This window comes from Chenopodium album, chromosome 13, assembly GCF_948465745.1.
Source record: "Chenopodium album chromosome 13, dcCheAlbu1.1, whole genome shotgun sequence".
NCBI classification, from domain to species: Eukaryota; Viridiplantae; Streptophyta; class Magnoliopsida; order Caryophyllales; family Amaranthaceae; genus Chenopodium; species Chenopodium album.
In genome coordinates, this window is record NC_137846.1 from 17,302,771 (window position 1) to 17,446,949 (window position 144,179).

At 35.2% G+C, this 144,179-nt stretch overlaps 4 protein-coding genes and 1 pseudogene across 5 annotated transcripts; 2 read left to right on the forward strand and 3 right to left on the reverse strand.

Annotated features, from left to right (window-relative positions):
• Positions 1-2,166: 2,166 nt before the first annotated feature.
• On the reverse strand, positions 2,167-3,923 carry LOC145576436 (2-methylpropanoate--CoA ligase CCL4 pseudogene; annotated as a pseudogene).
• Positions 3,924-27,521: 23,598 nt separating this feature from the next.
• On the forward strand, positions 27,522-33,020 carry LOC145576437 (protein ROOT PRIMORDIUM DEFECTIVE 1-like). Of its 2 annotated transcripts, none has more exons than XR_014098386.1 (3): positions 27,522-27,569; positions 30,085-30,317; positions 32,610-33,019. XR_014098386.1 is itself a non-coding variant. In XM_081634201.1 (3 exons), the coding sequence occupies exon 1, from the start codon at positions 27,686-27,688 to the stop codon at positions 28,925-28,927; it is 1,242 nt and encodes a 413-aa protein (XP_081490327.1). In that variant the 5' UTR covers positions 27,588-27,685; the 3' UTR covers positions 28,928-28,943; positions 30,085-30,317; positions 32,610-33,020. The 2 variants fall into 2 exon arrangements, 1 of the variants encoding a protein (XP_081490327.1); XM_081634201.1 differs by lacking the exon at positions 27,522-27,569 and adding an exon at positions 27,588-28,943 and having other exon boundaries at positions 32,610-33,020.
• Positions 33,021-48,712: 15,692 nt separating this feature from the next.
• On the reverse strand, positions 48,713-49,693 carry LOC145576438 (small ribosomal subunit protein bS1m-like). The gene has a single exon (XM_081634202.1). The coding sequence runs from the start codon at positions 49,669-49,671 to the stop codon at positions 48,862-48,864; it is 810 nt and encodes a 269-aa protein (XP_081490328.1). The 5' UTR covers positions 49,672-49,693; the 3' UTR covers positions 48,713-48,861.
• A 12,274-nt stretch (positions 49,694-61,967) lies between these two features.
• On the forward strand, positions 61,968-81,287 carry LOC145576439 (putative metal-nicotianamine transporter YSL7). The gene is made up of 6 exons (XM_081634203.1): positions 61,968-62,514; positions 78,376-78,536; positions 79,162-79,259; positions 79,360-79,494; positions 79,744-79,930; positions 80,013-81,287. The coding sequence occupies exons 1-6, from the start codon at positions 62,094-62,096 to the stop codon at positions 81,090-81,092; spliced, it is 2,082 nt and encodes a 693-aa protein (XP_081490329.1). The 5' UTR covers positions 61,968-62,093; the 3' UTR covers positions 81,093-81,287.
• Positions 81,288-81,512: 225 nt separating this feature from the next.
• Positions 81,513-85,165, reverse strand: LOC145576440 (ATP-dependent zinc metalloprotease FTSH 6, chloroplastic-like). The gene is made up of 5 exons (XM_081634204.1): positions 84,372-85,165; positions 83,069-83,609; positions 82,628-82,941; positions 82,202-82,442; positions 81,513-82,085 (listed from the first exon to the last, which is right to left on the reverse strand). Exons 1-5 carry the CDS (start codon positions 85,019-85,021, stop codon positions 81,747-81,749), a joined length of 2,085 nt encoding a protein of 694 aa, XP_081490330.1. The 5' UTR covers positions 85,022-85,165; the 3' UTR covers positions 81,513-81,746.
• Between the last annotated feature and the right edge of the window lie 59,014 nt (positions 85,166-144,179).

The following is a 144,179-nucleotide window of genomic DNA, read 5'->3' on the forward strand; positions in this document are numbered from 1 at the left end:
ACAGTTGTGTAGAGTCCGAATGATCCATGACTTTGACTTAACTCTAACAAAATAACACAAGAAAATTACATGCATGAGATAGGCAGTCAATTATTCTTGTCAAAGCATGGGCTGAGACCTATATGATTAAGTGAAAACATGATATAATCCAACATTACAAATCACACGCTCAATTAAGATGATTTTTTTTCTTCTTTTTTGTATTACCTTTGTTACATATTAATTGCAATTTTGGAATTTTTTATCTCTCACAAATATTATCCAAAATTACAACTAATATGTAATGGAGATAGTACTTTAACATACAATTTCAATAGCACACATAGGTTACTTGTTTAGAAGTTCTAGTATACATTTAAATAAAGATCTAGGCCTTAGGTCAGGCTTAATAAGCCAAAGAAGCATGAACTCTTCAGCACGATACACATTCCGTCATAACCCAGCCACAATGGCCACAAATTAAACATTTTTTTTTTTACGTATGTAAAGAGTGTAAAATTCAATATATATTTCTCGTTCTATATTATGCTTGATTTGTATGTAAATTTTTCATGTTTTTTCTATCCTACTTATAAAGTCTTCACAATTTTTTACATTGTTTTTTTTTTCCCTTTTTTTTAATCACCCTACTTTCCATGTCATGGTTTTTTTTCCAATTCTTTTCGTGGAAAGAAATTTTGTCTATGTTATTATCCTTTACCCACCACATGATTTTCTTACAATACCAATATCTCTTAACAAACTAATTTCCTTTTCTTACCAAAAAAAAAAAAAAAAAAAAAAAAAAAAAAAAAAAAAAAATCAACATTTCACTAAATAAGCCATTTCCTTGGTTTATGATGTTACATTAGATAAGGGGAAAAAAAAAAAAAAGAACAAGGAATAACAAAATTAATTTGAACTCTTTTTCTTAAAAATTTTGAGTTTTACTGTCACCAAATTACTCTGTTTTGACATTTGCTACCTCCAAAAGTCACAAAATATAGATTTTACTACCACTTAACAAAATTCGTTAGGGTTCCGTTAAGCAGGGCTATTTTTATTATTAAATAATTATTTAATTTATTAAAAAAAAAACTTAAAATAAAATTAAAAAAAATCCCAGTCAGCTCACCCTTCCCCATCAGCCACCCCTCCCCCCTCCTTGTGCCGGTTGTCGGAGCCCAAACGAGCCCCAAACGACCCCATTAAAATGTTATCACCGGAGATCCAATCCCCCTTACAGTATCATCGTCCTTATCTTTCACCACCACCTTCCTTCCATTTCAATGGCGGAACAAACCTTAACCCTAACCCTAGATCATCATCATCATCCTCCGATTGATTAAAGAATTCTCGATACATTCCTTCCACCTTCACTACAATGCTCGGATCGCCATTGCACTTGTCCCTTGCACTGCTTTCCTCCTTAATCTTTTCTTCCAAAACCTTCTTCTTCCTCTTCCTCCGTCCGCTGGATCCTTGGGAGGATTCCAGCAAGGATTCTTGTTTGAGGCGGCGGATGTTGCTTGGCCGGCGGTGTTTGCTGCAATTGCAAGAGGAGTCCCGAGTCATAAACAGACTCAGAATGTGAGTCGGCCGAATCGAAATCAAAATTGTCGTGTTCACTTCTACAAGAGTGGGAAAGGGGGTAGGTGCGCAGCTTGGGTGGGGGAAAGGGAGGGGGATGGGGTTAAGCAAATAAGAGGACTGCTATGTGTTGAGTATTTATGCAAAAAATGAAGAGAATCAAAATTAACAGCTAGTTTCCTAAATTTCAAACTAGTTGTTATACATCAAAAAATATAGGGTATTTTGTGTAATTACTTAACAAATTTAGGGCATTTGGTGAATTAAATTTTATTGCTAACGGACCTTTAACGTCAGGGGCATTTTGAGATCACAGTGTGAATAATAACAAACGTCAGTAGTATCTGGTGAATTTTGAAAAACTTGAAGGTATTTGGTGAATTTTATAAAAGATCAAGGCCATTTGGTGAAAAAACCGTACATTAAAGTGTTTGCTTACAGAATGCATTAAAATACCATACGGAGTATTAAACAAACTTCACACAAACCAACCAAATTTAATTATAATAATAATAGTAATTGTCCATACATTGTTACATTCATTAAACATTACTAAACCATACAACCTTCTAAAATAGATATTAAACAAAACATATATAATTAAAGAAAAGGAAACTTCATCACACACTTTAATTACATCACTGCATTTGAGTAATCACATTATTAGTAGTAGCATTAGTAGTATAAGAAGCTACCTTAATTGGACCCATTGCTTTAGCCATTTCCCTTAATAGAAACTTCTGGACTTTTCCGGTGGATGTCTTAGGCAGCTCCTCCTCGAAAACCACCGTCTTCGGAACCATGTAGTGTGCCATCCTCTCCCTACAATACTCTATTATTTCCTTCTCAGTCACCTCATTTTCACCCTTCCTTTTTAAGCTAAGGAATGCACAAGGTGTTTCACCCCAAAATTCATCCGGTCGAGCGACCACGGCCGCCTCGTTCACGGCCGGGTGGGTGTACAACACCGACTCCACCTCGACACTACTTTTGTTTTCTCCCCCACTTATGATTATATCCTTTAGTCTATCTTTGATCTCTAGGTAACCATCATGGTGTATGACACCTACGTCCCCCGTTCGAAACCACCCGGTTCGGGTCATGGACTTGGACGTTCCTTCCGGATCCTTAAGGTACCCTAGCATGACACTTCCACCCTTTAATACAACTTCTCCTAGGGTGGATCCATCTTTTCTTACGGGTTGACCCGTTTTCGGGTCCAATATGTCAACCTCGGTCATCCCTAGGGATCCTACACCTTGTCTAGCCTTAAGCCTTGCTCGTTCTTTTGCAGGTAGGTGGTCCCACTTGGATTACCATGCGGAGTTAACCACCAAGCCACCCGTTTCGGTTAGTCCATACCCGTGACTAACCACAAACCCTAAGGACTCAGTCCGAAAGAGGATCGATGCTGGAGGTGGGGCTCCGGCTGTGAGGATATAGACGGGTTTTTTCAAGGGTTTGGCATTTGGTAAGTTGGCTAGCATGTTCAACACCACGGGTGCACCACACATGTGGGTCACCCGATGGTGTTGAATGGCCTCATAAACAGTGGGGGCATCAAATTTTCTTAGACATATATTCGTTGCCCCCACTGCGGCCATCCCCCATGTTAAGCTCCAGCCATTGGCATGGAACATGGGTAAGGTCCATAGATAGACCGGTTGCTTCGGTACCGACCATTCTAGCAATGTATCAACTGCTAGAATGTAGTACCCTCTATGACTAAGAACAGCCCCCTTGGGGTTGTTCGTAGTTCCTGAGGCGTAGTTAAGAGCGAGTGCATCCCACTCGCTCTTAGGTCGAATCCACTCAAAACCTGGATTACCACCATCCACCAATTGCTTATAGCTAGCAATTGAGTTGCTTCCATTAACATTCACTTTATCAGTATCCTTGATTACGACGATGATAGGATGAGGAGTACTAGGAGGAAAAAGAGAGAGTGCACGAACGAGAATAGGGTGAAGATGATCGTCAACAAACACAAGCTTAGACTCACTATGACGTAGGAGAACCGAAAGCGTACGTGGGTCGAGACGGGTGTTGATATTGTTCACCACAGCCCCCGCCATAGGAACCGAGAACTGAAGCTCGTACATGGCAGGGACATTAGGTGCAAGGACGGACACCACGTCGCCTTGCTTAATACCAAGGGACTTAATAGAAGACGCCGCTTGGACACATCGTTGATGCGTTTGGTCCCAAGTGTAGGTCGTTGCATTGTTATTGTTATCGTTATTGTTGTTGTAGACGAGGGCGGGGCAGTCGGAGTAGGCCGTGGCAGCTCGTTCTAAGAAGTTGATGGGTGTAAGAGGGACCGTATTTGGACGAAATGGCATGAGAAATTCCATGGGAATTATGTGATTTTTTTTCTTTTGGCCGGAAAAAGTAGAGAGGTTTTTTTTTTTTTTTTTTTTTTTTTTTTCCTTCCTTCCTTCTTCCTTCTTTTGAGATAGAAGAAAATTTAGAGGAGAAGTTCTAGTAATAGGAGTATGTAGTATTTTCTAAGAGCTTTTTGTATTGATTGTTTAATGAGAGGTCTACTCAGCTCTATTATCTTTTGTTGGCTTTGCCTATTTTTAATACATTAGGTTGGCGTAAGGGTTTTGTTATGGTATTAATGCATGTTTGGTTGGAAAATAAATAAATTTGAAGTGATATATTTTATATTTTATTTTCATGTTTGGTTGCAAAAAATTCAGAGAAAAAAGTACAAAGATCATATGATAGATAGGAAGCTAGCCTAGAATGAGAATATGAGAGGCTTCATATTTAGTTGATGATATATGTGACACTTTTTTTTTTTTTTTCTCTTTTTCTTTAAATCAATATCTAGTATATACAATGTGGATTGGATGCAGACTAATTTAATTTAATTATAATAGTTGCAATAAGAGTGATTATTGACAAGATCGAAGAGTGATTATATTTATGCATTGTTCTCTTTGCTTGAAATAAGAGCGATACCCAGTTAATTCCCCATTTATTTATTTAGGGGTATAATCGTCTTTTCAACTACTAGTGAAGGGGTATATGCTTCTTTTTACGTAGTAGTTGAGGGGTACATATGTAATTTCCTCACCAAACAGTAAATACAAGTTGCATGCATTAATTGAACATCTCACCAAAAGTACTGAATAAATGACCACGCTTTTTCAATATATTTACAAAAATGCCACCAGATTTACAAAAATTCGTTTATCTGACAGATAAACTTGTATTTGCTGTTGAAATAAGGATCGGAATTTTGGCCCTTTTTAAAGTCTAATCTAGTCGATCTGTTCTTTATTTTTTCTGATTTGATTATTTGGTTTGTCTATACTTTGACTATAAATGTACATTAATGTATAAGAAAAAACATTACGCAAAGTATTGGGTGCAGGCACCCGCACCCGAGTGTTTGTGCGTCTAGCCTATTTTTCTTCCCCTCTCTTTCTCTCTCCTCAGCTCCTCCTTTTTTTCAATTAAAATCAAAATCAAAATTGGGGGATTTACTTCTTGGTGGCAGTGGGTTGTGGTGCTGCTGTTGTTGGTTGCAGCAATTGATGTTGATTGTTTGTTGTTGGAGGGAGGTAGGTGTGCTGGGGCTAATTGTTGTGGTGGCTGGATTTGGAGGTGATTGGTGGTGGAGTTGCGGTGCATGTGAGGTGCGGCTGGTAGGATGTGGTTGGTGGGTGCGCTGGGTTTGGTGAACGGCGGTTTGTGGACGGTGGTTGGACGCTGCTGGTGGTGATTTGTGGACGGTGGTGCTGCAATTTTGGAGGTGGCGTGAGGATTTGTGGTGGTGGTTGCGTGCGGCAGGAAGAAGGAAGATTGTGGTGGTCAGTGGGGGCTGTGGCAGGAAGGAGAGAGAGTGGTTGTGTTGGTGGTGAGGGCTGCGGCAGGAAGGACGAAGGAGAGAGAGTTCGGTGGCGGTGAGTGGGGCTACGGCAGGAAGGAAAGATAGAGTGGTGGTGACGTGGTGGTTGTGTTGGTGGTGATAGGATTAGGACTTAGGAGAGAAAAAAATCTTGGGCTCTTTCTTGGATGATATGTTTTGTGAATCAAAGAAAGAGAGGAAAGAGGAGGGAGAATGAAATATTGTACTTATTGTAAATATTTTGTACATTACCTAATACAAGTAGTATATAAGTTAATTGATATTTCATATCAGTTAGTATTAAAGACATTAATAAAAACGTATTAGCTAAATAAAGGAAGTTATCGGCCAACAAAAATATATATATATATATATATATATATATATATATATATATATATATATATATATATATATATATATATATATATATATATATATATATATATATATATATATATATATATATATATATATATATATAAGCCAACAAGAAGAGTATATCAGCCAACAAAAGGCACTTATCAACCAACAGAAGGAACATATTAGCCAACAAAAAAATACATATAAGCCAACAAGAGGAGTATATCAGCCAACAAAAGATACATATAAGCCAACAAGAGAAGTATATCAACTAACAAAAAATACATATAAGCCAACAGAAGAAACATATCAGCCAACAAATGAAGCGTATCAGCCAACAAAAACAACAGGTAAGCCAACAAAATAAACATATCAGCCAACAAAATGAAACATATAAGCCAACAATTAAAATATATATATCAGTTAACAATATAAATATATCAGCCAACTAAGAAAACATATAAGCCAAATTATGTCTAATATTAGCCAACAAAAGGGGGAAAAAAATTAAAAAAATAAAAAATAAAAACATATCAGCCAACAAAAGGAATTAATTAGCCAACACAAAAAACCGTATCAGCCAACAAATAAAACATATCAACCAACAAATAAAACATATAAGCTAACGAGTAAAATATATCAGCCAACCCTCACGCACCAAATAGTTCGTGCGTCCGTACGCACGCAATACCTTCTCAAAACATTATCATGTGTGATATTGTTAGTTTGTCTCAACGTTTATAACTTTCAGATATACAATGTTCATACTTTGGACTCATGAGATCTGATCTTATTACATTTTAACAAGAATAAGTAATTTAATATATAAAGTGAAGAAGGATTTTGAATTACAAATTTCACTTTCCCAAATTACCTATTTTCAAATTTTATTTTTTCTTGAAATCAACCTACCATCCTTAAAAATAAAAAAATTAAAAAATTAAAAAAAAAAATCTATCATCTTAATTTAATAATAATAAAATATATATATATTTCAGGTTTCATCAATTTTTTTTTTTTTTTTTTTTTTGGTAATGTTATATGTAGCCCTTGGGGCTATAAATAAGTATTAAATATGTTTACTTATTTAGTATGAGTATTAATTTAAGAATGTATGACAAAATCACGCATAAATTAGTGTAATTAATGAAATATATTTCATTAATACGTTCCTCTTTTAGCTTATTATACATAGCCTTTATGGCTATATATATAGTATTTTTCTCTTTTTTATCATATTTTTACAAATAATACTAATTTTTTATCAACAATTTTAAATTAAAAGTTGAACCCACTATTTTTTTTTTTAATTTTTTTTAATCTAATTCAAAGTAAAGAGGGGTTTTGGGTGATAAAAGTTCACTTTTCCAAATTACCCCTTCTCTTAAATAATAATAATAATAATAATAATAATAATAATAATAATAATAATAATTAAAAAAAAAAACCTACCATCCTAATTTTTGTTTTAAAAAAACACCTACAATCTTATCCTAATAATTAATCAAAAATACTCCAGGTAGGACTTCATAAACCTTTTTTTTTTTTTGGATAATTTTTTTACTAATATTTATTTTACGATCAACGCTTGTAAAATTTGAACCCATTAATATCAGAATAAAGAGGAGAATAAAGCCTAAAAGGTTTCTTATATTTTACATACACATTAGGTGTGTTCCTGTACTCCCTCTTTTTTTTCTTTTTTTTTTTTTTAAGTGTCCCATTCTCATAGTGACAAAATACACATGGCGAGCAAAACTTTGAACAATAATGTTTAATTATCAATAACTATAAATTATAACAATTGATTATTAATAATCTACTCATTGATACTATTCTAAAAAGTCTATTTTTTTTTTCTTATGTATGATTCACAAACAATGGTCAAAATAGGTCTAATGATAAATAGTATCAAATTCTCCAATGAGGCACTAAAAAAAAATAAAAAAAAAAACTGAGGGAGTAATAATATAGATATGTATACTCCATATATTAATTTGTGATAGTAATATTTGAAACTTTATAGATTTCAAATTTTCAATATAAACAAAATCTAATACTTTCTTATAAATATAACTGATTCGCATTGAATACTTGGTATGATATGAATTTTTACACTATATTTGTTCATTCATCCTTTATAATCAATTCATATATATCTTATAATACATATATGTGAGATCTTGTTAGATTTATCTCGAAAATAAATAGGTAGTACTCCCGTTCTCATGCCGATTCGACAACTAAGCTAAGGATAGTTATTACTCCCTGGCCGCTAACCAGTTTTTTCTTCGGTCTTCACCAGCAACAACTGCAGCAGCAGCAACTACAACAATGATCCGTAACTCTTTCCACAAAATTAGCTATTATTTAACTTCTCTTGAATCTACTTATATTGCTCTTTATGGTAAGGGTTTTTTTTTTTTTTTTTTTAATTTTATTTCTTTCAATTGTTATTATTACTCATTCTAATTATTACTCATACTAGTATAGTGCAGTGCTTAGATAATAAATGCATACACATGAACACTTACATGCATGCCTTGAGAGGGGACCTTCCACCGGAGCCATTTGGGACCTGGCCCGGTAGATTAATTCGTTTATAAAGTTAAAGAACTAATTTCACTTTTAACATATTAGGACATGGTGATTAGTTTTAAGTTGGATGTAAAAGAGATTCAAATTCCGGCCCTCTAACATTTTTAGTCAAGATCCACCAATGCATGATATATATATATATTATATATATATGTATATATATATATATATATATATATATATATATGTATGTATATATATGTATGTATATATATATATATATATATATATATATATATATATATATATATATATATATATATATATATATATATATAATTTCATTTAAACAAAAAATACAATTTCATTTAAACAAAAATGAAATTCCTCTACTTTTAACATTTACAACAAATACAACTATTATATACAAATCCCATACTCTTAAAATACTCTATAATGTTAGTCAAGAGCAAGGCCTTCTAATGCTACAATTCTGCTACTTGTAAGTTGTAACATCAATCTCACGCCAACCAAACAATTTAACAAGCAAAGCCATTTATCGAAAAATCGCTAGTGGAAAGGAGTTGCAGCAGCTCAGAGTCTACACACAAGAGAGCTTGATTGTTCACGGGCTCAGCTGCCATTTATAAACAATTCAATAACAAAGTGGTTTTTAGCAAATACAGGAATAATCTTAAATTTAGCAAATCAATGAAAAATTGAGGAAAAAAAAAAAAACAAATTTAAATCTGTATGGAACAACGAAAAACAAAGCATTGAGAATTAACCCACTAATTGACATAGCTACCTAGTTATCTTACAATTAAGCATTAAAATACCACAACAAAACTCCTTTCTACATTTATAGTTGAGCATCAGACACCTAATTATCTAGCATTAGAGAAAAACTCAACTTACTAGAATTTGGCCATGATGTTCAAAATATTCTAATCTTAATCTATTGAATAAAACCCAACATACTAATAAGCCATTTTAATCCAATTATCAGAAAACAATTGAGATAAACCCATCATATATGTGATTAAATCGATAATTACAAGTAATTAAACAAAACTAACATATCAATAATGTTTTTTAATAACCAACTAATTCACTAATCTGACATAAGTAAAAGAATCAAAAGTTTAATATACCTTAACTGGGATGCTGCCTTCCGAGAATCACCAACGGCTAGGCTGCTACCGTCCGACGCCGTCAACAACTCAACAAGGATGGACGGGAAGTCGAGAACTCGACTTTTACCACCGACTAGACAAGAAGCCGAGAACACCATCGAGATTTACAAACTGACCTTGGAGCCGTTGAATGAGCTCGATTTAGAAGAGAAAGTAATTTGGGGCTTTGAGGTTAGGGTTGGCGATTTGAACGAGGAAAAGCATGACGGGGAAAGGGAACTGGGGATCTAGCTTACAAGATTAAATCAAAATTTGAGAAATGGTCTCTCCTTTTTTAAAATTGAACAAATAAACAAAGAGACCATTTGTTTAAGAGAAATGGTCTCTCTTTTTTAAAAAATTGAATAAATAAAAAAAAAAAACATTTATTTTAAAAAAGTGGTTCTCTCTATTATTTTTGTTTCCCTATGATTGCACCTAAGATACCATTTATTTAAAATATTGGGTCTCTTGAAACAAAAAGACCACATATTTAATTAAATGGTCTGTTATTTAAGGTCCCTTTGAGCATTTTTGTAGTAGTTAAATAAATAAATAAATGAAATTAGAAAAATAATATTATATTATTAATGACATTAAAAAATAATTCAAAAACAAAGGTTTCATGTAATATTCAAACCGATTGCTACGCACTACCTAAGACCACAATAAAATTATTCTATAAAATAGTCTAAATACCATACCCCAAAGATACGTTTCAAAACAATTTATTCCTTTGCCTTGTTCGCTGCTATTAATGAGTGTTGTTGTGCCTTCACTTCAAGTAACTTTGGATACTGTATTTGAAAACTAGTTGTTCATTTTTTGCTTTCCTTTGGTTACTAAATGTTAGAAGTTATGCTTTGTAAAAAATCGAGTTGTGAATAAAATTAGAAAAATAATAATACATTATCAATGACATTAAAAAATAATTCAAAAAGAAATGTTTCATGTAATATTCAAGCCAAACGCTACGCGCTACCTAATTTACTCTGTGGTAGTCATTTTAAAGATGACCACAATAAAATCTAATATATATCCATTAACTATTACTAAAACAGAGTATGCTGATATCACTACTGCCTACATGTCACTCTCTTAATAAAAAATTTCCCGTCTAAAAGCAAAGATGAGGTCAATTTATTTTATTATTTTATTTTTTAGGGAGCTATTATATTTAACATTTTTAAAATTTAAATATTGAAAGCTTCCACATTAAAACTAAAACCTATCAATTTATCTTAGGAAATTAAAATAATTTTAAATGGCATACTAATAAATGACCTCCTACATTGAAATATGTATTAGTTGACGTTAAATCGTAATATATCATAATTTTGATGAAAATCTAAAATTTTAAAATTACTTATTTTTTGTACAAGGTTATATATATATAGATAGATAGAATTGAGATCATGTGAGAACCAAGGTGAATAGTAAGAACTAGGAACTAATCTCAGCCATTGATCGCACTCCATCTAATGGTTCATATTGCACCCGCTCTCATTAATGGCATTCTCGTAATTTCGCTGTTTTCAAACTTTTTTCCAGTTTTTTTTAACTTTTAAGGTAATTTCATTTACTTTAACACTGATTTCATTTACTTTTACTAAATTTTCATTTACTTTTGAGAAATGAAACTGGAAACTACTTTATAAAGTTAAAATATTACAAAAATGTCATTAATAACACGGGAAGCATGTGAGCCGCCCGATTAACATGATCTAAGGGCCTAGATTAGTTCCTAGTTCTTATTTTAGCCTTGATTCTCATTATAATTAAAGGAGAGTTTTTTCCCAAGTTTTTAGAGAGCCACGTAGGATTTTTATTTTAAAAAAAGAAAATAGAACGCCACATAAGATTATGATTTTGCGCTACATAGGATTAAAACGCGCTATGTAGGATTGCGATTTAAAGTATGCCACATAGGATAATAATTATAAAAAAAATTATATAATAGTAAAATTTTGATTATGATTTATAAATTAAAGTACGCCACGTAAGATTATTTATATCAAATAAGAAAAAAAAAAAATACTAATTCTTTTCACCACCTTTAGTCCCTTCCAACCCTACCGATAAAAAAAATCTCATTAAGATATAATTGGAATTGTAAACTTGGTCAATGACTATTATACGATTTTATGCTTTAATAATTTTTTGTCATCTTAAGTTCATGTAAACTTGATTTTATTGTAATAGTAATTGTAGTTTTGAGATTTTATCATGTTTTAGGCTCCACAACCTAAGGTTTTAGCCTTTGATGATTGTTGATGATAACGCACGTTGTTGCATGGATAAACTTTTGGACTGTCGGGAATTTTTTAAAATTACAACTTAAAAAATGATAAAATTTAAGTTGGGAAAAAGATATAAATTATTTTAATTAGCTTATGATTTGTTATTATTATAAATAGCCATTAATTTGATTCACGCATCAGCAAATTAAAGAATCACACAATACTTCATCTAATTCCTTAAACTCAATTTTTTTTCAAATTGTAGTTATGTGTAGGATTATTATTAACTAAATTATTTTCATTGCATTGTTTTCTTAGAACTATTTCGTCGATTCGAGAAATAAATTCTTCCAAAAATGATTGAAAAATTAAAGTACTTGTATGAAGGCTTCTTGATGTTTTGAACTTTTGAAAACATAATAGTTTGATTAGTATGGACATGGTTTTAATTAACGACGAGGTATGCCTTAAATTTTATTTTATTTGATCATACTTATCGTTTTTAATTCATTGAATAATATAATATTTTTGTAAATTCATTGTGTAACTTAAAATATTATTTTAACTTACAATAAATTTTTCATGTGCAGGGTGATTATGTCCATGCTTCAATCAAAGGAAAATTTGTCCAACAATTTTGTTCAAAACTAATTGAAGGCAAATTTTACGCGATTCGATAGTTTTCCATTGTACCTAACAAGAATGAATATCGTGTTGTGAGCATAACAAGATAATGATACAATTTTTTCAAAATACAACTGTCAAGGGCGTTGCAGGTAATAATGAAATTTCATTGCATAGCTTTGAATTTGTTCAATTGCAACATTTAGATCAGTTCCATAGTAATGCAACACTCCCTGGTATATATTTTACATATTTTCTATTTTTATTATCTTAAAAATTTTATTGTGTTATCATTCGTTTTACTAATATTATTTTTTTTTGGTATATCACTTTGTCTTACAAGATGTGGTTGGTATGGTAGTAAACAAAGTTGGAGATTCAATTGAAATAGAAGACAAATAGTAATCATTATTTAATTTTAATATATTTGTATATATTATTACTAGATGAAGCCCGTGCGATGTACAAGTTGTTTCTATTTTTAAAATAAATATTTTTTTATATTTATATGATAAATTTTGTTATTTTATTCTTTGTATGTAGCATGTCATTTAATATTTATATTTTAAAATAAATTGTGACTCATTCATTATATATTTGGATAAAATTCCTAATCTCAAAAGATATTATTTTATATTAAAATAATTTAAATTTTAGAATCTCATTCGTCAATTTTGCTTACATGGCATTTGAATTATTTTATTATAAAAGAAATTACAAATCACTTATTTAATTTGCTAAAACTAAAATTTATAATCATACATGACATGTTTAGAAAATTTAATCCTACGTGGCTCTCTAAAACTCAGGAAAAAAACTCTCCTTTATATATATACTAGTTTTGTGCCCGGACAATGCCTGGATTGTCCTAAACTTTTAGCTTGAATGTTAAATACGGTTATATAACCCCTTTTGATAATCTAAAATATTTAGACATATGATATCATATCACTTATTTATATAATAGTGTACTTTTTGTAGTTTTATTTGTAAATAGATATCTATGTTAATATTAACTTGATATTTTTTTATTGCGCTTATATTATTTTTAATGAACTGAAAGTATTTTTACCAAACTAAAATTATTTTTATGATTAAAACTTATTTTTACCGATTTTCTATTTTTTTTTATTAAAGTATATTATAAATGGATCTCATTTTACATATTTTTTAAAACAAATTTTATGATGAAAATAGTATTGAGTAAGATATATAAGATATTTATTAAAAGTTATAATTAATTTTGTATATATGAAATATTAGAAGTATATCGATAATAAAACACTATACAACATTTTTAACTTAAAAAAAATATATCCAAAATTCCCTTAGTTAGTTTTCTATGTATCACAATAATACCTATTTATCAGTTACGTGGCTCGACACTTGGTGAAAAAACTAAAATGCCAAGTATCGATGTCTCGTGGCCTGACCGACTTTATATATTAGTGATATGATGTGATATGACATGATATTAGATTATCAATCACGATAAACTAAGATTTATTATTTAAAAATAATTTATATTTGATTAATTTTAGATTTATTAGTAAATTATTTATATTTATTTGGATATCATGGTAATTAGGGGACAATGAATCCAATAAAAAAAAAAGAACCTGACAAATTGTTTTTTTTTTATATCTTATTAATAAAAAAGAAATTTTTAATTAATTGCAATAGTTTATCAATGATAATTATACTTATAAATGTCTTTGTGTTTTATGACTTTATATATATTTTTATTGTTATAATTATATAATATAAGAGAAGGAAATAAATCTTAAATAATAATAAAAAAAAATAGTTACAAAAATAAAGTCGTGCACCGCACGAGCTTCACACCTAGTTATTCTATAAAATAGTCTAAATACCCCAAAGTTATGTTTCAAAACAATTTGAGGGTTGTGCCTTCACTTTAAGTAGCGGTTTTACAATAAACTCGAAAAAGAGAAAAAAAAAATGCTCACTAAGGGCGTGTTCGGCACTAGTATTTTGGTAGCTTTTAGCTTTTCGACTTGGTCAAAACGCTACTTAATAAAAATTAGGCATGCTCGGCAAGGTAGTGGTGAAAGTAGCTTTTAGTGTTTCAAGTAGCTTTTGCCAAAAGTTAAAAGTTTTAACGTTTGAATAGCTATGGGATTTTATTTTTTTTTTTGGTTTTTTTTGTTTTTCTAAATTAGGTGTAGAATTTTTATCCAAAATTTTAGGAAATAAAATCCAATTCTTTTTTTTTTATCCTTCAAATTTGAAATACTGTTTTAATACTTATCAAAATTTTAACGTTGAAATTTGTTTTGATAATTATCTTATGTCTAACCCTCAAATATTATCTTTTGTAATAAAACGATTTGCGTATTTTTTCATTAGAGTAACTTTTAGCTTATTAAGCAAATAAATATTCTTACTTAAAGGTTTGTATACACTCATTTATTTTTATTTATTATTTTGATAGATTGTACACTCTCCTTTAAAATGTATTTGATAATAATCAAGAAATTATGTACTTTATTTTATAAACCACACCTTAAATTTCGTTATAAAAATTTGACTAATAATATAATTATAATTTATGCAATAATAAAATAATAATTTTTTATTATTTAAAAATATTTAGAAACCCAACAGCTAGTTTACCGAACACTACTATTAAAAATTAAAACATTCACAGCTAACAGCTAGTTGACAGCTAATAGCTAGGTGTACAGCTGACAGCTATTACTACAACTGATTTGGGTAAAATACCCTAGGCCAGTTGGCCCAATCAGAGTCCGCCACGTGTCACTGGAAGGGGCGCCACCTTGGACCTCCTAGGAAACGACACGTCGCAGACAGATAAAAGGACCTGGGATTGGCGGCTTTCAGGCCCAAATCCCGAGGTCTGCAAAAGCTGCGTGAATAATCCCTAGGGCACGAAACCCTAGGGAGTGCACACTTTTCGAGGAGCCTATAAATAGGAGATGACCTCCTCATTTATGGCTACGCACATACGTACACTTTAACCTTTTACACGCCTTACGAGGAATATTCAGTGATTACTAATCATTGTCAGAACTGTCACTCTCAAGAGAACAGACACCCGAGCTCGGAATCCGAGCAGATAACCTTTTCATTCCGCACCTTATTCTTCGGACCTTTACTAACTTAGGCTTCGGAGGCGGACCACCGACCACTCGGTGCTCCGTTGTTTTGCAGGTACAGGCGTCCAAGTGAGCATCCAGTCTTAGTGTTGTAACTCTCCCAAGGGACTCAAAAAACCCCGAAACATTTGGCGCCGTCTGTGGGGAGAGTACCTCTAAGATGGCCTCTTTGGAAACTGTACCAATTCCTGAAACCAATCGGCCTCCGAAAACCAATCGGCCACCGGAGACCAGACAGCCACCAGAGACCAATCGGTCCCTGGAAGAAGTATTAGTCCGATCGGACCATGACTCAGGTGACGACGGTGACGTGGAAACCTATACTGCCAGAGATGGGTCTCTCATCTCCAGGCGCATCCGCAGCAAGGAAAAGCGGGAGCGCCCTCACTCTCAGAATGTTCCGAGCGAACCAACCGGACATCCAAAAAAGCCGGTTGATCCTACCCAGGCGGAAGGATCAGACCCAGTAACCAGAGACGAGCTCATGAAGCTTGTGAGCAGTCTCCGTGGTGAGATTAAACAACTCACCAACAAGAAGTCGGCTACTCCTACAAAGGAGCAGTCGGCCAAGAAGTCAGCCCAGGTAGGCAAGCACAAATCGGTCAGGGACCGCCAGCCGACTCCTCATCCTAAGGAGAAGACTCGGCCTCAGTTTGACCTCTCCAGACTCCGTTTCCCAGAAACGGTTACAAGAAAAGCCATTCGGCATGTTCAGCCGGATGGTAACAAGAAAACATTCTCTGACGCTCGACATTACATCGAGCAGAAGAGGAATGAGCTTTCAGAGTCGGCTTCAACGTCGACTTATCACGACAGCTTCCAGAATACCTCCTTGAGGTATTCACAATCTGTGCATGAGACTCCAGTAATCAGCCCTCGGGTTCAAGTTGGACCTCATGTAATTCAGCCGGCTCATTACATGGCTCAGCCATTGTACCAGACGCCTGCTCAACCTTACATCCAACCTGCCTTCTTCGGAGGATAGGCGGCATGCGGCTATCAGCCCATGGATTGGCAGCTTAGGCTGCAACACCTTGGAGATCAACCATCTGCTTTCTCTAAGGAAATAACCGCCGCCGAACAACCGGCGAAGGTTAAAAATGCGTTGGTTGGAACCTATGACGGGACCACCAACCCTGAAGACCACCTGCTAGCATACACCCACCTCATGTATTTACAAGGGTTGGATGATGCCGCATGGTGTCGCTGCTTTCCAGCCACCCTGAAGGGCATAGCCCAGCAGTGGTTCGGCAATCTGCCGGCTGGTTGTATCAATAGCTTCAAGACGCTTGCGTTCTTGTTTGCTTCCAACTTCTCTATGAACATCCCTGCCAAGAAGACAAGCCTTGATCTTGGCAATGTGCAGCAGAGAGATAGAGAAGGCTTGCGTTCCTACGTCAGGCGGTTCAATCTGGTGCGAATCCAGATCCATGGGCTGCCTGATGAGGTCGCCTTCACAGACTTCTTCAAGGGTCTGAAGGACGGTTCTACTTTCAAGTACGAACTCGTCCGTAAACAAATCTTTACCCTGCAGGGAGCGCTGCGAGAGGCGGAAGCCTATATACAGGCGACCGAGCTCTGCTCCACCAATCGGCAGTCGGACTCTAAGAGGTCCGACCGACAGAAGGAGAATCGGCCTGCTCAGCCGGCTCCTAAGCCAGAAGAGAGAAAAAAGAAAAAGCAAGTCTGGGCCGTTGATAACTCTGATCAGCCGGCCCAGAAAAAGAAGAAAGAGTGGAAACCGTACGTCCCAAGGTACGAGTTCCACAAAGACTGCTGCTCCATCTTGATGGAAATAAAGGATCGGCTGACTCTCGAGAAGCCGACTCCAATGAGAGGTTCCGTTGAAAATCGGAACAAAAATAAACACTGCCATTTCCATGAAGATATCGGCCATGACACCAACGACTGTTTCAGCCTCAAACGAGAGCTTGACCGTCTGGCCGACAAAGGACAGCTGAAGTCCTATGTGAAGTCCAAAGTGACTTCAAAGGCGAATCAGGGGCAGTCCAAAAAGAAGGCTCCCCAGCCAACTGTTAGTACCGACACCGATGAAGAGCCGGTATATACAATAGCAGGCGGATTCGCCGGGGGTGGCCCGACCATCCGGGGCACCAAGGATCATCTGAAAAAGATGATCCATTCTGTTGAAGAGGGAGAGGCGGAGAGGCGGCAGGCACATCCGCCTTCCCCGAGGTCATCATCACCGAAAAGGACAAAGGCAAAGTCCGTCGGCCGCATGATGACCCTGTGGTCATTGAATGCAAAGTGGCCAACCAACTGGTTGGTCGAATCTTGATCGACACATGCAGCTCCTCTGACCTCATCAGCCTCAAATGCTTGTCCAATCTCAAGTACAAGCCAGACAGCATGATGGAGGTCTCCCACACCATCCAGGGCAAACAAACAGTCGACCTTGATGATATCAGGGAAGACCAGGCGGCCCCACCAGCCGAGAAAAAGAGAAAAGTTGATCAACTGGTGGTGGTCAAAAAAGAGAAGCAATAGCAATCACTGACCGGGGAGCGGTCAGACGACCTCCGTCCCCAGCCGACTGGTGAACACATTGATATCCATGTGGACGACACTCGGCCAGAGCGGACTGTTAAGGTGGGGACGGTTGCATTTGCTAAGCTAGCTGACAGCCTGCACCAGCTTCTGAAAGAATTCAAAGACATCTTTGCCTTTGAAGTGGAAGAGATGCCTGGCATCAGCCCGGATCTCGCTGTCCACAAACTCGCTGTGGATCCCAAAAAGAAGCCCATTCGGCAAAAGAAGAGAAATCACGGCGAAGAAAGAAGTCAGGCGGCAGCAGCTGAAGCTAAAAAGCTGCTGGCCGCCAAGTTCATTCGGCCATGCAATTTCCCCAACTGGGTAGCTAACGTTGTGTTAGTAAAAAAGCCTAATGGAACTTGGCGAATGTGTGTTGACTACACCGACCTGAACAGAGCATGTCCAAAAGATAGTTATCCATTGCCAAAGATCGACAGTATGGTCGATTCAACAGCCGGACATGCCCTGATGAGTTTTATGGACGCCTACTCAGGCTTTCATCAGATCCCCCTATGGAAAAAAGATCAAGAAAAGACTGCATTCGTCACTGATCAGGGGTTGTTCTGTTATACTGTGATGCCGTTTGGTTTGAAGAATGCGCCTGCTACTTTCCAGCGAATGATTAATACGGTCTTCATTAATCAGATTGGGAGGAATGTAGAAGCATACATTGATGACATGATAGTCAAATCCAAACAACAAGCGGATCACCTTGCTTATCTCCGAGAAACATTCGCCACACTCAGACGGCACAAGGTCATGCTAAATCCAAAAAAGTGTGTTTTTGGTGTTGAGTCTGGGAAGTTTCTCGGATTCCTGATTGATCAAAGGGGGATAGAGGCCAACCCTGAGAAAATACAGGCGGTCATCGACATGCAGTCGCCCCGCACTGTGAAAGAGGTACAAAAGCTTATAGGTTGTTTGGCGGCCTTGGGGAGATTCCTCAGTCGGTCAGGCGATAAGTGTCTCTACTTCTTCCAGGCAATCAGGAAGAAGACTAATTTTGAATGGGGAGATGACGCAGAGGCGGCCTTTCAAAAGTTAAAGACTCATTTGCACTCTTTGCCGAGGCTTGTTAGCCCTTTGCCCAAAGAGACGCTCTTCATGTATTTGGCCGTCTCCGATCATGCCCTCAGCGCTGTTCTCTTAGCTGAAAGAGACGGCACTCAGCTCTCGGTCTATTTCATCAGCCATGTTCTCAGGAACGCTGAGCTTCGGTACCCCATGGTTGAAAAATTTGGTCTCGCTCTTTACATGGCCATCAAGAAATTGAAACCTTACTTCCTGGCACATGCGGTAGTGGTCTATACTGACCAGCCGATCAAGCGGCCACTAACAACCTTAGAGTCTTCTGGACGAATGCTCAAATGGGCGATTGAAATGCAAGGATTGGAAATCACTTACGAACCCAGGAAAGCAATAAAGGGGCAAGCATTCGCCGACTTTATTGTGGAAATGACAAGGCCGGTTGCTCCAGATGATACTAGTCAGGTTTGGAAAGTGTATGTGGACGGGAGCTCCACTGCGAACGGCTGTGGTGCAGGAATTATCTGTCAGTCTCCTGAAGGGGACAAATATGAATATGCACTACGGTTCAAGTTCCAGGTCTCTAATAATGAGGCCGAGTATGAAGCCTTGCTTGCTGGCATTCGGTACTGTAAGGCAGCAGGGGCAAAGAAAATTGACGCCTGCTCGGACTCACAACTGGTCGTACTCCAAGTCAATGGGACGTACGAGGCCACTCATCCGGCCATGATAAAATATTTGCAGGCGGTCAAAGCTGAAGTTGGGACACTTGAAGAATTCACTCTAAGTCAAGTGCCCAGGTCTTCAAACAATCAGGCGGATGCCTTGTCCAAGCTGGCATCATCCGCCTCCTGTGAAATGCCTCGGTCAGTCTTCTGGGAGGTCATGGAAAAAAGAAGTATATTTGAGGAAGACCCCATTGGAGTTCTTGACCGAAGCTCAACCTGGATGGACAGCATCCGGGCCTACCTTATAGACGGCACGCTCCCTGACTCACCACAGGAGGCGGCTGTTCTGAAAAAGCGAGCGGCTAACTTCGAGTTGCGACAAGGAGAACTCTTCAGGGCTGGTTTTCTGAAACCCCTGTTGAAGTGTGTTACCCCTGAGAAGGGTAAGGAAGTCCTCGAAGAGTTGCATTCGGGATTCTGCGCCTCCCATATAGGGGGCAGATCCCTCGCTGCCAAGGCCAGGCGGCTTTACTTCTGGCCAACTCTGGAGTCGGATGCAATGGAATTGGTGAAAAAATGTGACAAGTGTCAAAAATTTGGCAAACTCATCCATCGTCCGGCTACAGACCTGACGGCCATCCACAGCCCAATACCCTTTGCCAAATGGGGCATGGACATTCTAGGGCCATATACAGCTGCACCAGGCGGCAAACGCTACATATTGGTGGCTGTGGATTACTTTACCAAGTGGGTAGAGGCGGAGGCGGTCAAAAAAATTAAGACAAAAGATGTCATTTCCTTCATCTGGAGGAACATAATCACTCGTTTCGGGGTGCCCATGTCTATGGTTTTTGACAACGGTCCTCAATTTGAAACACCTCAACTCAAGACTTGGCTGGGAGACCAAGGGGTCTCTAGCTTTTTTGCATCAGTCGGCCGGCCTCAAGCAAACGGCCAGGTCGAAGCCTTCAACAAGTTAATCTCAGACGGGATTAAAAAGAAAATTGAACGGGCTGGTGGCCTTTGGGCGGATGAATTACCATACATCCTCTGGTCCATCAAGAACGACTGCTAAAGGGGCAACTGGAGAAACCCCATTCCTTATGGTGTATGGTGCAGAAGTTGTCCTGCCTATTGAACACTATGAGCCGACTCTTCGAATCATGTTGTATGATGAAGAGGTGAACTGGGAGGCCATGCGCCTAGCATTGGACTCACTACCAGAGCGCAGGGGCAATGCTGCCTTGCGTCATGAGATATACCGTCTGAGAATGACTCGGGCTTACAACAAAAGAGTACACAAGCGTCCTCTCAAAGTGGGGGACTTTGTGCTACGGAAAATGGAAGCAGTCGGTAGGGCGAATGAGCAGGGAAAGCTAACCCCAAATTGGGAAGGCCCCTACCGAATCTATGAGGAAGTAAGAGACGGCACCTACCGCCTGGAAGAACCAGACGGCAGGCAGCTGCCTAGAACTTGGAATGTAGACAACTTGAAAAAGTACTACTTCTAAGTACGAATGTAAATGCTTCAATTTTGTTATCTCAAGTTTTGTTAATGAGAATATGCCTTCATTTTCCAACTTGTCTTTTCATCTAAAGTTTTTAGCGTCGCCTGTACCAAATACAGACGGCCAATATATTTGGAAAGCGTCTGTCCGAACAGCAGACGCCCCAATCCCTTTGAAGGAGCCGATTGTTTTAGAACAGTCGTTCCTACGAAATTTCATTAAGTTTATACTAACATTTGACGAGTATTTACTTAATCATTTAAGAGGCCTAAGGCCAGATAAATACATAATGAGGCCTATGGCCGGATGTTAAAAAACAAAAAGAGACCGAATGGTCACAGTCAGCTCCAACATGAGTATGACCGTTTGCTCCAACATGAGTCAGATAACCAGCGACGTCCATTCGGGCGAATTCGTCGAGGAGAAGCATCTCCCATTTGGGTGGCACATTGCTCTACGAATATATCAAGCGGCCCTACCGAATGCTAAGGCAGCATCCGCAGTCGTTTGTTCTAATCGAAAGTGAAATCTAAAAGGCCAAAATTTTCTATCTGTTCTAGCACAGTTCAGAAATGGTCACTGTTTCACAAGTAGAGGCTAACCGAGGCATAAAGCCGGATGCGCCTATTTTAGCTCAGGGGCAAAACAGGCGGAATATTTTTTAAGTATACGAGTTAAGTTAACTACTTAGCACTTAATTGTGGCTATTGGCCAGATGACGCCTGATCCTTACCTATGGGGCAAGACAGGCGGACAATTAATTTAAAGAAAATTGGCTAAGTTACAAACTTAGCATTTTTATCTCAAAGAGGCCTATGGCCGGATGCGTCTGTTTTTGCTTATGGGGCAGAACAGGCGGGGATTTTTCCTTAGCATATCAGCTAATTTGGAAATTTGAGTTTAGTTCGAGCCAATGGCCGAATGAACACTTATATTTGCCAATTCTGGATGGACGTCTGCCGTGTGGTTTGGGGCAATCACCATAGTGATTGATTGACTTAGAAACCATGAATACCCTTCTAAGTATCAACAATTTCTAAGTCAATCAATCCAATAAACCGAAACCACTCGACATCCGTCCAGGGGCAAGAACATTCGCATGGTATACAGGTTATAATACTTAGCCAAAAACATGCAAAAATTTCAGAAAAATTCAAAGGACAGAATATGGATAACTTCAGCCAAATGGCCGAATGATTCAAATTAAAAAAAAGACCAATCGCCACCAGACGATTGGTTAAGATAGTTATCTGGCAAAGCCAGAGAGATTGTCAAATTACCCGACCCCTCGGCCGGTAAAAATACAAATACTCGGCACGCAGGCCGGAAAAACAAAGTACTTGGCCATTCGGCCGTAGAAACAGAAAATAAAAAGCTTAAGTGATCAGGGGGGAGTTTCTTCAGTGACAGCCGGCCTGTTGTCCTTCGGCTGCTCTTCATCATTTTTCTCTCGCTCCTCCGCCTGACCTTCCTCCTCATCAGAGGACGACTCCCCAGAAGAGTCGGACCCAGAGCCTTCCTCGGCCTCGGCATCAGCCTTAGTAGCTTCTTCCATCTCCTTGAGGAGGCGATCGTCGAATGCTTTGCTAATTTCATCAAACTTGGATTTCCAAATCTGATAGTCCGAGCCTGGCTGCACAGCCGCCCAAGTGTCCCGCATGATGGAGTCATAATCACTCACCATCTGCTTAACAAGATCAGCTCTCTCTTGCTCAGCAAGGGACTCATACTTGGTCTTCAGCTGGTGCTCCTGGTTTGTGAGGCGCTGCTCCAGGCGGCCCACCCTCTTCTTGGCTCTCTCGGCCTCTTCCTTGGCATCTTGAAGAGGCTCGAGCTCCGTCTTAAGAGATTTGATCTCTTTCTTAAGGTTGGAGATTTGTAGGCGGGCCGAGTCCAGGTCCTTCTTCACCTGCAGATTGGCTTCCGGCTGCGAATACATCATATCAAGCGTCGGAAATTCATTCTGAGCAATATCAAATTGAGCCCTATCCAAGGCGGACTCGGCTTGAGCTTTAGCGGCCTTTACCTCTTTGGACTTGTCCTTGAGGGGTTTCCCGAGCCCTTGGACGCGCAGCATGGCCTGCAAAAAGAAGCCGAATGGTTAAAACCAGGCGGATAAAGACTTGAACAAAAAAAAAAAAAAAAAAAAAGAGACGAATGAAAAATTGTTCAAGTTTAAACTTATACCTCGCAGAGGTTCCCTAGAATGCCATCTAAGTCTAGGGTGCCAACTCCTCTGACAGATGCTTTGTCATCAGCATCAATCGCCCTCAGCATGGACTTGGCCATTTGAACTACAGTCGGCCTCTGCACAGGAACTGAAAAGAGAAAAAAGTTAGAAAAATATTCAAGGTTGGCTAATTAGGAGATAAAGAAGGACGAATGGTCTTTACCGTCGTCCTCTTCTTCTTCCTCTTCTTCCCCCAGAACCCTCTTCTCACCGGCAGAAGAGGAGGGCTTTTCCCCCAAAAACCTCTCCTTACAGGAAGAAGAGGGAGGTTTCTCCCCCAGAAACCTCTTCTCACCTGCTGAGCCGCCAGCAGAAGAAGGTGGCTTGAAGCCACCCTTCGATGTCCTTTGGACATCCGGCCTGCTGATCTCCCTATCAGCTTCGTGAGCAGAGGCGTCTGGGCCTCTCTTGGGCTTATGAGCTATATGCTTCCGGCCGCCCTTGCCGGATGCGCTCACATCACCCGCCCTAGTCTTTTGGAGCTTAGGGTCGGATGGTTTTGATGGGGACTTGGTGGAGGTACCCTACATCAATGAAGACAAAAACAAGTCAGAAAACATTCGGACAAGTTCAGCATTAATCAGAAAAATGCTAAGTATAAATTCCTCACCCTTGGGGTACCGACTGATCGCTGCTCATCCACCTTAGTGCTGGTGGTGGCCTCCGCCCTGTTGAGGACGTTTGATCTGTATCTGGCAGCAGACACAGCCGACTTCCTGGAGGCCGAGAGTTTCTCCATTGCTTTGTCTGCAAAAAAGAACAAGAGTTAGAATCATCTGAACAAGTGAAGAAAAGCAAAATGAAATTGTATATTAAACAGACGGCCGACTACCTCTCGGCATCTCAGTATTTAGCCCACAAGCGGCCAAGAACGTCCCCTCCTCAAACCATTTGTACAAAGGGAGATAACATTGAGGGGTGACTTCCTTGTCCCCCTCAGCATTTGTCTTCACGGACACGGTGAACAAACCCGCGTCCATGATCTCCTCCTTTGCTCGTCTAGGAAGAGCTGGCAATGCACTCCTGCCTGCTAGGAGAGGTGGATCCTTGTTACACCTGTTAAACTTTTGGTTCAGGCGGCTGTCGGCGGTTTTGACTATGTAGAACTTAGTTCTCCAGTCTTTCCACTTGTTTTCTTTGCCAATAGCCATCATGTACCCCTTGCAAGTAGTCAAAGTGTACCAACCCTCACCACCCCTAGCAGGCGCCCTGCTAAGATAATGCATGTGGGCGAATGCTTCAAAACTCGCCTCCACCTGCAGCATCTCGCAGGCGGCAACGTACCCCAGAATGTTGATCTAGGAGTTGGGTACAAGTTGCCAGATACCAAGTTGGTATCCATCCAAGATCCTCTCCACGGCCGGATGGAGAGGGAAGCGCAAGCCAGCCTGGAAGGCCGCCTCATAGCAACCAAATGCTCGGTCTTCATAGCTGGCCATAGTCGGCCAAGTGATAGTGTCGTCCTTGTTAGGGACGCACAGAGTATAGCCATGGCCCAGGACAACCTTGCGCCTAAAACTTGCAAGGCCGTTTGCCATGGTGTTCAGCCTGCTTTGCGGAACATGATGATAGTAGGGGGCTTTCTCCAAGCGCCTGGAAGCACTCGGCTCGGCCCAGGACTCCCCCCTCTCAACTACCAAGGACTCCCTGGCAGTATCTATTCTGGCCCTTGCCTCCCCAGAAGAAATGGAGGCATTATCTGAAGAAGATGACGAGGCCGACTCGTCATCAGAGCTAGGGGACCGCCGACTGGTGCCAGCGGGGTCCTCCCCTAGACTCTCTTCCGGCACCTGTCCAGAAGGCCCGGGTGCATAAGTTTCATCCGCCTCCTCCAGTATTCTATCACTGGGAGTACCACTTGAAGTGGGCGAATGGTAGTAGGTGGGGGTAGGAGGAAGATAAGAAGGGCTATCAGGGTGTTCCGACACCTCACTTCGAGGCACCCTCATTGAGCCGTCTGAATAAAAGGTTGAACCATCCGAATGGTAGAAAGACCCATCGGAGTTAGATTTTCTTGCTGTTCTTTTTGTTCTGGCCATAGTGTCCTGCACAGACACGGAAACCGTCGGATTCGGAGAAGTTCGCAAAGCACAGTCGCTAGCCAAGCAGTCGGCACTGCAAGTTCTAGATTCAGTCGTCCCCGGTGACTGGCTGATCACTATCCTATGCTGTGCCGCATGCGATTGGGACACCATTTTTTCGAAAACAAAGAAAAAATGAGAAGTAAAAGAAGAAAACAGGCGTTACCTTTAGAAGAAGGGTGAGAGACGCTTGGTTGGCTGAAGAACAGTCGGACAGCTGGCCGAGTGTCGGATGCTTGAAAGATGAGAAACACTTAGGGAATTCTGAGATTCTTAAGGTCAAAAAGTCCAAGATTCTCCAAAGATTCGCAAAGGTGTAAAATCTCAGGGGGGTGAAAACTTTCTATTTATAGAAGGGTTAAAAACCCTAAATTTTCCCTCCACAGTAACTTTTTGAAATCCGACCAATCGGATGATGACACCTGTCACAGGCAACACGTGGCAAGCGCGTGTCACCTGTGAGGGGCAAATGATTTGGGTAAAATACCCTAGGCCAGTTGGCCCAATCAGAGTCCGCCACGTGTCACTGGAAGGGGCGCCACCTTGGACCTCCTAGGAAACGACACGTCGCAGACAGATAAAAGGACCTGGGATTGGCGGCTTTCAGGCCCAAATCCCGAGGTCTGCAAAAGCTGCGTGAATAATCCCTAGGGCACGAAACCCTAGGGAGTGCACACTTTTCGAGGAGCCTATAAATAGGAGATGACCTCCTCATTTATGGCTACGCACATACGTACACTTTAACCTTTTACACGCCTTACGAGGAATATTCAGTGATTACTAATCATTGTCAGAACTGTCACTCTCAAGAGAACAGACACCCGAGCTCGGAATCCGAGCAGATAACCTTTTCATTCCGCACCTTATTCTTCGGACCTTTACTAACTTAGGCTTCGGAGGCGGACCACCGACCACTCGGTGCTCCGTTGTTTTGCAGGTACAGGCGTCCAAGTGAGCATCCAGTCTTAGTGTTGTAACTCTCCCAAGGGACTCAAAAAACCCCGAAACAACAACTAACAGCTACCCACAAAGCTAATTTTACCGAACACGCCCTAAACTGGTGAGGCGGTGACGTGGGCAGTGTGTGGAGATTAATACTCCGTAAAAAGTAACCTTATCTAGCATCCACATTGGTGGAGTAGCTCATAATTTCTCTCTCTAATTTCAATTCTTCCACATCATATTCCACTAACTTGAGTCTCTATTAAGAGCCACTTATTTACTTTTTTCACAATGTTGAGTTAGCTCATATAATTTAAAAAAAATTAGTTTCTGTTAATTTTGGGCAAAAAAATTAAATGAAACTGCAAAAATTTGCCATTTGTCATCTTCTTGTTTGTCACTAGGCTCGTATGCCGAGGTTTTCAGTGACTTGGAAGTGAAGCCTCACCCCATGAATCACCTTTCACATTAGTAAAAATAGGAGAGAGAGTGTTCTGGAGAGGGTCTTGAGTCAACCGTTGTGGCCTTGTGGGTGCTCGAGAATTGGAGTTTCCAACAATATTTATGGAAAGGGCTCATGAATTAATTACAAGAAGCAATAAAATTAAAAAAAACCTTGCTGCCAATTCAGTTCAGCTCAGCTCCAATCAGTTCAGTTCAGCTCCTAATTTCCTTCTGTCATGAATTAAAAAATTACAAAATTAAAAAAATTAATTATAAGGAGGAGTAAAATTACAAAAATAAAAAATTTGCTGCAGCCAAGATTCGAACCTAGGTCTATTTGTCCATAAGATTTAGCCAATGTGCTACTGCAACTTTTTTGTTATTATCCTTCAAACAAAATAGTTTTATACTTATAATTATTGAACGATAACATACAAACATAAAAATTCTTTGCTGTAGCAAGGATTCGAACCTGGGTCTTCATAATAAGTTAACCGGTTAATGCTTACAATGAAAATATGAAATGCAGTAGAATTACGATTTCATATTTTTATGAGTATTCAAATATTTCCAGAAAAATTGAATTCAAGACTCTTTTGCTCTCAGGTAAATCAATGTGTATTTTAATTTCATTCAAATTCACATTATTTTTTTCACGTTTTACAAGTTTTTACACAGATTTTGGGGTTTAGTAGCCTTGAATTTAAACTAAACCTAATGTAATGGCAATACAATTAGTCAAATTCGTGTTAAAATTCTCAAATTCTGTTTCATTTAGTTCAAATTCAACATTAAGAACAATTTCATCAGTACAATATGTAGCATCTAGGGCAAGAGACCCAACATTTGAGAAGTATATGGATCATTACAAGAAGCTTGTTAAAGTAATTGCTATTCAAGACTTAATCTTGGCAAACCCTAACAAAAACCCACCTTCAGTTTCAGTTGATTTCTTGTCTAGGTTGTCTCAAAGACTTCACCTTAATCGGGGTGCACCGTCGTTTCTTCGTCGGTACCCTCATGTTTTTGAGATTTTCTATGATCATACTAAGTCTATGCCTTATTGTAAATTGACTGATAAAGTGGTTGAGATTTCTCGGTTGGAGGCGGGGGCGATTAATGAGTCTTTGCCGTTGGTTGTGGAACGATTGGTTCGAGTGTTGTTGATGTCGGTGTCTAGGACACTGCCGTTGAGGGCGGTTTTTAAAGTGTGGAGGGAGTTGGGTCTTCCTGATGATTTTGAGGAGTCTGTGATTGCAAGGAATCCTCAGTTGTTCTTGCTTTGTGATGGGAATGAGCCTAATACCCATGTTTTGAAGCTAGTTGGTAGTTACCCTAGTGATCATTTTACTGCTGCGGTGGAGGATTGGCGAGTTATGGAGTGTTGTAAGGAGGATTCGAAGGTTGATCGGACGGAGATGCGATATAGTTTTAAGCAAGGGTTTCCACCTGGAATGAAGTTGAAGAAGACTTTTAGGACAAAGGTTAGGGAATGGCAGAAGTTGCCTTATGTTGGGCCGTATGAGGTTGTAGGAGAGAAGAAGAGAGCAAAGATTGGTTTAAAGGGGTTGGAGAAACGAGCTGTTGCTATTGTTCATGAATTCATGAGTTTGACTGTTGAGAAGATGGTGGAGGTGGAGAAGATCAGTCACTTCAGGAAGTGGTTTGGGATTGATTTGAATATCAGGGATTTATTTTTGGATCACCCTGGAATATTTTATTTGTCTAACAAAGGGAAGATGCATACAGTTTTCTTGAGAGAAGCTTATGAAAGGGGACGATTGATCAACCCAAATCCTGTTTATGAGGCTAGGATGAAGCTTCTTTATCTGATTATGATGGAACGTCGTGGAATGTTAACTACGACTCAAAATTCTGTCAATGGGGAAGATGATGTGCAAAACAAAGATGATAAACTGATTTCTGCCTCTTCAGTTTCAGACAATACTGTCACAGATCAATAATGTCGGAGCTAAGATGGTGGGTACATGCTTATCTGTATCCATCTTTTTGATCATTCTAATCTAAACAACTATTGTTGATTACAATTTGAAAATAATCAGATAAGTTTATTACTGTCTCTTTAGGTTAAAATGCTTGACTGATATTGGTCTAGAGAGATCTCTTTTAGCTATAGTTGATTACATTCACATTGCAGCATCTCATCAAAAACCTTATTGTTATATTATACAATAGTGACTCTGTATATTCATGATTTCATGCTGAAATTGGTTATTTGTAACAATTTCAGCTTTCTATCTTCTGAGATTTAGTGCAATATAATATGTGACACATATTTTAACTTTGTGAGCTTTTGATTCGTTTATTACGGCATCACTTCACATCCTTATGAAATGTATATTAATTTTGAGGTATTAACGTATCATCATTTCAAATTGGTTACTTAAGTATTGTCTTAACAATTTCTTAGTATATTATGTAGAGAAAGGTATGATAGAATTTGGTAAAAACATAAAAAAATAATTAGAACTGGTTACTTAAAGAATTCCCTACATTTAAGATTGTTTTTTGTTATTTGATGTACTCTTACCACCTCTTTTTTGGTTGGGGGGGGGGGGGGGGGGGGGGAATATTTTACATTTGCTATATAAAAGAAAAAACCTGACATGTCTTCGTGAGAGATTAGAAAGACATAAGTGATCACAGGAAGCAAGCTAAGATTCCTAAGAGCCCTGACTCTTCCGTGACTGTAGAAGTCCTTGCTGTTTACCTCGATCGTGGCTTATACAGTAAGAAAGGCACTAAGACACTAATGCAATAAGACTAAGGCCAACAAGCGCGTCTATATATGTTCCAAATCATAGCTTGTATATCCTTTTTTTATAATGCTGCTTTTACAGTGGGATTTTAAGTTGATGAATTCTAGCGACCAAAATTTCGAGGGATATCATTTCCGCCCTTCAGCCCTTAAATTGGGGATGGGGGCAATTTTGAAGGGACTGCTAGATTGTACTTTCCCTCATAAAGGTGAAGGGAACTTGAACTGTATGGTTTTGTTCTGTGGTGGATGCTTTGTATGTTCAAGAAATACTTGAATTCAAGTACCATTTGTGTTGCTTTTATAATTGTTTTGTTTAATTGTTGATGTATGCTGCTGCAGATGAATATGGTGGATTACTGAAAACATAAGGTTGGCAATAGAGCCTATTCAATTTATTGCTACAGCTCCTAGTGAAAATTCCATTACTTTGGAGTTTCAGAGGGTGATTTGCAGTTGAGTAGAAGTCAATATTTGTGGCCCAGCAATCCAGAAGTATATCAAGACTTGCAGAAAGTGGATACTGAGATTACTGACCTATCACCTCTTGTGCTTATGCATGACAATCTTGATAGGTGAGCAGATGAAAGATCATGTTTGTGAATTTGTACCTGCAGATTGTTCCATTTTCTGGTTTTAATTGTCAGCTGTATTAAGATGCAATGTGATCCATTTTACTCTATGTAGATTTATTCTGTCTCGCTTTGTTCTTTCAGGAATGATCATGTCTTCTACATGTTTCATTTTGATCATTATTACCATGGATAGTTGATGAATTTCTCAGCGTTTGTCTGCATAATATCATTAGCTTATCTGCCTCACAAACTTCAGTTTGATAATGATCAATTTTCAGGAAAAGCAGTCAATAAAATACGATACTGTGTCATCCTTTTGTTAGCTATACTTATGGGAATGAATTTTTAGATATCTGAACATTTGGGATCTGAACTTTAAAATCTTGTCGTTTGAGACCTAAAGTTGGATGTATGCCTTTTAATTCTCTCTTCTTTTAATCTTTCCTTTTCCCAATGGTAAGATTTGATGGTGAGGAGGGAGATCATTGTAGGAGGAAAGAGTGGAGGAATGTTTAGCTGAGGGAATTCAGAGAAAAGGTTTTGATTGGTAAAATCCGGTCAGATTGCAAATAAAGTCACATTAATTATTTTCAGAATACTTCTTGCTGAATTATCTACTCTTTAGTCTCAGCTCTCAAATTACTTGCTCTGTAAGCAGTTGGCAGAGTTGGTACCAGGGGCGGATTTTGGGGGGGTTCAAGGGGGTTCATTGAACCCAAAGATTTTTTGAAAAAAATTTGTAAGTTAATTTTTTTTTAAAAAAAAAAAAAAAAAAAACAGGTTAAAACTAATTTATGTGAAGAAATTAACCAAATATGTAAGTCTGGTGCATTGGTAAGGGAGTGATTTATAGAGCAACGAGGCTCCTCTTTGATCCTGGATTCGAGACTAGCTGCCCTCATTTTTTGTTTTTTTTTTTCTTCCGATTTATTCCGTTGTTCTTCGTGAGTTTGTCCATAGTTGGGTCAGTAATTTTAGGAGTATTATGTTGGTCATTTTGTTAAGTTAGAGAGTCAAATGAATTTAGAAGTTAATGGGTTTGTTAGTGGGTTTAATTATGGCATTATGTCTCCACTTTTTTAGCTTATTATTTGTTGTTTGTTAGCCTATATATATGGCTCTTGTACTTGGTGAGTAAGCATGAAGAAATATTATTGAGTTCCTTATTTTACTTGCTTCATACTTATCTAATATTATTATTTTTATCGTTTAGTACGTATTAGTGTCAACAGTCCTCTTATTTCTCTACTCCTCTTAATTCTTAAATCTTTATTTGTTTGTAAATTAGTGATAATTAGATTAATTACTGATTTGTTTAATTAGTTTTGATATATTGTTGAATACTTGAATTGTTGACAAATTGAATTGTAGAAACTTAGAATTTAAAATTTTTACTTGGTCTATTAATTGATAATTAGAAGAAGTTTACATTGTCAAATTTGTGTTTATTGGGGACTTGGGATTTTTGTTTTATGTGTAATATTGATTTTTTGCAATAGAATTATAGATTTATCAGTTATAGAAGTAGTAATGTATTAGCACACTTTCAAAGTATGAAAACTCGAAGAATGCTTTTTTTTTTTTTTATGTATATTTTTTATAAATGTGTAATCCATCCCGTTGTAATAAAAAAATTTGAACTTATGTATTGAATATTTAATTAATATATGATCATTGTTTGTTTTTAAGATTCCGAACCCACAGTTCGGAATTCCTGGATACGCCACTAGTTGGTACATTATTCAATTAGAGTGAAAAAATAGAGAGAAAAAGGTAGAGAGGGTAGGACCTAACTTCAGTGACATTTTAGAGGAAAAGTTGACTATTAAAGGATGGGCAAGTTTTTGAGTTACCTAGAAAAGTAAAATGGGGCGAGTATATTGAGACAGTGAGGATTTTTTTGTAAAAAAGCTCTGAATACTATTTGTGTTTGCTGAAATTCGCTGCATGTATTGTGCCTTTATGTTTAAAACATATGATTTGGTTGTACTATGTTTTCTTATTGATGATGGTACAAATTTTATTGTTCAATCCCCAGTTTTAATAATTAGGGGATTGGTCGAGTATTTGGATATGACTAATAACTGAAATTTTATTAGATCTCGAAGAATCTAAAATTTTACCCAGTCCAGTATCTGGCGAAAATCATTCTTTCTTGGTATTTTGGTCTAAATAAAGCCCCAAACGATTGAGTTTTATTTTTTTACTTTGCACTGCATGTTTTTGTTGTTCAGTCTACATTCAGTATATATGATGAGTGTTGATCCAATTTCCCCTGTTCTTTAATTACAGGAGCCAACTTTGTCTGTTACTCCTGTGAAGTGGCTGATGTAGTTCATGGGAGCAAAGCCAATCATTTCTCTGCCCAGGAATTATTCCTGCTTCTGGTCAGTGGTTTTTTCGTAGATATTCCTGTCATTGCCCATGCATCAGTTCTTCCTCAATGCAGTCTACAGGACAAGGACATCAATGAATAAGTTTACCCTAAAGATCCCTATTGTGATCCAAAGGATGGTAGTGCTTTGATTCATAACTCGGTCCATGCGCCAAGGCTATCTAAATCACACATTGACTTGGTATGTGTTCTCCATTTGGACACTTTTTTATGCTTGCACTTGCAGCATTTTTATTGATGTTTGAATCTCCTAAAGTCCTCAAGGCTATATGCATTTTACTCTTTTTATCTACTTGAGTATACCTGTGTTAATGCACAAGGTGTATCAATCATATAGAAACTTATATTAGAAAAAAAAAAAAAATAAGATCAACATAAGTTACTGTTTGGAAGTTATCTTCAATTATAATTTTTTTTTTTTTTCCCTCTTGGGTAGTTATTTATTAAGTTATGAAAAGTTGTATATGAAGTTTATTGGAAGGATTGCACATAAATTCACCATTAAGATTTTTGGAGAGATTTGGTGATAGCATACTCTATTACTTAGTATTGTAAAAGAGTAGAATGCTTATTAACTTGAAAAGATAAACAATGTTGGAACTCTTGGAAGTTATGGAAATTGGAAATTATTGGCTTAAAATGCACATAAATTGAGGATTACAAGCTTAGAGAGTTGTGATTAAAATTTTGAACTTTTGACCCGCATATTAGGGCTTCAATGTTTTGCTCCTCGACCCTCTCAAGATCAATCTTCCTAGAGATTTGTCATCTCCTGAAAAACACTTTTAATTCCATGATCAACATTCTAAAACATCTTAATACTATAAACCTCAACCTTCAAATTTTTTTCTTGTGAGTTCAGTTCCTCAACCTAATTCAAATGTTACACCTTCATCAAGTTCCTTTAAAAAAAAGGAAAAATTAGAAATAATAATTCCAACTTTCATCAATTTTGGTAGAATAATCCCAACTTTAGATTATTCTTCTGGAATAATCTGAACTTTGGGGGTCTTCTTTTTCTTCAATCCCAAATACCGGTTACCGGTTGAACGGGTTAAATTTTTATTTTTTTTTTGTTACAGTGACACGTGTCGCAAATTAATTGGTTAAAAATATCTATTAAAAAAAAAACACGTGTCGCAATTAATTGGTTAAAAATGTAAAAAAAAATAACCCACCAGCCAAAGCCCCAACCACCTAGCCAATCTGGCAACCTGTCTAGTCCAACCACCTCCCTCGCCGGACTGTCGTCCCTCCCCCACCAGTAGAGTCGCCACTTCAGCGTTCCCTCTAAACCACCCTCCCCCTCCCCGAAACTCTTACGCAACCACCAATAAAACCCCGCCCCCATTTCAAAATCTTCCAACCACCACTTCGCTTACCCCGAAACCCTAGCGGCTAGGGCTTTCGACGGTGAGGAAGTGGCTGTAGGGGGTTTTTGGGTGAAGGGGAGGGGTTTCGATGGTGTTTCGAATGGTTAGAGAGGCTTAAAGGGAGTTTCGATTGTGGTTAGCGGAAAATTGAAGCGAAAAAGGAGGGGATTTGGAGTGGAAGTAGGTCGCAACACCGGCACAGGGGGTTTGGGGGGAAAGCGGTGCAGCATTGGGGCAGGGGAAAGGAGGGGTAGGCGTGGACAGATGGTGGTGGTGGTTACAGTTAGGGATGTTAGTGGGGCGGGTCAAGTAGGAGACCCGCCCCATCCCCGCCCCAGTGGGGCGGGGATGGGTCTCGGTTTGGCGGATGGTGGGGCGGGGATGGGGATAAAAACCATACCCACCATGGGTGATGGGGCGGGGGTGGATTTTAAGTTGTACCCGCCCCATCCCCGCCCCGCCCCACCCGCCCCACTTCATACCCACATCTATATATCTTTTAAAGTAAAATTACATACTTTTATACTATTTATAAAATAATTACGTGAAATACAATATTAATTATAATACTTTGTATGACACTTATATTATAACACAAAAATGTGTGTAGAATGTTTTATTTTATAATTCGTATTAATTATGTAAGATTGTTTATTTGAGATACAGAGATTAGGTGGATCTTGGATGGGGATTAGGCGGGTCTTTGGTGGGGATAAGGTGGGGATGGATATCCAAGTGGGGGGTGGGGCGGGGATGGTTTTGGAGTTGTACCCGGTGGGGCGGGGATGGGGATGAAAATTGGACCCGCCGCGGGGATGGGGATGGGGATGAAAATATTAGGTGGGGATGGGGATGGGAAGGCCAACATCCGCCCCGCCCCGCCCCATTGACATCCCTAGTTACAGTGGTCAGGTAGGGGTTACGGTTTATGGGTTTTTCTCTTTTTTTTTTTAATTTTTTGACCAATCAGGACTTGACATGTGTCAAGTGACCTAATATAATAAGTCATTGATTTTGGTAGACTGGTTTGGGATTGAAGAAAAAGAAGACCCCCAAAGTTCGGATTATTCTAGAATAATCCAAAGTTGGGATTATTATTTCTAATTTTTCCTAAAAAAAAATTAAAAAAATAAAATAAAATAAATGTATAACTTCTCAATTTATCATATTTACATCTTCTTATACAATTAACATTTCACATAGACATTCTATTGCCAATTGAGATCACAATTAAGCATTGAACCAAAGGAAGTCAGCCAGACTTCACAATCCACCGGCTTTATGGTTAGAAATAAGCAAGAAGACAATGGTTTGCCAATTTAATTTAAGCCTCAAAGATGCGAGACTACAATTTCTTACTTGAAAAGGGCATACCAGTACATCACCTTCGATGCAGTGTATGTAGTTCTAACAGGACTAATATAGCTGAAATTTAGGATCTCAAGGCTCATCTGCAAAATGCATTTAACATTGAAGCCTTGGGAAGTTAGGATACTTTTTTTTTTTTTTTTTTTTTTGAGGAAGGGGAGTTGGGATACTTAAACTATCTTCTTGGTGTCTAGTTTAATTATGTGGTATATAAAAATACACTTAGGGTAAATTTACTAAGAAAATTCTTTAAGATTGTGGGATCAATATTTTAATCCAATAGACCGTTACCTTAGAACAAGTTATATGCAAAATAAGGTGACTTGTTTCAAGATCTACCTCTGTATAGCATCCTAGTTTGGAAGTAGAATTTCCTCGTAAGTATTGGCCTATTCTTGCTTACAGACTATATACACCCCGATCCAGTATATGCATCAACCAAGGAAATCGCGTTATCACAATTTAGTGCATGCTCTCAATAATGTAGCATCAGCAGCATGAAAAGGCGTCAACTGATGGCAACTGATCAACTCAGATTATTAGCCTTCTCTAGTCCTGATAGAAATCACCTCCTAATTCCTCTTGGCTTGAATCAGCTGAAAATCAAAAAAGTAGAACACTATTTCCTTGGTTTTTTTAGAATTTGAGTATAGAGCAATGGCAATTGCAGCATATTTGAACTTACATAGGTGGTGCATTTACAAGAAGAGATAGGGCTCGCAAATCTCTATACAGCCATGATTCCTGTGTTCCATAGCATAAAAAATTATTTCATAGATATTGACTGTCATTTTACATGAGACGAGGTACTTGAAAGTCACTAGTCTCTTATTGGTTCTCACCCGGCTGATGTATAACAAAGGTACTTCCATGAGTTCCATCACCTCAGTTCAGTGTGCTAAAGTCCAAGGGAGGCAATTGACACAAGCCTTAGCTTTAAGGGTTTGTTGGACTATGCTATTAGCAAGTGGTCCAAATTGGCAAGTCCAACAAGATTGCAGGCTGATGATCTAGATGCAATGACAACACAGTTTGTTAAATGATTGTTTATGGCATTTAGTAATAAGGCTTAGATGGATTTATATACTCTGAGCTGCATCTCACTCAAGAATTCATGTAGCCTGTTTCATCTCATGGCATCAGAACTGTGATGTCTGAAATATTTCTCTTGGCTTACATTAATGGAGTTTTAGTTATAGAGTTCGAGTTGCAAGAAGATAGCAATGATATCTAGAATTTTTTGTCTGGTCTTTCTCATTACATAGTTGATTGGTAGAGACATGTACATAGTTGATTGGTAGAGACATGTAAATAGATGAAAAGATGATTTTTCCCATGGAATTAAATATACGTGCATTTGTTTGATTATCACTAACTCGTAAAGGTGGAGGAAGTCAATCACTTGCGTAGCCACCATAAGTAGAACTTCTTATGTTCAATCAAACAAATTTTGACATTTCCTATGATGTAAAATTTTCTCTTTCGAGGAAATTCTTTTCACCTCTAACCAAACGGGCACTTAAAACTATTTAATTGTACTTAAACATTATGGCCACATTTGGAATCCTTTCGTGAGGATTGTTTTCTAATGTTTCTTTTCCCAACCTTTTAAAAAATACTCTTTATGAATAAATAAAGCTTAATGAAAGGCAACAATTGATAAAGACTTGGCTGCCGTTGCTACAAAGATGGACGTGATCTTCACCACTCCAGTTCAAACCAACAATGTCTAATCTAAAATGTCCTCTAAAATATATTAACTAATAAAGCCATAATAGTAGTAATTAAAGAATCAAATTATGATAGGGTACATTAGTACGATATCATGTACTCAATCAACTTGTTATAATATTACAAAATATTAGTTGATGTCAAATTTATCCATTCTTTTCAGTTTAATTAGTTTGGTAGGTCTAAATTTGAAATGAAAAAAGCATGAAAGTGCCCGCTGAATTACACATCAATGACAACAACAATTAACAAACTAAGGGAATCTGTAAACCATGTCAAACTATTTGCCTTCTATTTTTGAGTATTTATATAAAGTCTGCTCATCATAACTTAATCATTCATTACTCTCTATTTTTCTCTCTCTTGTTGACAACGTTGCTGATCGTTATCATTTTTATCTTCAATTTCAAGAGCTTTATCAACAATAGGTATGGATTCTAATTTTCATTACGAGTACTTCCTTTGTTCATTATACGGAGTATATCACTACTTTTATTATTTTACGCTATTTACATACCATTTTTCATGATATTTTCACTAAGAAACATATAATTAGTCATTGTATAAACTTTTAAATTATCAAATCAAATTGTTACTTCGGTGTAACCTTCTTTTTTTTTTTTTTTTTTTTAATTTGACAGAACTTTAATTGTATGGCAATAGTTGGGCTTTTTGCAGAAAAAAATTAATCACTCACTCTCAATCCATTTGTCATAATGTCCTCTTGTAATGGTGAAGGATTTTTTTAGAAAAATAACTAAAATAAATGAAGTGCCATTGAAAATGTGCCATGGAGTACTTGAGTACTTTTAACCAGTTTAATACGAGTACTTCGTAGGTTATCTTTGATTGAAGACTTTTTTAAAAGACAAATTTTTAAGTTAGGACCATTCTGTATTATTTAAAAGTTAGACTATTTAAGATGTCATTGACGGTCTTGTTGGTATCAAATTTCTAAAATTCATCATTATGTTGAATTTAAACTCAAAATAAAACTTTTATGCGGAGTACAATATTGAATATTTTTTACATTTTAATAGCAAGATATAATTTCCAATACAAGCATATATCGATTAGGATTTTTTTTTTTTTTCTATATAATCCTTCCATAGATGTATAAGTATATTAAAAATACCCCTTCAATGTGTCGATAAGGTATACAAATTAAAAACACATAATCTCTTAGACATTCAAGCAAGACATGCAACAATGAAAAATTAATTAAGGTCAACATAACTAATATCCAAATTATGTCAAAAAAAAAAAAAAAAAAAAAAAAATTCTTTATAATCCTTCATATAATCATGTGCGCATTATTTTTTAAATATCTCATTTAATTTTTTTAGGTGAATTTTGATGGAAAGCAATAACCAATATTATGGAAATGGCAACAATACCAACAACAACAATAGTTGCAATAGCAACATGCCAACAATAGATGACACAAACCTTGATTTTTCAAACTTGGATATGTTTTCCGTTACAAACATGGGTGAACTTCCTCATAGTGCATCCATGGACAACATATTAGAGGAATTGCTGCAAGATACTCATGTTTGTGCCGATAACAATGCTTGTGACTTAAGTGAAGATCGCAACCTTACACATCATGATGACTTTCATTTGCAAACTATTGTGTTACATACGTCTTCTAATAATGAAGAGAAGAGTAGTAACAACGACGATTTTGTGCACATCAACGAACATAAAGGTAAAAAACGGAGAAGGAAAGATCAAGGATGTAATAATAGAGAAGCTGTACGTAAGTACCGTGAAAAGATAAAGGCACGAGAAGCCATCCTAGAGGAAGAGATTCAAAAATTAAAGGATTCAAATCAACAATTGTTAAGAGGCTAGAAGGTGAGCGCGCGTTGCATGCTGAGATTTCGGGGCTCAAGTGTTTGCTTGTTGATATACGAGGGAGAATCGAAGGGGAGATAAGCTCTTTTCGGTATCACAAACCATCTAATAATAGTCTTCATCGTGGTTATGATCATAGAATACTATGCAATGAACATTATGGAATTGGTGGAAAAAAGGTGCAATTAGATTCAGTGTTATATGATGGTGGTGAATCTATGAAGGTTAATTACATGAAGAGTAAGAGTCTTGGTACTAAACCGTCGAAAGACATTTTTATTTTTGGAAAAGAATTGGACAACCATTAGTTGTTCAATTGGCAAATTCAGCTATTCAAGCACATAAATATTTTGATTGATGTCGTGTTAGTTTTATCTTGATTTTCAAATTAGAAATCCCACGTGGATTATTAAAAATAAATAATACTCTCTCCATTCCTAAAAGAACGATCTTTTTGGCTAAATTTTAATCCCGAAATGTTCATCCCACTTACTTTAAAATATCCTCCAATTTACAATAATATTAATGCAAAATTAGCTTCTCCATATAAATTTTATCTCTCTACTTTTTTCCAAATCTCATGTAAATTTACCTTTTCAATGTATTTTTATTAGCTTTCTCATACACTTATATTTTAAGTTTCTTAATACCCGTAAAAACTCCCCAAAAGAGTCGTTCTTTTAGGGATGGAGGGAGTAATACACACTTGAACTTATTATTTACGGCTTTTTTCAACTTTTAGTGATTGCACGAGAAAGTATTGTGAAAGACTGGACTCACGCTGAGGCGAATATAAAATATCATTTTATAGCATCTCTATTTTTTCATATATTTGCAACATTTATCATAATTGATTGTTAGGTGCAAGTGTGAGAAATGTTTATCCCACGTTGAAAAAGAAAGTAAAGGGCTTTTAGTTTATAACCCAAGCGGGGTACTCATCTTATTACCAATTGGTTTAAGGATGGAACCTCGTTGTGGATTCTGAGTTTCTCTCCCTTGTGTTCCCTTGTGTTTGAATACTACAAAGTGTTTGCAACAAATGTTTTCTTTTCCTTTTTATTTGTCATTTCTTTCTATCTCTTCCATCATATGTTACTTTATTTTTCCCTCCCTATTTACCACTTACAAACAAATTTTACCAAAATGATAGTCAATGTTACATCGTTGCATAGAAATTGAAACGAAGGTAGTATACATTTTTGAACATCTTGATTTTTGAGATTTAGACATACTTCCTTTGTTTCATATTTGTCTCAATAATAGGCCTTACACAAAGTTTTTTTAAGGCGGATGAACTCAAGTACATCGTATATTTTTTAATTAATAATGACAAAATTTGATTAGGTTACGTCCATATATTCAAGATTCTTATATGTATTGAAGTAATTTAGACCATCTCTAATGGTGAGACATGAAAAAAGTAGAGAGAGAGTATATTTTTTTGCAAATGATACCAATAAGTTGGTATCTAAACTTAGAGTTTAGATACTCAACTTTGAGTTTCATTTGACAAAAAGTGTGGACTCTTTATCAATATTATAATATATTTTATAATTAATTTAGGTTTTTATTTATTTATTTTTTTTTTTTTTTGACAAACTTACAATATGGATTTGGTGGGGGCATAAAATGAAAGTAATATAGTATACTTTAGAGAGTCTCACTATTGGGAAATTAGACTTCACATGAGTTATTAAATTGAGAAGTGGATTAGGTATCACCATTAGAAGTTAAAAAAAATTAAAAAAAAAAAAAAAAAAAAAAAAAAAAATCATTTTGTATTTCAATACTCAAAGTTGAGTCTCACCAATGGAGATGGTCTTATAAAATTTTTTCATATTGTGAACAGAAGCAAAATTCAAGGTAAGATAATCAATACTCCATCCATTTCGTATTAATTACAACACTATAGTGTTCACAAAGTTTAAGAAAATTTATAGGGTGGAGCCCTAAAAGAGAATTTTTTACTCTGTATAATATATAATATTGTTAGTAGGAGAGAAAAATAATAAAAAGTACTTCCTCTGTTTTTTTTTTTTTTTTTTAATACATCACTTTAATTTTTAAACTATTCACATGCCATGGTTGATTTAATTTTTTCACCTTTATAGAATAAATAAATGTTATTATATAATACTTCCTCCGTTTTTTAATAGTTGCAACACACTATTTTTCACGATATTTAAAAAAGTAGGTCTCATGTGATTTAAAACAATTAAAATTGAGGAGAGAGATTGTTAAGAGTATAATTTAGTGAGTCATGAGATCATAATAAGAGTAATAGTACAACTTTTGACATAAAATACTTTCCAATTTTAGTGTGTTGCAACTATTGTGACATTTTCATTTTAGGAAAGTGTTGCAAGTATAAAGAAACGGAGGAAATATATCATTAGATTGGTCCTAATGTCTAGTTTTATAATATAATTTTATTATAATTTTTTACTAATGGACAATTAAAGATATTAATGGTCAAAATTGCATCTCAATAAATGTGCCGGTCAAACTGATGCAAATTTAAAAAACAGAGAGAGTAATGTAATTTGGGTTGGTAAGAAAGAGAATAATAAAATATTTGTGAAAGTAGAGTTAGTGGGAGAGAGAGTTTATAAAATAATGGTGGGTTATTTCCAAATACTACGTATACAGTATTGCAATTAACATGAAACGAATGAAAAAGAAAAATGTTGTGAATTAATATGAAACAGAGGGAATATAAAATAGAAATACAAAGATTTTTTAAATAAACTCGGGTGTATAGTACATTGAAAGGTAAATTTAATCGTTTTGATGACTAATCCCGAGTATTCCTAACTATCAAAAGGCAAAAACTAACGTTAAGTGCACCTTACACCCGAAATGTATCTACTTGTAAAAATTTTCAAACTTGGAAGGACTCACTTGTTCTTTGGTAGCCCACAACCACAAGTAACTCCTATACTGCTATACATCAATTAGCATATTACTCGGTCTTCTCATTAATTGGGCATTTTAGCATACAAATTCCAAAACGTTAAATTATTACTCCAATAGTTATAATATGCTCGGAATCTAGGAATGCTCCTACCATTTGTAAAATGTGTATCAATTTCTTTTCCTTATGGATTAATCAAAGGACCTAGTCAACCCAAGAACCCAAAAAGTTTTCGATGTGACCACTCAATGACCTCAACAAGGGCAAGAAGCCAAGAACACAATCTAGCAAAGTAGCACAAAGATTGAGCATAGAACCCCTATACAACTCGTTACAAAAAGTTGTTGCATTCAAAACAAAGATAATTCACTTTTTTTTTTTTTTTTTTTTTATCTTTTACTTTAAACAAGTATCCATAAATATAATTGTCGTATCGGACCGGAAACTCGAACAAACTTGATTATTGAAATTTTATTCAGCAAACACCATACTACATTTGTACTCTTGAATCTTCCACAAACAAGCTTGAGCCTTTTCAAGAACAACATCAACTCTATCTCTATGACTAGTTACCTTTATATTATTATATTCAATTTTACTATTATCATTTTCCCATCCTCCATTTTCCACCTTCCTCCTTTTCAAACTGACCCTTTTCCTCTTCATACTTGTTGATGCTGCAAAACCCACAAAATAAAATAAAGAATTAGAATTTATTGACATTCCATAAGTTAGAAAAAAATATATAAAAGTAATTTAGTTGTCTACAAATTCAAATTTCAATATGAATGTGACAATTAATTCCAAACAAAAGGAGTAATCGAGAACGAAACAAAAACCCGAAAAAAAAAAAGAACGAACCTTGAGTGGTGGCAGATGAAGTAGTAGGCAAAGGTTCAGGAAGAATTTGAGATTCTAGAAGAGTGATAAATGATTTAAGCTCGTTTTTAAGGTAATCAAAACGATTAGGATGATTAGTTTCAAGCATTTGTAATTCTTCCTTTGCTTTCTCAATCATTCTATTCATTTTCTCTTCTAATGTCGGCAGATTAATGCCCAAGAATATGCAATGAAAAGGGCAATTAATTTATGGAAAATCAGAAATGGTGTAGAATTCTTCCTTTGGTTTCTCAAAGTAATTTAAGGAAAGTTATTGGAAATAAAAAGTTGGAGGTTTTGGAAAGTGGAGAATTGAAAAGGCAAATGGCAAAAGGAGAGTAATAAAGTAGAGGGAACAGAAAGGTCAGGGGTTTGGGTCATTCTATGCTGTATTGGGCTTAGTGCTGGGACAGGATTCATAGATTACATATATTTATATCATCCCAAAATCCCTATAAATCTGAATTTTGCTTGCTAGAAGTAGGGCTGTCAAAATCTAACACGACACGATAATTCGACACGATATAAGCGGATTTGGGTTAAGAATTCTCAACCCGTTTAAGTAATTGGGTCGACACGAACCCGACACGAAATTAAACGGATTAGATCTAGGTTGAAATTTTCTACCCGAAATCGACACGCATAATTCGATTATAATAATAGATAGAACGTCAACCCGTTAACCTGAATTTGACAGGCTTGACTTGCCTATTAAATTAGTCAAGATAATTGAATTTTTTTAATGCCAATCTTACTAACCTTCCTAACTACATAATTTAGTAGTATACATATATTGGTACAAACTTTTAGCGGTGAAATTTTTTGATTTAGGGGGACAAATTTTACTATTGTTCCGCTTTAAAGTCTTCTATAAGTAATAGCATAAGTGGGTAAAAGGTTAAACGCATAACCCGTTTAATAAGCGGGTTAGGTTTGGGTTAAGGATTTTCAACCCGTTTAATAAACGGGTTAGGTTTGGGTTGAGGGTTTATCAACCCGTTTAATATTGACACGAACCCGACACGACACGACACGTCACGTTTGACAGCCCTAGCTAGGAGAAACAATTTACGGAGTATTGTGGAATGTCTAGTCCAACACCACTAAAAATCTAATTACTGTTGATTCGGGTTTACGGTTCGATTTTGGGAAATGATTTTGGCACACACACTTCTATGTGAGAGCACATTTTTCTATGCTCTTCTCACATAGGAGTGTGCCAAAATCAATAAAGGGTGTGTCAAAATCAATTTCCTTCGATTTTGGTTCGGGTTGATACAGGTTTATTTGGCTAGCGAGTAAGATTGAGTCAGTTTTGATAATCAGCGGTTCAGATCGGTTTTAGTTTATTATTGTAGGGTTTCAATTACGATCAGGTCATAATAGATTAGAGTTATGATTAGGTTAGTTTGATATGGGTTTGGTCAGGAGAGCGTTTGTAGCGGATGTGAGTTCAAATTCATATCGGATTGTATTTTAATCGAATTGGTTTTTAAATGAGACATATAAATCAAGTGTAGGCCAAAATTGGTCAAGATGAGTTGACATGGGCTCATTAGATTTGCGAGTCAACTTTGGTAAGGGAAAGGTATTAATCGAATTGTACGATTTGGTTAACTTTAGTTAGGTTGTAATCTTTTTAGTTTATCTCCAATAGTAAGCTACAATGTCTTATAATTTACTTTAACAAATCAAATTTGAGTTAAAACACTTTCGCTGCAAAGTGTTTCGATGGTGACATACAACATCTTGTACTTTGCAAAAAAAAAAAAAAAGTTAAACGATTATACACATGTCACAATATGAGTAAAGTTTAATTATCTATTTTCTATTTAAACATGTAGCTTGTTTGGGATACAATAACTTGTAAGTTGTTCATTTATTTGTCTTTTAGTGGCAAGCATGTAACTTAACATTTTATTTATATTGCAAACAGTGAAATAGGACCTTAACAAATAAATCATTGGCGGTTATAGCAACTTTCGTTTCAGATCAAGTAAGGGTTATAGCAACTTTCGTTTCAGATCAAGTAAGGGTTATAGCAACTTGGTTTAAGTAATTACTTAAACCAAGTCATTTTTCATGTATCATATTATATATGGATTTTATTGATTATGTATCAAATCATGCTCCGAGCTGGCGAGCTTTGTTATATTTATGGTTCATTATTGCTACATTATCTAGTTATCATCGGCTTTCTTGTTCACTTGTTTTAAAGATCGCGACATTGTTGAGTTAATTTTCAACACAATAATATTGATGGCTTTAACAGTCAACAACACTTAAATAAGGTACAAGTATTAAGAATATAAGATCGTATAATTGATAGGTTAGTAAGTACTATCTCCATTCTATTAAAATTACTAACTAAATTTTGAAGGTATTAAGAAATTTAAGATTGTATAATTGAGATAAGTTACGGAGTAGTAAGAACCACCTCCATTTCTATTTAAATAAATCATTTTAATTTTGCTTTTTCACGTTTATCAATGAAAAACTTCATTCATAAGAATCTTTATTTTTATTTTATTTATTTATTTATTTATTTATTTGAGGGAATAATCATCTTTAATTATCAACAAACTTGTAATGTCTTAAATTATAAAAAGTTGGGTATAAATGACTGTTTTTTTTTCCTCAAAAAAAAAATAAAAATAAAAATAAAAATCAACATACTTGTAATAAATTATAAAAATAAACAAATAAAAATCAACATTTAGATTCTAAACATTGCAATGTCTTAACTAGGTATACATGACTGTTTTTTTCATATGTATAAATCACTACCGTACACTTGCTAAAGTGATTTGTTAAAGTGAAGCATGTAAATTGTGCAAAAAGTTGGGTAACTACAAAATAAATGATAGTTGGTTAACTACAAATTATATAAAGGGAGTATTTATCTCAATATAGATAAAGGTTAACAAATAAGTACAAATGCAGAAGGGTGCTAACTTAAAGCCAAGCCTGAATAAGGATAGGCTCGGCGGGCTCAGCTAGAGTTCAATAAGAATAGGCTATACAACGAGCCTCAAATTTGATTTGGGCTCGAGCTAAGCCCATAAAAAAAATTAAATAAATAAAGTGAATCGCTAAACAATGCCCCATTTCTCCCACTAACACACGCATTTATAACATGGAAAGAGGAACCTACCCTCCTTATAAAACTACAAGATAAAATATAACAAATTATAGCCCATGTTCAATAGCATGTTTAATACGAGTATTTCCTCCGTTTTATATTAGGCTATTAGCTTAAACATTTTATCTAGACAAATGTTAAAAATTATAAAACTTTAATATTTGAAAAAACAGATGTTAGGACAAATCTAACAAGACCCTCGTATGACTGTTTTTTTTCTTACCACCGAAGGGAAAAAAAAAGTCTACATAATTTATGTAAATAGTGTCCAAAATCAAAAACATGTAAACTAAAACAAAGTAAAAAGTATAACTAAGGAAGTAAAATTACCAACCAACAAAAAAAAGGTCTACTAATTTACGTGAATAGTGTCCAGAGTCAAAAACATGGTGCTAAAAAAAGGAAGAACTAAGGAAGTACGGAGTATAATAAATAACTCGCTCAAGCCAAACAGGTTAATAAGACAAAAACTCATGAGTTAAATCAAGTTCTTGTGTCTGCTTTTATAACTTTCACCCCCCTGCCGGTGGGGAATTACTGTTCTCTTAGTCGTTTGACAAACCAGTAAACTTCTACCAAATAACACCAACCAAAAAATCAGGGACTCCATTGAGTAGTAAGCTTCAAGCCTTCGAATCCACCAGAGAATCCACCCTTGAGTATTGATAATTATCAACTAGATTACATATATTTATATCATGTACTGAAAGTTTAAACTGAATTATCATTTAGTTTGATCCCCAAGAACAACTAACAATGCATTAACCTTGATGCAAGTGTTATAAACTAGTTGAATTTTACTACTTATGAAACCACAAATGATTATACTACGTATAAATGTGTATAATGTCCTGCAGCCAGTAAGCATAACATCAAGGAATTGAAAGTGTCTTAATTAATTTATACAAGATTCGGAAATATTGCAAACCTCACCTTCCCCCCTCCCCTCCCTAATATCTCTATTTGTTTAATACCTCTCACTATCAAATCAAAGTCATGAGTAAGGCCACCGAGATATAGCACTACAAATTCCGTGAGCAGCACATTAACACAAGATTCGCACCCATATACTACACTTAGATTATTTTAGCTAGCTTGAACTCATGAGAGAGGGAGATTACAAAGATGGATTTTGAGTAGATTAAGAAAGCCTAGAAGTCTAGAACTTTCCAAGTATCAAGGAAAAACCAAACTCATCACATTAATACATTTTATACATTAATACTCAGTAGACTCCAAAAACAGTATGGGATAAACAAGCTAACCAGTCTACATTGCTGAATTTGCTTCTCTAATACACATGACGAATATCACGAACAATTATGCTGGATTAAGATGTCTTAATCTTCCAAAATTAGATAAATCTTGTAGGACACTAAACCAAATTCTTCGAGATTTAAACAATAAAATACCAGAACATATCATCGAGGCACAACACTTCCTACTTTAAGACTAGCTTAATAAAAGGTCCCAGGCTAGCATCACTTCAATGAAGATTCCCTGCCTAAAGCCATTCTTCCTAGATAGTTTAGTTAGCTCAAGGAAGAATTGCCCTTTCCCCAATGCCCCAATAGCAGGTAGGAAAAATATCACAACTATGATAACCAAAATTTGTCCTTCTACACAGATTTTCCCAACTCTGTTACCATACTTGTGTTGCCTCAATGAAGTGATTTTAAGTTCACTAACTGTTCAAAACTGGCATTTATATTCCATTTGAGCATTGTGGACATGGATAGATCCCAAAACCATATAACAAATCACTCCAAGTGAAATTAAAAAGTTTTGATCCATTTTGAGGCAAATGAAGGAAAAATAATGTGCTAGAGCCTATTGCCAAGCAACAGAGCTTAAAATCCCTTATACCCATTAGCTCTATTTCGTATGTTATTTGTTCCCTGATGTCCTAAACTCCCCAAAAAAATGAACTTATTCAGTTCAATAACTATATTAGGACGCAAAAGGCTAACTAGCATCTATAATTCTCACAAAATTGGAGAATTCTAATGTCCCACTAATACTTTCTATTATTAATTATAGATGAAGCAGCTTAAGCTACAACCCCTACAGCAGATCCCTGGCTATGCATTAGCTGGCAACCTAGCATTGCTGCAGACAAACTTCTCCCCATAATATAATATTACCTTCTCTGTTTATCAATGCCATTAACATTCCCATTCATTGAAAGATTATAGTGACAACTAAAACTAATAAATTAACAGGCTTTCGTAAGATCTAGCTCAATCTCAGAAGCCACAAATCAAGAGCAAGACATAGGTTAATGTATGTGTGTGTAATCTAGTTCAGCATTACAGCTAATTGCTACGAAGGAATTATTTTCAATTTGTGGTAGCGCAAACAAGTTATATACATGCTTAATGTCACCAATTAACGAAAACAATGGATGAAAAAGTATAGTCAATCTTCAGAATTTGTGAATAATGAGCATCTCCCTAAAACGCCTTTTTTTCTAACTTGTTCAATTAAGTCAAGTAAATTACACGAGGAGCTACCGAGATATGGCACTATCCATAATTCTAATTTTACCCTATCTACGCGAGATTATCAACACAAAATGCAACAATGCTATTCAAAAATCACGGAGAACAACTCATCACTTCTCCAATAAGGGATAGTCACAACTTTTGTAAGGGGCACTCAAAAACCCAATTTCATTAAATGTAGAGTAGCAGCAAAAATTGCTTCAGAATACAAAAAAAAGCCATTGAATTCCGAATCTATCATCAAATTATTCACCAAAACTATAAATTTTCAAAACACAATCTAACAAAATCAAAAGATTTTAGTAAGATGGAAATTTAAGCAAGACAAGAGGAAGAGAACAATACTCTTGATTGTTGTTCTTGTTGATGGAAGAATTACAAAACCACAATATTCCCGGATTTGAGATTAATACTCTCAATTGTAAAACGATCACTAGTTAACCTTCTCATATGATTCGGATGACGAAACGGAAGAAATGCAACAAACCCAGCAATAGCAACTGAATAACCTCCTCTCATTTTCCCAACAATAAACCCTTTCACCTGCGAATTCGACCGCCATTTCTTGCTTAATTCCATCCAAGCTCGCTTCTGCCGGTACCGCCTCGGCAGAACAAGCAATGGTTCGCCCGCAGCAACTGCATTCACATCCGCCGATCCACCAACTAAATCATTAAACCTCGCAGTAGCCCGCTCTTTTGCAATCGAATCACCAGCTACCAAATCAATGAAAAACCTCTCCAACATCTGCTTGTTAATCAGCGTTTCACTTGTAACCAAATCCAAAAATCCAACCCGATTTTCGAACCTGATTTTGTTCTTGTTCTTCACCCCAATTAACTCGTCTTGTAAACAAATTCTAGGGGTTCCAATTCCTGAATCAACCAAGAATACATCTTCGCTTAATCGAAGAACATCGGCTTGTAATGAATTTCCGCTGCTTAATTTGAAGCTTGAATTCGATTTGGGGAATAATTGATTCATGTAAATGCTGTGGTTTGAACCAGAGATTTGCGATGAGGAAGAAAATGGTTGAATTTGTTCGCCATTTCTAGGGTTTTGAGAGGGTTTTGAGTTGATTGAGTCGAGTGCGAAGCCATGGTTGGAGAGAAGATTGGAGCCCCGGTGGAGGAGCGCGGCGGTGTTGGGAAGAACCCTACGAGAAAGTTCCAGTAATTTGGTCATGTTTGGTTTTTTTTTTTTTTTTTTTTGGAACTGATTCGTTTTAGTGGGGAAATAATTGGGGCAATTCAAGGGGTAAATTCAAGCTTTTTTTTTTTTTTTTCTACTTTATAACGCTATAACTTTTCATTTTCTGCAATTTTTTTTTTTGGTTCATTTTTTCGTCAAATTTGAGCTCAATTTAGATCCTTTAACACCAAAATAGCCCCTAAAATCTTTAACAGGATAATTTTTAACACGCAAATCGATAAAAAAAATAATTATTAAGTAGAGAGTGGGTCCCACTAACGAAATTTGTTAACGATAGGATAACGGCAAGGTTACCGTATAGAAACTAAATGTATTTTGAGATTACAATGTGAATTTCTCAAAAAGGGGGCACATCGTAGAAAACGGAATGTTAGAGGGTTATAGTGTAGAAAAACCCTTTTTTCACAAAGGTAAAAACTATGAGAAGACATGAGCAAGTCACGCAAGCTATCCTACACCTTTTAAAGGTTTGTTCTATTCAGCTTAATTTCAATTCAATTTAGCTCTAATCAGTTCAATTCAGTTCAGGTGTCTAATTTCCTTCTCTCATAAACAATTTATTTCAGCTATATTCAATTCAGTTCAATTTAGTTATTTTCTGTAAATCGGAACAGGCCCTAAATCTTGTAATTTTTCTCTCTTTTTTGGATTATGTACTTTTAGTTTAGACGAAATTAGCTTCAATTGTTAACTTGCAGGAGTTATATTTAAAGGAATTTAATTTTGGAAAGAGGTTATGGTATGTAAATAAAAAAAAAACGTTTTAGTTACAAAAAATTCATTTTCAAAAGTATTTTTTTATCATTTTTTTTTTTGAAACAATTATTAATGTACATAATAGATTAATATTACGTATTGTTTAATGGTAATAATTTGTATTCATATCGTGATTGTCAAATGTTCGTATCGATTTGTGTTCAACACTTCAAATTTAAGGTTTGTTGTTTATTCTAAATAAATTTTAGGTTCGTTATCAATTTATTCTAAATAAATTTTAGGTTCAATTTCAAAAGTCCTTTACTCACATAATCGATTTATCACACTCTTACATAAATTATGTATGTTTTTTTAGAAGAGCATCATGCACATTATCATTTCTACATTTATTGATCTTGTCAGTGGTTTGATTTGATTTAATTTTAATTTATGTTCATAATAATACGAAGGTCAAATAATGTGTATTTTTAGCTTAGGTTCATAGCTTCGAAGTCATGATATTCATATTAGTTATGTACATGAATATGACAAAAATTATCAATATACTGCGATTCAATTACAATGTTACAAATACAATGCATGCCTAAAAGTCTGCAGTATTCAAATGTGAAAATATATGTCATTTGTTTTATCTTTGATAAAGTTTTAAACTGATGGTTGAGGGATCGAAGGTGGATGAGAATTGAACCTGTAACTTTTGTGTCATATTAACTCTTGATACCATATTAATGGATCAATTCAACTAAAAATTTAAGCTTATAGTTGAAGCTCAAGATCGACTTATACTCTATCAGATAAAAATCCATACCGTGTGAAAATTTTATTAGCTAAGCTAGTGCTTTAGAAATAAAACAATTGTCATAAACCCATAAGAAAATGTTTAAATTTAATTTGAAATAGAACATGTTATTGGTCATATATGTTTTGCATAAACAACATTTTAAAATCATATTTTGTAATATTTACTTCATTTCCAAATATGTAAATGATCATTTTCAAATTAGTTAATTAAGTTGTTGCTGAATGCTTGTCTTAAAATACGACAAAACAATGTCGTTTTATTGAGGGACCAACCAGCAGTGATGGTTAGACCTGTATCTAGGGTTGTTCATTGGTCCAAGACCGACTAGACCGGACCGGATCGAAGACCAAAAGTTGAATTTCAAGAATCAAAGACCGGACCGATTAAGCTAGGATCGAACCCGGACCGGACCGAAAAATTCGGTCGAAAATCCAGACCAGACCGGGTTGCACCAATTTTGGAATTTTTATACAAAAATTTCTAAATTTTAAACAATTTTTGGAAATTTCGGAAAAAAATAAAGAAAATAAAAACAATATTTTAACGTCTTTTTTTGTATTCTAGTACAAAAAATCTAATATGACCAATTTTTTCAAGTTTATTAAGGATAATCTTAATCATTATTAAAAGTTTTATATATAATTTTAAGCAAAAAAAACGGTACGGTCCAAGACCGGCTTTTATAGAGTTTGCACCACCGGACCGGCCCGAAAATATAAATTTCTCGACCCAAAGACCGGACCGATTAGTTTGGTCCAGTTCGGTCCATTTTTCCAATCCGGCCCAAATTTTGAACACCCCTACCTGTATCTAGCTAAAAATTGGCGAAGAACTAGGTTGCCAACAACCCATGGGCGTGGACACCTCCTTAGCTACTGCTAGACTTGTCAATTTTCGACCTGACTCGAACCTAACCTGTTTTTGTGGGTCGATCTTGAACCCAATTTTTTAACCCGTAATCCGATTTAATCCAAACCCGTTTAACCCGTAAATTTGTGGGTAAAACTCGACCTGAACCTGTCCAGTTAACCCGTTTTTATGGTTTTTTTTTGGAAAAACATTTATTTTAAAATTAATAGGGAAAATACACTTTAATAATCCCAACTTTTCCTGATTTACTTTAAATAATTCCAACTTTTGATTATTTTGTAGTTATCCCAACTTTCAACTCCGTTTTCCTCCAACAATCCTAAACCGGTCAACAAAAGTCAACAACCTATTATTGTAGGTTACTTGACACATGTCGATACGTGAGTGTTTAAAAACAAATAAATAAAAAAAATTAAAAAATAAAAAATAAAGAAAAAATAAATAAATGAAATGAAAAGAAAAATACTAAAAATAAAAATTCCAAACCACCGGCCACCAACGATGGCCTTCTCCCCAGCCTACCCCAAAACTAACCAACCACCAGCCACAAGCCACCGATTTTTGCCGCTGAGCCACCCTAAACATCGGTAATCGGCCCCCACCCTAACCCCACCTCGGAAACCATCATCACCATTCACAACGACGCTGCCATAGTACCAATTCCCTCCCCAACGCAACCACCTAAATGGACCTCCTCCCTTCCCACACCGCCGATATCGGCCCCCTCTCTTCCCACACCACTGAAGCCGGTCGTTCCTCCCTTCAACCCAGAAAACGACCTTTTCCCCTCCCTTAACCCAGAAACCGACCTTCTACCTTCCCCACCTTAGCTTTGAAATCTTTCCCAGTGTTGCCTATAGTTTTGGGGCAAATTAAAGTTAATCGGGGTGGAAGTGTTGGAAATTAGTGGTGGGTGCCGGAAAATAGAAATTTGGGTCAGAATTAGGGCTGGGTTGGGGAGGTTGTGGCCATCGGTGGTGGTCATGGCAGGCTTGGGGTTTGATTTTTTTTTTTTTTTTTTTTTTTTTACAAAAAACTTATTAATTTTTGTAACCCAATAAACAAGCAACACGTGACAATTAGATTTTTTTTAACAAAAAATTTAACTCTTTCTCTAGGTTACCGGTAATCGGGATTGAAGAAAGAAAACCCATGTGAAAGTTGGGATTATTGCAGAATAATCGAAGTAGGGATTATTTAGAGTAAATTGGGCAAAGTTGGGATTATTAAAGTGTATTTTCCAAATTAATATCTAGTTTATTGGTTGAGTTTGATTATTTATTTACCATCCGACATTCATTTCTCAATCTCATTTATCCATCTCAAATAAGTGTTGCTTAAATCCACACCAACAACCTCCTACATCAACGTTCGACCCACACCGGTGTGGTACCCCATTTTTGACTAATTAGAATCAGAAGTCAAAATCCCACGTAAGTCGATAATTTGACTAAAAAAAAAGAAATTAGAGTCGCCACTCTATTTTTGCCCGAATAGAGACGGTCTTTTTGTTTATGATCGTTTTCAAATAGAAAACGACATTGACTCCATTAGGTGAGGCACTATATAAGTATGGTCTTAGGAAAATTAGAGATCTAGGTACGGGGTATAAGTTAGGAAGATCGAACGTTTGGAACTCGTCTCTTCCTCTGTTCTAATGAACAGGCTCTTACTAGTACGTTGCTAATTGGTTATGGTTATTCACATACTTTTCCTTAAACTAATGCAATAAAACACGAAAATTTCCACATTGTCAATCACACTCAAAAATAAAAGTGAATTAAACCATACGATATATGGTGGGTTTGAGCATTAAAGTTTCCCTACGTACCGTTCATTGTGGGATTTGAATCCACTCCCGGATCAAAACCCTACGTAGTTCTTACGAACGTCCATTTGTACATGGTCAAAGATTCCATACGAGGTTTCAAGAAGGTTTATATTTTTTTTTGGGAAGGGTGGTCGATTCGTATGGGGTTATTTGAATGAGGCTGAGCAATCTTGCTTTCAAGATGGAGGTCAATTTATCAAGGTTGAGGAAGTCACTAGAATTAGCTACACCATAGGAGTTTCTTTGAGGAGAATGCTTTTTTATTTGGAAAATGCGTTTCAATCAACGGCTTTACTTAGGGTTGACCAACTTCTGAAAAGAGATTGTATGGGATTTATTGGAGTCTGATAAAAAGGGGTATTTTACTTGGTATGAATCGAGAAGAATACAAAGGAAATGTATTTGGATTGTAGGAAATTGACTTATGCAAAATGGACATTCCATATGGCTTAAATCTAAATGATAGGTAGTGAATTGAAAACCTTGATCATGTCAGATTACGTAAACGATCTATCAGAGATAATAAAACTTTAAAAGTATAGTTCTCTGTGGCAAAAGATCATCTCATAACCTATCATGATTGAATATTCAATTTTACCCTCTTATTTAAATATAAGCCATAAACCACAACTCGAAAGGTTTATTTTATTAATAAAATGATACAAGCATGCAAAGCCATATTTCACTTAATTAAAAACTAGTTGTCTCTTTATTAAGAAATGCATAAGGAAATTTTGCTCCTCCGAAAGGTGATGGAATTAAAACTTAAACAAGATTTATATATAAAAAAAGTAAGACATTCTATTCCGAAATAAATGAATTATTTATACCGCTCCTTTCATATAGCCATAGGAGGAAGAAGACTTTTTTTTTTTAAGAAAAAAGAGTGTTAGTCTTAAAGTGATACATATGTGTCTCTTTTTTGGATTAATATCAACTTGAGGCATGAGTAATTTATAGCTTCCTCAAATGACTTAAATTTAAATCTTTTAAAGAAAAAAAAAATACCAGAGGTGTATATATTATGATAGATCCCTGGAAAGGTCTATCAGTCTTCTATAACATATCAAAAATTGGGATTCATCCAACGGTTGAATTGAAAAATAATGAATTTTCTTTAAAAACACTCCAGTTTGAGACGTTCATGGGGAATTGGGTGATAATGGTCAAAGTACTTCGAAATTGGCATGATCCTTTTAATGGTATGTTAAGGAAAAGCATATAAATGCTCTGTAGAAAATTCTCCCTTTTTAGAAGTCATTTGATATGCCAAATAAAAAGAGTATGCTTGGTTGGGGAAGACAGTCCAAATCAGTTTATCATTTTGTTACCTTGTTTTGTAAAAATCATAAAAAATAGAGTATTTATCCTATGGGAACGTGTGACCCCAATTTACAAAGCTTAAGGAATCTTCTTTCTAGATAGTCAATTCAAATTTTATTATTAAAAATGATATTGGTCGAAAATTGGAAAATAGACAGACCTGTAGTAAAAAATTATGGTCTTACTATGTCTTCATGTCTGATTTTTTGTGGATTGGTTAAAATTTATTTTTATGAAATTCCAAGTCTCATACACTCCTAAATACATAAGCTTAATGTAAAAAATTTATTTCTTAATTTTATAATAAAAAACGATTTTTTACATAATAAAATAAAGTGGTCGACAATGCTATCTTGCTAGAATTCCATCATTCATGCTTTAGTGCTTCCTTATGCATTTTGTACAATTATCATTGCTTCCATTTCATATTCTACATAATGATGATACATACAAGAAAAGAAAAATCAAACAAACCATGTATACTCACTCTCAAACTCGCTCATGGTCGGTCAAATTCTACTTGGTTTCCAAATTAGGAAACCGGCACGTATAGTGCCCTAGGAGGTTATGGAACACACAAAAGTAGAAAAGTTAGTAAATGTATGTAAAAATAATATGAAATCACAAATAAAAAGAAAGAAAATATTACCTTTGACTTTGAGTAGCTATCTTGAGGAGTTAGTAAGAGTAGCGTGATAGTGTCAAAACGATCGACTTAAAATTAGGCCAAGTCTTTCTACAATATTTTTTTTATTATTTTTTTTTTACGGAAAATAAAAAAAAAATTTGATTGCTTTTTTTTTTTGTAAGTCTAATAATAATGCTGAAATAATTTATACTTCTTTTATGGTTTTTTTTTTTTTACTATTCTCTTTGATCTTTTTTTTTCTCCCCTTTTCGTGAAGAGTGGGGTGGTATATATATGGGAGCAAATGGGAGCTAAAATACAAAATACAAAGAATATACTGTTATATGAAATAAATACGTACGAATACAAGAGTTAGGTAGAAATTATAACCAAAAAACGTCTTAATGAGGTAGAGGACAAATAGAATAGCCTACTACTTTATGTAAAACTTAATTACTATTGACTGAACAAAAGACAATATTATTGATGACTAAAAATAATTAAAAGTACTAATATAATTTAAATACAATGGTTAATTAGTACTACTTTCTTTTGAAGAGTGTACTTACTCTTCGTATATTAAACTCACCATAGCAAAATACGACTATTACACCACCTACTTATCAGATAATAACAAGAAAAAAAAGTTGTTTGCCATTGATTGTGGATAGTCATATCACCTTACCGTTTGGGAAGAAACACAACCCAGTGATACAACGTATTGTCATATCACACCAATTTCTGATTCTCGTTGCTAAATTACAACTATGGCTTACCATTTTCTTTTTCTGTAGAGATTTGACATATCAAATGAGTGGTAATGGCAGAGGTATCTTTGCTTAGAGCCACTCTTTTACTGTCAAATATTGTCGTCATTGCAATAACTCGGAAGAGAAATAGCATGCATACTTACACTTGTTATTTCTGAGTGTGTGAAACGGAGAAAAGATGACTCATGAAGGTAAATGGTAATGGTGTCTTGGTGAAGAAGGAAGAAGATGAAAATTGGAATAGTAGTACGTTTTTGACAAAGCAAAATGGTAGAACTAAAACAAGTTATAATTAAGGAAGTTGAACAACAAAAAAAACAAAACAAAAAAAAAATAAATTAAAAAAAATATAAAATAAAAAAAACAATGGGAGCCGTGAGTTTTGGCATTTGCCACTTACATTACATGCACTTCATGCATGTTTTGTGTCTTATTATCATCTTATTATTGTATTAAACCATGACCTTGGGTATTGGTAATAGCTTAGTATGCATGCATGCTTTGCATTCTGTTACATAATCAAAATATGCTAATTTGTCCTTTATGATTTGTATTTTTCCTCTTTTTTTTTTTTTTTTTTAAAAAAAAAAATAAAAAAATAATAAAATTATAAAGGAACAAAAGCCATGAATATATTAATGGGTTAGGCATATCGTCAAACAAAATCCAACAACAATGTAACAATTATTTACATAACATATGATGAACCCACTTATAATATAAAAATAGTAGAATAATTATAATAACAATAGGATAAAAAAGAATCAGTAGTACTAAAAATTTATTTGGGGTTAGAAAGTGATACTTTAGAAATGGTCACGGTTTTAAAAATGTACAGATTAAAGGGTCAAAATTTGATACTATTGACCAGGATATGTCAAATGACATGATTATTACATAAGTCACTGGTAACAACATTGTTTTTATTTTATGTTATTTTAAAAGATACACTTACTACTATTATTAGACTAAACGATTATACAATTGGGATACGACAAAAATACGGATAAGATTTATCCCTTATAAAAGGGAGATTTCCCTTATCCGAAATCACCCTTTACTCAAAAAAACACACCCCTTGCCTTTTCCCCTTCGGTTTCCATGGCTCCCGGCAACCAAAATCGTCAAACTCCATCTCCGTTCGACGAGCATTTTCGAGTGCTAAATTTATATTTAGCTTTGATTATGGCGTTAGTGGTGCTACTAATGGCGTTAATGATTTTCATAATCATGAATAAATGACGACTTGAAGTTCCCGGTACGGAGTGTACAAGGTTCGAGTTATGCTTCGAATTAATCTCGTATTTTGTTCGTAAATTAGGAGTACAAATTGTAAGAGTTTTGTATACTCCAAAATTATAAATAAACACTACTTGAATTTGTCTCTTATGTCTAATTATTGCGGTTGTCGTTAGCAAAATCAGATCTTATTATTATAATTTATTAGTTAACTGAAAGTAATAAAAAGTATGGAAAATAGGGGATCAAAATTTGGTGTCTACAACCGGTTACATCCGCATAACTTACATCATGTCATGCCATGTTGGACAGACCTGACCTTTTTCTTTGATTTTGTAATGTTTAAAAGCTATTTATTTATTTATTTTTAAAAAATTATCATATTTTTTTATTAATTAGAAATTAGTGTGCTTTGGGACGATTTAAATTATGTAGTAGCATATAATAGTTAAAAATAATATTGATGAGAATTTTTGATAAAAAAAATTGGAAAAAAAAGGTAAGGTTACAAAATCATAAGTATTTAAAAATTAGCCAAAAATAAATCAAATAAAAAATTGTTCTAAACCCGTTGGATTGTTTCAAAAAAAAAAAAACAAAAACAAAAAACACTTAGGTTAGGGTTGAGCATTTGTCGATCCGTGCCCTGAAGAAACTCGACTTGAAATGACCCATGACCTGATCTGAACCCGACCCGATTGACAGGTCTAGCTACTACTCTAAAGTTCAAAAATCTATTCAACGCGAATCATGACAAATAACTTTACTTTATAAGTAGAGGTGTCAATAACGCATCTTACGACCCAATCTGAAACTGAAAATAAAATAAAATAAAAATTCAGATTTCAACTTTGTATGAACACGACAATTTAGCATGACTCAAATTTAATATAGATCCAAATCTACCTGATAAATCGAATCTGACCCAAACACCCAACTGACTCTTCATTATTTTTTTTTAAGAAACTGACACCTCTATTTATAAGGTATAAATAAAATTAAATTGGTCCTCGATGTAGCTTTTAGCCCCATCCATTATAATTGTCATACCGTACCAGTGGCATATCCAGAAATTTGGAACAATGGGTTCGAAAGTGTGTAAAAAAAATAACAAAATAAAAACAGATAACTCAATTTGGATCACAACAGGTATTTTGAATATTACTAATCAAATACATAAGTTCAAATTTGGATTACTAGTTTACAACAGACATTTAAAAAACTTAATCCAATAATATTCGAGTTCATTGTGTATATTAAAATAAATAAAACTCTAAAATAAATAAAACTTTTAATTGTAAAAACTCCACAATCTACCTCAAGTAGGGATGGCAATCTAGTCTGAATCCGACCCTAGTCCGATCCGATCCGAAGAAAAAATCCAAACCAAATCCGAGAAATAATTATCCGAAGCCGACTCCGAGTCAAAGGAGGGTCGGAGTTGGAGTCTTCTTAGAATCTGACTTATCATTCAATTTATGAATTTATTGGTCTTTAAAGTTGATTATATATTGGTTGCTATTGATAATTGGGTCAAAATTACTTTTAAAGTCGGAGTCGGATCGAGGCGGAGTCGGAGGATGGAAATTTAAGTCAGATCGGAGTCGGATTCTAGGAGTCGGAGGCGGAGGTAGATAAAAAATCCGACAGCTAGGATCGGAGTCGGATTTTGCATAATCCGATCCGAATCCGACCCATTGCCATCCCTAACCTCAAGCAAGAAACAATGCAAAATCCACGAGTCCAACACACCATAAAGGCACAAACTCACAAAAGGCACAAATATCTAAATAGTAATAAAATAAAAAACGCTGACAAATTTTAGGATATGTTAGTTATTCAAATAAATACTTTTATTTAAAATCAAATATATATGAATCAAGAAAAAAAAGTTCAACGGATCTTTATTATAAACAAGTCTTACAAATAAATTTACAAAAATCGTGGAGAACTAATCTAGTGCAAGTATACAAGATTACTTAGTTGTAAAAAAAAAAAAAAAGTATACAAGATTACAATTAACAAAAACACAACTATACAAGATTACAAGTCAATTACTCAACAATTCAACAAATCATGAATTCAAACATTCAATTATTTCAACAATTCAACAAATCATGAAATTCAAACATTCAAACATTCAAACATTCAATTACTTCAACCATTCAACAAATCATGAATTCAAACATTCAATTACTTCAACAATTCAACAAAACAACAAAGGAAAGAATAACCCCCCCCCCCCAAAAAAAAAAATAGAAAAAAGAGGATAGGGGGAGTCGAACTCCTGACCAGTCGAATAGAGTGAGGCGGGGACCGCATCTTGTGAAGCAATAAGGCTGACAATCACTGAGCTAGCTTGCATCATACGGAGTATTGTTTTCTCTTTTGCGCATTATTGTATTAACCGATTTAATTTTCATTTTTTTTTTGTAAAAAAAACCTTATCAATTTTTCACGAAAAATGGGTGGGTTCAAATGTTCATTCAATGAACCCCTTTGAACCCACCCTAGATTCGCCCCTGTATAGTACGTAATATTACACATTTTACATTTTTTACGAATAAAGTATAATGGAAGGACTTTACTTTTTGATTTTTTCACATTTAAGGACTTTCCACTTTTTTTTTTCACCTTTGAGGACCTAAGTTTTGATTTCCGGCCAAAATGGAGTTAAGTTAACTCAAGGTGAGTAAAGCATTAAGTCATGACATCACTAATAAGTAAGTAAATAAAACTCTAGGACCTACCATTTCATATTTTTCACTTTTAAGGACCTTTAACCTTTTTCATTCTTCAATTTAAGGACTTCAATTTAAAATTTAAATGTGAACAATTTCTCTTCCTCCATTACAACATTTTCTGTTGAAGACCAAAATCGAACACTAACTCGGATAATTATTGAAGCAAATGCCACAAATTACCAAACTTTCATCAAGTCTCTTTGTCCAAAAATAAAATAAAAAAATGAAAAAAAAAATACTACTTCGGTTCTTATTATTTATAACAAATGGATTTTTTTATATATATATTTCACAAATAATAACCCTTTTATTGCAAATAATAAGAAACAAAATTAGTAAATAAAACTTTCATTAAATCTAAAACCACATAGACCCCAAAACAATCAAATATCATCAACCTTATCAAATAATACACCATAAAAAACCGATCAACCAAACAATTGCAGCAGCTCGGCATTATAATCGAACACACAATAATTTTTTAAGTCCGTCAACACTCACAAGGATAGTGGTTGTTGTGGCTTTTCCGTCATACAAACAAGGGGAGAGCTAGAGAAAATTAGAGGAAATAAGTTGGGGTTTCTTTCATTCATACGCCAAACAAATTGAGGAAGGTGGGGGTTTCGTGATGATGATATATATATATATATATATATATATATATATATATATATATATATATATATATATATATATATATATATATATATATATATATATATATATATATATATATATATATATATATATATATATATATATATCACTCGGTGCGAACTGACTAGCTTAGAACGTCGGCCATCAAGTCCACCGACGTGGTTACGGTAGAACAACTGTCTAAGAATGAGAAAGAAATAATTCTGATTAAGGAACCATCATTTATGCATGATAATGATTTAATTATGATATGCACTTCGTAATGTATAAAGAATTGATAAAAAATTTGGTAAGGACCTAAGTTTTTTTATTATATATATATATATAATTAAAGAATTTAGTAAGGAGTTAAAGTTATTATTTTTTTTTTAATTTTTAATTTTTTCATAAAATAATTTGCTCCGATGAGTTAAGGTTCAGTTAAGTTACCGGAAAATTAACCATAAGTCTTCAAAGATGAAAAAAAATAGAAGGTCCTCAAAAGTGAAAAAACCAAAAAGTGAAGTCCTTATCTATCTTATACGGAGTACTTCACTCATTTTTCACCGACGTCCAAGTTCAAAAATTGCAAAAAATACCGCAAAAAATTACAGCTTCACCAATTCACACTTTCCGTTGACCAATTTTCTTCTTACCAAAACCCACATTTCAAAATTAGATATTATCACTAGTCATTACATCACTCAAAATGAACTTCCAATCCAAAAACAGCTCACTCACCTCATCACACCTCCATCTTCCTTTTTATCCCCCTTCCTCCCTTTAGATCCCGCATTTTCTCTCTCCTCCACAGCCACCTTCATCTACCACAACCATGGACGTCGAGAAAGCTGCGCCGGAAACCTCCCCTAACAACCTCCACCACCGCTACAACCACCGCGATTCTTATGCAGCCTCCGACGCCGGAGACGCCACCACCACCGACGCAACGCCGTCGGTGGAGAAGATGTTTGCCGGAAAAGTTGTACCGACATGGCGGAATCAGCTGACTCTTCGTGCTTTTGTTGTTAGCTTGATTCTCAGCGTTTTGTTTACCTTCATTGTTATGAAGCTTAATCTTACGACTGGTGTGATTCCGTCGCTAAATGTTTCGGCTGGATTGTTAGGGTTCTTCTTTGTTAAAACTTGGACGAAGTTTCTGGAGAAATTTGGGGTTCTTAAACAGCCGTTTACTCGTCAGGAGAATACTGTTATTCAGACTTGCGTTGTTGCTTCTTCTGGAATTGCGTTTTCCGGTTAGTTCATTTTCACTCTTTCGCTAATTATTTTTAGCTCGATTGAATTACTTTATTATTATTATTTTTTTTTTGAATAGGATTGAATTACTTTATTAACTTTTGCTTTGTATACATGATTTGTTTTTTAAGGTTGAGTACATCAGTATTCTTTATCTTATTATAGTAACTTTTTAGGATTAGATTAACAGATAGATACTCCATCCGTCCTCGATTAATAGTCACTTTTAAAGAAAAATCACGGAAATTAAGGAGAATAAAAGAAAGTATATTGAAAAAAAAAATTTACACTGGATATGCAAAAAAATAGAGAGAGAAAGTAATTAAAGTACATAGAAAAGTAAAATTTACATTGAAAAGTTAAATTTGTACAAATATATTTTGCAAATCTTAGAGAATTTTGGTAAAAAAATAATATTAATGGTACTTGAAAAAAGCAAATATGACTAACATTTTGGATGCCCAAAAATGGCATAAGTGACTATCAATCGGGGACGGAGGGAGTACAATAACGACCCAACTAGAATAAATTTTTTTATTCTTTGTATATACTACATGATTTTTTTACAGTAATGCCAACTTAAATTCAGGCATTTATACGCAGTAGTATTTTTAATAAAACTAGCTTAAATCCCGTGCATTGCACGGTTGTTAATTACTTTTAAAAATAATATTATAAAAATTATACAAATAGAATGACTCATGTTATATAATATATGTATTAGTGGATGCCCATTATATCCCTAGGATTATTCAGGAATATTCTAGATACTATTATTCCCCAAAACCCTAGTTGTATCTCATGTATAAATACATGTATAATTCCACATATTATTGAATAAGAATATCGATCTATTCTCTCTCCTACTTTCTTCTCATTCTCTTTAATTTTATAACACGTTATCAGCACCATCGCTAAGGAAAATCAATCATAATTGGTTGAGTAAAGGGAGATAGAAAACCAATACTATGCCGATTAACTCGACGAAAATATGAGGGAAATCAATCATCCAAAAATATGAGGGAAATCAATCATCATCGAGGTTAGTCTTTTGTATTTATTGGATTAATTAGTATGAAATTTATCATGAATTCATCACTATTTTTGTGTTACGATTGAATAATATTCCGATTTTATAAACATGTACGCTTTCAATTAATGCAAAGTATATACTACGTATATACATTTATATATTGGTATGCAACACTGATTATATTTGTTGTATGGAGTTTAATAGACGCTTCAATTTATTAAAATCAATTATTTATTTATTATTGTATAATCTCCTTATATGCTTGAGGAATGCAATTTGATAACACTGCATCGAAGGTGTTGCAAAATGCCAATTGCCCAATACTAAGAATTACGGAGTATTACTTTATTCTCTATGATTCCATGATTATTATGTTTGATTGTATGCTATTGATTAGGATTATCATTGCTACCTTATTATAATGAATTATGGCTTATTATATAAGCATTATTGGATGATGGTGGATTTATTGAATTGGTGGAAGTTTTTTTTTATGTCTCGTATTATTTATTTATTTATTTATTTATTTTCTCTGATAAACTTTGGTAAATAATAAATAAATTGTGTCATGATCATTGTCAATCCTTCGTACAACTACTACATACATACATAGCAAGCATCTCTGGTAAGCCTATTAGTAGATAGTTACATGAACTCATTTTGGAGGTTGCTTTGTTAAATTATGATAGGATGTTAAAGTTGTGCTTTTCTTCTACTCGTAGTAATGAGACACGACGCACTTGAAATATTCATATGATGATTGATATTATTATTTGTGTACTATAAGTTCAACTTGATGTTAGTGGTATCTGTTGCCTTTGAGATTAATGAAATGTTGAGTATATATGGACTATTGATGTAGAGTATCCATCATTATGCCCTTTAATAGATTCAATGATATTCTTACTAAGGAGCATTAGTTTTGAAGATTTAAAATAAGTACGTAGTATAATTTTTGGTTTTCAATCATAAATATAATTATATATTTTTTTTCGTTTCAATCTTACTAGTAATAAAGAGTTAAGTATTATACTAGTACAAACCAAGTTGTCTGATCTATATAATGAGAGGATTGCAAGTGAAACTTGTATTTCACTAGAAGCATGACTTTAGATTAGGACTAATTTATTTTGTTCAATTGTAAATATATGTTTAAAATCATATTATATGTGTTATTTTTGTTTGATCAATAATTACAAGTCAAAACTATATTTATTGAAGTAAAACAACGGTAAACTATTATCCTCATAATTATTTACATATGATAATTCTTGTACAATCAACTATAGTTAGCTTATCTCTTAGCATACTTATCACTTTAAGTTGTTATATTTGTAATTATCTTTAGCTTGGTTACGTTGTTCTCTCTGTAAAGTCTACTAAAGCATATATGCCAATCTTCTATTTCACTAGAACTAAACATTGAATTTATCCAAGAGTATGTATATATTATTTTTGTTACAGATTTTACTTTGGGTCTATCTTGATTGAATCAAGAGATTGTACCATGCTCATACAGTTCTTGGTTGAAGATTGTTTCATAGTGAAATAGTCAAGTTGTGTAATGAAGTATCAAATAGTACTATTATATAATAATATTGAAAAGAGTTATGATTAGAAATAATGAATTTTTCATTTATATGGATTTAAAATTCCCCAAACTTTATAAAGAAATATATATATATACTTGTATGTAGTCTGATCGTATTTTGAATTTAAATGTGTATATGAGGGTAATCTTTTATTTTATGTGAAAATAATTGATTTAAGGATTATGAGCAATAATGGTAATAATGACAATGTTTACTGATATCATATTCCTTAATAAATGTAGATGGATGATAGATAGATCTGTGATTTATTTCAATTGCATATGAAAAATAAGCGAATGTATTTTGAATGATTGATGTGTCATTTATATATTAAAAAATTGTACCATATGGACCTGAATTCCTTAAATATTTATGAAGGGTCAGAAAGCCCCATGAATTATATGAAGACTTATAAATGACCAAGAAATTTCTAATTTTTTCTAATGTATGTTGCTTGGATAATCCACTGTTTACATAATTAATGTGTTCCCATATACACAATGTCATGTGAAAATATAAAGAATTTATATAGTTTATATATTATTGTCTTTTGTTTGGATATCCAAGATACCAAATTCTAGCTGAATATTGATAAATAACTAGATATATTCATTCCCAGAAGTGAATGAGATTTTGCATACTTAATAAAGATTAGCATGCTTGCATGATGTTCTTTTGATTGTATATAATTCTTCATAGAAAAGTTCATAAGATAGAATTGCAAACATGAATACATATTATCTTTATACAATTAAAGGTTGTTGGACGATTAATATTATGCCCCCATATGCAAGGATTAGGGGGAGATATTATTCATTCCGTTAATTTAGGTAATCCTTGCACAAAAACACTAAAATACTTTGATGGTCAGTTTGATACATACATTAACTTAAATATCAACATTTATTTGATAGAGGTGGCCACACGATAATTATATCTTTAGTATGATACCATCCTGGAGATATATATGAACAATCATACTGTCATTGACTATATACTAGTTGTTAAGGCTCCCATTAAAATTTATGTCCCAGAAGGACAATATCAGTTGTTAATAATCAACCAAGGAGACGCCTGAAGCGTGGTGGATTAATGGATACCTATAGATAATATGGATTATCGAAAAAAAAGAAAGGAGCAACTGTTGACAATGACAGATTTGATGAAGTGATAAACTTTATTAGATCACTAGAAGCGTCATGTTTAGTAATATTAAATTTTACCATATTTATACAAAAGACTCCAGAAGAGTAGGAAATGTCCAACAAGATTAGCATGTATCAAGATTATACTAAATGCTCCAGCAGAGCGTAATTAAGTTATTATTATCGATCATGTATTAGTTGGTTGTCTTGCCAAGTGAATAAAGATATACATATTGTTATTCTTATATCACATTATATTCATGGCCATGCATAAAATACATTTGATAAGGCGATCACAGAATTGGAAAATTGACCATATATAGTTTAAATAAAAAGTGATTGAATGTGAAAATTAAATAGGCCATCCGGGTTCAATAAATACTCGTTACGAGAATCTGAAGTTTCATTTGATATGAAAGAAATTATGTGCTGACGCTCTCTCAATGTTAGATATATGAAATGAATTGAATGGCAAGACATAACATTGAGATTGAGATACATTTAAATTGTGAATTTAATAGTTTATTTTGACGAAAAAAAATTTCAAGAGATTGTACATATATAAATATATATATATATATATATATATAAGTTTCTAACAACTTTGTATGGGCATATGTAATGGGTGGCCAGAAGTTCACCAGGATAGTTTATGTTTTGTACAGTTTCAGGTGAGTAGAAGCTTACCGTATTAGGTGACTGAAAGCTCACTAAGGCTACTTGTATGTTAAATTTTTGAGTAACTAATGTCTCATTATTAAAATATTTTGATGATCAGAAGATCACTGTCTAGTGAATTATATACAAGTGACTTATACTTATATAACAATCTCTTGATTATTGGGGCTATTATCAGTCAGCACAAGAATAAAGATAAGAAATGATGAACAACTGCACAATATACTCTCTCCCCATGGATAATATTCTCCAGAAGAGATAAATTTTATTGAATATGATCTTCCCAATGAAATGAATTATTTTGCAAATTTATATACTAAGTTGGTCAAGAATTTTAATGCCCCTATATATGAGTTATTTTACCATTTTAGGGGGGAGAAGGGTTAGCATAAGTTGGCAAAATCAAGAACTTGATGATCCCTGTAATGTAAGTTTGAAAAGTTATATGCCAACTATTGTATACATATTATCAAGATATGTTGCACATTTATGATTTGATTTGTATTTAGTTATGACTCATGTTGCATAGCGTTGAAAATACATTTTGGTCATATTAATTATGTGTATACATTGAGATAAAATCTTGCCAATTATACTTGAATCACTACACCTGAAGTGTAGGTTGTATGATCGGTTCAAAAATAAAGATAAGTCTAATATATATGATATATGGCAAGATAGTGCAGTTAACACTAATAGTGTAATAGTATATAAATACTCTAGTGTATGAAATACCCTAAAAGTGGTATAGATATCTGAATTATTACAATAGATGGCCTATGATGTAAGAAAGTTATGATGGTACCAATAAGAAATGTATTCAGATATCATTGCAAAATATCATGCAAATTAAATTGTATCTTGAGGACTTATATGATACCGGTATATGATGGAACCGATACATAATATGCATATGCAAATGAATGGACTTGTGAATAAGGGATCAGAAATATATGTCCATTTTGATGTCGACATGAAACTAAAATAATAAATCAAAAGTTTATCATGGACTAGTAGTCCAATTTGAAAATGGATTTCTGAAATCCTCACTGTACAGTGTTTGCATTTTGAGTCCTTTATTTTTGAGTTTTAGATTTATGCATTACTCATTGTATGTATAGCATGTAGTTTGATGCATGACTCATCACATATGTATTTTGTTCATGATTTTATCATAAATTCTACATCTCATATTGCATGCATTAGTTCTATACAACAATTGTGTTATATGTGAATGTTTGTGGTATGACGAGTTTATAATTATGATGAAGGCTTACAAGAAGAAATTTATATATATTTCGATGGGCTTATAATTGTGATGAAAGTTTATATGATGACGATTCAGTAGCATGTTATGAATCATGCATAAAAAAAAGTTCCCGAAGAACTTACATACAATGTATTCAAATATCTAGCCCTTCAAATTCTATGTTTTGAAAAATGACAATATTGATATTGTTATCAAACTCATGGAGAGTATTGGTGATTAAGTTATTGAGTTTTCAACCTGAAATTTAACCAAGTGAGAGTTAATTGATTTTTGTAATCATTGGAAAACTCTCGTCTAAAATGAAAATGTCTAAAGAAGAATAGTAATGAGATATATTACAGTAAGAATAATCTTCTTATGGTCCAGAAGAACCATGAGTAAAGTATATAATAATTACTTATGTTATATTATTACTAATTCATATAAGCTTAGATATATCAAGATATTACAAGTTGCCATAAAATATTATCAATATTTGATTATCAATAGCTACTTTACGACCTCCAGAAGTAGGCAAATTTTGATGGTAAGGCAACTTGAAACAAAATTGTCATATAAAATAGTGGTAAACACAACATAGGTATTGTTCTCACAAGCATGCATGGATAAATGAAGATGTCTAACAAAGATTTGAAGATTCAAGTTTGATCAGGGAGGATCAGCTATCAAAGAATGTTATTCAGCTACAAATGTGAAGTCACTAAGGCATTGGATACATTACATTGGAAGATCTTAAGTTATGCATTCATCAGGGGGAGAAAAATACGCGCTGCACTCTTTTTCCCTTAACCATGGTTTTGTCCCACATTGGGTTTTCCTGGTAAGGTTTTTAACGAGGCAGCATGTCAAGGCGTATTACGAAAGTGTTGTACTCTTTTTCCTTCACTAGGTTTTTATCCCATCGGGTTTTCCCTAGTAAGGTTTTAACGAGGCACACTATTCGATAATGGTCATCCAAGGGGGAGTGTTATATAATATATGTATTAGTGGATGCCCATTATATCCCTAGGATTATTCAGGAATATTCTAGATACTATTATTCCCCAAAACCCTAGTTGTATCTCATGTATAAATACATGTATAATTCCACATATTATTGAATAAGAATATCGATCTATTCTCTCTCCTACTTTCTTCTCATTCTCTTTAATTTTATAACAACTCATGTATTAAAAATATGGTATATATTATTAAAAACCTGCAAGAGAAAATATTTAAATTACATGTAACATTTACAATGGATAGTTTAATATTTTTGGAAAGGAATTATATTTTATATAAAACAAATATCATAAAAAATTTTGATTTATTTTTTATTTTAAGAAGGTATTTTTAGAGGGAAAATTTTCAACCTGAAATTTAACCAAGTGAGAGTTAATTGATTTTTGTAATCATTGGAAAACTCTCGTCTAAAATGAAAATGTCTAAAGAAGAATAGTAATGAGATATATTACAGTAAGAATAATCTTCTTATGGTCCAGAAGAACCATGAGTAAAGTATATAATAATTACTTATGTTATATTATTACTAATTCATATAAGCTTAGATATATCAAGATATTACAAGTTGCCATAAAATATTATCAATATTTGATTATCAATAGCTACTTTACGACCTCCAGAAGTAGGCAAATTTTGATGGTAAGGCAACTTGAAACAAAATTGTCATATAAAATAGTGGTAAACACAACATAGGTATTGTTCTCACAAGCATGCATGGATAAATGAAGATGTCTAACAAAGATTTGAAGATTCAAGTTTGATCAGGGAGGATCAGCTATCAAAGAATGTTATTCAGCTACAAATGTGAAGTCACTAAGGCATTGGATACATTACATTGGAAGATCTTAAGTTATGCATTCATCAGGGGGAGAAAAATACGCGCTGCACTCTTTTTCCCTTAACCATGGTTTTGTCCCACATTGGGTTTTCCTGGTAAGGTTTTTAACGAGGCAGCATGTCAAGGCGTATTACGAAAGTGTTGTACTCTTTTTCCTTCACTAGGTTTTTATCCCATCGGGTTTTCCCTAGTAAGGTTTTAACGAGGCACACTATTCGATAATGGTCATCCAAGGGGGAGTGTTATATAATATATGTATTAGTGGATGCCCATTATATCCCTAGGATTATTCAGGAATATTCTAGATACTATTATTCCCCAAAACCCTAGTTGTATCTCATGTATAAATACATGTATAATTCCACATATTATTGAATAAGAATATCGATCTATTCTCTCTCCTACTTTCTTCTCATTCTCTTTAATTTTATAACAACTCATGTATTAAAAATATGGTATATATTATTAAAAACCTGCAAGAGAAAATATTTAAATTACATGTAACATTTACAATGGATAGTTTAATATTTTTGGAAAGGAATTATATTTTATATAAAACAAATATCATAAAAAATTTTGATTTATTTTTTATTTTAAGAAGGTATTTTTAGAGGGAAAATTTTTAATGCAATATTGACAAGTGTCTTTTTTATTCTCTTTTAGTATTATGTAATTGATATTTAAATTACATGTAACATTTACAATGGATAGTTTAATATTTTTGGAAAGGAATTATATTTTATATAAAACAAATATCATAAAAAATTTTGATTTATTTTTTATTTTAAGAAGGTATTTTTAGAGGGAAAATTTTTAATGCAATATTGACAAGTGTCTTTTTTATTCTCTTTTAGTATTATGTAATTGATTATAAGAAATTTTGAAAACGCTGTAGTTTATTTGGAACAAAGGGGCGTAAATTTTAATATAGTCCATTTCTGATATATCCATGTTTGAAGTGATGTTGCATAACAGAGAAACCTATGCTAAAAATAAAACAATTTTGGGTTATTTTATTTTAGTGCTAGGAGCCTAGGAGCCTAGGAAGTAATTACCTCATGTGCTCAATTAACATAGAAACACCCAAAGTTGTTCTTTTATGGATTTGAGTATGTGTCAACAATTTTTTTTTTTTTTTTTTTTTTTTTTTTTTTTTTTTTTTTTTTTGGGGGTGCGAACGTGGGACAAGCCCCCAAAATTTGTGTCAACAAATTTTTAGGGACATTCTATTTTATTTTATTTTACAAGTAATTTTTTTTTTTTTTTTTTATGTGACAACATCCTACTTTTTAGGAATTCAATTTGGTTGTGAATATGTGAGTAAGGCCGTAAGTAGGGGTGCTAATCGGGCGAGCCGAGCCCGAACTATGGTCAGCTCGGCTCGTGATCGTTTAAATTTGTTCGAACTCGAACCGAGTTCAAACCTTTAAGATTCGAGCTTTGACCGAGCCGAGCTTTGACTAAGCGTTGACCGAGCCGAACTCGAACTGTTCACGAACAAACTTGATTTATTCTTATCCCTAGTTTACTTGTCTTCTTTATTGTTTATTATTAATTTTTTTTATTTTACAACAAGTTTATTTTTTTAATAATGAAAACACTAACTTATTATTGTGTAATATCTATTGATAAATATATTTATATTTATATACATGATTTCTTTATATGAAAAAAATAATCGAGCTTGTTCACGAACTTTCGAGCCGAACTTGGCATAACTCAGCTTGGCTCGTTAAGGTCTCGAGCCGAGCTCAAACCCGAGTCGAGCCACCACGAATCGAGCTTTGACCGAATCGAGCTCGAATAGTTCACGAATAGCTCAGTCTCATTATCACCCCTAGCCGTAAGAGTGACTATTGTTTTTAAAAACATCCTGGTTTTTAGGAATTCAATTACAATTTCCCAATACATAAACTTTTCAAGTACAATAGATCAATAATTATATTATTATTACGGAGTATTATTATTATTATTACTATTCCGTATTATTCTAATTATATTTCTATAATAATTCATCGCAAAATTTGCATCATCAATGCAAAATAGAGTCGTGTTTGAGTAAACACTTTGGAACCTTTACACGTGAGGCTTGCCCATAGTAATGATTAATGAGTTTAATGGAGTATAATTTGCGATTAGTGATTGATTAATTATTCATTTAATTGTAATTTAAAAGTGCTATGAATCTAATTGATGTCACTTGATTCGTTATCATTTGAGTATCCCACAATCCCACATAACAATTAACAAATAACAATGGATGTGGACCAAAGTGAAAATGAAGATGCAAACTTTTATTTTGTATTATGGTGTGGGCCCCACAAGCGCTTTCATACTTTTTTTCATTTTGTTGTGTTTGGGAAATTTGGGCCCACTTGGCTCAATTTTATTTATTTATTTAATCATCGATGTTATCACCTTTCCAACTTTTTTTTTTTTTGGAAGCACACCTTTCCAACTTGATATATGGTCATTATGGATAACAAATTAACAACAGTGAGTATATAAATTTTGAAGCATGCGGCGATAGATGTAGACGGACCGATTTGACTCGATTTGTAAGAAACCCAATTTAGATTTCGACTTTTATATTTTTTACATCTTTTATTGATAGTTTTTTTTGGGCAATTTTATAGGAATTAATAAACATAAATAGGAAGTGGTAAAAGTACATTGAAAAAGTAAATTTATATTGAGTTTGCAAAAAAGCAAAAGAAAAACTAATAAAATTACACAGAAAAGCAAAATTTACATGGAAAACTTAAATTTACACAAATAGTGTTGCAAATTTTTGATAAAAATGTAATATTAAATTATTAATGGTAATTGAAAAAAACAACTGAGACTATCATTCTGGGACTTAAAATTGGCCATAAAAGACTATCAATTAGGGACAGACGGAGTATGACTCAAATTTGAAACACTATATTTGTTTAATATTATTGGCAATAATTAGATATTTTTTACTTACGCTTTATGTCAAATCGTTACAAATAATATATATATATTTTTAAAGGTGTCATTACAAATAATATGAAACGGATATAGTAGATTCAATTTGACCTGAACTAACCGATCTATTTATCCAAACTGAATCCTCTTGTTAGATTTGCAAAGTTTCAAAGCGAAACTTGATTTAATTTTAAATAAAGGTCTGGTAATTTTGTAATTTATACCAACTCGTAATTGTTCTTTGAGTTGGTTATTGTATGGAGGTTTTTATATTTTGAAATTATTGCATAAGTTATTAATTATACTTCATCCATTCATTTTTAGTTGTAATATGTGATAATTTGCATTATTCACATCTGCCTATCTAACTATCACACAATTGCTAACTAAATTAGTTAATAACCATATTCACATGTAGTTGTACAAAATTGACTCATGTAAAGGCTTCAATGTAATCAAATATCAAATCATTGTTAACTAATCCACAATATTCATCATCATATACTACTTCTGTGTTTAAATAAATGAAATGTTCTTCTTTTCTGGACATGTTTAACTAAATAAAACGTTTCATCTTTTAATAATTCTCTCTATTTTTATAATAATATTCTCTTTATTTTTAAATAACATTTTACTAACTAAATGTCTCCACCAAACCCCTTAATCTATTTTTTCTCCTCAAGTTATACCCCATTACCTATTATTTTAATAAATTCATTTAACTTTCCTAAAATTACGTGAAAGCCAAAATGTTTTATTTATTTAAACACGGAGGGAGCACCGAGAGTCTTGAAACATATTTATCTTTCATTGAAACATGTTTTTGAATTATTTATTTATTTATTTTTTAAAGTAATATCTCTTTTTTAAGAAAGCAATAAACCTAAACTAAGCACACCAAAGAAAAAAAAAGGAAAAGAAAATAATTGTTAAGTAGGTGGGTGTAAGAAAACTACTTCCTCCGTTATTTTATTATTGGACCATAAGGATCTAATACAAATTTTTTAGAAGTGGAAAAAAAAGAAACAGAAATTAAACATAAAAATACAAAGTAGCCCATGTGATTGTATACACAAAATTAAAAATTCAGTGTTGAAAAGTAAGTATATTAGGTATTTGTTGTGTGGAAACAAATATTTTTTTTCCTAAAATGAATATAGTGTAATATTTGTGAAACTTCTTTAAAAGCCAAGTGGTGCAATATTAAAAAAAAAAAAAAATGGGGGAAGTATGATCAAAGAATAAGACAAACAAAAAAATATTGGTAGATGTAAGAAAAATTAAATAAGTATGAGTTGAGTAAGAGAGTTTAGGTAGTAAAAAGAATTTGTAAGGTCCTGTTCACTTTATCTTAAAAAAATTACATTCAGTAAAAATAATTTCAATTTGAGTTAAAATAAGTTCAATTTTGTAAAAATAATGTCAGTTCAGTAAAAATAATTTAAGTTTAGCAAAAATAATTTCACTTCAGTAAAAATAAGGTGAAGTGAACAGAGGCTAAATAGTGAAATGGAGTGAAAATATTAATAGAGTATATTTTTAGAAGCAAATCAAAATGAAAATATTTAAGAAAATTTTGAACTAATCAAAATATAAAGTTTAAGATCATTTTAGTATAAAATAGGTAATCAATGAGATATTGGCTTAGTTGTTATGCACTTATGGTCTTGTACTATAGATCACGAGTCAAATCCCCTCACCTCCATTTGTAATTTGTATTGTTCACGTGATTTATTAGTATTGTGTGAGAAATCAAGAGCTTGTCAAAAAATGTATGTAATTACCTTTATAGTGTGTTTGGATAGATTAGGGAGGATAGATTAGGGGGAAGGAAAAGAAGGGGAGGGAAGAGAAGGGGTGGGAAGGGAAGGGGAGGAGAGGGAAGAATGAAGAGTTTTCCTTCCAAATCTCTTCATTGTAGAGATCAATTTCTTGCAATTCTGTCCCTTCATTTCTTTCCCCTTTAATTTTCTTCCTTCCTCATTTGCTATTCAAATGAGAGATTATCTACCCTCAATTTCTCTTCCCTTCCTTTTCCTTTATTTTCTTCAATCCAAACAAAGTGTAAAGGAATGAAATGAAACATTAGGACCTGTTCTGATTGACTGAATTGATTGGAGCTGAAGTTAACTGAACTTAACTGAACTGAACCGAATATTTTATGAGATAAGGAAATTATAAACTGAACTAAATTGAAATAAAAATAATTTGAAGAGAACAGACCCTAAACTTAACTGACTATAAAGAACTGAAGTAGGTGGTTTGTGTTTATGAAAAATATAAAGCTACGCAAAATTTTGTTAGATAACATGGATCATATGAAAAAAATACCACTTATTAAGATACGTCCAGTCTGTTTTTGTTGACTCACAATTCATATTCATATTTTCCTTTGATAATTATATCATCATTTGATAACTATGATAGTTGAGTGGCGTACAATTATAAATTGTTCCATTTTCAACGTATAATTCTTCTTCGTATGATATAGTCAGTCGGCCTGTATTAACTTTACACAGTTGATTATGACAGGTTTGATATAGTATGTGTAGTTTAAACTAATTTTGAATTTCAACCATAAGCTAACTAATAGAGTATACCAGTCATGTGCTGCAACTGTAAACTTAAGCATTTGTTATGTAGATCATCTAATATGCAGAGTCACTGTTACAAATAGATCACGAGCTCAAATTTATATTTACTGTGTCTACTACTACAACTAATTTGACTTGTGTAAAAAGATGTCATGTGAGATTTGTTCTAACTTCAAATATATAATTTTAAAATATAATTTTTTTTTTTTTTAAAATAATCACTTGTAGAGTTGTAGATAATTAAATACTGTATTAATTTTATAATTGTGTTTTATAAATCTAATATGACTTGTGTAAAAAGATATCAGTAATAAAAATTATGAAACATATGTGAAAGAAAGATATCAGTACTATAATGGACAATTTGATATTTAAGGAAATTTATTTTAGATTTTAACAAATAAAAGTCATAATTTAAATATAAACCTTATTTTTGTAACAAATAAGTTTTTTTTTTTTTAAGTACTTCCTATTTTTTTTTTTAGTTGCCACACTTCTCTTTTCACGTTTGTCAATGCATGTTTTTAATCGTTAATATTTTTAATTCCCGACATGTGAAAATTATTAACATTTGATATTAAAATTGTATAAATCGAGACGAATCTAACAAGATCCCACATTGACATAACTATATTTTTACTTAAGTATAAATCGTCAAAACTAGTTAAAGCGAAATATATGAATGGTGTAAAAGTCAAACTGTTACAGCTATTAAAAAACGGAGGAAGTATATAATTTTGGAGGAAATGTTTTATATTATATTGCCAAGTGTCCCTCTAAGTTTTACCTTTAGAGGTTTTAGTATAATGTAATTGATTGATTGATATGTTAATGATTAAAATAATACTACCATATAATTATAATTTTTATTTATTAATAACTAAATATGTCAACGATTGAAATAATATATTGACAAGTCTTAAAAGAGAAGTGTCGTAAGTTAAAAAAAAGAAAGTATTAAAAAATTGGAAGATAAAAGAATTGAGGTGGGTTTGTGGGTCTCACAGTTTGGAAACTTTGAATATGGACTTGTAAGCATAATGATATTTCAAAATGTGGACCAATCCAAAGTTTAGGAAAAATAAAATTAGACCAAAATTTTCTCTTTATAGAATAGTACTTCGTATTTGCAACACAAGTCACGCCAATGTGATAATATCAACTACCTTTGTAAAGGTGGGGGCAATACACTTCTGCTACTACCTTACATTAATCCACAACTTTTTTGTTTTTTTGAACAATATCAAAACACAAATAAAAATCTGCATAACATTAGGAAACATAGCTTAACTAATCTGGTTGTATTTTGCAATTTGTTGCACCCTTTGACACAAACTCTGTCACGGAGTACTGGTCAACATCTAGTCGTTTGTACTTTGTAGAATTCCTATGATAAGAAATTTATATTTTTGTAGTGAGATGTGGCGGTGTAGTGCTAAAGACAAAGTGGTAGAAGTTGTCATTTTAAATTTGCATATTCCACGGATATTTGATTTCTTGATTGAGGACTTGAGGTTGAGGATTTTACAGCATTAGAGTAATCGCAAGCTGTTATTCACATGATAGTCTTTATTCAACTTGAAACCCTGTCTTAGATCGTTCTATTAGATTTGATTGGTTGTGGTGGTGTGAGATTAATATAATGGATTCTGATCTTTTTAAATCAGTCGTGACTTGCTTTCAATCTTGATCTTTTTCCATGAAAGTTAATCTGAGTGAAAGCTACCTGTTATAGAGTACGGGTTATCAAACCTCATTAAAAGACTAAAAAGAGTTTTAAGTATTGGTTTGAAACAGTGAAGAACTCCACAAAGTTGTACAAACAAAGGTTAGAAATTAGATTATGGACCCAAAATGGTGCTCACCGTCCGTGCACAAAAAGTGCATATGTGCATATGTAAAAGAACATGGCATGATAAATGAACATGTGTTATGGTGTTTTATATTATGACTATAGCTGTTGTTTTTTGCTAATGAATGATGTTTTTTTTAGTGAGTTCATTTATTTGTTTGTTTTTGTAACTAAATGGTCTATTTTTATCTTATTTCATTGAAGAAATTAATTAGACGTGCCATAAAGTTATATACTATGGAGTAACATTACTAAGTAAACAGTCATTTATTTGTATGTGAGGAGTTGTGCACATCATCTAACTTTTGTATCTATTTTTGATAACTCTATTGTAGTACCCTTTTGTGACACTCGTTGATAACATTTTTTGATTTCTGTTATACTGTCCCCAAACTACTTGACTCAAGGGGAATGATAAAATATTTTCTTTTATCATCATATAAGGATATTATGGAAAACAGGGAAGGATAAAAAAAGATAAAAATAAATTATTAAAGAAATCTGTCCTTAATTGAATATCTGGGCCGATTAACTTCACTGTTCTTGATATATGTCATTGGGTGGTCAATGATATGTGTACAATTGCATCGTATTGCTGGGAAATGTGCAGGATGCCAGTGAAAACATTCTTTTGTGCATAATATTATACTTGAGAATAGAATACTTGAGTAATCAGATGCAATTAGTCCAGCTTATATTAATGCATTATGGTTCAGCCATTCAACATGGTTGTGTTTGTCCTGTAACTTTACAATTGAGGAAAAAGAGATGGCAGCTTGATTTTAAGTATTGATGTAGCATGGCTTCTTGATCTTGCTATGATTTCTTCTTTTTAGTTTTGTTGTGTTTAGATATGTAAATTTTTTTTTCAATGTATTGTACTTAATTTTATTTTGTGCAACAGGAGGTTTTGGTAGTTACATTCTTGCAATGAGCTCAAAGATTGCGATCATGGGAGACAGAGGCTTTCAACACGACACCAAGAACCCACGTCTGGGATGGATGATTGGATTTCTCTTTGTTGTTAGCTTTCTCGGTCTGTTTTCAGTTGTCCCTCTTCGGAAGGTTGGTATATTCTTCTCATCTTAATGAATGTTATGAATCCTATACTTTATCAGCCATTTATATGTAATCTGCTTTAATCATGTCTTATACCAAATTGATTATTCCAAGGTGAACTGGCATGTGCTAAAAATTTTAATGTTTCACATCCACCCTCAATCACAGTTTGCAATTTTTTATTTATTTAGAGTCTTCCTTTCCTGGAGATAATACTAAGTACCAACTGTTCTGCATTATAAGCAACTTAGAAATTGTTATAAGATCTGTAGAACTCTACTGATGCTGTTAAAATGAAACACGTGGTGCAAGTAGAGTATTCCCACCAGGCCACTATTGCGATTTATTAGATTAATTTTTTGTGCTAATCGACTTGATTATACAGGGCTCCCTCATCTTCATTTTCTAACTTAAACCAATACTCATGTTTTTTCCTCTGTCTTCCACTTTGAACATCATCCAGCATCAGCTTCTCTGATACAACTCGTGCATTTAGTCAGACACTTGGTTCATTGTTTTCTTTGCTGTTATTGTTGACCTGTAATTTTCTTACGCTTTTCTCTTTACTTAAAACTTTGTTTAGTTTGATCAACAATCTTAAACATAACAAAATAACGGCTATCATTTACAGATTATGATTATTGACTTCAGACTTATATATCCTAGTGGGACTGCTACTGCCCACCTAATCAACAGCTTTCACACCCCAAAGGGAGCCAAATTAGCCAAGTAAGGCTTTTAACACAGTTCAATGTATTGCAATTGCCTCCTGGCAGCATGGCAAGACATTTTATTTGACTTGATTTTTGCTCTCATCCTCTAATTACAGGAAGCAGGTAAAGACTTTAGGCAAGTTTTTCACATTCAGCTTCTTGTGGGGTTTCTTCCAATGGTTCTTCACAGGAGGAGATACTTGTGGATTTACCAATTTTCCGACTTTTGGCCTGAAAGCCTTTAGCTACAAGTATGCATATGAATATCATTCTGCCTCTGCTGATCCTTTGAGTTAATTAATGATGTTGGCAATTATAGTTCCACCTCATATAAATATCTCGTGTTTTAAATTTTTAATAAACTATGAGTGATGTGAGTTGAATGGATACATATTGTTTGGCAAGCTGAATGATTTTTTTAATTTCTTCAACTGATAGTCAAGTTTACACGTAATTCAGTTCTGACCTCTGCTTGCTTTTGTTTTGGAGTGTAATCACAGGTTCTACTTTGATTTCTCAGCAACTTATGTAGGTGTTGGTATGATATGCCCATATCTTATTAACATATCTTTGCTACTTGGAGCAATATTATCATGGGGAATCATGTGGCCCCTTATAGAGACGAGGAAGGGTGTCTGGTATGATGCAAGCCAAACAAAAACGATGCACGGTTTGCAAGGTTACCAGGTATCTTCTTGTTTCATTAATTTCTGCAGTGCTCCAAAAGAAAGATGTGCAAAACAAAATTTAATCTCCGATTTTCTTGCAGATATTTATTGCCATAGCTATTATCCTTGGTGATGGACTCTACAACTTCATTAAAGTCTTTGGGCGCACAATTTTTGGTTTGTACAAGCAATTTCAGGCCAAAGATACAGGCACGATTCTTCCTTCTGAACATTCAGATCCTGATGACTCTACATCACAGTCATATGATGATCAACGGAGAACTCGGTATTTCCTCAAGGACCAAATCCCAAATTGGGTTGCTGTATGTGGCTATGTTGTCATTGCCACAGTATCTATCATTACACTGCCTCACATCTTCCATAGTCTCAAGTGGTACCACGCTCTAGTCATGTATATTATTGCACCAATGTTGGCCTTCTGTAATGCTTATGGGTGCGGGCTTACTGACTGGTCCCTGGCATCAACTTATGGAAAATTGGCTATCTTTGTTATTGGTGCTTGGGCTGGGGCTTCGCAGGGTGGGATTGTCGCTGGACTAGCAGCCTGTGGGGTCATGATGAATATTGTTGCCACAGCATCAGATCTTTCCCAAGACTTCAAAACAGGATACATGACACTAGCATCTCCCAGGTCAATGTTTGTCAGTCAAATAGTAGGTACAGCAATGGGTTGTATTATCTCTCCTTGTGTCTTTTGGCTTTTCTACAAGGCCTTCCCTGATATAGGCGAGCATAATTCACAGTATAAGGCACCTTATGCCTCCATATACAGGAGCATGGCCACTCTTGGAGTTGAGGGATTCGGTACATTGCCAAAAAATTGTCTCACACTATGCTTGATATTCTTCGCTGGAGCTGTGGCCATCAACGGGATCAGAGACTTTGTTGGGGAAAGATGGGCAAGATTTATACCAATTCCAATGGCTATGGCTATTCCTTTCTACATCGGAGGTTACTTTACCATTGACATGTGTGTTGGTAGCTTAATACTTTTCTTATGGCAGTGCACTAACAAAGCCAATGCTGACGCATTTGGACCTGCAGTGGCTTCTGGGTTGATTTGTGGGGATGGAATATGGACTCTGCCAAGTTCTATACTTGCTTTGGCTGGTATTAAACCACCCCTCTGCCTTCAGGTTGTTCCTAGGCTACATAGTTGAAAATTTTACGATTTATTTCTTGTCATAGGTGCAAAGTGTTACTGTTATATAGGTTTACTAGCTTATACCAATTGTAGATTCTTGTAAGCTGTTTCAAATCTGAACATTATACACGTTAAACTCTATATGTACTTTTTTGAAGGTTAAACTCTTATATGTACTTCTGTGTTTGAGCAAACTGCCATTTACACGGGTAATACAGCGAGATCTGTTACAATAGACCGTTTGCTTGATCTAACTAATATTACTCTTTAATCTTGTATTCATCTTAAAACTGTACTATATTCAAGTCAAACATGTAAAATAACTAAAATTGATGATTAGCATTCATTTCCCTTCCTTTCCTGTCATATCCTCTCAAAAAAGGCCTCAGGCCCTATATTCCTTCCAGCTTAACTGCTCTGTTTTGAATAGCTTCATCATTCTACCTAACAAATCAATAACATTCTATAAACCCAATCAGTAACAATTCCAAGCTAATGTATAAAAGGCTTCAGTCAATGCAATATGCTTCATACTTGAATTAAAATTATAATAAAACGTAGCCTTTTTATGATTCATCTTCTCATAATTTTCTTTGTACCCTATTTATTTCATAGGAAGTACTTGAAGCTAATTTGACTAACTGTACCAAGAACTGCTCAGATACAAAACTCAAGCATTAATGAGTTCACGGACAGAAGTCTTTGAATTGTTCACAGATATATCGACAAATTCAGACAGTATAGACCTGAATTCTTCTCCCGAGAGTGTTTCTTTCTCCAGCAAAACGTCTACAAGTTTATCAATTGCATCCCTATGATTTCTGATATGCTGCTTCGCCACTTCATAAGCTGTCTCAATTATATGACGTACACATGTATCTATGTCTTCTGCTAGCTTTTCTGACATTGAATTTCTTGCTAGCAACCTCAGAACTACATCGCTTTGCTGAACTGCTGGATCAATCAAAGCCCACGGTCCAAGTTCTGACATGCCAAACATTGTTACCATCTGCAACATATGAAAATTTGACTAGATTAGTCAAGATTTCATGATTTTTAGTATAAATAAATCCTTTTAGCCTCCTTGTAGCAAGACTAGCAACTAATCATATTCAGTATATATACCTGTCTAGCTATTTGTGTAACTTGTTGCAGGTCTCCTGCAGCACCAGTAGTAATTTCTGGTTCACCAAAAATGACTTCTTCTGCTGCCCTTCCCCCAAGTCCGCCTACTATCCTAGCAAACAATTGCTTCTTTGACACAAGATTTGGGTCTTCATTTGGCATGAACCATGTAAGACCTCGTGCTTGACCTCTTGGTATTAGAGTGACTTTCTGTACTGGATCATGTCCTGGAGTCAAAGTCCTGCAGATTTGCATTTGCAATTCAGATAAGACCTTCATAAAGTAATTTATGTAAATATGATAGTAAATATGAATTCCCAATAAGAACCATTTTAGTTTTTGTAATTTATACCAAAGAAACAAAATAGAACTGATACTATACCAAAGAATAAAATGTTGAACCATATTAGTTGGAATGCTACTTACGCGCACACAGCATGTCCAACCTCATGGTAGGCCACCAAAATCTTGCTTTTCCCATCAGTCATTGTGGTTCCTTCCATTCCTGCTACAATGCGATCAATTGAATCATCGATCTCCTTGACTGTAATCCTTTCTTTTCCTCTTCGACCAGCAAGAATGGCAGCTTCATTCATAAGATTGGCCAAATCAGCTCCACTAAATCCAGGAGTTCTCATGGCAATAACTCTGAGTGAAACATCCTTATCTAGCTTCTTGTTACTGCTGTGAACCTTTAATATTTCTTCCCTTCCTTTTACATCTGGTAATCCAACTGAGACCTGTGAATACAAACCAGTTTAGCAACCGCGTACAACTAATTCTGCCTAATGCATGCACTTCTTCTCCCATTATTTTCATTCAAACATGTTAGTTATTACTGTACTAGAATTAGAAAACCAGACAAACCTGCCTGTCAAATCTTCCGGGTCTAAGCAATGCCTGATCAAGTATCTCAGGCCGATTAGTAGCTGCAATGACAATAACTCCAGTATTCCCAGCAAAACCATCCATCTCAGTAAGCAACTGATTCAAAGTTTGCTCTCTTTCGTCGTTCCCTCCACCAATGCCTGTCCCTCTTTGCCTCCCAACAGCGTCGATCTCATCAATGAAAACCAAGCAAGGAGCATTTTCCTTGGCCTTGTTGAACAAATCTCTGACTCTGGAGGCCCCAACTCCTACAAACATCTCAATGAATTCAGAGCCCGAGAGGGAGAAGAACGGCACTCCTGCCTCGCCTGCTATTGCCTTAGCTAGCAGGGTCTTCCCTGTTCCTGGTGGTCCAACCAACAGAACTCCCTTAGGAATTTTTGCTCCTACTGAAGCAAACTTCTCTGGGGTTTTTAAGAATTCCACAATTTCCTGAAAATCCTGCTTTGCCTCATCAACTCCTGCTACATCGTCGAATGTTACTCCTGTGTTTGGTTCCATCTGAAACTTGGCTTTGCTCCTGATTTACAACATACATGATAATTATATCATGATTTTTGCCACATTCAGATGTAATAGTTGATTTTGTGGTAACTGCTAATTCATGCTGTAACTGTTATTGAGCTTCTATAACATTAGATAGTTTTGTCCTGTTTAGAAAATATGTGATGGTCATTAAATATCTCAGTTGCTAGCTACTCTTACAGTGTAGCATGTAAATTTGTAAAATTAACTAATTAACAGCATTTTCTAATTTGCTTATGCTACTAATCAAGTTTACAATCGGTGCGTTTGAACTTAAGATATATAAAGATCAAATTAAAATCAGATACCGTTTAACTCATAGTGTAACCTTTAAATTTGGTTATTAATGTGATTCTTTTGACTTGTAAGATATCAATTTATACTACAAATGAATTAATGTTACACTTCTGTGTTCTGTTTCTAAAAGCTATAACACTTTGACTTGCTTGTGACACTATTCGAAAACCCCACTTCAACAAATGTCATTTGTAAATTATTTGCAAGTTTAACTACATTTATGTGAGGTTTCGTCATAAAATTTTAAACCTTTTGAAACAGAGATGGTACTTTTATGTTACTTTCACAAAATTTCTTTTTCCAAAATATGACAATAAATCATAAAACAAAAAAAAAAAAAAAAAAATTGTGGCCTTATGTTTTAGTGCTAATAAAAATCCAGAACAATCTTATTTGAAAAAATAAATTTTAATACAATAAGCCAATAATAAAAAAAAAGAGAAGGAAAAAAATTACTCACCTGCCAAGCCCAAAAGGCAAGTTTGGGCCTCCACCAGGAATATTGGGCCTGGAAGCCCTAAAAAGCAAAGCACCCAAAAAAATCAAAGGAAAAGCAAGATTACTCAATAAATCAAGTATTGCAACTTCCATATTAACCTCTGGAGGATTAACAGCAAAATCAACATTTTTATCCTTCAACTTTCTCACTAATTCTGGTGGTAAACCAGGCAGTTCAACCTTAAGCCTTTGTATTTTATCAAGGGCATCATTGTAAATTTCAACAACCGCGGAACGGCCATTCTCTATCAAGTCCACCTTCCTCACTACACCTTCATCCAAGTACTTCAAGAAACTTGAGTATGATATCCTATTTGAAGCTAAATCTATTGGGCTTGGTGGACTTATTACCTCCGCGTTTGCTGGATTGGGCTTTCCACTTAGTAGCCCAGCTCCAGCTCCTCCAACTAGGCCCAGCCCACTTGATGATAAGAGCTTTCTTCTAGGAATTTTTGTATGTTTAGTGTCTAAATTTGTTGTACTATAACATGGGTTTTGATCTTTGTTGCTTGTTTTTGGTAATTGTGTTTCTTTTGGAATATCTTGAGATTTCCATTTTCGGAGATTGTAGTGAGAGTGAGATGGTAAAGAGAGTGAAATAGCAGGTACCATGTTTGGCTACCAAAAGCTTGACAACAAACACGACTTTTACTGACTTCCCAAAACGGTTGCTAAATGCAAATATATACAAGACTTAAAAAAATAATGCAACACCGCGATTTTTATTGTATGTTTGTATGAAGGTCGAGGGAAAGGGAAATTTAGTATATAAATAGAGAGTTCAGGATGATTCTAGGACATGAAAGAACTTTAATTTAGGAAGTTGATATGAGATATACTTCTTAGATTTTTACATAATCCAATAATTCGTTTTCTATAAAGAAGCATCTGGATTTATCTCAGTTTCTTTATAGTTTGGAGCTTTGCAACTATCACTAAACTAGTATTAGTGACAAAAGTGTCTTTCTTTTACTTTGATTTGCAACCATAAGTTTGGCTATAGTGCTACGGGCCATACACTGGGAATTACTTGAGCAAAATGCTGGGGCCTTAGCATTGTGTATGACTTTGTAATAAAAAGCTAGACCAACCTTTGTACGTACTTTATTAATGGCAAATTTAACTGAAAATTCTACAATGCCATTTTTTAACCCATTTTTGTATGTTTGTCAATTCGACGGAATACTAAACATACCAAGTAAAAATTATCGAAACTTGTTGACATGGCACGTGAGTCGAGTTATACTTACACTCAGTTTTTTATTTTTGAAAGATCAATACAATACGACTTTTCTTGTCTCGTTTCATAAATAAAGTCTACTTCGTGCCCGGTGATAAAGGAAATCGGTGATTGAAACATCTTCCTACTTCGTAATACTATCTAGTATTAGAGGTGTCAATTCGGATAATTGGACGGAATTTAGGTCGGGTATGTTCGGATCAGATATGTTCGGATCACATATTTTCGGGTCAAAATTATTCTTTTAACTCGAATCGAGTCGGGTCGGGTCAAATTCGGATCAAGCCATGGTCTATCGAGTTCAGGTCAGATATGGGTCAGGTCAACTCCAAACCGGTTCATGTTCGGTTCGGATAAATTCAAGTCGGGTTAATTTCGGGTCGGATGAATTTGGGTTGGGTTGATTTTGGTTTGGTCAAGTTCGGTTTGATTAAGATAAGGTTGATTTAGTATTTCGTCAATTTCGATTCAAATCCTTTCCGTGTTTGTCTAGAATTTGGTCGAATTGACCAAATTCAAGATCCAAATAAGATCATTTTAAAACTTGAGTAATTATTGATTTTTTACTTTATTATTGGGTCGATATCATGTCATTCATATGTCATTTCTCATATTGCGTGGTTAATCCTTACGAAATGCGAAAAATTAGTTTACTCATTCTATCAATCTATTAGTCTATCACTAGATTTTGGTCAATTATGTACGTGAATTTCTCGGTTCAAATCGGATCGGTTACAATTCGAAACGGATGATTTTTTTGGATCGGGTTGACATCTCTAACTAGTATTCCTAAGCCCTAACATGACAATGCGGCCCAAAGCAAGTAACAACCATAGCTTCAAAAAATGTTAACTTCATTATTATTAGGAAATTTTGATTATAACACCACAAAAAAACCCAAATTTTGATTATAACACCACAAAAAACCCAAATTTTGATTATAACACCACAAAAAAAACCCAAATTTTGATTATAACACCACAAAAAAAACCCAAATTTTGATTATTATTAGCAAGTAACAAAAAAACCCAAATTTTGATTATAACACCACAAAAAAAAAAAGTTTATATTATAATACCACAAAATAACCCAAAAAATTGTTTTCACCACCACTTAACGGATTCTTAAATGGAATCCGTTAGTGGGGCTCACAATAGACACGTGTCACTAACCTATTGGTTAAAAAAATTAATGATATTAAATAAAGAAAAATTAAAAAAAAAAGAAAAAAAACCCTAAACAACCTAACCCAGTCCACCCCACCACCAGCACCACTTGCCCCCCACCTCCGATCAAGCCGCCGGCACTCCTACCCAACTGTAGACACCCATTTGTGTCTCCCCAAAACCAAACCCGGTGATGAATACCTTTTGCGTCGAATCATAATCGAATGAGGTGAAAGGTCAGGTGTTGCGATTGGTTTTTATTTAAAAATTCTTTCTTTCTGTTTTCGAAAAACAACTCTATTTTATGAAAATAGCCAATCCAGTTTAGTTTGGTCCACGACAAGGGTCCAATAATAGTGTAGTTGGATGGGGCTTGTAAAGAGCTTTCCAACGATATATTATAAGCCCAATTCCGATGAGTAATGAGGAAGTTGTGGCCAAAATACTAAACTGGGCCCGGTTTGATCTTTACATGCGGCCCAATGATCTAGGGGAGGGCCCAATGTTAATTATTATTCCTAAAGTTATTAGAATTAATTATAGTCTTCTAGAATTCTCTAGAAGGTTCTCTTTAGTCCTAATAGAATTAGAATTAATAATTATATTTTGATAAGTTTTACTTGGAATAAAATATTATTTTTTGAAAAATACGATTTCAGTTTTCATACGGACTTTACAAGTCAATTTTAATTGATAAGCGGACTCCGTGTTTGAAAGCGCGTAGGAATCCAGGTTGTCGCCAAACGACAGGCCTGTCGCTACGCGACAGAACTTGTCGCCAAACGACTACGCGACAAGCCTTGTCGCCACGCGACAGAGCTTGTCGCCAAGTGACAAGGTTGGTTTTGCGGCGATAGAGTGGAGTTTTATTCCTTATCAAATTCTACCTATTTCTGGACTGTTTTCTTATAAATAGGGTCCTAAACCTCCGTTTTTATTCATTCACAATCATCAATTCACAATCATCATTCACAATCATCAATTCACAATCATCATCCACATCCATCACTTCTATTCTCTCAATTCTCTCTATGCTCTCATATCTCTAGCTTTTTACAAACACAATTCCTCATACATTAGCACTAGACACACCTAGCCAAGTTCGAAGTTGCCTTCGCCCTAGACGTGAAAGGTTATAATTTCTGAGGGTTTGGTCCCTAATCTCTATTTCAATTATTTAATTTAATTGTTTGATTTTATTATTTTCCTTGAAGTTACTAACGTGTGTATTTTGTTATTAGAAAGAGGTACGAGGCATCAAAGTATGTGATCTTATTGCTCTATTCTTGTAGAAAGCATGTTTAAATTTGTTTAATTCCTAGTATCATGTTAGGATTTTATTATTGCTTTCTAGTATCATGTTTAGGGTGTCTTTTACTCTTTTCTAATATCATGTTAGTATCATGTTAGGGCTAAAGCTTTGATTTTTATTGCTTAGTGACATGCTAGGGTTTGTTATTAATATTGTTAGTATCATGCCTAGGATCTTGCTATTATATTTAAGCTTTATTATTAACATGATTATTTTTATAATTATTATTTTTATAATTATTATGTTGCTTGATGCTTATTCATTGTTATTGCTTGATCACGCCTTTTATGCATGTTTAAAGGGAATTTGTACTTGTAATCACGCTTAATAAGATAATTAATAATCTTATTTAGGGCTAATATGATTATAATTCAAGTGATCGCCAATAATAGTTTTATTCGTGCATTAAATTCAACCAACATAGATAAACAGGTTTAGGGTTAATCTATTGATTGCATGTTAGTCAGAAAGGGCACATGAATACGAGAAGAATAAAGTAGAGGCCTATTTAGGGCAGGTTCAAAATCTCTTTTAGGTTGGATTTGTACCTTCATCCCCGAACCCTATTTGGTTCAAGACCTTTTGGAGTTGACGATCTCCTGGATCGTTAAGGGGTGTAATCTTCACCTTGTGAACGGTTTACAAGTTCTTAAAACTTGTTGGCGACTCTTTTGCTCTAGCTTCCTTCCCTTTGGACGCCACCATGCTTAAGTGTATGATCACAGTGGGGTTCAAGTTTGGGGTAATGGCTTGAAATATTCCCTACACCAACCAAAACCAGCGAAGTCCTCCCTTCCCCTCCCCGAAAACCACCCAAACCCTACCTTACCAACGCAAATCACCACCAACCTCACCAAAATCATCGTCACCGAACTGCCGAAACCCCAACCTATTCGAACCCCAACCAATTCGAACCACCGCAAATACCAACAACAATCATAACGAATTCGAACACCAGCACCTTCGAACCACCGCAAAAGGAGGGATTGGTTGTCTGTAGTGGCGCGCGGAGGTGGTTCGAATTCAAACACCAGCACCTTCGAACCTTCGAATATGTGAGGATAGCAGAGCTGGGTTGGTTTTTGGGGAGGGGGAAGAGAGTAAAGGTTGGTTTCGCTGGTATTGGTGGGGGCAGGGGGTGCAGGCGGCTTGGGTTCGGCTCTCACCGCAACTGGGAAGGTGATGTCGGTGGTGGAGCTGGCTGGGTTTTGGGTTTTTTTTTAAAAAAAATTTTCTTTTTATTTTTATTAAATTATTATTTTTAAACCAATAAGCACTTGACATGTGGCATGTATGGTCCCATTCACGGATTTCATCCAAAAATCCGTTACGAGGTGGTGAAGTCAAAATTTTCAGTTTTTTTGTGATGTTATAATAAAAACTTATTTTTTTTCTTTGTTTTTGTGTGGTGTTATAATCAAAATTTGGGTTTTTTTGTGGTGTTATTCTCTAAAGTTTCCTTATAATTATTAGGATTTTTTGACTTTTACCACAAAAAAAAAATCAAAAAATTGTTTTTTACCACCAAAACTTATAAAACTTTTATTTTACCACCAAATAAAAAATAAAAAATTATTTTTTACCACAAGTCGTCAAAAACCTAACGGAATTTTTTAAATTCTTCGATTTTCATGTCAGACACATGGTCTTTAGGGGTTTTAGGGGGTATTTAGCCCTTTGAGTCCAATTTGAGGCCAGAATTGACAAAAAATGGTTGAAAATGCCTCATTTTGCGTGTTTAAAAATATCTCGATTTGCGTGAAACACGCAAAGAGAGGCATTTCGATAATTTTTTTGTCAATTCAAACCTCAAATTGGACCAAAATGCCCCCCTAAACCTATGAAGAACATGTTTTGCTCACGAAATTCGAAATTTTTTTTAAACCGTTAGATTTAACGGTTTTCTTGACGTTAGGTGGTAAAAAATAATTTTTAGAATTTTTTTTGGTGTTAAAATAAAAGTTTTAGAAGTTTTGGTGGTAAAAAATCATTTTTTATTTTTTATTTTTTTTTTGTGGTAAAAGTCAAAATTTTCTTATTATTGTTACATAATATATGTATTTAGTGGATCCCATTATACCCTTATGATGATTCTAGGATATTCTAGATATACTAGGTTTGTTATTCTACAAGGAAACCCTATATATATATATATATATATATATATATATATATATATATATATATATTCCCACCTCATTTAGTAATAAGAATATTCTCCGCTATTTTGTCCTCTTTCTTTTTCATTTTATAACACGTTATTAGCACCATTGGTCTTGGATCTGAATCATTAAAAGGTACGTAGTATTATTAATTCATAAGATCAAGAGGTACGCATACATAAAATTATAGTTCTGTCAATTTTCTAGGCAAAAGTTATGAATTTTATATCAACTTTGAGTTGGCTTATGGAGATTATTTAATAAAGTATACTAGTTTAAGATTTGTATATTGTGATTATTTGTTTTGATTTGCTTTTCATTCCAATAGTGAGCCTACTACGCTTTAGTTCATCATGCTTTGTTTATTTTTACTGCTATTATGTATTACCATAACTTATCTTGGGTATGAGTTTGTACCAAATTGATTTGCTTATAATATTACTAAAGTTAGGCATCATTCATATTCTGTACCCTCATTAAATAATTTTCGTCTACTATGTCTCATTTATTCATGACTATTCTGTTTTTCTCTTGAACCTAAACGTATAGGATTATAAGACTTTGTTGTTATATATTAAGATAATATCAAATATGATTAATATTGTAAAGAGAAATACTATGGTGTATATTTAGGTGGTTAGGATCATTAGAGATCTTTAGAGAATATTAGGGCTTGCCCCCTAAAGTATTCTATGCCTATATAACTTTGTATTATAGCCGTGACTTTCATGATGAGAAATACAGAAACTTATAATTTGTGATTTATCTATAATATTATTAAAATTTAAAGGGACAACATGGTACAGCCATGTGTCACCTTTTCCTCAATATGACTAGGCGCCACATGTATTTTATGTGTCATCTTATGTGTCACGTCTTTTCCTTAATACGGGTATGAAAAATTGCTCCAACTAGAATTAGGTACAAAATATGAAATTACATAAATATCAAACTAGAATTAGGTGCAAATTAAGAAAAAAAGAAATTGCATGAGCATAAATTGCTAAAATAAATAAATAAATAAAAATTACACAGGAAACAAAAAAAGATGACGTGGGAGGAAAAACAATAAAAACAAATATTGTATCCTTAAAAAGTAAAACAAAAAAACATTTTTTTTTTTTTTTTTACCAAAAGAAAATCTAACTTCACTTCAAAAAAAAAAAAAAAAATCTAACTAGAATTAGGTGCAAAGTAAGAAATTGCAAAAGCATAAATTGCAAAAAATTAATAAAACCCCAACATTTCCCTCAAAAAAAAAAAAAAAAAAAAAAAAAAACTAGACATCAAAAAATTGAAAAAAGAATTAAGATAATCTGTAAAAAAAAAAAAAAAAAGATCAACCATCTTTCTCTCTCTGAATAATTTGGGTACTCCCCCCACACAACCTTTCTGATAGAGTATAAAACATATTCCTGGAAATCTCTTGTCAAAAAACCCAGGGGGTTGATGCATATAAACACACTCATTCAATTCACCATGCAAAAAAGCATTTTTGACATCAAGTTGGTGAATAGACCACTTACGAGCCATAGTCAAACTCAACACCGTTCGAATAGTCGCCGGTTTAACAATCGGATTAAACGTTTCATCATAGTCAACACCTTCAATCTGAGACCTGCCATCACAAACTAAACGAGCTTTGTGTCTTTCAAGATCACCATTAACTTTTAATTTATGGCGAAACAACCACATACAATTGACAATGTTCACTCCCGGGCCTTGGAACCAAATCCCATGTCCCCGTTTCAATTAAAGCACATATTCATCACGCATCGCAGCATTTCAATTCGGGTCGGAAAGGGCTTGTTTGTGATTTTTTGGAAGTGGGGATCTAATGGTAGTAGTTAAGCCATATTTGGGATTGGGTTTAATTATTCCGTGCTTCGACCTGGTTTGCATTTGAGGTGAAAGAGGCGGAGGAGTGGTCGGAATAATTGGTGTGTGGCCTCGAAGAGGAGGGGGTGTATATGTGCGTGAAGTGGAAGCTGGAGTGATTGGGTCAGTTGGTGAAATGGGGGTGTTGGGCTGATTTGAGTTAGGTGGGCTAGGAGGTGAGGGAGGGTCACGAGTGTGCTGCTGGGCCGCTGGAATTCCAGCGGGTGTTGGCTGACTGGGCCTGCCCAGCTGGGTTGCTGGTTGGCCCGCTGGATTCCCAGCGTTAGCTGGACTGTAGGGAGGCAGAGTGGATCGCAGTCCACTTGCGGGTTGTGGGGTTGTGCCGCAGCCCAGCTGCAAAGTGGGCTGTGTATGGGGTTGCTGAGTATTGGGCTTGTAAAACAATTGTTGCAACATTGGTGATGGATCATCAGAAGCTAGAAAATCATAATCATGTGATTGAAAACTAGAAATATTTTTAAATGGAAATGTGTTTTCATCGAAAGTGACATGGCGAGAGATTATAATTTTACGAGTAGTGATATCCATACACCTATACCCCTATGGTCGGAAGGATAACCTAAAAAGACACATGGGGTGGAGCGAGGGGCAAGCTTATGAGGCATGGTTACCGATAAATTTGGGAAACAAAGACACCCAAAGACTCTAAGATGGCTATAGGACGGGACAACCCCAAATAAAGCTTGAGACGGAGTAATATGATTGAGTGTTTTGGTAGGTAGAATATTTAGGAGATAAGTGGTCGTCTCCAATGCATAATGCCAAAAAGAAGGAGGAAGAGAGGCATGAAATAATAACGTACGCTTAACATTGTTAAGAGTGCGAATCATGCGTTCGGCTTTGCCATTTTGAGAAGAAGTGTATGGACACGAGAAGCGAAAAACCATTCTATTTTTGACACAAAATAATTTGAACGGGTCATTGTCAAATTCACGACCATGATCACTTTGAAAGGATTTTATAGGGCGTTCAAATTGAGTTAGAACATATTGTCGAAAATTAAGAAAGGTTTGATAGGCTTGAGACTTCTACACAAGAGGAATAGTCCACACATAATGAGTAAAATCATCCAAAAGCACTAAATAATATTAGAGGACCAACTCAACCAAAAGGTTAAGCTGATGGTTGAGACCCAGGAATATGTTTTATACTCTATCACTTTCAACAATGGCACCACCACCACCCGCCGCCTTAATGTCACCATCTCCACCGACCACCGCCGTCAATTTACGTAGATGCCATCAAATCCGTGGTCGAAGAGGGAGATGTTGGAGAACTGAAAGGTTCACACTGCTTTACCATCACCGTAACCACAAGTTAGTAATTTGTTTTTTGTATTTAATTGTTTTTGCTTGATTTACTCTTTATAGTAATTTCCAATCTTTAATTGGATCAAACATAAATCTCTGATTTAATTTGGCAACTGATAGGCTTATTCCACTATACAAATACGGAGTATATTAATGAGTTTTTGGGGTGTGTTGTATTTTTCCGTAAATGATGGGCTTATTCTAATTCCAAATAATTTGATGGTTTTGGAGTATAAATTTATTTCCATTTAATTGTTAAGCTTACTTTACTCTTTGCAACGATGAATCTTCAATTGGAGCAGAAATTAGTGCTTAATCTATAATGATATGGCTATTGGCTATTGACAATTGAGAATTGATATGCGTGACTTTTGGACTTTTGAGCTATTTAATTTATGGTAAAGTATCTGCCTAATTTTATTTGGTTTACTCCATAGTACTGAATCTCAATGCTAATTTGTTTCATTTTTGTAACTGACGTATTAAATGTTTTTCCCAAAAATAAATGGAAACAATGAATGGTGAGATTGGTGACTGTCACATTGAAACTAAATTTAATTATTCACCCCTTCCCTTCCTATATAGTACTACTCCGTATAAATTACTCCGTACTAGACTGTAGTAGCTAATCTACAACCGAAACCCTTGGAGAGTTAGAGGTATACATTATTTCTGGTTTCTAGCTTTTGTAGTTTCGCTTATTTTACCGTGCTAATTACTTTTTTTCGGTGCTAATTACTAATAGTTTTTTACGGTGCTAATTACTTTTTGTTTACTTATATGTCATTTAGATTTGATAAAAGCTAAATTTCAGAGTGGAGGTTTGTCTTTCTTCTCATAAGTCATTCTTGGTGGTTTATTTTTAAATTTATAAACTATTAATGTTTGTGATATAAATTTTTTAAGATTTGCAGTGTTGTAAGCTTTTTCCGACAGTTGACACTCTATTCAAGTTGCAAACACCATGGAAACAATAGTAGGCCGCGGTATAGTATTACCTTCATCATTCCATGGTAGCCCCAAATCAATGATGCAATACTACCAAGATGCAATGGGCATTTGTCGAAGGATCAAGCCGCCTAAATTATTTATTACGTCCACGTGTATTAGGAAAGATAATATTGTGAATATTGGGAAATATATCTTAGAATATATTGTGCATATCTTTAGGTTATTTGGTCTTACCCTCCAAGTTTCCTAGTCTATATATACTTGTATGTGACCGTTTATGTTGAATAAGAAATACAGAGAGAATTATTCATTATATTTTATCATGGTATCAAGAGCTAGGTTACGATCCAATTTCAATTTTTTAAAACATATTGATTACACGTAATTTACATAATTTCGTGCAATCGTGAGGAGTGAGAGTTCACATAAATTAATTTTTTTAATTGAATCGAAAGAGTGTTCGTTGTTGAGCGATACTTCTGTTTTGTGGGATTATATTTGTGAGAATTCACAATTTTTATTTCGAGAGTTGTGTGGGAATTCACAATTTTGATATATATTTGAGAGTTGTGATTGAGATATTGATTGAGATATTGTGGTTCATTGAAACTTTTGTTTCTTTATGACTGGGGGTGAACGCCACTTTTATACTCACTGCCATAGTGCATGTGAGACAGAAACATGTACGGGTAGGCGTGACAGAGGTCGAGGCAGGGAGTTTGCTGCTGCTCCACGTATCAACAATTTGGTTGGGGCAGCATGTCGATCCAACAGCGCTGCTCTAACAAGCCTCTCTTCAGAACAATATGAGCAACTTCTTGCTCATATAAATAGTCTTAAATCCAAGACTACTAGTAAGCATGATCCGGGTTGGATTATAGACACCGGGGCATCAAATCATGTCACTTGCGAGTTATCTTTGTTGACAAATGTTTCTACTGTTCAAAATTGTCCGGTGGGATTGCCGGATGGAAAATATGCCAACGCTAACAAAATTGGCTCGGTGACTTTGCAAGGGGGTTTGACTATTGAGAATGTCCTTTATGTACCACAATTGAATTGCAATTTAATTTCGGCGACTCAATTATGTGATGACTCAAATTGTGTCATGCAATTTACTAACAACTTTTGTATTATACAGGACCTAGCGACGAGGAAGGTGATTGGAGCAGGTGAACGTGTAGATGAACTTTATTATTTCCGGGGTGTTCCTACTGTGAAGACTTTGATGATAGATGGGGATCATTCGACAGAGTTGTGGCATAAACGTTTGGGGCATCCTTCGGCAAAAGTACTACAACAACTTCCATTTGTGAGTCATAGTAGTAATAAATTTAAATCATGTGATGTATGTCCTCGGGCAAAACAACATAGGAGTAGTTTTCCTTTGAGTCAAAATAAAGCTAGTCGGATTTTTGAACTAGTACATTTAGATTTGTGGGGTCCGTATAAGACTCCATCGTCTTGTGGTGCTCATTATTTTTTGACCATTGTCGATGATTATTCTAGGGGTGTGTGGACTTATTTAATAAAGAATAAGACGGAAGTTGAGTACATGTTTTATAATTTTGTGGCTATTGTGAAACGTCAATTTTCTCAAGAGATTAAAGTGGTTCGTAGTGATAATGGTACGGAATTTAATTCCTTAAAGAACTATTTCTTTGAAAATTGGATATATTTTGAGACTTCGTGTGTGGGCACGCCTCAACAAAATGGGCGTGTTGAGAGAAAACATCAACATATCTTGAATGTGGCTAGAGCTTTGAGGTTCCAAGCAAATTTACCTTTGAAATTTTGGGGGGAGTGTGTACAAGCGGCTTGTCATTTGATAAATAGAACACCTTCTCGATTGCTTGACTATAAAACCCCAATTGACATGTTATTTGGAAAATCACCTTTATATGTGTATATTCGGGTGTTTGGGTGTTTGTGTTACGCTTATAATCAAAGGAGTAAAGGTGACAAGTTTGCGAGTAGGAGTAGAAAATGTGTGTTCATCGGCTATCCTTTCGGGAAAAAGGGGTGGAAGGTGTATGATTTGGAGACCCGAGATATATTTGTTTCGAGGGATGTGATTTTTCATGAGGATGTATTTCCATTTGTTACACCTAATGTGGATGAGAAGCGTGTGACATACTCCGTTCCTTGCGTGGATGAGAGTGTGAGTGATGACGAGTGGAACCTGGAGGATGAAGAGGGGAGTGGTAGAGACGTGAGAAGGGATGAAAATGAGGCAGGGGCAGCAGTCCACGAAGATGAGGCAGGGGCAGCAGGCCACACCGCAGGCAGCTTGCGGCAGGAGGCCACAAGCCGCGACCAGGCTGCGGGAGAGGCTGCCAGGGACTCTGATCAGCGCGTTGGCTCTCTAGCGCCCACTAGTGCAGCTGGGCAGTGCGACAGCTCAGTGCACGAGCCTGAGCAGCAAACTTCCAACCCCCATTCAGAGCAACAAGCTGGGCAGCTAGTTCATAGCAGCGACACAATTGATGTTGGGCAGCCAGTGAGTACCGAGGCCTTGGGTAAGGGCATGAGACAAAAATTTCCGAATGTGAAGCATCGTGATTTCGTGACACACACAATAAGAAATAAAAGTCCATCTACATCTTCTCAGCATTCACCTGCGACATTACTTTCCTCAGGTACTGTTTACCCTATAACACATTTTATTGATTCTCACCGTTTTTCTGTGAAGCATAGAACATATATTGCTGCTATTACAGGAGGAAATGAACCCAAAAGTTTCAGGGAGGCCATGAAACACGAGGGTTGGAGGAAAGCAATGGTGGATGAGATCCAGGCTCTAGAAGAGCAAGGTACTTGGGTGCTAGAGAAACTTCCACCGGGCAAAAAGGCACTTGGAAGCAAATGGGTTTACAAAGAAAAATATGATGAGCATGGGAACTTGCAGAGATTAAAAGCAAGATTAGTCATCTTTGGCAATCATCAAGTTGAAGGGTTAGACTACAATGAGACATTTGCTCCGGTGGCAAAGATGGTGACTGTTCGAACCTTTCTTGCAGTAGCGGCGGTGAAAAACTGGGAAGTTCATCAAATGGATGTTCATAACGCTTTTCTTCATGGTGATTTGGAGGAAGAGGTATATATGAAAATTCCCCCTGGTTTTGAGAAAGATAACTCTGACAAAGTTTGCAGGATGCTGAAATCATTGTACGGGCTTAAACAAGCTCCTCGATGCTGGTTTGCAAAGCTTGCTACAGCTTTGAAAAATTATGGCTTTAAACAGTCATATTATGATTATTCTCTATTTACTCTGACAAAGGGTAAAATGCAGCTTAATGTGCTCGTATATGTTGATGATTTAATTGTTGCAGGCAATGATAAAAATGCTATGCTCAATTTTAAATCGTATCTGGGAGATTGTTTCAAGATGAAAGATCTTGGAGTGTTGAAATATTTTTTGGGGCTAGAGGTAGCCCGGAATAAACAGGGATTTTTTATTTGTCAGAGGAAGTATGCACTGGATATTATTACTGAAGCCGGTTTACTTGATGCTAAACCTGCAGAGTTCCCTATGTAACAAAATCACAAGTTAGCATGGTCTCAGGGAGAGTATTTTCATGACATTGAGAAATATCGTCGCCTCATAGGTCGACTGATTTATTTGTCTGTTACGAGACCCGATTTAGCATATTCTGTACACATTTTATCACAGTTTATGCAAAAACCCAGGATTGATCATTGGGAAGCAGCTCTGCGAGTTGTTAGATATTTGAAGAAGAGTCCGGGACAGGGTATTTTATTGAGATCTGATAGTGCTTTACAGTTGGAAGGTTGGTGTGATTCAGATTGGGCAGGTTGTCCTCTCTCCAGACGGTCCTTGAGTGGTTGGTTTGTGCTTCTTGGTTTGTCTCCAGTGTCTTGGAAAACCAAGAAGCAGCCTACTGTGGCCCTTTCTTCATCGGAAGCAGAATATCGTTGTATGAATGCGACGACTTGTGAATTAAAGTGGTTGAAGCGACTACTTGGTGATTTAGGTGTTAGACATGAGAATGGGATGCACCTTTATTGTGATAGTCAGTCTGCGTTATATATTGCGCAGAATCCAGTGTTTCATGAACGAACAAAGCATATTGAGTCAGATTGTCACTTTGTTCGGGATGCGATTACAGATGGGACGATAATACCCTCGTATGTTCCTACGACGGTTCAGTTGGCCGACATTTTTACAAAAGCTTTGGGAAAAGCTAAATTCCAGTTTTTATTGTGCAAGTTGGGTGTTCGAGAACCGTACTCTCCAACTTGAGGGGGGGGGGTATTAGGAAAGATAATATTGTGAATATTTGGGAAATATATCTTAGAATATATTGTGCATATCTTTAGGTTATTTGGTCTTGCCCTCCAAGTTTCCTGGTCTATATATACTTGTATGTGGCCGTTTATGTTGAATGAGAAATACAGAGAGAATTATTCATTATATTTTATCAACGTGTAATCCAACATGGAGTGAGGTAAGAGAATTTGAGGAACAACCTCAAGGTCAAGCAAGACAAGAAGATCCACTAATGTCATGTATAATAAATTCAACAAATGCAACTGCACAACATCAAATACAGTTCTAGACAATTGAAGGAAAAGGAAATGAAACACAATGTATCAAGGAGCTCCTTTATTATGGAGATAATGCAACTTAAGGAGTTTGTAAATAATGATAAGCATGACAAGAAAAAGCCTTAATTAGTAGGATTCTTAACGTGTTCTTTTAATTGAAAATTTTATCTCGGTATTGTGCGGTTGTGCCAACGAAACTATATATTGAATGACAAAAACCTAGCGACTATTTAAGTTTTTCTCACTATATCCCCAACCATCCAAAAAAATATTAAAATCGGGACATCGCCTGGGCCACAAACTAGTTTAACATTAAACTATCAACATGTCTATAATATTACATAGATTGCTAAGATGCCTAAGTATGCTCGTAGAGTCATAGTTGTATTTTATCAGTTTAGTATGTATGATCGCCGGCTTCCTGCTTGACTAAATTATTGACAGTGGTTTCTTAGTTATTTATTATATATTAAGATGATATTGTAAATGTGATTGTAACTGTTCCTAGATTTATGCCAATAATAACTTCTTGTATAGTATTCATATTGCCAGACTATGATGATGTAATTTGTCTTTAATAAGAATATACCATTTAAGACGGGGTTCGACATTCATTGAGAATGAAGACAAATAACAGTAAGTTGCATGCTCAATGTTAATCCTAGGCCAATGCCTTTTGTAACACACTATATATTTATATATTGGCAAAACTTTGCTAATTAATGTTTTTGCATATTTCAATGAGTTTGTTGGTTGAGCCAAATAACTCGTGTATAAAGTGTACTAGCCACAAGGTTTATTGAAATTATAGACTTAAAAGATAAACAGTTTTGGTTCATATAAGAATTGATAATTGGTTCATCATATGTGTACTTGCAGTATATGAGTATATCTATTTCATTTGAATAATATCATCAAATCATTAAAGACCCTAGTAATTGCACCTAATCCTGTGAAGCTGGTATATGTATGATCTTAGTGGGAGTATTCTATTCCATTGAATATATCTATTATACTTTATATCTATGTGTTAGGAGTCGAGTTATTCAAGAAGTCGTCTAACTTTAATTGCATCATATATGCTTATTTTGAGACGATGTTGTTTTATTGTGAACTAATCATGGTATATTGGTATGTAACTAATTTGTATTCTAGCTGGGATTCGGTCCAGAGACCCTAGGTACAGTGTCATGGAGGCTCGTGTTTCATCCTAACTTTATGGTGACGATGAATTGATAATATTAATACTTGTGAAATTAGTGAGATTACTTTTTTTTTTTTTTTTTTTTTTTTTTTTTAATGTTTGAAGACAAGATTAGTTAGATTACTTATAAATTCATGATGTAGTAATTTTAATGACCATAATTGTCTATTATTTACCTCAAATTATGCTAGTTTTTGTATGAAGATGAATTTAAGGACACTCCTTTATTTATTTATTTTATATTAGATGTGAATGAAATTGATTGATATATAAATTATAGTATGTAATGACAATGACTATTACGTGAATACTTATTGTTTTATATAAAATACGTGTTCTATATTAGTATGAAGTTAGATTATTGGAATGTTGAGTAAACCAAACTTTGTACACATGGACCTGAAATTCTATAAACACTACGTCATATGAAAATATATTAAATGTTTTCAATGGTTAATATATTATGTTTTGGATGGATATATAAGATATTAAACTCTATATGAGTGTTAATAGGTAACTCGATTTAATTAATCTCAATACTGAATGGGAATCTGTATGATTGAAAGGGTAAATGTTTGCATGACTATAATAATTTGTGTAAAAAGTTCATAAGAATAGCAAACATGACTATATAATATTCATTTGAGTAAGAAAATTATGAGTTAAAGAAATTAAGCATGACATGATGAGATTCTTAGTTGAAAAATGTATTCATTATGCCCATACTTTAATTTGGAGAATTTTCAATATAAAGATTCATATAATTGGGCAAGAAGAAAAGAATAACTTTGCTTTGTTTGATACATGCATTGCTAAAAGAATTTATGGCTTAAAAGGAGCAAGGGATTTAAAGATTGTTGGACTATTTTTATACCCCCATATGGAAGGATTGGGAGGAGATGTGGTTATTCCATTGTTTTTATGTAATCCTTGCACATGAATAATTAAATATGTTGATGGTCAGTTTGGTACATACACTAGCCTAAATATCAAAGATTTATTTAGTAGAGGTGGCCACATGATAATAAAATATTTAGAATGATGCCATCTTGAAGATGAATATGAATAAATGTCATTACCTATATACTAGCTATAAATGTACATATTAAGTTGATGTCCTAAAAGGACAAGATTAGTTGTTATTGAAACTAGCACACCTGAAGTGTGGTAATCCAAAGGGTTAAAATGATAAGAATCCTTGGAAGAGAAAATGAGCAATAATTGACAATGACAAATTTGAGAAAGTGACACATTTTGATGGATCTCCTGACGACATCATTTCTAGTACATTAAAAATGTGTTATGATTACATATATAAAGCACTCTAGAAGAGTATAAAATGTTGTCCAAAAGATTAGCATGTATCAAGATTACAATCAATATAATGCTCCAATGGAGTATGAGTATTAGTTAATTGTTTTGTCAATTGTAGAAAGAAACACATTGGTGTACTTTATATCACATCATATTCATGACCATGCATAAAGTATCTCTAATAAGGTGATCACTAGTATTATAAAACTGACCATAATTTAAATACAAAAGGAAAAGTGATTGGATGTGATAATTAAAAATAAGGCCATCCGGGGTATTAATAAATTTCTGTTATGGAAATCTAAAGTTTCATTTGATATGAAAGAAATATGTGTTGACTCTCTCTCATGTTAAATATATATGTGTAGACACCTAAAAATGTCTCCCCAAAACCAAACCCGGTGATGAACAACCTTTCACCGCCATTATTGGTTGGGTTGAGTATTTAATCCCGGGAGTGCTTAAAGTCCATGTTCAATTAAACTCAGCTCACAAAATAATCAACGGATCAGTCCTAATGTTTAGTCAAAGCATAGTCCAATTTGTATTTTGGCCCGAACCCTTTTTAATTCATTTCGTATTATTTATTAATTGAGCCCGATTAATGAATAATAAACCAAATAGCCCGAAATTATGAAACGACGCTTAAAAATACCGAGCGTAATTAGGTTAAAAGTGAATTTGGACGCAAATATGGAAAAACTGTACACCGTGACACGGCACCACATGCGGCGCCACGGTGGACATTGTCGCGTTGCGACATCCATTTCCGTGTCACGGTACACATATCGTGACACGGGATTTTTCTGTGTGCAATCCGTGTACATTTTTTCACGCGCTTTATCCATCTGAATATATTTAGGGCAAAATAGTGCCCCGCGTCACGGTAATCTATACCGTGTCACCCATTGCCGTGTCGCGGCAGACATGCCGTGTCACGGTGCCCCAAATTAGGGTTTTTATCTTTTCTAGGGTTCCGTGTGATCCCCTACTCATTTCTGCAGTTCGGGGCATCTAATAATTCTCTATTCTCTCTTCTATGCTCTAGCCTAAACACTAGCCTACCCTATTCTCTCATAATACTTCCTCCAAGCACTCCAAGGAGTTCATACTTTACCCGAGGTTCCATCCTTAAACCAAGGCATGAAAGGTAGAACTGTTTGAGGGTTTGGCCACAAATCAACTTTAGTTAATTTGATTTTAATTATTGTTTTATTAATTTCCTTGAAGTTACTAACGCGTTTATTATTTTGTAGTTGCAAGCAAACAAAATCAAAGTAAGGAATCATGTTCCTTTTATTTCTATTATTTTTCTAACAATTTTTATTATGTTTGTCATATATTAATTGTTGGATTATTGATGAATTGCTTCCAATGTAAATGTTGATTTTATTATATTTATGATCACCATATTGCATGTTTAAAGGGAATATATAATTGAAAATCACGCCTAATAAGATAATTTGGACGATCGGTTTAGGTTCCTTTTTAATCTTGTTATTTAATCGAAGTGATCACAATATTTTAGAATTATATGCAGCATTAATATTCAACCAATTTAGTATAATAATAGTTTGGAGCAACCAAAAAACTCTCATGGCAATAAGGGTTCATCCGAGTTATTAAATCCACCCAAACCTTGGAGTCGAGTTCGATTTCATCACGAACTCGTGGAGCCGCCTGTTGGCATACACCCTCAAGGGAGGCTGCCTTGCTAACGCGTCCAAACTCTTAACCATGGTACCCTTTGACCCCAAAAGCTTGACCATAGTTGAACATAGATCTTGACCTTAGGTTACGAACATTTTTTTTCTTTGCATCATCGTGACTAAGTGCTACGTGGTTAATTTGGTGCTGACCCCAAGTGTGTTTGTTCATTTTGTTTTTTGGACTAACGTATGACCGAGGGTTTTTATTCCACATAGAATTTAGTATAGATAAAATCTGGAAAAATCACAAAACTGGACCTGGAATTGTGCACTGTGTCACGGCAGATATGCCGCGCCACGGTGTGTAGTGCTGTGACACGGCGCTTTGTACCGTTTGACGGTATGCAGCACCGTGTCACGACAGTTAGCACCGTGACACGGTGCCCAGGAAAAGTGCCTTGTCAGTCTTTTTTTTGGTTTTTGTGTGTACTTATGTGGTTCGGATATCCGGTTTAGTGCCATGTCTAGCTGTACGGTTATAACACGCGTCCATAATCTCACTTAATCACTCACAAGTCATGTCAAGTTCACACACTTTTTCTTGAGTCGTGCACCATTTCGTTCATGACCGTACATTAGGAGGGTTTTGTGTTCTTTTTCGTTTTTTTTAGGAGTAAGTCGGATGGTATCCTCCCATACATACTTTTATTTTCTTAAAAAAAAATATTTTTTTTTCGAAAAATTTCTTGCCTTTTTCTTTTCCGGATGGGTCAAGGTTGAGTCTAAGGTGCGTTTGTTTTTAATATTGCAGCGCTTGGTCGAGAAGCAGAGGTAGATTATTACGGTTCGAATCATTACCTCAACAACCTCTTAAACCTAACAGGCGTACAAGGAAACCTACATAATCATTTCCATAGAATCCACCTTCGTCTCCAGTTCATTTTGAGTTCATTCCAATGCCCACTAAGGAAGAAGTTGAGAACATCAACAAGACCATTGAGGCGCTCGCTGCCATGGTGCAAACGCTCACTACTAAGGTCTCCACCATGGAACAGACTAATGTCACTGTTGCTGCAATGGACAAGATCAAAGAACAAGTGAGTAAGATTTCTGAGGACTTCACCTATGTGGAGCAATCTTCCACTTCTCTAACTGTCAAGGACAAGCTTCCTGAGAAGTTTTCTACTGCTGACATCTCAAAGTTCAAACGTACTGATAACCCTATGTTTCACTTGAAGGCCTTTTCTACAACAATGGCTTTAAAAGGATTAGATGTGGCACTCTTCCCTACTGTGTTCCCTCTTTCCTTGGAGCATGCATGTCAACAATGGTTTTATTCTTTAGACTCCAAGCATAATGCGACTTGGGACGATGTTACTGAAAGCTTCATGAGTCCCTACAAGTGTAACATCCAGGCTAAGACTTCTGAATGTGAAATCTCCATTCTCAAACAGAAAGAGAATGAAGGCTTCATTGCCTATCTGAGTAGGTGGAGAGAAACAACTGCACTCTTGGTGGATCCTCCCAAGGAGAAGGAGATAGTTCGCCTTTTTATTCAGAATCTAACTCATAAGTACAAGCAGCATTTGAAGTTTATGCCTTTGAATACTTTTGAAGCCGTGTACGATATTGGGATCAACATTGAGGACGAGTTGATAAAGACTGCAGGTAGCAATAATAATAATAACACTTGGAAAAACAAGAAGAACGACAGTCCTTATTCTTGGTCTTCCAAGCCTAACAATGCTACCAACAACATCAACCTCAATGATGTGTTGGCTCTAAATGCTCCTACTCAGAAATTCCAAAGGAAAAGGAGGGTTTATACACCTTTGGGAATGAGCTATGACACTTCTTTTGATCGCTTGCACAGTCAAGGATTGATCATGCCTATTGGGCCGTTTTCAAAGCCTAGACCTGAGAATAGGACTGCTAGCTATGACCCCAACGCTCATTGCAAGTTTCACCAAGGAAAGGGTCATACTACTAAGCAATGTTGGAAGTTAAAAGATGCAATCCAAGACCTGATTGATGCTAATCAGCTTCCTGTCCCTCTAGGGGCCAAGAAGCCTAATATTTAAACAAGTCCTCTTTCTGACGCTTTGGCTATCATAGGAGATGAAGTCTCCTTTGATCTGTCACTACTCATCCAATCTGTGGATGAACCTCTACCATTAGTTGTTTTTGTTTCAAACTATGAAGAAGTAAATGGAATTTGGGATAGTGACGGCGAAGACTATCTCAAAGACATAGCCTGTTCATCTCTTAGCGCTGTCAACCATGAAGATAGCGAAGATGTTTGGTGGGATCTTGAGGTCAAGGTTCTCACTAGGAATGGAAGGTTACAGCAACCTAATCCACCTCCACCTCCACCGCAAGCACAACCGATAGTTGATCCCATTGATCCTTTAAGCAACGATGTGATCAAACAACTGCAAAAGACTAAGGTGGAAATGAATGTATGAAAGCTTCTGACTACCTCCCACGAGCATCGAAAGGCTGTGGTGAATGCTCTGGTGAAGATAGGAGTTGATAGTGATATGACTCCTCAAGGGCTAGTCAGTTTTCTTACTACTGAACTACCAAGCACTAACAATTTGATTTCCTTTTCTGATAAGGATCTGCCCTCGGAAGGGGATCAACATAACAAGGCCTTTCACCTTACTGTGGTGTGTAGGCAAATGAATGTTCCTATGAGCCTAGTTGATAATGGCTTAGCAATCAATGTATGCCCGCTGCGCACTACGAAGAAGTTGGGCATAAAAGATGAAGAATTAATTCCCTCTACTCAAGGGATTCGTGCTTATGTTAATACTCGCCGTCAAGCCGTGGGTACTATCACATTGAATATTACTACTAGAGCCGTTGAACGTCGCACCAAGTTTCAAGTGGCGGACATTAAGGCTTCTTTCAATCTGTTGTTAGGGCGCCCTTGGCTTCATGAGCTAAAGGCGATCCCATCATCGCTGCACTAGAAGGTCAAAGTTATAATTGGAGGGGTTCCAATCACCATTGATGCCTCTCTAATGCGTATCCAAATTATTGACACTCCCATTGTCCATGTCGAGCATGATGAGGAAGACAAGGATCTCTGGGGTTTCTCTCTAGAAGACGTTCTCATGAGCGAAGAAGAGGAGAAGTGTCATCTCGACTTCGATCCCTATTCAAATGTCAAAGTCAATGCAATTATGAAGAAACAAGGGAATTTCCCCGGAATGACCCTTGGACTTAGATTGCTGAACTTTAGGGTCATCTTGGTGCACCCAAAAAGGACACATTTGTCTTGGGATTCAAGCCAACAAAAGAAGACATGAAGCAAGCTGTAATCAAGATGGTTGCTCGCAACACAACTCGTAATACAAACAAAGAGATGCCTATGAATCCTAATCCCTTCACTCTCAATGGCCAATACATTAAAGAAGCGGAGGACTTCCCGTGCTATGAATTTCCCGAACCTTTCGTCTACAATGGGAAACGTGAGCCCGGGTTTGAGGTGTTCATGGATTGTGATTTTATCAACGAAGGTGATGTGTTTTCAATAGCTCGGGAACCAACTAATCTAGACGACGATGATATGAATATTAATCTTCTTTTCAGGCTAGAAAAAAATGAACCTAGGCGCATCAACAATGATAACCCTGCGCTCATTCAAGATGTCGTGTCAAGCAAAGACTTCGACCCCTGTGAGTTGATTGTCCCAGCTAATGGTGTCTTAAAGGGTTGGCGCAAAACAGTGAAGATAACTACGCCGAGTGGAGAAAAGCTGGAAGTGACCACTGGCGAAGGCCCCGTGTTTGATGAATCTGAATCGTTTGAATGCGAGTCTAAGTTTGAGTCTGTTGATGAACCTGTAGGATCTAAGGCCGACCCCCTTTCTGCTATCGATTCTTTTTCTATAGTTCCTCCTAGTGTTGAGTCTATCTCAAATAATTCCGGCGAGGTCGCAGCTGACCTCTCCCTCTTTGATGTAATGATTAATGAATTCAATGAAATGAGTACCTTTGCTTACGATGCTAGTCATTCCCCTAACCTGATCAATATTGCTTTGCTAATGATAAAAATGACAAAGAAATAATAAAAGCAATAGAAGAACATGAAAATAAAACGGCAATTATTGAAGATACAAAAACACTTAATATTTCCAATGATACGACTATCAAAGAAATTAAAATTGGATTAACATAAGTCAAGATGAACGCAAAGAGCTAATTAACTTGCTTAGTGAATTTGTTGATGTATTTTCTTTGTCCCACCAAGATATGCCAGGTATTGACAAGGATATAGCTCTGCATACAATACCACTCATTCTAGATATGAAGCTTGTCAAGCAAAAGTTACGGCGCATGAAACATGATGTGGCTCTCAAAATCAAGGAAGAAATTAGAAAACAACTGGCTGCAGGTTTCATCAAAGTGTCCAAGTATCCAGAATGGATAGCTAATGTGGTTCCAGTTCCAAAGAAAGATGAAAGGGTCAGAATGTGCGTTGATTACATGGATCTCAACAAGGCAAGCCCAAAGGATGGGTTCCCTCTACCTCACATCAACATTCTGGTTGACAACACAACAAACCATGCACTCCTCTCCTTCATGGACGGCTATGCTGGATATAATCAAGTAATGATGGCCGAGGAAGACATGGAGAAAACCACATTCATTACACAATGGGCTACATATTGCTATACGGTAATGCCATTCGGATTGAAAAAATGCGAGTTCTACCTACCAAAGAGTTGCAACAGCATTGTTACACGACATGATGCATAAAGAGGAGGAGGTCTATGTTGATGATATGATTGTCAAGTCAAAAGATTGACCAGGCCACATCATTGCACTCCGTAAGTTCTTTGAACGACTCCACAAATACAATATGAGATTGACTCCAACAAAGTGTGCATTCGGAGTTACATCAGGAAAACTTCTTGGCTATGTGATAAGTTCTCGAGGGATTGAAATAGATCCCACAAAAGTCAAAGCAATCATGGCCATGCCACCACCCAAGACTGAGAAGGAAATTCGAGGGTTTATCGAAAGGTTGTAAACTCACTGCGATATGTGAACCTATATTCAAGAAACTTAAGAAGAATGTTCCAGTCACATGGGATGATGATTTCTAAAAATCTTTCAACAAGATCAAAGAGTATATGGCAAATCCACCCGTGTTAGCGCTAGTAATACCTGACTTTACTCTTCGACTCTACCTTATGGTCACAAGAGAAACGATGGGAGCAATGCTAGCATAAGAGATCGAAAGCAAAGAGAATGCAATCTACTATTTGAGTAAGAAGCTTCAAGGTTATGAGATCGGGTACACGCCACTTGAAAAGTTGTGTCTCGCACTCGTGTGGGCCGCATAGAAATTAAGACATTACATGCTCAATCATACAGTGCATGTCATATCAAAGATGGATCCTCTTAAGTACTTGTTCGAGAAGGCAACACTCAATGGCAGATTATCAAGGTGGATAGTCAACCTTGCCCAGTTTGACTTGAAATTCGTACCATAAAAGGCCATTAAAGGTTCTGAAGTTTCTGACTTCTTGGCAGATTTCCCACTGGAAGAAGTTGAGAAAGAAGAAGAGGAGTATGATTTCCCTGACAAAGATCTACTCATGACTGAAGATGATAGCTGGACGCTCTATTTCGATGGAGCTTCGAACCAAAAGGATTGTGGTGTAGGAGTATTGCTCGTATCACCCAACGAAGAACACGTCCCAATTTCCATGAAGCTCGATTTTGATGTCACCAATAACGCTGCAGAATATGAAGCGTGCATCTTGGGATTAGAAACAGCTGTGGCCTTGGGAATTAAAAAGCTTAGAATCTATGGCGACTCGTCACTAATCATCAACCAGATCTCTAAGAGATGGAAAGTGAGAAGTGAAAGTCTCGTTACGTATCAAGCTCATCTGGAAACACTCACGGAGCAACTAGATGAAGTGGAATACACGTACTTGCCTAGAGAAGAGAATCAGTTTGCCGACGCATTAGTTAAGTTGGCATCAATGGTGCAAATTCCAAGAGACACAGTCAGAATGCCATTGACTATAGAAAGAAGATATGAGCCGGCTTATGTTCACGCACTTGATGATGAACAAGAATCACAAGAAGAAGATGAAGAGCCATGGTATACAGACATCCTTAACTATGTGACGAACGGAGAATACCCTCCTAACACTGATAAAAGGGCACGCCGTGCTTTGAGGCTCCTGGCCTCACAATATGTGCTCATTAGGGGAGAAATCCACAAAAGGACCGCACAAGGGAGAAATCTCTTAAAGGTTATTCTTAGACTACTATGGAGAGAGATTTCCATGAATATATCAAGAAATGTATGAAGTGTCAAGTCTATGCAAATCTGCAACACGTTCCACCTTCCCTTCTCTACACATACACTTCTCCATGGCCTTTCTCTACTTGGGGAATCGACATCATTGGGAAGATAACGCCACCAGGACAAGGGGGACATAAGTTCATCCTTTTAGCAATCGAATACTTCACCAAATGGGTCGAAGCTGCTTCATATGCTAAACTCACAGCAAAACATGTAGCTCAATTCATCGAGGAAAACATCATATGCCGTTATGGGGTACCGCATGAAATGATTAGTGATAATGGGACGCATTTCCAAGCTGAGTGCGCAGAATTGTTACAGAAATATCTTATCAAGCATCACATATTATCACCCTACAGACCACAAACGAATGGTGCGGTTGAATCAATCAATAAGAATGTGAAGACTATCATCGAAAAGATGACGGAAAATTATAGAGATTGGCCGAGCAAGCTACACTTTGCTCTTTGGGGGTATCGAACTTCTGTTCGTACATCAACCGGGGCCACCCCCTTCTCTTTAGTCTACGGAGTTGAAGTCGTACAACCGATTGCGTTAGAGATCCCTTCTCTACGGATTTCATTAGAAAGCCAACTAGATGAAGTCGACTGGATTAAAGCGAGATATGATGAACTAGTCTTACTTGACGAAAAACGCTTGGCAGCTTTGCATCATATCCAAATATACCAACAGCGTATGGCACGACATTTCAATAGGAAAGTCAAGACTAGGAATATTAAAGAAGGTGATTTAGTGCTTAAGGCACTTCGCAAAAATGTGTTCCTCTTGGATCTAGTTTGGCCTGATTCCTTTTAAGGATACGTAGGCAACCCCTCAAGGGGGCCCGACCACTTTAAAAATAAAAATCCCTTCTTCATCAACAAAAATACAACATACAACAAAGAAAATCACAAAAAAAAAACAGGCACCGCGCCACGGAGAAATACACCGCATAGCGACAATTTTCACTGCCCCACGGTAGGATACACCGCGACACGGCGAAATTTTGGCAGAAAAATGCAGCAGAACAGTGCCGTGTCATGACATTGGCTACCGTGACACGACAAAAACCGCCGTGTCATGGCACAAAACACCGTGGCGCGGCAGACAGCTTTTCTGGGATTTTGCAGTTTTGTTAATTGTTTTAAGATTATTTCGTTCCACAAATTTTATTCTTCCATTGCGTCCAACTTCTTGACTCGAATAAATTAAATAAAAAAAATAAAATAATAAAAAGTCATTATAAGTTTTAATTAAGGCAAAAATAAATATGCTATTATTAATAAAATAAATGTCACTACAATCATTTGCATCATACGCCTTATTTAAAATTTAAACTTAAATTATAAAAGCAAAGCAATATTGGTCTAATCCTTTTTAGCCTTAGGAATTTCTTTCTTCTTTTCAACTAGGTCGGTCATCACCATTAGTGTGTCCTTTGTAGCTCGAACTGTCACACCTCTAGTTGAACTTTCACCCTTTTCACCTCTCTCAAGTTTCTTAGGTTGTTTCTCTCTATACACCATCTTGTCCTTACCCTTTCCTTTTACCCAACCCTTCTTCTTAGGCATGATAGGAGTCTTAAACTCAATTCCTTGTGTTCTCGGACCAAGACGATCTTTAGGAGGTGGCTTCTTACTTTCAAGTCATTCCTTCACATCACCATCCAACTCGTTCTCTCTTACTTCGAGGATTTAACCATGATTTGTACGCACTAGACAAGGGTGGAGGAGGTTGATTACTTGCAGAAATAGTCCACAAAGGTCTTTCAATCCAATATGTCTCATACTTATGCACATTACTTTCATGCAATGATACTTCACGAGGACTATCATTATAATGTGGAACTACTTGTTCAAGACCATATTGTCGCATCAATTGGGAAGGGCAATAAAAAGTCAATTTCGAGAGGCTAGGAACACGACAATACGGAGTATCATTCGTCCCGACCATCCTAGTAAGCCTCCACCAAGGCACCACCCATCGAATGGAAAATTCTCTCTTCGTAAAGATCAACTTCCAATCATCATAAGACATGTTTGCAGAGTAGTTTTTCTTCCTACGGACTAGATCATTGGGACCATATTTTTCAATATCGTCGAGGGCTTCCAAACGATCCGTCAACCAAATCTAATAAATAAATAAATAAATAAAAAAAACGCAGATGGTCGGTATTAAAAAAAATGATGGAACACCGTGACACGACACATAGCACCGTGTCGCGGCAAAAAGTACCGTGGCACGGTGCTAGCCACGTGTCACGATTATTAAACATAAGCCGTTTTTACCTGCACCAATACTAGAGAGCCTTTCCTGATGGATTTCCGGTCAGATTTTGTTTCATCGAGACCACGCAGAGTTTCTCCAAGGCAAGTAGGCATAGGGGATCTTCCAGATTCAACATGTTTAAGCAGGGATGCTAAATTAGCATGTCCTACTCTACCGTTTGCAAATAAAAGCTTGCTAAACATGCAAAAAATATAAGCTCTCCTACGGTATACATGGTATGATTCAGAGACAGGACGATTAAAATTTGCAAGCTTTTCCAGATCTACGTTGTTACCACACACAATTCTATTTAAATCTGGATCTGTCAGATTTAGATGACGCTCAAAATCCTGGTAATAATATTCACGCAAAGTAGGCATTACAACAAGAACTCTAGCAGGGAAGCCAAAGATAGCACCAAATTCCTCCGGCAGAGGACATATTTCATCATAATCGAACTTGAAACAATGGGCTTCCGAACTCTAATAATCTAAAAGCTGTTCTCAGAAAATCATGTTCAACTATTACATGCCTCAACGCTAGTAACCCCCTGACATGGAATAATTCTAGCTCTTTTTTCTCTGCATTGGTCAAGGAATACGACCAATCACGCAATATATTATCATAATTCTAAGACATTATTATTGAAATATGAAATTCTAGTTATTTTATATTTCGTAATTATGCATATCACGAATTAACTGGTCGTAATATATAGCCAAAAGAGTCCAGAAACGCGAAAAATTTATCTAGTTGCACGCGCTAACGCACCGCTGAATTATTTGCGCACCGTGACACGGCAGAAGATACCGTGTTAAGGGACAAAACGCCGTGACGCGGCAATGTCTACCGTGACACGGTACAAACTCACGTGTCACGGTGGTTACGCGACATTTTTTTTCTTTTTTATCCTTGACCTATTTTTTTCGGATTTTTTCTTTTGTTTTCCTTAATCGCTTATCCTTCAAACTCTTTTTTCGAGAGTTTTATTCCTAATAAAATTCTCCATTTTTTTTATTTTTACTTTTCTTTTTATTTTTTGGGGAAGTTGTAAAACTTGTCCCATTTTTTTATTTTATTTTTATTTTTGGGGAAGTTGTAAAACTTGTCCCATTTTTTTATTTTATTTTTATTTTTGGGGAAGTTGTAAAACTTGTCCCTTTTTTATTTTATTTTTATTTTTGGGGAAATTGTAAAACTTGTCCCATTTTTTATTTTATTTTTATTTTTGGGAAAATTGTAAAACTTGTCCCATTTTTTATTTTATTTTTGGGAAAATTGTAAAACTTTTCCCATTTTATTTTATTTTATTTTTAATTTTGGGAAATTGTTAAACTTGTCCGATTTCTTTTATTTCCTTTTATTTTTGGGAAAGTTGTAAAACTTTTTCCATCCCCTTTTTTTTGTCTTTTTTCTTTTGGGAGAAGGTCGGTACCCTCCACTTACAAAAAAATAACGGTTTTTTTTTTCGCGTCATTAATAAATACACAATCATACACAAACAGTCACAAGCACACACTAACGGTTTTTTTTTTCGCGTCGTTAACAAGTACACAATCACAAACAAACAGTCACAAGCACACACTAACATACACATTAATCGAATAAATGAAGTGTCAAATACATAAAGTGTGAATAAATATACAGAGTGAGTCATGGTACATAAGTAGTGTCAATGTACATAATAAAACCCTCGGTCAAAAATATCCACATGAAGAACTAGGATCAGTGTCATCACGAGATTGCGAGTAAGGGAATGGCGGACCAAAAAGGCCCTCCATCATCCGAGTACGAGGAGTAGTGTCCCTACTAGTCCCTACGACTCCTGTAGAAGACAAAGTCAAGGCAGGTCCTGTTCAGCTGGTAAAATGCGTAGGCTGACTCCAAGATGTAGGCATCGTCAGTGGAGGCACCATCCCTGACACTGGAACCGAAAATAAGCCCTGATCTACAAGAGTAATGATCAGCCTAAACTCAGGTTGTGAAGGCTGGAATGGCTGGGAAGACGGAGGATGCTGCCACTGGGTCTGAAAGTGCTGGAATGGCTGAGGAGACTGAGGCTGCTGCCACTAAGTTTGAAACTCCTGAAATGGCTGAGAAGACTGAGGCTGCTTCCACTGGGTTTGAGAATACCGACGAATCTCAAGGGATCATCTGCGGCGACTAGGCCCCCCCTCGTCCAAGCCTCTATGCCTCGAGCACGAGCGAGACCTTCGTCGCCTCCGTCGCTCCTGAAAGACACAAAATGAGAAGATATCAGTGGTGTAAGGTAAAACAAAAGGTAAACATGGGAAAAAACAGGTGAATATACCTCGTGAACATCGTCTGAACCGCTCCGACAACTCGCACCGCGTCCTAGCTTGGTGACACAATATTTTAGAGCATCAACCAGCTTTATTATGCTCATCATATCCGAGTGCATGACCTGAAGGCAAAAAATCAGTACCAAGCAATATTAAGAAGAATGAAAGCTGTGTCAGAAAGCTTACCAGCTCGAACTCCTCAGGCAGGGACTCATACGCCTGTCTAAAACCCTTTGGTGCATCAACAATATGGTCCTCAACCATACCAATCGACCCCAGGTAACTGACGGACTGAGACAGGATCTCGACCCTCCCCCTACGACGAGCAGTCACCTAAAACATGATCGAATTATCAGGTTATTTGACGGTTTGAACAGGGACTACCATAGAAAAATTCTCAAAAAATCAAACCTTGGGAAAACGGGGTGGAGGAGCCAAGTAAGGAAGCAAGTCCTGAGAATAATCTCCATCCATGTGCACGAGCTTTCGCCAAGAAAACTGATAGCGCTCTCCTCAGCTCACCAGCGTCTCCAACAAGCGTGAGTGCAACATCGATGCAGGCGGAGGCAATGGAACCACAAAACGGTCAACGTTGTGCTGACGGACTATGCGCTCTGAAAGGTACCATACAAGATGTGATGTACCAAATAAGACGGTATGACACGTCGAGCGCTCCAAAGCCTCGGGAAGGTCAATCAAGCCAACCCAAGGTTGATACTGGATCTTGACCGGGACATGAAAACCATAAAAGAATACAGTGAATGCCGAGAAATAATATCAAAATGAAAGAAATACACTATAAAGTCGATCCTTACGACAATAGTGGTGGTACCCCGATGCAGAAACCCTCGCAGACTGGTACTGAATCCACTTGAGACTCGCCCCGGTCACGCCAGCTAGCACCGATAGGAAAGTCGTAGACCGCTCCATGATGCCGTCGAGGGGCTAAACCTGGAAAGTTCTCATAGAACCATAGCTGTAGCAAGAATAATCTCTAAGTACATGAGCCAAACCGGTAAAATCAAAACACGAAGAAAAAGGATCGTCACCTCTACAACTCTCCAAAGACAATAGACGGCAACAGGGGACTGAACGTTCAGCTACCTACAACCATGACGCAGCGATGAGAGCATATCAGCATACCCTATACTAGCCCAACTAAAGGATCCTATCTCAGCGATCCTGGTCAGAGACGGCAGGTAACAAAGGAGCGCGCGAGAACTCCTATCATGAGAAAGAGTCCTAGAAATAAGGATCAAGATGAAGATCCGTACTTGCTACTTAGGCGTCGTCTCAGCAATATCAAAACCATGGGCAAGAACAGAAGCCAACTCTGACCGCCTACTCCGAGGACCACCCCAAGGCACCGATCGAGTCCTAGTATGGTGAACGATAAGACCTAACAAGTCCACTACCTCACTCGCCCCCCAAGTGAGGTCAGGAATCTGCTGAACGGGCCGATCAGTAAAACGCAAGCCGCTGATCATGCTGAAATCGAGAGGAGTCACCGTCATTTCCCCCCAAGAGAAGTGGAAAGTGTTGGTAGTATCCCAAAAATACTCTAACAACGCTCGGACGATTATCGAACTACTGCCTCGGGGGCTGCGAAATCCCATAACTATTGAATAAAAATCGCCTAAACTAGCAGACTCCCACAAGGCGTTGGTAACAGGATCTCCTATGATGACCCCATATAGCCGGGGAATCAAATCTCCAGCTCCTGAACCATGATGACGGAGTACACCATCGACTAATCCGGCAAGTGGACGGTGAGAAACATGATTCTCACGACAGAAATAACTCGTCTGTTGTCCACGAGGGTGGGGCCCACCTACCCCTGCTCGTAGAGGGGCGAGGCTCAAGCTCCAAGGCATCTTCTATATCCTCGGGAACCGTGGGAGTCTTATCTCTCAAAGCCTGACGCCGGTTATGAGTAGAAATATCTCGGTCTCGTTGCCTAGGCATGCTATTATGTTCAAAAAAAGATAAAAATCTAAATACTTAGCATCATTTCCTACATTATTTAGTTATTTATTCAAAATAGCATGACAACTAGCTAAAGTCGCATTTCCCGTTATACGTTAAATCTTTACCTCAAGGCTAAAAATTAGCAAAATAATAGGATCATTTCTAGCATTTAGTTTCTCCATCACAAACTAATACTACAGTTCTCCTAATCGCATAATACTATGTTCTCCATGACAATGTAATACATACACAAAACAGAGCGTGTTTCGAAATTACATAATATGGTACCTGGTTTTTAGTGGACAAAAATTAGTATATAAAGGTTCCACTTAAGTGTCTGATAAGACTTATAATTGCAAACTTTAGAGTCGCCACCTTATTTTTATCCGAATAAAGACGGGTTTAAAAACAGTCAATTTTAAGAAATAAAACTAAAAAAAAAAATTAACTACTAACTCCATAAGAATAAATAAGGCACAGGGTTCGGGGTTTAGTTTAAGAGAATCGAACGTCTGGAACTCGTTTTCCTTCCGTTCTAAGGAACGGGCTCTTACTATTGCGTTGTTAAAAATCAAGTTTTAAGATATATTAATCACATAAAACGACATAATAACTAATACAAGGTAGGTTTGAGCACCAAAGTTGCACTACGTACCGATCATAGTGAGATTTTGAATTCACTCACGGATCAAAACCTTCGTAGTTCGAACTGATGCCATGTTTTAAGTAACCAATTCCATCGGTTTTTTAATTTCGATAGTTGACATAAACGTCATTTTTGTAAGTGGGATTTTTGTGATCTTTGACGGATCCACTCATAAAATTTAAATGAACCACCTTGGTTGAGGAAAATCACTCTGATTAGTGATCACCAAAAATGTCTTTTGAACAAGACAATTCAACAAATGCGTCCTAATTGACGACCTTTTTAGTGGATCAAGGTATTTTTTGGAGTGAAACTGTAAGGGTTCACTGTATAATCTCACTTTGGGTTTATAAACACTCAAGGGTAATTTTTGTAAGGTTTTAAGGGTTATGTGTTTAGGCTTAATGGAATTGAACAAATAAAACACGACACTTGTCAAGGCCTTACTTCCAAATAAAAGGGAACAATAAACTATTTAATCATATTCGATTGTCAATTAATCCATCGGGTAGTTACAATGGGATGTAAGCTTATTTTTATGGAGATGGATAATTGTTACAACCTTATACAACTAAATAATTAATCTTAACCTCATGCTTGGAAATGAGGCCATAACCTTATATTAACTATTATTAATTGTTAAAAACAAACAAGCAAAGTTATGATTCATTCTTGTGTTACAAAAGGATTTGAAATAAGAAGGTTCACAAAGTTATAAAAGAAAATAAAGTTTGTTAAAACTTTTATTTCTGAAGTCGTCTTAAAATAAAATTAAAGCCCTTAAGACATCATTTATTTCGAAAGTCATCTTTAAAATAAGATTAAAGATTTTTAAAACAACAACATTAAGAATTAAAGTTTGTTAAAAACTTTTATTTCTAAAATCATCTTTAAAATAAATTAAAGTTTCTTAAAACAACACTTAGAATTAAAGCTTGTTAAAACTCTTATTTCTAATGTCATATCTAAATAAAATTAAAGCATTTAAAACTCTTAATAATTAAAGTTCCATAAATGAAAGATACATAATATAGTGTAATATAGGTTCCATGATACCATCAGTTTCTTAAAAATAAATTAATACAATTTTAAAAAAACAATTAAGAGAAAAAACGTGCCTTTTTCATCTCTTTGATAGCTTAAACTAAAAAAATCATTAAAAATCATAGAAAAATCGAAAAAAATATTGTGAGATACGGTTGGAAAGCTCTTGAAAAGTTCTATCACTTGAGCTAAAGAAATGGAACTCCTTCTGGACTTAAGGGTTATTTAATAGGCCATCTTTGGGACGTGGTAAGTAACTCTTCACTCTTGAACATTCTTTACATAAACTTTTAATTCCTTAGGTCTTTAATCTCACTTTAAGAAGTAAATTATTCTTAAAAAAACTTTAGACAAACACATGAATGTATTAACCTTTTATATTTTAAATGAATTAGAAAGAGATGCAATGCAAAGTGCAATTAACCCCCCTCTTTGTAACCTATCACCTCACCAATAGGCTTGGCTTTCTAATGTGGAGTAATGAAAGATTTAGGGCTAATTTAGTACCTAATATCATCATTGTTCCTATAAGTATCATCGCATGGAAACAAACACATTAGTTAGCATAATAATAATAAGTAAGGAAATTAAGAAAGGAATAAAGATAATACCTTGAGCTAGATGTAGCAATTTTTGGATAACCCTTCTTGCTTATCAAGGATTAAAAGATGGTAACTCCTTAATTAAAATAAAATAAAAGAGACTAAGTGATATTTTTTGAATTTTGAGATATTAAAAGAACTTAGTGCAAAATAAAGCTAATGAAGTTTTTTTTTGATTTTTGATTATAGAAAATAAACTTGAAAAATAAAATTAAATCTTGAGAAATAATTTTTTTTTTTTTGGTTTTAATATTGACTAGGAATACTTAAGCAATTAAACTAATATTTTTTAACAAGGATAATAAAGAAAAATAATGCTTGAACTTGAAATATTTTTGTGTTTTTTTTAGGAATTAAAGATAATAACAATACTTAAATAAAATAAAAATGACAACTTAATTATATAATGCTTTTTATAAGCTAATAAATTAAAAATAAAGCTAAAAGAGAGATTTGACTAAAGCAAAAGATTAGAGGAGAATTTTTTTAGAGAGAGAATTTGTAGGAAATTTTTGTGTGTTAAAATGAGAAAATTAGGGGGGTATTTATAGGAAAATAAAGGGGTTAATTTATAAATAAAAAAAAGTAAATAAATTATAATTCAAGGATTTTAATGGTAAATATCAAGATTTTGGTAATAATGAGAATCTTGATATTAAATTCTTTTGTTTTATATGTAACAAACTACTTAATCTGTTTTGCAACACTTAAACTGATAAAATAAAGAAAACCGTAATTAAATCAGACTCTAATATTCATATAATAAAAAGGTTCTAAAATGCCAAAGAAAATATATAACCAAGTCATGTCACAACTGAAAAATACTCACGTGGTATACGTATGGCAGAGTGCTTAAATTTATTCAGTGACTATTATACTCACCAAGGTACTAAAACAACACTTATAAAATAAATATCTCCATAAAATGTCAGCTCTGAAAGTTACACAAAGACATTAGGTTACAATACTAGTAGGGGTGGACAAAATATTTTCAGAGCTTATAAAAAAATAAAATAAAAAATAACCCTTTGCCCTTATTAGACAATACATATAAATTTACCCAAGAACATTTAACCATACGACAAAATGTTATATGTACGAGCATGACAAACAATGACCCTTACTAAGTAAAGTAATGCAAATCATATAAAGTCATATAAAAATTGACGTGGTCAGAGTAAAAACATACTATGTAAAACCATATAACAGAAAAGTTGACATGGTTAAGAGTAATAACTATTAAGTCATTAAGTCATACGACATAAAGTTAACGTGGTCAAGAGTAATATATATATCCCTTAACCAAACGACTTCTTTTTTTTTTTTTTTTTTTTTTTTTTTTTTTTTAAAAAAAATGAACTCTTATCCTATCTTACTCTACTAAAACACAAATTTATATCTATCATAGTCGTATTATTTCACTATTTACGATGGCAAGATATACAAAATTAGATCAAAACAAATTGAAGAAACGGAAAGAAAAAAAAACAGTCCACTAAAGGGGACATGATCCCTAAAAATAGCTTCACAATCATAAAGTACTTGTAACTAAATGCTACAAGCCTAAACTATTACTATTGCTCCATGCACTCCATCCTCACGAACTGCTACAAACTTCATGCATTCACATCTCTAATAATTGCTACAAACTCACGTTAACACTGTAGCCTCATGCATTCCTATCTCCACTCACGTTACTATTGCAGCCCCATGCATTCCTATCCTCACAATATGCATGATCTCTGTCACTCCATGAGTTTATACCCTTTACAGTCCATATTATACTCCAACAGCTAACAAAAATATACTGTGCTTCCTTATAAATTCCGGCCATTATCAGCCTGTTTTACTCCTATCCACATACACGCTTCCTATCAATAGATGATTATTGATTCAATGGATCCGAATTGATATTTATCAGATCCAATATTAGTTGCGGGATAAAAAAAGACAGTACTATTTTAGTCTGCGGTAAAAATAAAAAGGAGGTCCCTTTAGTACTGTGACATGTAGTACCTCTTTAGGTGTGGGAATGTTTGTTATTTCCCTACATTGGTTGGGCATGAGTCTTTAGAGTAGTGGACTTTATAGGTAAACTGGCCAGATAATAGAATATTGCACAAATCACAAAAATTACTAGATAAAAGTATTCTAATACTCTAAGTGAACATACTAATATACTTACTATACTTTAAAGGAGTAAAAAATGTTTGTTTATAAAGAAAATGACATATTTCCCTGGCGAGATAAAAAATATTGTACTATATACTATACGATTATTATACATATATGTATAAAAATACAGTATAAAATGCCTACTTTTTACTATAAAAAGAAAATTACCCTTATCCAAAATCTCCACTCACCACTTAATTCTTATCTTCTTCCATCTCCCTCCTTACCCGAAAAAACAAAACGAAAACCATCATTAATTTCGGCCACCATGTTTCAAGATAACCAAGAAGATCAGCCTGTCTTTACTTTTGAGGAAGACGTGAGGATGATACAGGTGTGCTTCATGTACATTGTGGGGCTAGTGGTCCTCCTAATCGCTGCATTAATTTACTTGCTAATCCACAAGTAAAGCTCGAAAATTACTTCGGTGGAGCAGGGTAAAAATGCATGTGGTGTTAGCTGTACTTCAATATTTTAGAAGTACAAATTGTAACATGTATTTTGGAAATTATGAATGAAAATCATTATTATTACTCGTTTTCTTTGTTTTAAATAATAAAAAAAACGTCATTAAATTTATAAAAATATTTAGCAAAATAATAGTAATTATTTGCAAAAACAATAACTATAATAATAAAAGATAATAATAGTGATAATTAGAAAAGTAGGATCAAAATTTGGTGTCTACACATAAAAACAATAGATTGGCACATCATGGCATGTTTTACAAGATCTACAACAATTATATCATCATTTGAAGTGCAAGAAACAACAAGAACACCTTTCACGCACAAAGTAGTACCAAAAATGGTGATTTGCTCATTTCTTCACCAAATCATGCAAACTTAGTCTCAAATTGCTCACAAACTAACATACATTCATATACAAGTTAATTCATGGCAAGAATTTCAATATAAAAGCTTAAAATAAAAAATCCCCAATTTGATTTTTCAAAGGTTTTCATACGAAATTGCTCATTTGAAGCCAATTTCAAGATAAAAGGGAAGAAAACTTACATAGATCCTTGTAGAGGTTCGAAAACGAGGAACTTTGCAAGAAATTTGAGCGAAAACGGTGAAGAATCGAGTGAGAAAAGCTCGAAAACCGCGGCAGCAATGGCGAAATGGAGAACTCAAGCAGAAGCAAAATGAAGTGAGGAAAAAAGCACGCGGAATTTCGAATTTAACGGCAAAACAAAAATGCCGTGACACGGCGTAATGTCCCGTGTCACGGTATTTGTTGTCGTGTCACGGTAATAACTGACGTGACGCGGCAAGATAACAGGTCAAACAGCGCGAAATTCGAGCACACGTGATTGCTGCAGCAGAAAAAGAAGCCCCGTTTCACGAAAAAAATTGCCGCTTGACGGCAAAATACGCCGTGTCATGGCAATTTCCCACGTGACACGGTGTTCGCGCGTGACCTGCACACCTCCTGGAATCTGTCAGCAAATATTCCTGGGAGCTTTTAACTAATTCAGCAACCAGAAAAAAACGCCGTGTCACGTAAACAAATGCCGCGTGACAGCAAATTATGCCGTGTCACGACACTTAGCCCCATGACACGGTGCACGCACGTGTTCCACGTGCTCGGGAATTTTCAGCGAATATTCCAAGCGTCTTTTGACCAAGTTTGTACGGCTTTCCGCAGATTTTTGTCAATTATTTTTCCACCGAAAAACTCGCGGGAAATTCTAACTGATAGTTAAATGGTACTAAAATTACCATTTTACCCCTACCAAGCATCAAAGTCATATTTCAAGCACCTAATATGGTCAAGTACTCGACTTGAAGGTCTAATAATTCACAACCCACGTTCAGGGACAAGCGAACCATCTACAACCCACGTTCGGGGACAAGCGAACCAACTACAGCCCACGTTCGGGGAAAATCGAACCATTATCATCATTTTAGTGATCATCTCCCAAGCGAAGACGATTTACAGCGCAAGGTTCTCGATACAAAGAAACTTGCAATCTCATCATTAGACAAGTTTTTCCTCAAGCATGGAAAATTGTCGGTTGTTACCACCTCTCAAGGCGAAGAAGTCAGCGATTATATCATCTGTCGACTTTCCTCAAGCATGGAAAGTATCTTAATAATCATTATCCGGTGGATTCCTTCAAGCATAGAAAACTACCAAACTCGTTTTTGCCATCGATACACTAGTGTCAAATACGCATTCTATCTCTTTACTCTTTTATCTGTGGAACTAACATTTTTTGCGGGTATTGGCGTATATAGAGTGATTTAGGATCGCCGAACGTCTTAAATCATTCTCCGTCCCTATCGACTACTTTGACTATCATTTTCGAAACTAACGATTCTACAAACTCAGTCAAAGTGGGGGCTTTTGTAGACTCCTAAAAATGTCTCCCCAAAACCAAACCCAATGATGAACAACCTTTCACCCCCATTATTGGTCGGGTTGAGAATTTAATCCTGGGAGTTCTTAAAGTCCATGTTCAATTAAACTTAGCTCATAAAATAATCAATCGATCAGTCCTAATGTTTAGTCAAAGCATAGTCCAATTTGTATTTTGGCCCGAACCCTTTTTAATTCATTTCGTATTATTTATTAATTGAGGCCGATTAATGAATAATAAACCAAATAGCCCGAAATTATGAAACGACACTTAAAAATACCGAGTGTAATTAGGTTAAAAGTGAATTTGGACGCAAATATGGAAAAACTGTACACCGTGACACGACGCCACATGTCGCACCACGGTGGAAATTGCCGCATCGCGGCATCCATTGCCGGGTCACGGTACACATATTGTGACATGGGATTTTTCTGTGTGCAATCCACGTACATTATTTCACGCGCTTTATCCATCTGAATATATTTAGGGCAAAATAGTGCCCAGCGTCACGGTAATCTATACCGTGTCACGGCAGCCACTGCCATGTCACGGTGCCCCAAATTAGGGTTTTTATCTTTTCTAGGGTTCCGTGTGATCCCCTACTCATTTCCTCTATAAATACGAGCCTCATTTCTGCAGTTCGGGGAATCAAATAATTCTCTATTCTCTCTTCTATGCTCTAGCCTAAACACTAGCCTACCCTATTCTCTCATATTATTTCCTCCAAGCACTCCAAGGAGTCCATACTTTACCCGAGGTTCCATCCTTAAACCAAGGCGTGAAAGACAGAACTGTTTGAGGATTTGGCCACAAATCAACTTTATTTAATTTGATTTTAATTATTGTTTTATTAATTTCCTTGAAGTTACTAACGCGTTTATTATTTTGTAGTTGCAAGAAAACAAAATCAAAGTAAGGAATCATGTTCCTTTTATTTCTATTATTTTTCTAATAATTTTTATTATGTTTGTCATATATTAATTGTTGGATTATTGTTGAATTGCTTCCAATGTTAATGTTGATTTTATTATATTTATGATCACCATATTACATGTTTAAATGGAATATATAATTGAAAATCACACCTAATAAGTTAATTTGGACGACCGGTTTAGGTTCCTTTTTAATCTTGTTATTTAATCGAAATGATCACAATATTTTAGAATTATATGCAGCATTAATATTCAACCAATTTAGCATAATAATAGTTTGGAGCAAATTGAATCTTTGCTTGCATGCCTTTGAGATCACAGGAATCACTTTTCATTATAAGAATCGAGTAGAGGCCAATACAGGCGAATGTGACTCCATGACTCACTTCGTACCATCATCCCTGATTCTCCTTTCGTGGTTCCGAACCATATGGAGTTAGTAATCTCATGATTTATGAATGGGGTATAACCTTCACGGGTCAATCGTTGTTGCCTATCGTTGTCCCTTTATTCGTGGTTGCCTTTTATGATCCGTGAACGGTTTACAAGTTCATTAAAAACTTGTTGGCGGCTCCTTACTTTCCTTATCCTTAATCTTATATGTCAATTCCCACTTCCTATGAGTGCCAAGCATAATCACACATGCTTAACGTAGGCGCACTTCGAACGACGCCTACAATATGAAATAAATTGAATGGCAAGACATAACATTGATATTAATTGAACAATATTTGGATTGTGATGACCAGAAGTTTACTAGAATAATTTATATGTTGACAAATATTAGGTAACTAGAAGCTCACCAAGTACAAGTTATATGCGGAAATTTTAAGTAACTAGTATACTATCAATGTTTCTAGTGATCCCAAAGATCACCACCTAGTGGAATTACAGGAAAGTTTATGTTTGTATAAAAATTCTCTTGATTGGGGCTATTGTTTGCTAGCTAGCACATAAGAAATAGAATAAGAAAAAAGATAACTGCACAATTCATCATAACCCCCTATTAATATTGATCTCTAGAAGAGAACAAATTTCATTATTCTCCAGAAGAGATAAAAATTTGTTGAATATATGAGATTATCTTATGAGATGAAATTTGTTGCACATGAAATTATATTTTAAGTTGGTGAAAAATTGCCCACAATATTAAGATATTTTACCAACTTAGGGGGGAAGAATTGAAATAAGTTGGCAAAATTATAAAATTATAAGCAGTTGATCCCTCTAATGATACTTTGTAAAGTTACATGCTAACTTATTATAGTGATAATGATATTATGTGCATACATTAAGATAGATCTTGCCAACTTTTCTTTAAATCACTACACCTGAAGTGTAGATTGTATGATCGGTTCCAATATAAATATATGATATATGGCAAGATAGTGCAGTTAGTATTTTTAAACTATAATAATAGTATATTAATACCATAGTGTGAGAAATACCCTTGATAGGTAGTATAGATATTTGAATTGTTATAATAGATGGCCTATAGTGTAAGAAAAGTTATAATGGTACCAATGAGAAATAATGTATTTAGATATCATATTCAAAATAGCATACAAATTAAAATTGTATCTTGAGTAATTATATGATATTGGTATATGATGGAACCGATATATAATATGCATATGCTGAAGGAATGGACTGGTGAATAAGGGATCAGAAATATATGTCCATTTTGATGTTGACATGAAACTAAGATAATAAATCAAAAGCTTATCATGGACAAGGAGTCCAACGAAATATGAATTAGAAAATAGATTTCTGAAATCCACATTGTATAGTGTTTGCATTTTTGAGTCTTTAATTTATGTGCATGTTTGAGTTTTAGATTTATGCATTACTCATTGTATGTATAGGATGTAGTTTGATGCATTTTTCATCATATATATATATATATATATATATATTGTTTTATATTTTATCATGAATTCTACATCTCATATTGCATGCATTAGTAGTCCTATACAACAATTGTGTTATATGTGAATGTTTGTGGTATGACGAGTTTATAATTATGATGAAGATTTACAAGAAAAAATTTATACTTCGACGGGCTTATAATTGTGATAAAAGTTTATATAATGACGATCCAGTAGCATGTTATGAATCATGCATGAAAAGTTCCCAAAGAACTTACATACAACGTACTCAAATATCTAACCCTTTAAATTAAAATTTTATATTCTGAAAAACGACAATGTTGATATTGTTATCAAACTCATGGAGAGTATTGGTGACTAAGTTATTGAGATAGTAACCTGAAGTTTAACCATGTCAGAGTTAATTGAATTTTTGTATTCATTGGAGAACTCTCGTATAAAATGCAACATGTCCGAAGAAGAATATATAGTAATGAGATATATTACAGTAAGAATAATCTTCTTATGGTCCAGAAGAACCATGAGTAAAGTATATATAGTAATTACTTATGTTATATTGTATTTAATAATTCATATAAGCTTAGATAATGATATCAAGATATCACGAGTTGCCATAACTTATTATCAATAATTGATTATCAACAGCTACTTTTACGACCTCCGGAAGTAGGCATAATTTTGATGGGAAGGCAACTTGAAACAAAAATGTTATATAAGATAATGGTAAACACAACATAAGTATTGTTCTCACAAGTATGGATAAATGAAGATGCCTTACAATGAAGATTTGAAGATTCAAGTTTGATAAGGGAGGATTAACTATCAAGGAATGTTATTCAGCTACAAGTGTGAAGTTTCTAAAGCACTAAACTCATTACATTGGAAGATCTCAAGTTATACAATCATCAGGGGGAGAAAATACGCGCTGCACTCTTTTTCCCTTAACCATGGTTTTGTCCCACATTAGGTTTTCCTGGTAAGGTTTCTAACGAGGCAGCATGTTAAGGCGTATTACAAAATTGTTGTACTCTTTCCTTCACTAGGTTTTTATCTCATCGGATTTTTCCTAGTAAGGTTTTAATGAGGCACACTATTTGATAATGGTCATCCAAGTGGGAGTGTTATATAGTATATGAATTTAGTGGATGCCCATTATACCCTTATGATAATTCTAGATTATTCTGATCTAGATATACTAGGTTTATTATTCTACAAAGAAACCCTAATTGTATCACATGTGTGTGTATATATATATATATATATATATATATATATATATATATATATATATATATATATATATATATATATATATATATATATATATATATACTCCCACATCATTCAGTAATAAGAATTTAGATCTATTCTCTCCGCTATTTTACCCTATTTCTCTTTCATTATTATTATTATTATTATTATTATTATTATTATTATTATTATTATTATTATTATTATTATTATTATTATTATTATTATTATTATTATTATTATTATTATTATTATTATCAAAAACCTACAAATTCAATTGATTTACAAGAAATTATTAGGCCCCCACTCCTCTAGTTATAGCAAACCTGATCTTGCTGAATATGTAAGCAGATGCACGAGCACCTATATCCTGAGTCCTTGTGAACAGCTGAACCCGATTCAGCAACGCAATAGCATCCTTCTCTAATTCCCCAAATGAAGAAATGGAGAAGAGAAGAAAACCATAACCAATAGCCCTGCAACGCGCCCCATACTTGTCTCATTTCCGCTGAGCAGCAATCGACACATATTTTTCAATTCCCTGATATTATTATTATTATTATTAATATTATTATTATTGTTATTATTATTATTATTATTATTATTATTATTATTATTATAAAAACCTACAAAGTCAATCAATTTACAAGAAATTGGTGGGGAGCCGAGATACAATCTGAGCCCCCACTCCTCTAGTTATATACCCTAGTAAATATATGCCCAGCAGCACGTGCCCCAATGTCTTACGTCGTCGAGAATTTTTGAACCCAATTAAGCAATGCAACAACCTCCTTCTATAATTCCCTTAGTGAAAAAAGGAGAAGGGAATGAAACTATATCAAATCGCCTGACAACTAGATTCGTATTTGACCTGCTTCCGATGAGTCGCATTAGCCACAACCCGGCCAGGAACAAAGTCAGAAAGCCCAGACTATGTCAAAGGAGAAGACCCTGTCAAGTCAACACAGACATCGCGACCGCGATCCCAGGAATAAAGTAGCACATTTACAGGTCTAAGGGCTCCGTCATTCCCTCTAGACAACCCAATGCCAACCTCCTTTCGCGCTAAAATCCCAAATCGATAGCAAACATCAACAAGGGTATCCCGAACAACATTATGCCGATGCTTAATACCCACCATACCAGCACACGACACCACATGATAATTAAAATATCCCCAGAAAAAACCCTTGAACAAGCTGAACACGATGTCGATACAGAGAACAATGGAACACCCAACCGGTATCACAACACACATCGGTAAGTCTTCGGGTTTATCGTCTGACCCAACCCCGAAATGGGGACTGCCCGAAGCCTGAGGTGTGATCACCCTCTTATGATTTCCACAAGGCTGTTTGTCGAGGAGATAAAGAAAAGGTGGATTTTGCAGAAGCGGTAACCTTTGTGAAATATATATCTGCCAATTTCTTCATAAGTTTCGGGGCAGCGACCTTACTAGGATTACTCAAAATGTCAGATTCCACCGTTCGATTAAACAGAGTCGATGCATCCTCAAAATCTCGACCAAGACCAGCAATACCAGCATGACGAAGAGGCTTAATCTGCAACCCAGCAGACTGTAATCGAGATGCAAGAAAAGCATAATGATGAACATCTCCTATGGAATAAACACCAAGGCCTCCAAATGCAAATGGTAAGGTGGCAAGACGCCACTACCAATCACCAAACCCAAGCCTCGAAGCAGTAACAATACGCTCCAAGGAAGAACGAAGAGCCTCGTCGAAAGTGCGCCGAGCCACCTCAAAAGTACTAGGAGGACAAGTACGCAAGGGGAAGTAGAGTTTAAAAACTCCGGTACATGCCCTAAGTAACAACAACTCACACTGAGGATCATCTAGAATAGCAACCTTATCCATAAGCAAAATGGTCTTGGTCAACTTTTGCATCACCAGCTCACCACTAAAACCAAAATCGGAACTAGCGGGACCACCAAGTAACTTAACACCATGCAAAGGTCGAGCAATATTAGGGGGAAAGACACCCATAAGCCTGCTTCAAGGGTCTTCTATAGGCTAGAAAACTTCAATTTTTTCGACGTTAAGATGTAACCCAGAATGAGGCCCTTCCTCCATAATAAATTGCAGAACCTTCCCCACCACCAATGTGTCACCAATAACAGTGCCGTCATCCAAATACCAAGCCTGAAGACATGCATCAAAAGTGTCTCTGATTTTACACAATAGGGGGTGTAAAACCAAAGAAAAAAGCAGAGGACCAAGGGGATCACCTTGCTGTACTCCCTGAGACGACCATAAGGTTTGGTCCCCATAATACAATCTGGCTGGGTTAGAGTAGCAGAATTCAACCCATCACGAAATGCCCAACGAACCTCATGTAACATGACCGAACGATCAACTAGATTGAAGGCATTTTTAAAATCCACCAACAACGTAGATATACCAACATCAGAACCACGGTCCTCAATCAACCGATTCACAGCATGAAGAATTGCCTCGCCACCCGAAGAAACCCCAACACCAAATTGAAGACCATCAAAGTAACTCCCTAAAGATTGGCCAACCATAATAGCACTCACCTTTGAAACAAGACGCCGTCAAATGGTACTATAGCAATAGGATGAATACCACCGCCAGTCTTGACAAGTGGTGTAAGAAGAGCACTATCAATATACTCTCCTAGTTGCATAGGACATCGTCCAGCTCGAAAGAGATTAACCACCCCGGAAATAAGTCAACTAACTCACTTGATATAGCCACAGCAGCACCACTCAAGCAATCCATAAGGTGCTGAGAACGTAAACTGTCCCTACCACATGATATGCCACGCGGAAAACTCTTAATTCGATCCAAAACAACAGCAGAAGTAGTAACGAGATGAAGGTGATCAACAGGTATATTAGGCAAGGAAGGAGCTGGAGAAGTTGGGTGTTTAACCAGTAAATCTGCGACAGTGGCCTCATTATAAGGAGCAACTCCTGAAAAAGAAAGCACCCGGACTGCAGTGGTGTAATGGCCATCACAAATCTTCCTACGACATTGCATGATATTACGCTCCTCCAAATCAAGGTCCTCATCATTAACCACTAAGAAAGTAGGAGACTCCTCTGCCATAGTATCCCTCACAAGCTGCAAATTACCACCTGGCGCACTCCAAGAACAAATAGCACGGGAAATACTCTCTTCTTGAAGCCGACGCTTTTCCGAAGACCTAGACTCAGAGCTGCTCCGTGGACGAAAGGTTTTAAGGGTGCAAAGAGGTAACACCAACAAAGAGACCCAATTATAAATGTCATCAGGCTTAGAGATCACATTATCAAGAGCACCTTTCAAAACCCGAGAAAACCCCAAACGACCCTTGGGAGGGATAGACTTCACAGTATGAAACCCCTTAGAGAATAAACAATCTAAAAGAGCCACATCAAAACCTGTAGACACCAAATTGTGTCTCCCCAAAACCAAACCCAGGGATGAGTACCTTTCACGTCATTTGATTATCGAACGAAGTGAAAGTGTGGAAAGTCTTGTGATGCGGTCGTTTTAATAGAAATCTTTCTTTCTGTTTTCGAAAATCTACTCTATTTTTGAAAAATAGTCAGTCTAATTTATCTTGGTCTATGACAAGGGTCCGATAATAGCGTAATTGGGTTGAGTTCGCAAAGAGCTTTCCAATGATATATTATAAGCCCAATTCCGATGAATAATGAAGAAGTTATGGCCAAAGTACTAAATTGGGTCTGAAATGGTTTTATGGCCTAGTGATCTAGTAGAGGGTCCATTAATTATTATTCCTAAAATTATTAGGATTGATTCTAATTTTCTAGAATAATTTAGAAGGTTATTTTGAGTTCTAATAGAGTTAGGATTGATAATTATCTTTTTAGAAGAATAATGAATTTGATTTGAAATAAAACAAGTGTTTTATTTTGATAAAATCTGATTTAAAATTGATAAACACTTAGTTTAATTATTTAATTATATTAAGGAAAGGATTCCGTATAAAAGCGCGTTTTATCTTTTAACTAGCGCCAAATGACAGAGCCTATCGCCATACGTGATGCTTGTCGTTTCGCGCTGGGCTCTGTTGCTGGCAACAGGAGTCAGTTTTATTCCGATTCAAATTCTAACTCTTTTCTGTCATTTTCGGACTATTTTCTCTATAAATAGGGTCGTATTTTCCCATTTTTACTTATTCACAATCATCAACAAGCTTGATCATCAACAATCATCTAATTTTATTCTCTTCTCTCTCTTAAGCTAGAAGCTTATTCTTTCTCCCTCTTTCTAAGCCTTCCCCTTTTCAAATAAAAATACCTCATTCACGAGTTCTAGACACACCTAGCCAAGTTCGAAGTGTCTTCGCCCTAGACGTGAAAGGTTGATAATTTTTGAGGGTTTGGTCCCAAATCTTTTTTCAATTCTTTGATTAGATTTGTTGTTTAATATTTTCCTTGAAGTTACTAACGTGTGTATTGTTTTGATAGAAAGAGATACGAGGCATTAAAGTAAGTAATTTAATTTCTTAATTATTCTCTTGATATAGAAATCATGCTTAGGTTATATTAATTCCTAATATCATGTATGATTCCTAGTATCATGCTTAGGTTGCTTCCTATATCTTCTATCATGTAAGTATCATGTTAGGGATAAAGCTTTGATCTTTATTGTTTAGTGACATGCTAGGATTTGTTATTAATCTTGTTAGTATCACGCCTAGGATCTTGCTAATATTATTATGCATTTTTGAGATTATTTTGATGATGATTGTTATTATGTTGCTTGATATTATTATTGTTATTGCTTGATGACGCCCTATCTTGCAAGATTAAAGGGAATTTGTATTTGTAATCACGCTTAATAAGATAATTAATAATCATGTTTAGGCTAATATGATTATAATTCAAGTGATCGCCAATAATAGTTTTGTTTGTGCATTAATATTCGACCAACATAGATAAACAGGTTTAGGTTTAACCTATTGATTGTATGTTAGTCAGAAAGCGTACATGAATATGAGAAGAACAAAGTAGAAGCCTATTTAGGGCAGGTTCAATCTCTTTTAGGTTGGATTTGTACCTTCATCCCCGAATATCCAGTCATGGTTCCAGACCACTATGGAGTTAGCGATCTCATGGATCGTGAAGGGGTGTAACCTTCAACTTGTGAACGGTTTACAAGTTCCTAAAACTTGTTGGCGACTCTTTTGCTCTAGCTTCCTTCCCTTTGGACGCCACCATACTTAAGTGTATGATCACAGAGGGGCTCAAGTGTGGGATGCTTGAAATATTCCCTACAAAACCACACTGTTGATCTTACACCAAACCATTCATGAGTCCAAGCCGAGCTGGAGAAGAAGGAGCTTGCGGCTTAGAGAAACTGTAAAGCACAAAACGAACAATACCATCTCCTTCATCTAGGGGTGACACAAACTCACTCGGACTATGACGGCACTTAGTACGATGCGTATGTGTTTCGTATGCTTGATCAAAGAACTTTTAGTAAGGTCATTTCCACTCCCATCTTGACAACCACTAAGACCCACAAAGGGACAATGAAACTTCACCGACATGGCATAAAATTGCACCCAAAAAGCACTCAAAATAGCACCCAAACTAACAAAAAAATTACACCCAAAAAGCACGTTGAATAACACCCAAATTAACTAGAAAACTGCACCCAAAAAGCACTCAAAACAAGAACCAAACTGACCAGAAAATTGCACCAAAAATGAACCCAAAACAGGACCGAACCTGACCAAAAAAAGCGCACTAAAACAGCACCAAAAACACACTCAAACTACACCAAAAACAGCACCAAAAACACTCCAAACCTGCACCAAAAACAGCAGCAAATGCACACTAAAACTGCACCAATAACAACCCCCAAACTGCACCAAACAGCCCGCCTAAAACTGCACCAATTGACCTAAAACAACACTAATATCCGAGAGGAAAAAAGCCCGTGAAACTGACCCAAAAGCCGCCTGAAATTCGGACCAAAATCGCTCCATAAACGAACGCAAAGTTACGACTGAAAACAGAGCAGATCTACGACAGAAAACTACTTGTAAAACGACTAGAAAACTGCTTGAAAATTGGGCTAAAAACACGACCACCAAGGGCTTCCTGAAAACACCCAACTTAGACCCTCAACTGCCGCCGGTAAATAGCCGTTCGAACCTGGAATAAACGCTGCTGGACGCTGATGAATTCGCACCCTAAAACAGACCAGAAACAGACCAGAAATGCTGCTTAATGCCGATGAATTCACACCCTAGCTAAAAATGCCTGAAAACCGTCAGCAAAAAGAGATGTTACAGCCCCCACCTCGGTGCTATTAGCCGCCAGAAAAGTTGCCGTGGAACCTGCCGGATTATAGTCGTGGAACCTGCCGGATTATAGTCGTGGAACCTGCCAGATTATTGACGTGATCGTAGAACCTGGTTGCACCCTAATCACCCCATAATCGCCCCCTTTTGAGATTATTATTATTACTGCTATTACTATTATTATTATTATTATTATTATTATTATTATTATTACTATTACTATTATTATATCTCAAAAATAGACAAAGTCATACAACCTACAAAAAATTAGTGGGAAGCCGAAATACAATCTAGGCCCCCACTTCTCTAGCTGAAGATATAAGCTGCAACACTTGTCCCAATGTCCTGAGTTTTCGAAAACTTTTGGATTCGCTTCAACAATGCAACAACCTCCTTTTCTAACTCCCCAAGAGAAGAGAAAGAGAAAGGAAGGAAGCCATATCCAATTGCTCGACAATTGGATTCGTACTTGACCCGCTTCCGATTGGCCGCATCAGTCACTACCCGTCCAAGAACAAAGTCAGATAGCCCAGACCGTGTCAAAGGAGAAGACCCTGTCAAGTCAACACATACATCGCAACCACAATCCCAGGAATAAAGTAACACATCTGCAAGTCTGAGGACCTCGTCGTTCCCTCCAGATAACCCAATGTCCACCTCCTTTCTAGCTGAAATCCTTGACCGATAGCAAACAACAACAAGGGTATCCTGAACAACATTATGCTAATGTTTAATGCCCACAATACCAGCATAAGACACCGCATGATCACCGAAAATATCCCCACCAAAAACCCTTGAACAAGCAGAGTAAGGCGTCGTGATAAAGAACAATGGAACACCTAACCGGTAGCACAACACACATCGATAAGTCTTGACGTTCATCGTCTGACCCAACCCCAAAATAGGGACCGCCCGAAGCCAAGCAAAGGTGTGATCTCCCTGCCGTGATTTCCATAATGCTGATTGTCGAGGAGTTAAAGAATAAGCAGATTCTGCAAAAGCGGTAGCCTTTGTGAAATATATATCTGCCAATTTCTTCATAAGTTTAGGGGTAGCGACCTCCCTAGGATTACTCAAAATGTCAGATTCCACTATTCCATTAAACAGACTCAACGCATCCTCAAAGGCTCGTCCAAGACCAACAATGCCAGCATATATGTCGTAGAAGTTGTGTATGCAACCCAGCAGACTGCAACTGAGAAGCAAGATAAGCATAGTGACGAACATCACCTGCGGAATAAACACCAATCCCTCCAAACACAAATGGTAAGGTGGCAAGCCGCCACTGCTAATCGCCAAACCCAGGCCCCGAAGCAGTAACAATACGCTCCAAGGAAGATCGAATGAAGAGCCCCATCGAAAGCGTGCTGAGCCGCCTCAAAAGTACTTGGAGGACAAGTACGCAATGCAAAGTAGAGTTAGAAACTCTGGTACATGCCCTAAGTAACAACAGCTCACACTGAGGATCATCCAGCATAGCGACCTTATCCATAAGGGCAATGGACTTGGTCACCCTCTGAATCACAAGCTCACCACTAAAACTAGAATCGGAACTAGCGGGACCACCAAGAAACTTAATACCACGCAAAGGTCGAGCAATATTAGGTGGAAAGACACCTACAAGCCTGCTTCGAGGGTCTTCTGTAGGCTAGAAAGCTTTAGTTTTTTCCACGTTAAGGCGTAACCCAGAACGAGGCCCTTCCTCCATAATCAACTGTAGAACCTTCCCCACCACCAACGTGTCACCAATAATTATGCCGTCATCCAAATACCAAGCCTGAAAACATACATCAAAAGTCTCTCTGATTTTACACACTAGGGGTTGTAAAACCAAAGCAAAAAGTAAAGGACCAAGGGGATCACCCTACTGCACCCTTGAGACGACCATAAGGCTTGGTCTCCATAATACAATCTGGCTTGATTAGAATAGCAGAATTCAACCCATCGCAAAGACAACAACGACATACCCCACGTAACATGACCGAACGATCAACAAGATTGAAGGCGTTTTGAAAATCCACCAACAACATAGAAAGACCAACATCGGAACCACAGTCCTCAATCAACCTTTTCACAGCATGAAGAATTGTCTCACCACCTGAAGAAACCCCAACACCAAATTGAAGGCTATCAAAGTAATTTAACTCTAAAGACTGACCAATCATAACAACACCCGCCATCGAAACTAGACGCCGCCAAACCGTACCCACAACAATTATTATTATTATTATTATTATTATTATTATTATTATTATTATTATTAACATCCGATGTACAGTAATTTACTGTACATCGGGGGTCACTTTTATCAAAGTTAGGGTCACTTTTATAATTTTTTGGATAATTTTTATGAATAAAGCATAAATATTTCGTAACTTTTATTTATGTAAGGGTAACTCTTATTCATATTAGGGTAATTTTTGCTCATTTTTGGGTAACTTTATAACGGATGTATAATATTTTATTATACATCCGATTTATTTAAAAGTTTGTCTTATTATTATTATTATTATTTTATTTTATTATTTTCTTTTCAATTCCCTGATATTGTTGCTATTACTCTGAAATTCACCTCCCCTTTTTCTTCTTTTGATGTGTTATTCTTCCACCGGAATCATTTAAGTCTTCATTCAATGAACTTTAACAGTTTAACCCCTTGTACTTATTAGTTATTACATATTTACATCCATGACATTTCACATGTCATAACCAAAATATACCAAAGGATTTATCTCGATTTTAAAATCTGGTATACATCAATTGTTGACAAACTAGGGATGGCGATAGTAAACTATAAGCCTGCATGCTTTAATAAATAAATGGACAAAAACCCTCATAAATGGATGAGATGCAATGATGAATGGATGAAGAGATAATGGGTTGAATTGGATCCGGGTAATACTTAACTCCATTCGTTAGCAATTCAACGAAGATGAAAAAGGGAAACATATATACCTCTTAATTAAAATAACTTTGTAATCTAATATCCCAACAACTCACCCTTCTTACCAGTGTTTAACTTTATTCAATTTAATTATTTTGCATTCAATAAGAATCAAAGGCAGTGTAACATTTCATTTTTTTTTATTTATTTTTTTATTTATTTTGACACAAACATTTCATTTTCTTTCAAAACTCTGCTAAATTATCTTTCAATAGCATAACTAAACCTTAAAATTGAGTAATCAATTGAGCAGTATATACAAAACTAGGACATACGATACATTATTTCCAATCCAAGTTCTTGATGTCTCCATGATTTAGTGCAAAACTTGCATGCCAATTATAGTAATAATGTGCTACAACCAGTTGTTTCCAATTGTGGAAGTTAGATTCACGGACTTTAAGTCGATTTTATGTTAGAAAGATCCTTTTTAGGTCTTAAATAATGCTTGGAATTGTTTGTGTCAACTTGTAAAATTGCATGTATCACGGCCTTATTCATTATGACCTCAACAACTTTACCGCTCATGCAATTACTACCTTACGAAAGCAAACTTAGCTTTTACCCTTTTTGAAATAGTCGACACTATTCCAATCTTTTTCACGGATTTTATATATTGAGCATAGTATTATTAGGTCTTACTTTAATATTAAAATTTAGGATACAAAAACTAGGGGCTTCAATATCAGTCGTATTTATGAGTATGACTCTCAATAAGTTGGCATTGAATTGGCTCTATTTAGTTTTTGACCCATGGACGAGTTGGACCATTGATGAGGTGACTTGATAAGACATAGTTTAAGTATCATCGTACTACTAAAACAAACCTAACAATAGTATGACTATTAGCGGTACATCATGTAAAGGATAATGATCCCTTGATTTATTCCTTAATTTACTCTTTAAGTTGATGGTCAACGATATCCCTTATTTTTAGTTAATGTACCTAGACAAGTACTCTAATGTGTCTAGTCGTATTATATTGCATACTTATGTACTATATATACTCATGGAATTACATCAATATAATTAAGCTTTCCAACATTCTCTTTCTCATAACCTTTCTCATAACTCTATCATGGTATCATGAGCTTTTGATCCATCTTTTCTTGCTTCCGCTACTACCATGGTTACACTATCAAAACCCTTTGCCGACGCCGACAAATGATGGTGACCATATCAAACTTCCTTCCCGGAAAGCTTCAAACCAAAATCACACTTCGCTCAACTCTTTTGACACCCCGTATTTTGTATACCAAGAGATGTCAATTATCAATTTTTTTTTTCTCCAAACCCCTTCCGGAGAAACAATCCCTTTTCGGCATCCCGTAGTTTACCTACCAAGTGTTGCCAAACATGAAATTCTTTTTCCAAAATCATTATGGAGAAACATAACATTCTTTCCGTTCTAAACCACCATCAACACCATCATATTTTTTTTTTCTATCTCGCCTTCAATAGTTATGAAGGAAACCCTATATTTTTATTCTTCTCCCATATGTTGCAAGCACATGCTAGAAAAAAAAAAAAAAAAAAAAAAAAAAAAAAAAAAAAAAAAAAAAAAAAAAAAACCTACTTCTAATACTCCCCTCTCTCCAAACCCTCCCGGAGAATCACAATGCGATGCAACCCTTCTCACATCACCTACACTTCACTTCCTAACAAGATTTGCGAATTATAATCAAGATCGGCCTCTCATTCTGGACGTCCATCTTGCGGGGGCGTATAAAGGATAATGATCCCTTAATTTATTCCTTAATTACTCTTTAGGTTGATGGTCAAAGATATCCCTTATTCTTAGTTAATGTACCTAGACAAGTACTCTAATGTGTCTAGTCGTATTATATTGCATACTCATGTACTATATATACTCATGGAATTACATCAATATAATTAAGCTTTCCAACATTCTCTTTCTCATAACCTTTCTCATAACTCTATCACATCATTCATGGTCAAACTTTACATGACATGTTAAGACATTAGTTTAACATTAGATAAATATAATAATATATTAGTAAAACATATAAAAAATTGATATTATGAAACATTGTATAAATATCTAATTAATCGCATATTTCACAATAGAATTTGAAGTTAATGTCAAAGTGAGTATATAAATAGTAAAAAAAATAAAAAAAAAATGTCAAAAATGTATCAATTATTGTGGGATAGAGGTGTAAGTCCTCTATTTCATGTTACATATAACAAGGTAAGCCAGAATTTTTAGGAACTTATGTTAGCTTAGAAGACATAATTCAATTGTATATTTGTAAATGTAATATTTAGAATTTCACTCTTGTCAACACATAAATTTAATTTATTTTGTTAGGAGTTAAACTTATGAAAAGTTAAATTTAAATTAGTGAAACAACATTAATTTTAAACATTAGTAATAAACTATAGAGATAGGTTTTAGAGGATATGAAAGGGTGCTCTAAAGGGTGCAGTGCATGCATTGATGGTAGGGGGTATGGAAGGAAGAAAGAAAGAAAAATTTGGATGCACAATCTTATGACTTGTTCCTAACAAACGCATGTTTTAGAAGAGGGACTAGAGTTTGGTGAGTTTTTGAAGTGAAACAAATGCAGGTCAATTCAAATAGACTTTTTCCTACTTGAGTGAGTTCTTATTATCTACGGTAGGCTTTATTGAATGAAGCTTAGAACAAAGAAAGAGAAAAGGCTTTGAGTCGAAGTCTTGAATCATTTGAAAAATTTAAGGGAAGTTCGAGAAGCTACAATTTTTAGAGGGAATAGTTATTTTGAACATGATGAGTTTGTAGATGAACTTAGCTGAGGCTCCCCGCTTGTAAGAAGCCCCAATAATCCTCCTTTTTTAAATTAAAACCAAATTTGTAAAATGAAGTGTATAGTAAGAGAAAAACAGTGTTACTACCACATGTTCAATCGTTACGACGACTTATTAAAACATTATAACAGTTTCTCATAAAATTAAATAAAGTTTCAAAAAGATAACCAAATTATATAAGTCAACATGCTTACAAAGTAGATAGAACCATTTAAAAAATCGTGGACGAGAAACGGGAAACTTGTACTGTATTGGTAAGTCATGGTCTTAATTGGTATGCAATGCTCTTAAATTTGCCTTGCCTAAGAAGAAAATAAGATAGCTACTCTTAACAGTCTCCTATATCATAATCCACATATACCAGATGTGACGAAGCACGACAACCATAGAAGACAAGTTAATTAAAAAAACTTAGCTTAAAATAGTAATATGTGATTTATGGCTTTGTCTATTAGAAGGACACGGACAACGTACGTACAATCACAGCATTAGTTGTTTTCCTATATGGCTGGTGATAGATAATAATCACCTATAAACTGATAATGATTAATAATATATCGATCGTTTCAATTAATTAATTTTCCTTAAAGGAACATAAATTATTCCTAAATTTTCAAAAAATATTTTTCAGAATAAATGGGTTGTGAAGAGTTAATATTGGAAGCTTTATTGGGAAATTTTAAATGATTTCTTTATTTTAGTTGCATCATTTTGCAAATTACGGATTTTTAGGCAATTTTTGAAAATGAGAGAGATGGAGAGAATAAAAAAAAGAAATGGGTCCATATGATAGAAAAGAGATAGAGAGAGTTTGTTAACTAAAAAGAAAAGGGATGCAACTAATTAAAAACTTTTGTTTTAAGAATATTAAATAACTTAAAAGAAACATTGTAATAACAACCTTGAGTATGGTATGTGCAACAAATGAGTTTATACAGATTTCTAAGCAAAATTTGGGGTATGTGCAACAAATGAGTTTATGCAGATTTTTAAGCAAATTTTTTTTGTGAATGTCGAGTAGAGAGAGAAAGATAAAGAGAAAGATGATTGTGATGAACAGAGGGATACAAAGAATTGACAACTTAAAAAAGAAAGAAAACATTTGTTGCACATAATATTTAGTAGTCGTTTAGTAAATGTTGCACATAATATGAAACGGAGGTTGTATAGATATTTCTAATAATAACCATATAAGAAAGTACTAATTACTTTTAGAACGATAAAAAACTGATCCCATTTAAATTAACCAGACATAACTCCAAGCAGTTAAATTAAACTCGACTTGACCACGCGAACACACAATATGAGGATGTCATGTAGTACTAGTAAGTAGGAAATGCTATGAACATACATGTAGAAGTTAAGTTTTTATAAAACATTTTATAAGTGTCACACCGATCATTGTACAACTATGTTAGCTAGAGAAAGATATATATATATATATATATATATATATATATATATATATATATATATATATATATATATATATATATATATATATATATATATATATATATATATATTGAAATACGAACCAATTTTTTTTTTTGAAAAGAAAAGAAAGAGACCATGTATTTGAAATAGGTGGTCTTAGTTTTAAAAAAGTGATCACCATCTATTCTAAATAAGTGGTCTCTCTTTTTGAAACAAGATGCCAAAGAGACCTGTGAGCTAGAAACCCCCTAAGGTAGTCTCTTTGGCCATTTTGATATGGTCTCTTTGGCCAATGTTATAGTAGTATACAAAGCATAATTTCCAACATTTAGTGACCAAAGCAAAGCAAAACATGAACAATTGGTCTTCAAATATAGTATCCAAAGCTGAAAAGACCGTTCTCATTCAGACTAATTCGTAAGCTATTCTTTTGTTATATCCACACCTCGCCCTCATTCAGACTAATTCGTAAGCTTTATCTTCTTTTGTTATATCCACACCTCGCCTAAGAGGATTACTAACTCCTTGGATCATATTAATATAAATTTCTTTTGGAAACAGTCCCAACAAAAAGAAAATAAAAAATGGGATCCTAATGATTTCTTGGGATAAAATTTGCCACCCCATAAGTTATGCTGGTTTAGACTTGCGTAAGATTGAAGTTGTTAATTTGGCTTTTTAGCTAGATAAGGATGGAAAATAATCTCAAACACAACTAACCTTTGTGTATGTTCGGTTACCGCTAAGTATCTTACTCAAAAAAACCTTCTTTGAGTATAGGCCTCAACCGAAGGATTTTTGGATTTGGTGAAATATTCTCCAGATTTGCCCTCTTCATCATCTTCTTCTTCTTCAGGGTCTTCGTTGGAGAATTGGTAAAGGCACTAGTGTTCTTTTATGGATAAATAATTGGTGCTCTTTGGGAGATATTATTTCTATGTGAAATTTAGATATTTCAGATATCCAAAGTTTGGATCTTATGGTAGATCATTTTATTACGGACTCTAATTAGTGGGATGTTATGACTCTGTCTCTTCTGGCTCCTGATAATTTAGTCTATATTATTCAAGGTATCCCCCTTCCTTCTGATCCAAGATGAACGGAGTTTATCAAATAATGGTGAATATTTAGTAAAATCGGCTACTTGGCTAGCCTATCATATTTCTTCCCTCACTAAGTGTGATTTTCTTGGATCTGGAAATTAGATATATTTCCTAAATTGAATGAAATTATTTTTTGGCAACTTCTTCAATTCATAACGCTCTTCCGATTCGAATAGAGCTAATCCTGCGCACTTTTAGTTGGATATACTCAGTATATGTCCTTTTGTGTAATTTACATGCAGAAACGCCGGATCGATCATTCCTTTCTTGTTCGTATTCTAGACGATTTTGGAACGCTCAACCTACTACTAATTGGCTAGGCCATGTTCTTCTATTTAACAATTTTTATCATCTTTTCAGGTATTTATGTGATTAAAATTATTACCTCTTTATGGAGTATTTGGAAAACTAGAAACTCAATTGTCTTTCAAAACATGAATTCCTCTTCTACGTCTATCATGTCTCATACCCAAAAAATCTTCCACGAATGGAAGTTTCGTTCTTGTTTAGACTCTATGGATAATCATCAGTTAGCTCTTTCTCCTTCGCCTGCTAAACTAATTAATGACCATTTGGGTTTCCTAGTCTTCTCCTCATCTTGGTTCTGTTAAGATAAATTTCTATGGCTTCGCTTGGTGGTTTAGATGCTACAAGTGTGGTTATCAAAGACCATTTGGGTAATCATTTTTGTAGTCGTTCTTATAATATTGGTACGAGTCCGCCTCTTAAATGCTGATGCTAAGACCCTTTGCAATGGCCTACTTTTGACTTGATCCCACATTTTTTTTCTCGTATTTTTATTAATGGAGATAACTTACTTATTATTAATATTTTGAATGGTACAACTGAGTCCCCGTGGAGATTTAGTTACTGCTTGAAGATATAGGAGCTCCTTTGTCTTTTCTCCTCTGGCGAGTCCACGCATATCTATAGAGAGGGCAATAGATCGACAAATTATGTTGCTTCATTAGGTCATTTCATATAGACACACCTTAATATAGATCCTTTTTCAGACAATAATTTTTTTATTTTTTACAATTCAAATAGGATGGGTTGTAGTCTTAGAGAAGACTTGCCTAATTTCTTGTGTATCTTTCTATTTAACAAACTATGTAAATATTTCAACTATTTTTGAAGTTCGTGACGGATCTAGACCCCCTAGTCCTAGCCCATGATTTGGCATTTATAGCCACGATTTATTTTTTTATTTTTTTATTTTTATTTTTATTTTTTTTTTGGCAACAAGTAAACTAGAGAGCCACTAGGCCAATATTTTGACTTTCCTCACAACTACAACAACAAAAAACCTAGAGGTGAATGTAAAAATAATGAAATTGAAAGCAGAGCAAATGTCAATATCTGTTAATATATTGAGAAATTAAATTTGTATCATTGATACGTATTATCTTATTCTTTTATGGTGGAGCCACACAATATGAACCATGTGAAGGATTTATGTATTCGTCAAGTGCAATTGCTAGTTACATAAATGAATCAAATTATGGAGATAATTAAGTTCGTACTTTTGGGTCGTCGTTATATCATAGCTAGAGGTACTAATTATTTTTGGGCTAGTAAAATAGCCTAAACCCAATTTGAAGGATCCTATAGGTCACACAAAAGGCTTAGATCGAGCATTAGAGGACGAGCCCCATGATAGGCCTCATCCCCTAGGTGGCCAACCATATGGTGGGTTTTAGGAGGTTTTGGGCTTGCTTCCTAGTCTATATATAATATGATTATAAATAGACTAGGTGCCTAGGGTTGAGTAGAACAATTCAGTGATGAATAAGATCAAACCCTAATTAGCAAACACGAGACCGAGCCTCTCTCATACTCCCTTCTCTCATGGCTTTCTCCTCCTCTCTTGGTGCCGGTGGTGTGCTCGTGGTGGCGGTGATTCGTGCGGTGGTTGATTGTCCATTAAAGGTGGTGATCAAGGTTTTCTCCTTCACTCGACCAATCTAGTATTGGTGGACGGCTCGTTCGAATCCCATGGACTTAGTAGAGGAGTCACGATTGGGGTCCTATTCTCTCCCTAATTTGCCGATCGAATAACTACGTGGAATTCACGCTTCAAAGGTATGATTATATGATTCTTGTGTGTTATGCATGCGATCCTGGTTTAGGTGCTTATGAATGTGATTCATAAAATTTCGCTTATAGTACCTATAAAGTACGTCCTACAGTGGTATCAGTTAGCCTCTTGCATGGACACGCTTGATTATAATAATACGATTATTTGAAGTCCATGTTCATAATTTTATAATCAATTATGAGGGAGAAATTTGTTTAATTATGCATGGTTCAATTATCATATTAAATGTGATTAAATTATGCACAAAATAGCCATGAAGAGGACCGAAATTTAGCCCTAAATTGCTCGAAAATTTCAAACACCCTAACCCCAATTTCAAATTTTTCGAAAATCAATGCCCTAAATTTTGATTTTTGTGCTTGTTTTTTATTTAATTCGGTTTAATTCATGTTTCATAATTTTAATTAGATTGATTTATACATAAAAGTGTTTTGTGTATGATTATCAATTCTAAATTAAAGAGTTAGAATTAAATTGGGATTAATTTTATGATGGACCCTAATTTTAAAATTGAATAGG

Bases quoted from the DNA above. Each gene is read 5' to 3' on its own strand.
- LOC145576437 (XM_081634201.1), top strand. From the start codon at position 27,686: ATGGCAATACAATTAGTCAAATTCGTGTTAAAATTCTCAAATTCTGTT.
- LOC145576438 (XM_081634202.1), bottom strand. From the start codon at position 49,671: ATGACCAAATTACTGGAACTTTCTCGTAGGGTTCTTCCCAACACCGCC.
- LOC145576439 (XM_081634203.1), top strand. From the start codon at position 62,094: ATGGACGTCGAGAAAGCTGCGCCGGAAACCTCCCCTAACAACCTCCAC. The intron at 78,537-79,161 runs GTTGGTATATTC...TATCATTTACAG, and splicing joins CAGTTGTCCCTCTTCGGAAG to ATTATGATTATTGACTTCAG. The intron at 79,931-80,012 runs GTATCTTCTTGT...ATTTTCTTGCAG, and splicing joins ACGGTTTGCAAGGTTACCAG to ATATTTATTGCCATAGCTAT.
- LOC145576440 (XM_081634204.1), bottom strand. From the start codon at position 85,021: ATGGTACCTGCTATTTCACTCTCTTTACCATCTCACTCTCACTACAAT. The intron at 83,610-84,371 runs GTGAGTAATTTT...GTTGTAAATCAG, and splicing joins TTGCCTTTTGGGCTTGGCAG to GAGCAAAGCCAAGTTTCAGA. The intron at 82,443-82,627 runs GTAAGTAGCATT...GCAAATCTGCAG, and splicing joins GTTGGACATGCTGTGTGCGC to GACTTTGACTCCAGGACATG.